The sequence below is a fragment of the Eulemur rufifrons genome, chromosome 30 (assembly GCF_041146395.1).
Source record: "Eulemur rufifrons isolate Redbay chromosome 30, OSU_ERuf_1, whole genome shotgun sequence".
NCBI classification, from domain to species: domain Eukaryota; kingdom Metazoa; phylum Chordata; class Mammalia; order Primates; family Lemuridae; genus Eulemur; species Eulemur rufifrons.
Window position 1 is genome coordinate 52,402,887 of NC_091012.1, and position 113,286 is coordinate 52,516,172.

Consider the following 113,286-nt stretch of genomic DNA (forward strand, 5'->3'; position numbering starts at 1 on the left):
GAGGATCACTTGAGGCCGGGAGTTCGAGACCAGCCTCGGCAACATAGGGAGACGTTGTCTCTACAAAAATCAAGAAATTAAAAAAGAAGAAAGTGCTCACCAGATGTTGGCTGTTATCATGATGATGGAGTCAGACTGTGAAAGGCTTTGAAGCCAGGCTAAGCAACCAGTCCTGTATGGTTCCCAGACCACATTCCTCCTCCCTCCACACTGGAGCCACTTTTGGGGAATCAACCAACTTCAGTTGCAGGCTCAGCCTTGCCCCAGGCTCTAGGCCAGAGGGACATCAGCGCTCTGGTACTCCGCCTCGGGTTACACTTACTGCTGCCTAGCCCTGACTTTGGACCCAATTCTGCTAACTGGGCAGCCCCCTTGTCCCTGAGGTCTAGCCTGCAACCCCTCTAATCCATCATGCCTCAGTTCAGGTTGCTAAATCCTTCTCTCATCCCCTGTGCTCACTTTGAGGACCTTTCACCTAGATGCGGAATTGAGACAGAAGTAATTTGAGAACTACTCAGGGTAGTAGAGGATACAGTGTCAGGTTGGGTGTTACAGACTACAAGGATGCCGTGAAGGGGAAAGCGATTAGGACCAGAGTGGTCAAGCAGAGCTGCCGGGAGGAAGCAGAGCTGGGGTGGGTAGCATCTGCACTAGCAGAAGGTGGAAGGGCAAAAGTGGAGTCTGGTCACCTTCCTAAAACCTTAGCGCCCTAAAACTCACTTTGCAAGCCAGTTTTAGTTCCCATTTCCTGACTGCCCTGTCTCACAGCAGTTACCTGAGTCGTGTCCAGCTGTATCTGAAGAGATGGCAATGCCTACTGAAACCGAGAACAGCAGTGGCATCTCTGGATCTGGAGGGTGGCACGTGGATGCCCTCTGTTGATTGATAGTCAGTTGGAGCAGTACTGATGGAGCCCTTGAAAGGAGAAGCTTGCTGGATCTTTATAACTGGAATCATTGTCCTTTAAAGCCAATCACTTCATTCTTCTTGGGGACCTCCCAACAGGAACAAGATCAGGCCTTACTGTCTTTCACAAACCCTCAGCTTCAGGTTCAACTTGGGATGAATCAAATCTCTCCCATAATCCTTTGGCAACCATTTGCAGGCAGCTCACCGCTCCTCTGGCTTGGAGTTGACCACTCACACTCTCAAAATGACAGACCGTGGGCAGGTATAGTGGACAAGATTTGTCTAGACCAGTGCTTGTCAAGCTATATATGTGGTAAAAGACCAGTTAATTAGTTTTTTAATTTTGTAAAGTTCCAACCTGTCCTGGACAGATATTTTTGTAAAATTTTTTTTTTAAAATCACTAGAAATCGTGCCAGGCACAGTTGCTCACGCCTGTAATCCTAGCACACTGGGAGGCCGAGGCAGGAGGATCGCTCAAGGTCAGGAGTTCGAGACCAGCCTCTGCAAGAGCGAGACCCCATCACTACTAAAAAATAGAAAGAAATTATTGGGACAACTAAAAAATATATAGAAAAAATTAACCAGGCATGGTGGCATATGCCTGTAGTCCCAGCTACTCAGGAGGCTGAGGCAGGAGCATTGCTTGAGCCCAGGAGTTTGAGGTTGCTGTGAGCTAGGCTGATGCCACGGCACTCTGGCCCAGGCAACAGAGTGAGACTCTGTCAAAAAAAAAAAAAAAAATCATGTGGTTTCTGTTCTACTATTTTTCTCCTTCTCACGACTGCACTTGACTAATGTAAAAAAATAATAAAAAAAATAAAACCGTGATTTTCAAAATAGTATTTTATTAGATCTCACTGAACATAAAAGATACATACATGTTAAGAAGCTTCATTTGGCTGGGCACGGTGGCTCATGCCTGTAATCCTAGCACTCTGAGAGGCCGAGGCGGGAGGATGGCTTGAGGTCAGGAGTTAGAGACCAGCCTGAGTAAGAGCGAGACCCCGTCTCTACTAAAAATAGAAAAATTAGCCGGGTATGGTAGTGTGCCGGGACAACTAGGGGGAAGGGCATTCCAAAGACAAGGAAGAGCATGGGCAAAGGCACAGAGATGCGATAGGACATCGTGGGATTTTAAGCTAGGAGAGCAACAGGATCACATTCATTCGTTCTGCCATTGAACACACATGTGTCACCTACTGTGCTAGGCGGTGGAAATGACAGCAGAGAAAAATACCAAATCCCTAAACTCATGGCAGTTACATTCTATTTGGGGACATAGATGTGGAGTAAACGAATATACAATATGTCTATGGCTAAGTGCGAAGCTAGGGGTTGGAGTAGAGAGGGACCAGACAGTGCTATTTCAGACAGGTTGTTCAAGGAAGGCCTCTCTGGCTAGGTGACATTTGAGCAGGACACCATAAACTGGGAAAGCCAGCCTATTCAGTGGATGGCAGAGACTAGGTGGACGCTGGCAGCTTCAAGTGCAAAGGCCCTGTGGCCGGAGCAAGCTTGGTGGGCTGTGGGTGTGAGTAGGGAGCAAGAGTGGGGGTGGGGTGGGGTGGTGTTGGTAGGAGATGAGGTGGGTGAGCTAGCAGAGGAATCAGCCATATTCTCATGCAGGGCCTTGTGGGCCATGGCAGGGAGTGGCGATCTCATTCTAGGTGGGGTGGGATGCTTTGCTGAGACTGCACGTCGACCTGTGAGAGGAAAGACAGGAACTAGGTGACTGGAATGTTTTCACGCGAGCACCTGGGAGGACTTCAGTGAGGATGTGCTGAGGCTCAGAAGCCTGTTAGACCTCCAAGGGGAGCTGTTGAGCGGGCAGCTGGGTCTGTGTGTCTGGAACTCAGAGGAGGGGTGAGAGCGGCGGGTGTCTGGGCAGAGGGGATGTTGAAAGGCCTGGGACCGGTGAGACCCTCACAGAAGGGCGTGCACAGAGAGAAGTGCACAAGCACGAGCCCCGCGACTCTCCAACCTCCTGACTCTAGCCGTGGAGACAGCAGGGCCGGCAGAAGGCACCGGGGACTGACTGGCCGGCCAGGGAGATAACAGGAAAACCGGGAGAGCTCAGTGTCCTGGAAGCCAAGGGAAGCAACAGTCAGAAGGAGGACGGAGTGATAGCTTAAGCCCAGGAGTTTGAGGTTGCTGTGAGCTAGGCTGATGCCACGGCAGTCACTCTAGCCCGGGCAACAAAGTGAGACTCTGTCTCAAAAAAAAAAAAAATGTATATAGATACATTCTGACAATTTCCAGAAAGTGACCAGCAAAAGGCTGAGGGAGTCCGTAAGGGCTAAAGGCAATTCTCAGGGGTGCGCCTGCTGCCAGCCCCCAGCACATGACACACGACGCTTACGCAGCACCTACTGTGTGTCAGGCACTGTTCTAAGAGCTGGGGATACAGTAGTGGACTAGACAGAGGGAGCCCTTTCCTTGTGGAGCTGACTTTCCGGTGGGGACCCAGAGCCGCTAGACGGTGAAGGTGCAGATTCTGCAGCTGCAGGAGTAGCTTTCCTGAGGGCTGATGCGCAGGCCCAGGCTGCCTCGGGCCACGTACACTTGTCCTGGGAATCCTTCCCTCTAGGGACTGGGAGGAGCCACCTCCTTTTCTGTTTTATTTATTTACTTTTTGTCTTGTTTCATTTTTTTATTTCTTTTAGAGATGAGGTCTCGCTCTGTCACCAATGCTGGAGTGCAGTGGCCACATCATAGCTCACTGCAACCTGGAACCCCTGGGCTCAAGGGAACCCGATCCTCCTGTCTCAGCCTCTTGAGTAGCCGGGAGTATAGGCGCACAACACCATGCCCGGCCAACCTTTCTAAAAATTTTTCTTTCTAGAGACGGGGCCTCACCATGTTGCCCAGTCCGGTCTTAAACTCCTGGCCCCAAGTGATCTCCCGTCCTCGGCCTCCCGAAGTGCCGGGATTGCAGGCGTGAGCCACCGCACCCAGCCACCGCCTTCCCACTTGGCTCAGCTTGAGGATGGAACATCCCCGATCAGAGTTAACATGTACTGAACCTGTGGGGAGTGTTTGCTGACCGTTCCTCCACCCGCCCACCCCCTAGGCAGGCCACCCAGGCCGGGTCTGGCAGAAGATGGGGCTTCTTGCCTCTGGCAGGTTTGTCACCTCTTGCTGTCATCAGTGGGGTCCAGCCTGCCCAGGGGGAGCCCCTACCTTCCCTCCCACGCACTCAGCCAGGGGCCGGGAAGCAGCATTTCTCCACTCAGTCCACGTCACAAGGGACAGGTCATGTGCCAGCTTCTTCAGAGCCCGGACTGCCCTCCCCCACTCTTGTCACCTCCCTCCTTCAAGCCACTCTCTCAGACCCCCACCCTGGGTGGTTCCCCTTCATGGAGCCCATTGAAAGGCCCTAAGCAAAGGTGATGGGGGGGGGGCTTGTGTCCCGGTTGTCGCTGTGCCAGCAGCCTGGGCAGCCCCCAGCCGAGGCCTTGCCATGTGCCCCTTGTCCTGCTGCTGCCTGCTGGCTGCTCGGGGCTGCTGCCGTGGCCCCTTAGCGGACAGTTGTCCCTACAGATGGGAGCAGGCCTCCAGTTAGCAGAGCCGGCTTAGAAGCCTTAGCCCTCCTGTCCCGAGCGCTCTGTGGCGGGGGAGCCTCGTGTCCAGGGCTTGCTGCTTTTCCTTTCCTGGGAGTGGAAGGGAATCCTGCAAGGCCGGTGCATCTGTAGGGAGGGGCCAAGTGCTTAAGGACCCAGGCTCTGGAGCCACCTGCAGGGGTTCAGTTTTCAACTTTACTACACGAGGACCTTAGGCACCTTGCAGAAACTGTGCCCCCTGCCTCATTCTGGGCTAAGGAGACTCCTCATTTGTAGAAGGGGAGTGATCATATTCACAATACTTACTTCACAGGGTTGTAATACGTACTTCACACTGAGATGCATTAGTTATTGCCTGTGAAAGCTCTTAGAACAATGGCTGGCACATAGTAGGTGCTCAATACGCGAAGGCTGTTAATCCTCTGTCCTTGCTACAAGGTTCTGTTTCACCTCATGGTTCTGAGAGCCCTGAGGGCGAGACCTTACACAACGGGCTTTGGAGTCAGGCAGACCTGGTCTGACTCTCAGCTTGGAGACGTGACTGAGTGGCCTAAGGAAGGCTCTTGCTTTCTCTGCAACTCAGCTTCTCCCTCCAGAAAGTGGAGGTCACGATAGTTACACCTGCCTGTGGGACTGTCCTAGGATCGCAGGCAGTTCTTCCAAAGAGCACGTGGCACAATGCCCGGCCTGTGCCAAGCCTCAGTCGATGGGGGTCGGGTTTTGTGGTGTTTTGTGTTCTGATCCTACTTGGCTCTGACCTCCTGGCTGGCCCTGGCTTCATCTGTTCCTCTCCCTGGAGCTTGCTTTCTTTAGCCGTCGTTCCGAAAGCAGCATCCAGCCTTCCCCTCGTGCAACTGGGGCCACTTAGCTCCCCACCCCTCTGGGTTGGTGCCTAGTGGGCCGTGACAGGTGCCCTGCAGGGCACTAGCTGTCCCTGTCCATCCTCTGGCCCCCTTTCTAGCATGTGGACACCTCAGCTTCTGTGGGGATGGGACTTCGGGGCCCCTGGTCTTGACTTTGGTGGCTACACACGGAGGGCCAAGTCCACATGCTCCCAGGTTTCTGAGACGGCGCAGGTCTGGCCACCGTGCCTTGCAGTCCCGGCTCCCAGGTGGAGGAGGAGGCTGCTGCAGGAATCACTATCACCCCTCCCTGGCCATTTCCAGGCCTCAAAGTGACATTTCCCTGCTCACTTCACTGTCACCGAAGATTGGGTCATGTGCCGTTTCTTCTAGAGCCTGGTCTGCACCCCAACCCGTTCCTGTCATTCAGCTCAGCTTGTCACTTCCCTCCTTCAACAGCACCTGAAACTGCCACCCTCATGCAGCCTCAGTGAGACAGCCGCTGTCCCTGGGCGCTCTTCCACCTGCCCCCCCCCCCCCGCCCCCGGTCTGAACCTGCCCAGCATCCCCTCCGAGGATTCTAGCGCTCGTCCAGGCAGCCCTTTCCTGTGGCTTCTGTCTCTCCCAGCGCAGGTGTCTTCTCCGAGGCAGAAGCACACAGCCTGAACCTGTGGGACCCCAGGCCCCCGCAGGGCCCTCCCCAAACTCTGGGCTCCAAGTCATCTTCTCCAGGAGCCTGGCGGGCTGTCAGCTGGCCAGCTCTGAAGCCGCCTCTGGGGAGCAAGTCCTGCCAAGGGCTGGCCTGAATCACTGTCGCGAGAGGAGCAGCTAGCACCACCCATAGAGACACTGGGCTCCACCCTCACGAGTGGACTCGCCCAGGAATTTGCTACCCCACTCCCTATGCGTCGAAAGCTGCTAACACAGGCGGCCAAGGAGAGGGAAACACCTTACTGTGATTGGAGTCCTAGGTCTGCTGGTCACTGGCTATGTGACCTTGGGCGGTCACGTCACCTCTCTGAGCCTTTATTTCCTCACCTGCAAAGTGGACACGAACAGAAGGCCTTTATTACCTCCCAGGCCATTTGTAGCATCCAGGGAGGTCGTGGGTGGGAACACTCTTGGTAAGCACACCGGCAACAAGGGCTGCTGCTGCTGCAGGGTGCAGGTGAGTGAGAGCACATGCAATCGCCATTGCTTCTCCTCTGAAGGACTCAAGGACTTTGCTCAAACAAATATCCTCTTCTGTTCCTGCAGCATTAATCCTGACCCCCACTCAGCCCACAGAGCATCGCAATCCACATTCACATATATCGGAACGTTTCCTCTCTTCGAAACCCGCAACCTTCGGGTTGGCCACGGTGGCTCAGGCCTGGGATCCCGGCAGTCTGGGAGGCTGAGGCGGGAGGATCGCTTGAGCCCAGGAGTTTGAGGTTGCTGTGAGCCAGGCTGACGCCACGGCACTCTAGCCCGGGCAACATAGTGAGATTCTGTCTCAAATCTAACAAACCAACAACAAAATAAAAGCCGAGAAATTTATTCCGTCACAGCGCTAGAGGTCAGAGGTCTTAAATCAAGGCCTCAGCAGGGTGGGTCCCTTCCGGAACCTCTGAGAGAGGATCTGCTCCAGCCTCTCGTGCCCCTTCTGGTGGCTGCAGGCAACCCTTGGCGCGCGTTGCCCTGTGACACATCACTCCAATCTTTGCCTTTTGTTCACGTCACCTTCTCTATGTGCCTTTTCCCCTTCTCTTCCTTATTAGGACACCTGTCATTGGATTTAGGGCCTCCCCTAATCCAATGTCATCTCATTACAAGTTCTTTACCTTCATTACGTTGGTAAAGTCCATTATGCCAAATGAGGTCACCTATCTACGTGGACATATCTCGTGGGACAGGGTCCATATTGACTACAAAATGTTACTAAGAATTTCAAGACGCTCACAGAAGAGCACGAGACCAATTGCAGGACCCTGCTGAGAGTGGGGCCCGTTCCAGTGCACGGGCCACACACCCATGAACCCGGGCGGGCCACATTCAACCATGCCCTCCCTTCCTGCTGTCAAATTCAGCGGGGCTTCTGAGTCCTCATCTTCTTGGCAGCGTTGGACACAGTCGATCACTCCGTCCTCCTTCTGACTGTTGCTTCCCTTGGCTTCCGGGACACTGAGCTCTCCCGGTTTTCCTGTTGTCTCCCTGGCCGGCCAGTCAGTCCCCGGTGCCTTCTGCCAGCCCTGCTGTCTCCACGGCTAGAGTCAGGAGGTTGGAGAGTCGCGGGGCTCGTGCTTGTGCACTTCTCTCTGTGCACGCCCTTCTGTGAGGGTCTCACCCGGTCCCAGGCCTTTCAACATCCCCTCTGCCCAGACACCCGCCGCTCTGACCCCTCCTCTATGTTGCAGACACACAGACCCAGCTGCCCGCTCGACAGCTCCCCTTGGAGGTCTAACAGGCTTCTGAGCCTCAGCACGTCCTCACTGAAGTCCTCCCAGGTGCTCGCGTGAAAACATTCCAGTCACCTAGTTCCTGTCTTTCCTCTCACAGGTCGACGTGCAGTCTCAGCAAAGCATCCCACCCCACCTAGAATGAGATCGCCACTCCCTGCCATGGCCCACAAGGCCCTGCGTGAGAATATGGCTGATTCCTCTGCTAGCTCACCCACCTCATCTCCTACCAACACCACCCCACCCCACCCCCACTCTTGCTCCCTGCTCACACCCACAGCCCGCCAAGCTTGCTCCGGCCACAGGGCCTTTGCACTTGAAGCTGCCAGCGTCCACCTAGTCTCTCCCATCCACTGAATAGGCTGGCTTTCTCATTTTATGGTGTCCTGCTCAAATGTCACCTAGTCAGAGAGGCCTTCCTTGAACAACCTGTCTGAAATAGCACTGTCTGGTCCCTCTCTACTCCAACCCCTAGCTTCGCACTTAGCCATAGACATATTGTATATTCATTTACTCCACATCTATGTCCCCAAATAGAATGTAACTGCCATGAGTTTAGGGATTTGGTATTTTTCTCTGCTGTCATTTCCACCGCCTAGCACAGTAGGTGACACATGTGTGTTCAATGGCAGAACGAATGAATGTGATCCTGTTGCTCTCCTAGCTTAAAATCCCACGATGTCCTATCGCATCTCTGTGCCTTTGCCCATGCTCTTCCTTGTGTTTGGAATGCCCTTCCCCCTAGTCATCCCAGAAACCTATTTTCTTTTGAGGCAGGGTCTCACCTTGTGGCCTGTGCTACAGTGCGGTGGCGTCCTCACAGCTCGCTGCAACCTCAAACTCCTGGGCTTAAGCCATACCCTGTCTCAGCCTCCCGAGTAGCTGGGACTACAGGTGCACGCCACCACACCTGGGTGACTTTTCTCTTAGTGGCAGAGACGGGGTCTCGCTTTTGCTCAGGCTGTTACTCCAAGTACAGCACTTGTCCTCGAGGTCCCATCAGAAGGAAAAGAAGTGGATCCAGAGAAGGAAAGAGGTTATTATTTTGCAAGCTAAGGAGGAGAAATGGTAGACTGTCTCCTCTCAAAAGGCAGGTTTCCCGCAACATAAGCAGAAATACAGACCTTTTAAAGGGAGGGTCCCTCAGTGCCAGGCTACTGTGGTAACTATTCTAATGGTCCCCTCTCTGCCAAAGACAAAGCCTGCGATCTCCACCAGCCCCGCACCCGAAAGGCTGGTGTCAGGGCCTGGGATGGGTCATTCCCCAGGCTTCTCCCGCCCACCTGCCTGAGGCGAGGACCCAGGCTTCCCTCTCAGAAAGAGTGGGGGGAGTTTTAAAAAGATGGAAAACATCTTTTGGCCTTGTTTTCCTCAGGTCATTTCCTGTTACAAGGCTGGTCTCCAAATGATGGCCTTAAGCAAAGCCCCCTCCTCCGACTCCCAGAGTGCTAGGATTACAGGCCTGAGCCACCTCACCAGGCCACCCTGGAAAACTCCCAGTCATCCCTCCAGATCTGTCCCAATTGCCACCACCTTTGTGAAGGTCCTAGTTGCTGTAAGAGATACCCATCGTTTCTTTATATTGAAAAAACACCAAAAAACTAAAAGCAGCAACAAAAGGCCACCCAAATCATAAGTTTCCGATTCTACTCCCAAGAACACACCTTTCCTAGAAGGCAATTGTTGCAACAGAAGAGGCACTTAACTTTTTTATTCCCTATTTATTTTTATCTGCATTTTCTAAAAAAAAAAAAACTGCATCACGGATTGTCGTGTGATCCTTGCGCAGGGGCCTTGCTTATCTTCTGCGCATTCTTGCCAGTTTAGTCTGTGTGCTGCCCAAGCTAAGGCGACTTTTGTTTCCCAGGTGGAGCCCGCATGGAGGGAGTCGGCGAGTCACAAGGGGGCAGCAGAGAGCCGCTCCTCAGCCCGAAGCTTTCAGCACTGGGAACCCGCGTCACGCCGGCCGGGCGCGGTGGCTCACGCCTGTAGTCCCAGCTTCTTGGGAGGCTGAGGCGGCGGGAGGATAGCTGCAGCTCAGCGGTTCGACACCAGCCTGAGCACAGTGAGACCCCGTCTCCGTAAACAAAAAATTACAAAAAAGACCAAAAAAATACTCAAAACCAACAAAACCCAGCCGGGCGCCCTGGCAAGCGCCTGTAGTCCCAGCTACCCGGGAGGCTGAGGCAGGAGGATCGCTCACAGCCCAGGACCTGGAGCTTGCGGTGACCCACCCTCACCGCACTCTACCCGGGACGCCGAGTGACACTCTGTCTCCACAAAAAAAAACGGGCAAACTCCCCCTCCCCCCTCATTTTCACACAACCACCAAACCTGCTTTCCAATCCCTCTGCTTTTCACACCTCACAATCACACGCACACACAACACTCTTCCTCACCTCCATCGCTTTCACACAACTCACAACCGGGCCCCACACGCACACTCTCTCCATTCCAGCCCTACCTCCCCACTCACCCACACCCTCCTCACCCTCACCCTCACCCTCACCCTCACGCCTGGCCCTGCACTCACGCTCCCCTACACACACCGCACTCACCAGCGTTCCCTCACCACGCACTGCTCCCCGCCTCTGCTCCTGCTTTCACCTGCTGCCCACGCTTCGCTCAGCACCTGCTTCACACTCACAGCCCCCGCTCACACCACCTAGTCCCTCACTCTTCCCTTAGGGCTCACTGCCCCTCCGTGCTACACACACCCCGCGCTGCATTCGGACACTCACCCATTCGGGGACACTTGCCTTCTTGTTTACACATCTTTCCCCGCGTGAATTCTGCTGCCAGAAACATTCCAGTGCAAGTGTCTTTGTCCTGAAATGGCTCTTTGTCCTTTGCCCAAATGTCCAGTAGACCGATTGCTGGATCAATGCGAGATCTACTTTTAGTTCCTTCAGGTATCTCTATGCCACTTTCCATACAGGTTGTACTAGTTTGCAGTCCCCCCAGCGGTGTATGGCTGTTCCTTTCTCTCCCCATCCACGCCAGCACCTCCTGATCTGGGACGTTTGGATGAAAGCCATTCTCACTGCACTTAGGTGGTATCTAATCATACAGGAATCAGTCTTAGGCCATGTGACAATAAAGGACCAGCCACCAGATTTACAAACAACTGGCCACCACCCACTCCAATGGCAATGGTTGAAAAAGAAATAGGCCTGTAAATCTCAGCTCAACCATTTAGTCTATGCCCCTTGGGCCCCTTGCAATCTTTCTGACCCCCAATTGCCTCATAAGCTAGGGATCCTTGCTTCCCAGTATCACCTCCTCACATGGTTGCTGTGGTAACTAAGGTCAAAGCTAAACTGCCTGGCATACAGTAAGTGTTTCTATGGAAAACATCACTATTACCATAGAAAGAACCCAGGGAACTGTTACTGAGCACCGATTATGTGCCAGCACTTTGAATCCTTAAAGCAATCTAGTGAGGAAGGACGAGAAGTTCAATGACAGCTGGGGGTTAAATGACATGCCTAAGGCCACACAGTTAGCAACAAGAATAGCAGCTGACATGTAGCAGGCACTCACTGTTCTAAGCATTTGCATGAGTCATCTACCTGCCTCTTACAAGGGTTCTCTGCAGTGGGTATCATCATTATGCCTGTTTCACAGAAAAGGAAACCGAGGCACAAGGAACCGAGGCCACAGTCACAGTGTGGAGTGTAAGTGTGGAGCGGGGGTAAGAGCTGAAGCAGTCTGGCTCCGGAGCCTGGGTTCTGCCCGCCACGCTGTCCGGCAGGGGTGGACTTTCACCTGAGCTCAAGCTGAGACAGAGCCCGGGCTCTTTCCACCGTGGTACGCAGCTTCCGAGCTAGTGTTACCGAGAGCTCCGCACTTGTCCTCAGGCCTCATAAGAAGAATGAGTACAGGGGATTTCAGGAAATGGAAAGAGCAGTATATTAATTTGCTGGATGCTAAAGAGGATGGAGGATCGTGGTTGAAATGCCATTGTCCTAACAATAAGCAGCAATACAGAGCTTTTAAAGGGGGCCATTCAGCTTCTGTCAACTGCTGTTCAACTATAGTTGATGACTCTTGATTATTCCATCTCTGCCCAAGAAAACGCCATGAACTCTCACTCCCTGGGAGGCCCACCCGGACCTCGAGGACTTCCAGGACCTTCTACTGCCAGGTCCAGGTCCCGGGCAGGTGCCAGTACTGCAGTGCCATCTCCTGGAGCACAAAGGACAAAAGATATCCCCCACCCCACCAACACCCTGGCCTTAGGCAGGGATGTAGGTCCTAGTTCTTCAAAGAGAGTGGGGGATGTTTTAAAGAGACAGAAAACATTTTTGTCACATTTTCAGGCCCTTTCCTCTGTTACACCAACTTGCCAGAGGCCGGCTCAAGACTTTCATGGAAATGGAAACCAACATGCCACCTCGACCCCGCTACAGTCCAACATCCTCTGCTTCTGTGACACGACCCCACCTCGGGTTCCTCCCCCCTCTCTGACTGCGGCTCTGTCTTCTTTGCAGCCTCAATATTCTCTCCCAGGCTACTAAATGCAGATGGGCCTCAAGTCTTGGTCCTGGGCCTTCTTTTCTTCCCCTCTCTGTCCTCCTCCCCCTTCTCTCTGTCCTCTTCCCAGGTTCCGTGTCACCTACATGCCACTGACTGCCAAAGTTACATCCCCAGGCCAATGTGCCTCTGACTCCAGACCCCTGTATCTGGCTGCCTCTGTGACGTCTCAGCCTAAGCGTGTCAAACACCTGTCCCACTCAGCATGCACAGAACCGACACCTGACCGCTCCCGCCAGACCTCTGGCCCTGCCGGCATCCAGATCTCCACCCTCTTCCCTCACCCTCTACTTACCTCCCCACCACGTTCTGTGGGTGTGGATCTTCTTCCGGTCTCTGAACTCTGTCCTCTTCCCTCCGTCCCGAGGGTCAGCATTGTCCTCATCTTCGTGACTGGCATTTCACGATGGTCCCTGAACTGGTTTCCCTGCTGAAACTACTTCAGGGCTTTTCCTGCATGTTCAGATAAAGGTCACAATTCTTGGCCTGGCCTCTGAGGCCCTGCGTGCTGTGGCTCTGTTCCTTCTCCAGCCTTGTCACCCCTCGGCTCCCCTTTGCTCTCAGGACTGACTCTGATTCTTTTCATTGGCATCCTTTTTATGTCTTACACATGCCCTGCTCCCTCCTATCCCAGGCCCTTTACACATACCGTCCCCTGCTTTTTTTTAAAAAAAATTTAATTTAATTTCTTAAAATTTTTTTGTAGAGATGAAATATCCTTATGTTGCCAAGGGCGGTCTTCAACTCCTGGCCTCAAAGGATCTCCCCACCTTGGCCTCCCAAAGAGCTGGAATTACAGGTGTGAGCCACCTTGTGCACCTGTCTCCTGTTTTGTGAAACAGGTCTTTGCCCACTAACACCTACTCATCCCCTACATGTCAGCCCCACGGCCACAGCCTCAGGAAAGCCTGAGTGTTCCCCCTATCATGTGCTCTCAGCTCACTCTCCTTCCTAGACCCGATTATGGTTGTAACTTTACATGTTTTATGTCATTCTTGATTATTGGCCTCTACTAAATTGTAAGCTCAAGGACTGGGATGGTGTCAGTTCCTTCCACATTCAGGTGGACAGAAGCCAGTCCCGAGTGACCTGGAGGGCGGCAGGAAGACGCTGGGGCTTAAGGGAAGTACCAGGGCAGGAGGTGCTGCCCTGGGCCAAGGTTGCCAAAGGTCCACTGCACACCTCAGCTCAGAGCCAGCCCATTGCCATCTTACCTGCTTGCATGAGCCACCTCCTCTGGGTTCGATGGATGCACTCAGCCCAGTGGGGAGTTAAGCCAGAGTCACCTCACAGACAGACCAGGAGGGCAGGGAGGTGTCATGTGACTCTAGAGGCCTCATTGCCTGTAGGAGGAAATGGATACTCTCCATGCCAGGGACAGAGAAGAGGCCCTAATTCTCATTATCCCACTGTGGTAGTTAGTGCAGTGTCTGTGAAATGTTATTTATGTGGCCCATACTGAGAAATGAGTTTTTCATTATGATCCAGTATACACACAGTCATAGACACACATATACACATAACAGTACTATGAAAGTTTCAATATAAAACCCTTACCACATATGACACACTGTGATATTTTCTATTCTTTTCTTTTCTGTTTTATTAAAACGACAATGCATGATACTAGAAACCACTAAGAGCTTTCAACTCACTGTTTGAAAGACACCGAATTAGGACGCTTAAATTGCAGGACAGAGACACTCATAATTGCTGGTAAAAAACACACAATTATCTATGGTGGCAGAGAGGACAGAGAGGTGGTTACGTTTGGGGGACATTGACTGCGTTGCATTAGGAGGGAGCCTTTCAGGGGCTAGAAATGTCGTACATCCTGAACTGGGTACATGTACAGCAGTATATGCAAAAATAGGTACAACTCGATCCACACGCTTAGGATGTGTATGGTTTATTACAGTGTCACAGAGACGTGTCATGGAGTCAAGCACCAAAATGCATCTGGGCCTCAGGGTGGGCCTAGACCAGGGGGCAGCCATCTAGTAGGATCACTGGGAGGACAGGGCTGTGAACTCAGGCAGATTAGAAACCTGGCTCTGCTGCTTCATAGCTGGGTGACTGTGGGAAAGCAATGTCACCTTTCTGAGCCCCACTTTCCTCATTGTAAGCATGGGCAGGACATATGTTACGACGATGCAATGAGCTCATGGATAAGAAGCCGTTGCTCTGCGCCTTGCCCACCCGAAGTGTTCGGGAAGTGGGAAGGGCACAGACTGTAAGCGCCTTCTTCCTCTCCCTCTCTGTGCGCACCTGCGGCAGTGCCCCTGCTGCAGACGGCCTTGCTCTGCTTTTCTGCTCCGCAGAGTGCAAAGCAGTGCTGCCTAGCTCCCGGTCCTCAAGGTACAGTGTCAGCTACAACCGGAGACTGTTTCTCAGTCCCCACTGCACTGTACCCAGGGTGACAGAGTCAGACTGTGTCTCAAAAAATATAAAAGAAATTGACCGGGTGCGGTGGCTCACACCTGTAATCCTAGCACTCTGGGAGGCCGAGGCGGGTGGATCGTTTGAGCTCAAGAGTTCAAAACCAGCCTGAGCAAGAGCGAGACCCCGTCTCTACTAAAAAATAAAAAGAAATTAGCTGGACATCTAAAAATATATAGAAAAAATTAGCCTGGCATGGTGGTGCATGCCTGAAGTCCCAGCTACTTGGGAGGCTGAGGCAGGAGGATCGCTTAAGCCCAGGAGTTTGAGGTTGCTGTGAGCTAGGCTGATGCCACGGCCCTCTAGCTAGGGTGACAGAGTGGGACTCTGCCTCAAAAAAAAAAAAAAAAAGAAATTGATTGTAACTTTTACCTTAAAGTTATAAGTTAAAGAAAAAACATGTCTCTCTGAAGGGGGGTGGTCAACATTAGACACAGAGAAACAGGAATTTGAGAGAAAGAAAGCTATCAGGGCCTACTCAGTGCAGTCAAGTCCTAGGGCCTTGCTCAGCTTATTGAATTGTCTGGAATTTCCCTTGTCAGGTGCATGTCTGAATCCCCACATCCTGTGGCTACCCCAGGAGTGGGACAAGGAGAGGCGGGGCCTCCCGCTGGGGCTCTGCAGCGACAGAAGCTTAGCAAGATGAGCCAGGGAGCAAGCCCAGACTGAAATTCATTAGGAAGAAGCTGGAAATTAAGCCTCAAGGAGACCAAGGGGAAATGTTAAAACAGAGGGTCAGAGATTAGACCACAAATGGATGCAAAGCTGGGTTGTGCAGCTGAGAGTTCATTGTCAACCAGAGACATGGTCAGGTGAAGGCAAGTGCTACACAAGCAAGGAGGGTCTAGGGTAATGGGATCAAACAATCTTGGGGTGGATTCCTGGAGCACTAGGCTTGTTGGGTTGTTTTAAAGGCTGTATTCAGAGCAGCCAGTTTATCACTGCAGTGGAGATCATATATCAGGCTATCCTTGCTTTCTGCCTTTTGACATTAGAACCATCTAGCTAAGCCCTTCGCTCTGGTTCTGTGGTCACTAAGCAACCTCTTGATTAAAATGTGGCCTCCCACATAGATCTGCCTACCTACGGGGAGATAATGGGTTGGCTAGGCAGCGTGAGTTGTCCTTCTCTCTTGGCCTTCATTTCTCATCATAATGCTTTTTTCAAAATGAAATATATTTGATCATGTTCTCTTATTACAAAAGTAATATATGCTAATTATAGAAAATATAGATAAGCAAAAATGCAGCATAAAAATCACTCATAATCCTCCAACCCAGAGCAACTATTGCTAAGGCATTCATATTAGCTCAGATCCTTTTTATATGCATATTTATCTACAACACATATAGATATGGTCATATAGGCATATTTACCTTTGGCATTCTATCTTTATTTTTCCTTTTTTGATTTAAAACTTGTTCAATTATGAAAGTGGTACATGAGTACATTTTCAAAAAAGATTTTAACACAATATAGAATTATGTAGAGTAAGACATGAAAGACCTCGGAAGCATTTATTCTTGCAGTTCTTTTTCTATACATTTAGATATCTATATTACATACTATTAAAATAGAAGACCGAGGGCCGGACATAGTGCCTCACGCCTGTAATCCTAATGATTTGGGAGGCCAAGGCAGGAGGATCACTTGAGGTCAGGAGTTCGAGACCAGCAAGAGCAACATGGAGAGACCCCCATCTCTATAAAAATTAGCAGGGCATGGTGGCTCATGCCTGTGGTTCCAGCTACTGAGGAGGCTGAGGCAGGAGGATGGCTTGAGCCTAGGAGTTTGAGGTCGCAGTAAGCTATGATGATGCCACTGCACTCCATCCTGGGTGACAGACAGAGACCCTGTCTAAAAAAAAAAAAAAAAAAGATCTAGGCCTAAGATCCTACCATTATATTTTTTAGTAATTGTCTATATTTACTAAAGATTCTGTCATGAACATCTTATCATGTCAATAAATGCAATTTACGTATCATTTTTAATGGCCACACTATTCTACTGTATGAATGCACCATAATTTATTTGGTTGTTTCCAACCTTCTCCTATTACAAACAGTGCTTCAATAAACATCCTTCTGTGTATACCATTATGCACATCAGTGATCATTTTCTTGGAATAAATTTTCAGGGGTAGAATTTCGAGGTCAAACAGTATGAACATCTGAAGGTCCAATTGGCCTCCACAAAGGACATATCAACCTACACACCCACCACCTGGGGTATGAGAGTGCTCATTTTCTTCAACCCTTGCCCACACTAGATATTTTCAATCTTTTAAATCTTTGCCAGTCTATGGGTACAATAGGACAGCTCACTGTTGCTTTAATTAGCATTTAAAATTGTTCCTGAGGTTAACTCATTTACTTAACAAATGTAATTCAGGACTTACTATGTGCCACACACTGTATTAGTTATCAGAGGTACAACGGTGAACAAAAAATAGCCACAAATATTGATCTTATGGGACTTACAATCTGATTAAAGAGACAGACAATCAAATGATATGATAAATAAAGGTCCAAACTGCAACTGTGAAAGGGACCATGAAAGAGAAGTACAAAGAGCTATAAGAGCATAAAATAGAGGGACTTGGGTTATCAGAGAAGCCTTCCCTGATGATTAAGTGATAATTAAGCTAGTGACTGAAGGGAGAGTTGGAGTCACCAGGTGAAGCAGAGAAGGCAGCGTTCCATAGAGGGAGCAGCATGTGCAAAGATCCTGCGGTAGGAGGGAGCATGAAGAGGCACTTGAAAACAGTGCAGTGTACTGGAAGCACAGAGAGTGAGGGAGAGGTCAGAGAGGTAGGCAGGGGCCAGGACATTCAGTAGTCAAGTGGATTAAGGATTTTGGTCTTTATCCTAAGTGCAAAGGGAAATCATTGAGGAGTTCAAGCAGGGAAATCACACGATCAGACTTGCAATATGAAAAAAACATGTGGCTCCAATGTAGAGAACAGATGGGTGCGGAACATGAGTGGATGCAGGTAGACCATCCGAGAGGGCAAGAGTTGAGATGAATGATGATGATGGCTTGGACCAGTGTGGTAGTCGTGGAGATGGAGAGCAATGCACAGATATAGACTCTAGTAGTATCAGGACAGATACTACATGCTATGGTTTGGATATGTTTTGTTTGTCCCCATCAAATCTCATGTTGAAATTTGATTTCCAGCGTGGCCATGTTGGGAGGTGGGGCCTAGTGGGAGGTGTTTGGGTCATGAGGGCATATCCCTCATGAACGGCTTGGTGCCATTCCTGTGGTAGCAAGTGAGTTCTCACTCTGGCAAGATGGGATTAGTTCTCACAGAAATAGATTAGTTCTCACAAGAGTGGGTTGTTATAAAACCAGGAGCCCCTCAGGTTTCTTTCTCTTTGCACATTTCCACTTCCTCTTTGACCTTCTCTGCCATTTTTTGACCCAGCACGTGGCCCTCATCAGAAGCCAAGCAGATGCCGGTGCCATGTTTCTCTTACTTCCCAGCCTGCAGAACCGTGAGCTAAATAAACCTCTTTTCTTTATAAATTACCCAGACTCAGGTATTCTTTTACAGTAACACAAAATGGACCAAGACCCCATGGAACCAGTAATCAAGGCCAAAACTAATCATCACCAATTCCTAATCTATCTCCATTGTGAATCTCTCTTGAATCCATTTCATAAACCGTGTTCCAGCTCAGGCCCTTCCTCTCCTGCCTGGACAGTACAACGGTCACTTCAGTGACCTCTGGTCTCACCTTTTCCAGTTTCTTTTCTGCACCTGCCACAGAGATTGTTTTTAAATAACAGCTTTATTAGGCCGGGAGCGGTGGCTCACGCCTGTAATCCTAGCACTCTGGGAGGCCGAGGTGGGCGGATCGTTTGAGCTCAGGAGTTCGAGACCAGCCTGAGCAAGAGTGAGACCCCATCTCTACTAAAAATAGAAAGAAATTATATGGACAGCTAAAAATACATATAGAAAAAATTAGCCGGGCATGGTGGCACATGCCTGTAGTCCCAACTACTCGGGAGGCTGAGACAGGAGGATCCCTTGAGCTCAGGAGTTTGAGGTTGCTGTGAGCTAGGCTGACGCCACGGCACTCACTCTAGCCTGGGCAACAAAGTGAGACTCTGTCTCAAAAAAAAAAAAAAAAAAATAACAGCTTCATTGAGATATAATTCACATACCATATTGTCAACCAAAAAGAAGCCAAACTCTGTAAAATAATTTCAAGAGGGTTAATTTGAGCTAAATTTGAGGACCATAACCCAGAGCCACACCCAAGAAGCCTTGAGCAAGTGAACTTGGTGTGACTGGGTTACAGTTTGGTTTTATACATTTCAGGGAGACAGGGGTTACAGGTAAAGTCATAAATGAATATGTGGGAGGCATACATTGGTTTGTCCTGAAAAGGTGGGACTTTTCAAAGGACTTAAGGAAATCTGTTAATCAGAGACAAGCCAGGAGACATACACCAAAACTCAAGTGATCTGTTATGTAAATTGAGGCATGATAAATGCAGGTTTGTCTTGCATACCCTTAGGCCTGTTAATGAGTTACAAAGGATGTCTTCAAGAAAGGAGGAGGGCATGATGAGGCATGTCTGACCTCCCTTCTCATGGCTAGTAACTCAATTTTAGGGTATCCGTTGGCCAACACAGGGTCCATTCAGTCAGTGGGTGGGGGGAAGCCCTAAAATTTTATTTTAACTCACAATATGTAGAGGTGAGGGGAAACTTGCCCTTTCCCACGAAAGTTCACTGAAAGATCAATTCACAATTAAGGCAGATTAATAAGAGAAATGTTTATTTACCAACACCGTGCACACGGGGAGAATCACAGATTGAGTATCCAATATCCCAATGAAGTTCAGATATTTTTATACCTGTCTTTTTGGAGGGGAGGTGAAATGTGGAGTATAGGTAATTCTGTTTAGGGGCTATAAAAAGTTGCTAGGAGGATGAATGGACGTGGGTAGGGGGTGGGGGGGGAACAGACTGACTTGTAAATTAACCTGAAAAACAGGTATTATGTTTTAAATGATTTGGGCCAGGTCTGGTTGCATTCTGCAATATATTGAGGTAACAGGGAGAGGAAGGGAAGTCAATTGCCCCCTTGAATCTTTTATGCAGATAGAGGAAAAGCCCCTTCTAAGGCCTGTTGATCTCTCAGGGCCTTTAATTCAAAATATTCTTTTTTTTTTTTTTTTCAGCTTATTATGGGGGGTACAAAAGTTCAGGTTACATACGTTGCCCATGTACCGCCCATCCCCCCCGAGTCAGAGCTCCAGGCGGTCCATTCCCCAGACAGTGCGCATTGCACTCATCATGTAGGTATACCCATCCCCTCCTCGCACCTCCCCCGCACCCCGAGTCAGCACCTTCAAGCGTGATAAAATATTCTTTATTAAAAATAAAAACAAAGTATCCTTTATACCAAGAAGTCATATTTTGGGGTAAAATTTCCTGAGCTCCTTCACATAGAATTGACCCTTTTAAAATGTACAATTCAATGGCTTTTATTATTTCACAGATATATGCAATTGCCCCAACTATCCAATTTTAGAACATTTTCATCGCCTCAAAAAGAAACCCTAGGCTGGGCGAAGTGACTCACACCTGTAATCCCAGCACTTTGAGAGGCCAAGGGAGAGGATCACTTGAGGCCAAGAGTTCAAGGCTAGCCTGAGCAACATAGTGAGACTCCTTTCTCTACAAAAAAAAATAGAAAAATCAGCTGGGCTGGTGGCATTTGGATGTCTCCACTCTTTCACTATTATGATTAATGCTGCTGTGAGCATTCATGTACAAGTTTTTGTGTGGGCATATGTTTTCGTTTCTCTTGGGTAGATACCTAGGAGTACAATTGCTGGGTCATACGGTAAGTCTGTGTTTAACATTTGAGGAACTGCCAAACTGTTTTCTAAATGGCTACAGCACTATACATTACCACCAGCCATGAATGAGTGTTCTAATGTCTCCAGATTCTTGCCAACACTCGATAATACATACAGTTTTGTTTTTTGTTTTTTTTATTTTTGAGACAGAGTCTCGCTTTATTGCCCGAGCTAGAGTGAGTGCCGTGGCGTCAGCCTAGCTCACAGCAACCTCAAACTCCTGGGCTCGAGCAATCCTCCTGCCTCAGTCTCCCGAGTAGCTGGGACTACAGGCATGTGCCACCATGCCCGGCTAATTTTTTCTATATATATATTTTTAGTTGGCCAGATAATTTCTTTCTATTTTTAGTAGAGACGGGGTCTCGCTCTTGCTCAGGCTGGTCTCGAACTCCTGACCTCGAGTGATCCTCCTGCCTCGGCCTCCCAGAGTGCTAGGATTACAGGCGTGAGCCACCGCGCCCGGACTACATACAGTTTTGTTTTTGTTTTTGTTTTTGAGACAGAATCTTGCTCTGTCACCTTGGCTAGAGTGTTACGGCATCAGCTTAGCTCACAGCAACCTCAGACTCCTGGGCTCAAGAGATTCTTCTGCCTCAGCCTCCCGACTAGCTGGTATTACAGGCACGTGCTGCCACGCCCCGCTAGTTTTTCTATGTTTGGTAGAGATGGGGTCTTGCTCTTGCGAAGGCTGGTCTCGAACTCCTGACCTAAAGTGATCCTCCCACCTCGGCCTCCCAGAGCACTAGGATTACAGGCGTGAGCCACCGCGCCCGGCCAATACATATAGGGTTGATTATAGACATCCTAGTAGGTGTTAAGTGGTATCTCATTGTGGTTTTGATTTGCATTTCCCTGACAGCTAATGCTACTGAGCGTCTTTTCATAAACTTATTGGCCACTCATCTATCTTCTTTAGAGAAATGTCTATTCAGATCTTTTGCCCACTTTTTAAATTGAATTATTTTGCTTTTTAGTTTTCAGCTGTAAGAGTTTTTTTATACATTTAGTTTACAAGTCTCTTATCGGATATATGATTTGTAAATATTTTCCCCCATTCTGTGGGATATCTTTTCATTTTCATGTTGGTATCCTGTAAGGCACAGAATTTTTAAATTTTGGTCCAATTTATCTATTTTATTTCCTTTTCGTTCTTGTGTTTTTGGTGTCACATCTATGAATCCATTGCCTAATACGTGGTCAAAAGGATTTACTCTTGTTTTCTTTCTAAGAGTTTTAGAATTTTTTTTCTTACGTTTAGGTATTTGATTCATTTTTATCTAATAAGTTAATTTTTATATACGGCATGTAGTAGGGGGTCCAACTTCAGTCTTTTGCATGTGGATATCCAGTTGTCCCAGCATAATTTGCTGAAAAGACTCTTCTTCCCCCACTGAATTGTCTTGCTACCTGCTGTGATCCGAATGTTTGTGCCCCCCTGTTAATCCATATTGAAATCCTAACCCCTAAAATGACAGTATTAGGATGTGAGGTCTTTGGGAGGCTAGCGCCCCTATAAAAGAGACCTCAGAGAGCTAGCTAGACCCTCCTACCACAGAAGGACACAATGAGAAGGTGACATCTATGAACCATAAGGTGGATCCTCATGAGACACCATATCTGCCAGCACCTTCATTGTATAATTCCAAGGCTTCAGAACTGTGAGAAATAAATTTGTGTTGCTTATAAGCTACCCAGTTAATGATATTTTGTTATAGCAGCCTGAATGGACTGAGACGATACTCTTGTTGAAAATCAATTGACTGTAAACAGAGGGTTTATTTCTGGACTCTTAAATATATTCCATTCATCTATATGGCTATCCTCATGCTAGGACCACACTGCCTTGATTACTGTAGCCTTGTGATAAGTTTTGAAAAAGGGAAGTGGGAGTCCTCCACTTTGTTTTTCTTTTTTAAGACAATTCTGGTTATTCTAGGTCTTTTTTTTTTTTTTTTTTTTGAAACAGAGTCTCACTCTGATGCCAAGGCTAGAGTGCCCTGGCGTCACCCTAGCTCACAGCAACCTCAAACTCCTGGGCTCAAGCAATCCTACTGCCTCAGCCTCCTGAGTAGCCGGAACTACAGGCATGCGCCACCATGCCCGGCTAATTTTTTTTTCTATTTTTAGTTGTTTGGCTAATTTCTTTCTATTTTTAGTAGAGACAGGGTCTCACTCTTGCTCAGGCTGTATTCTAGGTCTTTTGAATTTCCATATGAATTTTAGGATCAACTTGTCAATTTTTGGTAGCTTGGATTTTGATAGAGATTGCACTGAATCTGTAGATTAGTTTGGGAATTGTTGCTGTTTTAACAGTAATAAGTATTCTAATCCATGTTTTTCCCATGTTTCTTTCAACAATGTTTTTGAGACAGGGTCTTGCTATATTGTCCAGGCTGGTCTTGAACTCCTGGACTCAAGCAATCCTCCGGCCTCAGCCTGCCAAGTAGCTGGAACTATAGGTACATGCCACTGCACCTGGCTCTTTTATAGTTTTTAATATATAAATCTTGAACTTCTATTGTTAAATTTATTTCTATTATTTTATTATTTTGATGCTATTATAAATGGAATTTTCTTAATATCATTTTCCTATTGTTTATTGCAAGTATATAAAATGCAACTGATTTTTGTGTGTTGATCTTGTATCCAGCACCCTTGCTGCACTCTTTTATTAGTTCTCATAGTTTTTAGTGAAATCTTTAGGATTTTCTATGTATGAGATCATGTCACCTACAAATAGAGATAGTTTTACTCTTTCCTTTCCACTCTGTATGTCTTTTATTTCATTTTCTTGCTCAATTGTCCTGGCTAGAACTTCCAGTAAATGTTGAATAAAAGTGTTGAGAGTGGACATCTTTGTCTTGTTCTTGATCATATGGGAAAAGCATTCAGTCTCTAATAAGTATGATGTTAGCTGTGTATTTTTTCATATATGCTCTTTGTCAGGATGAGGACATTCCCTTCTGTTCCTAATTTATTGTTGTTTTTTTTTTTACCATGATGGGATATTGAATTTTGTCAAATGCTTTTTCTGCATCTATTGAAATGATCATTTTGTTCTTGTTTTTGTTTTTTATTCTATTGGTATGATATATCACATTATTGATTTTCAGATGTTAAACTAACCTTGCATCCCTGGGATAAACTCCACTTTGTCATGGGGATTAATCCTTTTTATATGCTGCCAGATTCAGTTTGGTAGTATTTTCTTGAGGGGTTTTATACCTATATTCATAAGAGATATTGATTTTTTAAAATTTCAAAATATTAAGGGGGTACAGATGTTTTTGTTACATGGAGAGACGGTATAATGCTGAAGTCAGGGCTTTCAGTGTACCCAGGACAGTGTTCATTGTACCTAATAGGTAAGTTTTTATCCCTCACCCCTCTCTCCCCCTCCACCTTGAGCTATTGATTTTTTAAATGATATCTTTGTCTGATTTTGGTATCAAATACTTTGTTAATGTGGTGTATTACGTTGATTGATTTTTATAGGTTGAACCATCCTGGCATTCCAGGAATAAATCTCACTTGGTCATGGTATATAATCCTTTTACTATGCTATTGAATTCAGCTGATAGTATTTTGTTGAAGATTTTTACATCAATATTCATAAGGAATATTGGCTCATACTCTTCTTTTCTTGTAGTGTCTCTGGCTTTGGTATTAGGGTAATCTGGCCTCACCAAATGAGTTTGGAAGTGTTCTCTTCTATTTTTTGGAAGAATTTGAGAAGGATTGGTGTTAATTCCTCTTTAAATGTTTGGCATAATTCACCAGTGATGTCATCTGGTCCCAGGCTTTTCTCTGTTGGAAGTTATTGAGTTACCAACTCAAATTCTTTACTTGTTATACATCTTTTCAGATTTCCTATTTCTTCTTGAGTCAATTCCTGCAGTTTGCAGCCTTTCTAGGAATCTTTCCATTTCATCAAAGTTATCTAATTTATTGACAAACAGTTGTTCACAGTATTTTCTTATAATACTTTTTATTTCTGTAAAGTTGGTAGTAATTTCCCCTTTCATTCTTGATTTTAGAGATTTGAGTACTTTCTTTTTTTCTTAGTCAGTCCAGCTAAATGTTTGTCAATTTTGTTGATCTTTTCAAAGAACCAAATTTTGGTTTCAATAATTTTCTGTATTGTTTTTCTATTCTATATTTTATTAATTTCTTCTCTAGTCTTTATGAATCTTTCCTTTGATGGCTTTGGATTTAGTTTACTCTTCTGTTTCTAGTTTCTTAAGATGGAAGCTTAGGTTATTGATTTGAGAGCTCTCTTTTCTTCTTTTTATTTTTTTTTAATTTTTTTATTTTTTTTATTTATTTTTTTTTTTGAGACAGAGTCTCACTCTGTTGCCCGGGCTAGAGTGAGTGCCGTGGCGTCAGCCTAGCTCACAGCAACCTCAAACTCCTGGGCTCAAGCGATCCTACTGCCTCAGCCTCCCGAGTAGCTGGGACTACAGGCATGAGCCACCATGCCCGGCTAATTTTTTTGTATATATATTTTTTAGTTGTCCATATAATTTCTTTCTATTTTTTAGTAGAGACGGGGTCTCACTCTTGCTCAGTGCTGGTCTCGAACTCCTGACCTCGAGCGATCCACCCGCCTCGGCCTCCCAGAGTGCTAGGATTACAGGCGTGAGCCACCGCGCCCGGCCTCTTTTCTTCTTTTTAAATATAAGTGTTTACAGTTACGTGTTTCCCTCTAAGCATTGCTTTAGCTTTATCCCACAAGTTTTGGTATATTGTGTTATAATCTTGATCCATCTCAAAGCATTTTCTAATTTATCTTGTGATGTCTTCTTTGATCCATTGGCTACAGATGAGTATGTTGTTTAATTTCTACATATTTGTGAATTTGTCAAATTTTTTAAATTTATTTTCACTCCATTGTGATCAGAGAACATACTTTGCATGATTTCAATCCTTTTAAATGTTTTGAGGCTTGTTTTATAGCCTAGCATATGGCCTATCCTGTAGAATGTTCCATAGGCACCTGAGAAGAATGTTCATTCTGCTATTGTTGGGTAGAGTGTTCTACAGATATCTGTTAGGTCTAGTTAGTTTATGGTGTTGTTCAAGCCTTATATTTCCTGTTTTAAATCTTTATTCATTCTACCCATTTTGGGGGTTGGTTGTTAGGTGCACACAGAGATCTTTTTAACATTCTTGTCTGATTGTATCCCTCCTCTGTTTGGATATCCTGGATTCTCATCTACAGCAAAATAGAGAAGGCTCCTCAATATGGCACTCAAGGCAATGATCAGGCTACTAGCAATTTCCAGTCTCCTCAAACTCTGACTTCAAGCCACACTGAATACCTTATAGTTCCTTGAACACATCATGTTCTTTCTTCCTTCTGGTCTTTGTACATGCTATTCCTTTGCCTAAACTATCTCTAATCTCAACTCTCCCTTCTCCAGCTAACTCTTATTCATCCTTCAAGGCCTAGGACCTCTTTCCAAACCCACACCTGATTAACTTGTTGCTCTTCTGTGGTCTCTCAGTACCTTGTGCTTACTGCATAGCACTTCTCCCCTAAAAAGGAACTGGAAATTTGTCTGTCTCCCTAACCAGACTGGGAGTTCCCTGAGGGAAGGAACAGATGTGGGTCATCCCTACTTCTCCAGCATCCATCATAGGGCTGAGCAAAGAGGGGAGTTGTAAGGCAAACAAAATTTAAACAACATATTCAAGCAAAGATAAATTTGGTCGGCCCAGCTGTCACTACCTTAAGCCTCATTCCATGAACTTTGCAAGTCCAGTTTACCACATGATGTGATGGAGAAAGCAATGAAGATTATGAGTTTTCTCTGTGCTCATGCCTTTAACCATGACCAGTGTATGAGCTATTTGGAAGAGATTGACCCCAAGTATGGAGATTTACTGAGCTTCCATCTCTAATCAAGGACTTTTTGGAATATAAGAGCTTCCAAATCCAATTTGTTAGAACTCCAATGATTCACAAGATTGTATTTTTGTATGGATGTGACAAGATATATGAACACATTGAACTTGAAACTCCTGGAAACAAACAAAAGCTCTGTTTATTTGTTCAAGGAAATGCAAACTTCAAGTGGATGTGTGGATTGGGCAGATGATGACTGGAAACCTCTCATTTTCCATTGATGAGGTATATTGAGTTCAATGCATTCATAGACTTTGAAAAATGTTGCACTATATTTGATGGAAAATAAGTCACAATTGCATTAGCATTCCCTTCCCTGGATGCAGGGGGAAAGGTGCAGAGAAGAGTTTAAGTCACAGGGTCGTGAGAGCCCGGGACCAGAGGAGAGAGTCTCTCACCGTAGGCTAGATATGCAGAGCCAGGAACCTGCAAGCCAAAAAGACCAAAGCAATAACAGGAGGTCAGAGCAAACTTCAGGCTTGGGCTGGTTTGGCAGATGCCAGGCATGGTTGATTGTCCTGCATTTTGTGTAGCAGCCTTGGCAGGGTGCATAGGGCCCAGCTGAGTTTAAGGCACAGTGATGGGATGGTCAGAAGAGGTTCATCAGTATTTTTCTTTTAATGTAACAGCTCATTGAGATATAATTCACATACCACAGAATTTACCTTGTTCATAAATTTTGATGAGTATAAACAACTCTTTATTTTCATAAACAAAGATATGTAATTTTAAAGACATTTTAATGATTGCCTTGGAAGTACAGACTTTTTATTTATTTATACCCTGCCTGCAACTAAATTATCAAGCCCCCTACCAGTGTGTGTCAACATTCAGCTCAGTGAACTGGATCTACCAAGAAGTACACTATCCCTGGAATTTTGCAGATCAACATGATCCCAACCTCTTGGGCTGGATAGCCAAGCTCTAGACAAGGTTAGGGTCTTCCTAATGCAGTTGAAAGTACATTCTCTTTCTTAAAAATGCCAAAATGATGCCCCCATCAGGAGTCTGTCTCTGGAGTCAGTGTGAGACAGGTCCAGACTGAATAGCTCCTGCTGTTCCAGTTCATTTTATTAAATACCAATGTTCTAGTCCTATTATTAGATCAATTGAAATTGACCAATGATCAACAGTAGGCCTACAAATGTGCACTTTTGAGTGAATACAGTTGATTAAACTTTTTTGAGATGCTTTTGTATTATGGTACCCACAGTACATATTGTTGAATAGCCAACAAGCCATATTTCACCATGATTATCAATTTATGTGGCCTATACATATCTGCCTTTTTCAATGTGACCTACAATGGAAAAAACATGTGGGCATACTGCTTTAAACTTTTCTAAAATTTCAGCTCTCTTGGCTAGATTTGTGATCAGAACTCCATGGCAGGTTATTTAAGCCTGTAATCTCTGATAAAGACTTAGAGAGCTAGTATTTTATCTCAAAAATAAAAATGTTTACTGAGGGCTAATGCATTTATTTTGGAAACCAATAGAGAAGGTGGTTTATAGATATTCTATTATGAAAGTCGAGAAGCTTGACCTCTGGTGTCACCTGAATGGGAGGTCATAGGACCTCTCTTTGAAGTAGGCCATGAAGCTACTTGCAGTGAAGCCCAGATCTTCCTCAGGAAGCAGCTTTGATTCTTTGCCAATGTGTCAAAAAAAAAAAAAATTGGTTTGTTGAGTCCTCAAGTTCTACAGTATGGAGCATGACATTAACCAGTCACTTGCCGTGGTTATAGAAATATCTCAAGTACTGTAAAGGCCACACCAAAGACCCCTTAAAGGATCTGGGGTGATGCATACTATGTGAAAGCAACCTTAGATGAAGGGTGTTTATCCTGTCTGAGAAAGTCCCGTCTGCACTTGAGGCAAGGCATTTCTGCCTTGCTTACTTTAGAGATATTTTTAAAATCCCTATGCCCCATGTCCGTGTAGTTTGGAACCTAACCCCTCTCTCCCCAACCCCTACATATGTATCTATGCTCATCCTCAATTTTGACTCCAGTTCAAGATAATGGACTCACACCACTGTAATCCACCCTTGTGCATTTGTTTGACCATCTGGCATTTCCCAGCCCATTTCTGGTTACTAGTGTTTTATACTTAGACCTCCTCCTGATAATTTGATAATTTCTTTTGCCTATTTTACCCAACCACTCCTACTGCCATTCAGGCCTCAGCTTGGTTATCACCACATCTGTAAAGCCTTACTTAATTACCTGAGTCTGAATTAGGTACCCATGCCTGAGGATCCCAGAGCATCCCATTCTTCTCTTTTTTAAAATTGTTTATTATTTATTTATTTAATAAAGACAGGGTCTCACTGTTGCTCTAGCTGGTCTTGCTCAGGCTGGTCTTGAACTCCTGATCTCAAGCGATCTTCCCGCCTCGGTGTCCCAGAATCAGTGCTAGGATTACAGGCGTGAGCCATGGCGCCTGGCTCATTCTTCTCTTTATCACTTTGTATTATAATAATCTGTGTGCCTTTCCCCCCCGACCCCCCACTCTTAGCCAGACTGTGAGCTCCATAACAGCGCTTGTTCACTGCTGTATCCCCAATGTCACATACAGGGCTCAGTACATACAAGATGCTCTGTAAACCTTTACTGAATAAATGAATTTATTCCACCAATTTATCTACCCCTTTAAACCCTGACTATATCCTTGGCTTGGTCCCTCAGCTGAAGATTGACATTATGGAATGTCCAATTTTAAGTAACATGACTTCCCCATGAGTCTGCTTGGTTGAATTAGCTGCAAGTCAATACGCCCCCAGGTGATTGACCCTACTTTATAAAGTTATTTAATATTGACCAGTTGAGTTACAGAAAATATGTGCCAAAGTCAATGGCTACAATTTTATCTTAATTACTTCTAACAGGAGCAAAATACTATGACTGATTATCTTTTGAAGTCCCTTTTCACAGGTAATGATAAAACCATGTCATCAACTTACTAAAGGTCCCTGAATGTGTATTTGCCATGGCAGGGAGAATATCTGTCCAGGCAATTGAAACACAGATTCAAATCATTGGAGTAGAAATTTAAAAAGAAGGCGACAAGCTCTTCGCAAGTGATATTTGCAAATATCAACCCTAGGTTAGGGCTGTTGCCTGGTCACCAAGAGACCATAAAGGATGCTTGTACCTCGGTGAATTTACTGAGATCCATGATCTATTCTTCACCTTTGCAATTTAAAACACTTGAGCCTCAGAAAGATAATTCATTCTAGCCAAATTTACATAAATCAAAGCAGAGTGCCAATTTAGTAATTTACAATAAAAAGTAGAACACCAATGGCAAAAATCTTAAAAGGAAATATTGATAGATTTGACTGTATAAATATTTTAAATCCCTTTATACAAAAATCCACCATAAATAAAATTAATGAGAAAGGATTAATATTCATATATAAAGACCTCATATGAATTAACAAGAAAAAGATAAGTGTTTCTTTTTTTTAAAACCTAGTCTTGAACCCAGAAGGATAAGTGTTTTCACATAAAAGTAGGCAAAGGACATGTACAGGGAATTCATAAAATAAAAAATACAGTTGGCTAATAACTGAAAATTTTGTTGTTTTTTCTTTTGGTAAGAATGCTCAAGGGCGACAATGAAAATTTCAATTCTTCTTTCTCCTGTCAGTGGTGTACTAGAGCCTGCTTGCAGGGCTTGAAATATCATATTGATAGCTTGAAATCAGTCATGGTGAGAGTATTTACACCATGGAAATCAGCAAATGATGCCTATCAGGGTTGTTTGTTTTTTACTTGAAGAGCCAGTTGTTAAACATTTCCCAGAACACTACTGTGTGTATTCAAATCATTGCCTCTCATTGAATCCTTTCTGACTACATTTAAATATTCTCGAGTCTTCTCTGCCATCTTTTAATTTTGTTTTAGAGATAAGGTCTCACTCTGTCACTCAGGCTGGAGTGCAGTGATGCAATCATAGCTCACTGCAGCCTCAAACTCCTGGGCTCAAGTGATCCTCCTGCCTCAGCCTCCTGAGTAGTTGGGACTACAGGCACACACCACCTGAGGATCTAACCATACCCGGCTAATTAAAAAAAAAATTTTTTTTTGGTTGAGATGGGTTCTCACTGAGTTGCCCAGGCTGATCTTAAACTCCTGGCCTCAAGGATCCTCCAACTTCGACCTCTCAAAGTGCTAGGATTACAGGCCTGAGCCACCGCCCCCAGGCTTCTCTGCTATCTTTATTTTTTTTTTTTATTTATTTTTTTTTTTGTTGAGACAGAGTCTCACCTTGTTGCCCAGGCTAGAGTGAGTGCCGTGGCGTCAGCTTAGCTCACAGCAACCTCAGACTCCTCGGCTTAAGCGATCCTACTGCCTCAGCCTCCCGAGTAGCTGGGACTACAGGCATGCGCCACTATGCCCGGCTAATTTTTTCTATATAGATTTTTAGTTGTCCATATAATGTCTTTCTATTTTTAGTAGAGACGGGGTCTCGCTCAGGCTGGTCTCGAACTCCTGACCTTGAGCGATCCACCCGCCTCGGCCTCCCAGAGTGCTAGGATTACAGGCGTGAGCCACCGCGCCCGGCCTTCTGCTATCTTTAAAGAAACTCTGACCCCTACGGTCTTCTCCAGCCACCATACCATCTCTGTTTTCCTTCACAGCCAAATTTCTTCAAAGAATTGGTTCTACAGTACTTGCTGAATCCATTTACTCATTTCCCAATCATTCTTCAACATACTTAAGCCATTTTTTGACACCATCATTCTCCTAAAACAGCTCTTCTTGAGCTCAATGACCTAAATTCTGTGCACAGTTTTTCCTTACCTCCCTTGCCCTCTTGGCGGTATTCAGTTCTATTGACCATTACCTTCTTGAAATCCTCTTGTTCTTGGGTTTCAGAGACACATGATCCAGTTTTCCTCCATCCTGTCAGTTGCCTTTTCAGGTTCTTCCTCCTGTTTTCTACCTCTAAATGTTGGTGTTTCCAGGGATTAGTCTTGAGTCTTTTTCTCTTCTCTGCTCTCTCCCTAGTTAATTCCATCTATTCCCCTGGGTTTAAGTATCAACTATATACCAGTGACTTCTATATTTGTATCTCTCCTCTGAGCTGCAGTTGCCTGCTTGACATCTTCCCCTTTAATGTCTCAAAAGCATCTGAAACTCAACACATCACAAACTGGAGCCAAAGACTTTCTCCACTTCCCCAGATCAGAGGTTCTCCAGCGTTCCCCAGCTCAATAAAATGTACCACCATATATGCCAGAAACCTTGGAGTTGTCCTTGGCATCTTTGTCTTCCTCATCTCCCACATCACCAAGGCTAGGTTGTTTTACCTTCTAAATATCTCCCGAATAGCATCTCTTCATCTCCACTTACACGACCTTATTACAATCCTCCACTATCTCTCAGCTGGACCACTGCTGTAGCCTCTGAACGGATCTTCTTGCCTCTACTCTTTTTTCCCTTCAATATATCCCCCACACTGAAACCAAGGGAACTTTTCAAAACATGGATCTGATCATGTTACACTCTTGTCCTATGCCCTTCAGTGGCTTCCTGTTCCTTATAGTATTACAGTAGCCTAGGGCCCTGTGTGTGCTTGCTCTATGCCCACTGCTCCCATCTCATTTCATGCTACTCTGGTCGCTGTGCACTCCAGCCACACCAGCTTTCTTTCTGTTTCTTGAATAGAGCCTTCATATATGCCCTTCCCTTTGCCTGGAAGGTTCTTCCTACTTCCATCCTCCCTTCACCTTGCTGACTCCTCTTTAATCTTCTGATCTCAATTCAAACATCACTTTCTCCATGAAGCCTCCTGGACTGACATGCTAGACTGGTAGACTAAGTAAAATCTGTCCCCACCCCTCACCATTATAGTCTCTGAGGGCACCATAAATACCTCCCTAATTGCTCTTATTGCAGTTTTATTTTTGCATTTATATGTGTGATTATCTGGTTATTGTCTGTCTTCCATACTAGACTGTAAGCTCCATGAAGAGAGGGACCAAGTCTGCTTTTGCTCACCAGTGATCTCCAGCATCTAGTCTAAGACTTGACACGCAATAGGGACTCAATAAACATTTGTGGGGTTAATGAATTGTGTAGTGACTTTTGTGTATAGGAAATGCATAAAACTATGCCAGCTAGTATTTTTTCCTTTTGCTATTGCTTTCAGAAAGCTGAAAAAAAATCACATTTAAATTTCGTGATAGATAATTTTATATGCCAACTTGACTGGGTCAAGGGATGCCCGGAAATAGGGTGTGTCCGTGAAGGTATTCTGGAAGAGATTAACATTTGAATTGGTAGATTGAGTGAAGCAGATGGCCCTCCCCAATGTGGGCATCATCCAATCTGCTGAGGGCCTGAATAGAACAAAAAGGCGGAGGAAGGTTGAATTAGCTGTCTCTGCCTGACTGCTGAGCTGAGACATCAGTCTTCTCCTGTCCTTGGACCAGGACTTACACCATTGGCTTCCCAGTTCTCAGGCCTTTGGACTATAACTAGAAGTTTACACCACTGGCTTTCCTGGGGCTCCAGGTTACAGACGGTAGATTGTGGGAATTCTCAGCCTCCAGAATCATGTAAACCAATTCTTTATAATAAATCATATCTATATCTATATATATAATGGTTCTGTTTCTCTGGAGAATCCAGATGAATACAAAACTTAATCATCGCAATTACATCAACCCACTAGAAATAGCATGTTTGAATTTTCTCTTTTGATCTGGATGTGCTATTTCTTTTATGAACTCTCCTTTGGAATCAGATGGCTGGGTGTGTGTGTGTGCACATGCACCTACGTGTGTACACGTATATGGGTACAAAGAGAAATCAATACATAAATGCAAAGTGTCGAGAGATTGATACCAAATGGAGACTTCATGTTAATCTATGACTAATGGTGGTGATGGTGAAGCCAGTATCTTACTAAGGCGTCATTACCATCTTTATCCATCTCTGTGTCTTCGTATTTCAACACTCTCAAAGTCTTTGTGACTCATCTGTGGAGGACTGTAAGGCAACTGGGTAGAGACTGTGTTTCTCTAGATTCTGTACCATGTTTATGGGCTGTTGATCAATGTCACTCAACTTGCAGATCTTACTGTCTTTTTTTTAACCTTTTTTTCCTTGTGAAATATAGCACACATCCAGGCTGGGCAAGGTGGCTCACTCCTGTAATCCTAGCACTCTGGGAGGCTGAGGTGGGAGGATTGCTTGAGCTCAGGAGTTCAAGACCAGCCTGACCAAATGCGAGACCCCATCTCTACTAAAAATATATATATATATATAACACATCCAGAAGAATTCCTAAAGTATAAGGATACAGCAAAATCAATATTTATAAAGCAAACACCCATGTAACTGCCACCAAGAAATAGAACATTGGTATTTACTATCTATACTATACCTTGGATACTGTCTTATGGCATATTTTATATTTTCTATTTGACGTGTGTGTGTGTGTGTGTGTGTGTGTGTGTGTTAGTCTCCCCAGCTAGACTTTAAGTTCTTTGAGAACAGAAACTTGACTTTATATTTTTTCCCACATCCCACAGTGCCTAGTGCAGTGCCCTAGATATGGTAGGTGCTCAATACATTTTACAAGATTGTCCTCTGTGACTCTGGGAAGACTGCTGAGGACTAATCTGGCAAACAAGAATTGTTTGAGGAAACACAAAATTATATCATTTGTCTGATTAAGTATGTACAAACCAGGGTATAAGGATAACCAGTATGTCGCGATGTGCGTTGGGGGAGCTCAGCCTTCCCTTGAGTTCCGGCTCTTGCCCAATGTATAATGCCAGCCTAGGACTGGTGCAGCATCCTCCTAACTAGTCTCCCTGTCTCCCTTACCTTCATTCAATCACTTCTTCACTTGTGGTGACTCAAATATCTGCGTAAATATAGATCTCACTGTGCCATGCCACTGCTCAGTAACTATGCATGCAGTGGTTCTCCAACTATGATGTGCCTCAGAACCACCTGGAGAGCTTGGCACAAGCCCACATTTCTTCTCCCATTCAGAGATTCTGATTCAGCAGATCTGAGGTGGGGTCCAGGCCTCTGCATCTATATGAAGCACTCTAGGTAATTCTGATGCAGCCGGCTTGGGTATCACCCATTAAGAAACACAGCTTCAAAGGCTCTTTATTCCCTACAGGTTGAAACTTCAGCACCCTTAGCATGGTACACAAGGCCCTTGATGGGTGGCCCCTTTTCATGCTGACTGTATTCCGCCTATGCCACTCCACTCCCATGTCATTGTCACCATCATTTCTTGCCTGAACTGCTACAACAGTGTCCTTACTCTCAAGTCCTAACTGCTTTAATCACCCTCTGCTCCAATCTTTTTCTCCAGCTGGAGCCAGGGTGACCTTTCAAAATTGAAAATATGTTCATGTCACTCCCCCGCTCAAAACTCTTCAGGGATAGTTTCTCCAACTAGCTCAGGTGGCACAGCATCTGGATGTGGTGGTGCTCTTTCCAGAACACCATGAAATAATTGATATATTAAATCACACCATATGAAATAAAACACTTCTCAAAAGAACATTTCTGCTAGCTGAAAGTATGTCTACATTATGTGTGTGCAATATAAAATCATAGCCACAAGCACAGATGTCCATGAAAAAATAAACTGTTGAATTAAGCATGATCAGTACTGGGATTGTCTGTTTCATATTCATTTGCTACTTGTTCGTTCATTTTGTTGCTTGCTAGAGGATAAGTAGGAGCATCTGTCAAAGATTTAGGAAAATTTATGGTAAAAAAAAAAGTTAAAATAGAAAAATTTCTACCCATTAACTGATTTTTCTTATTCTGTTTTTCTTTCTTTCTTTCCTTTTTTGCACTGTGAGCATCCCATTTGCTCCAGGCACTGTTCCAGGCACTGACTGAGTAGGCATTGTCCCTGGAGAGCACAAATCGAGAATCCCTATTCTGGAGGAAAAAGTCTAAGTAACTTGGTATGACCAATCTGACCGTTCTAGATCTGGCCCCATCTTATGTGCCATTCTCATTTATGGCCACTGTCCCCTCCTCCTATTATGTTCTCTGTCTTTTCTTTCTGATTATACACATGCTGCCCTCTCTCCTGTCCCTCCTTGACTGCCAGATAAACCACTACTCATTCTTCCAGACTCACTCCAAATGGCTCTTCTTGGAGGTGCCTTCCCTCACCTGTCTGGGTCTTTTCCCCTGTGGGGTCTTGCTCCTGACTGATTATATCATTTATCACATTACTGGTTATTTGTGGAGCTATCTGGCAACTGGTCTGGGAGAGCCCTAAGATCGAGATAGGGGTTTTGTCAGCCATTTTTTCTTGAGTCTTCTGGCACTTAGCACAGTCGCTGCTGATGTACAGTTGGGATTCAGTGAATATTTGTGGAATTAATGTAAAATTGCAAAGGAGGCAAAGTTTATCTTTCAAACCCTTCCAGCTCGCTACATGGGTCCACTCTACTCCTTATTTGGCACCCCTTCCCCAAGCCTGGGCACTCCATACCCTCATGCTGCCCATCGTAGAAGTCCACCAGGATCTGCCATTATTGTCAATGGACCAGGCTTCAAACTTTTCCCTTGATATCCTACCAAACCTTATCAGTCCTTTGTCCCACCCCACCAGGACTACATTTCCAGATAAACCAGTGGTCCTCAGACTTTAGCACAAATCAGAACTCCCTGGGGCCGGGCGCGGTGGCTCACGCCTGTAATCCTAGCACTCTGGGAGGCCGAGGTGGGCGGATCGTTTGAGCTCAGGAGTTTGAGACCAGCCTGAGCAAGAGCGAGACCCCATCTCTACTAAAAATAGAAAGAAATTATATGGACAGCTAAAAATATATATAGAAAAAATTAGCCGGGCATGATGGTGCATGCCTGTAGTCCCAGCTACTCGGGAGGCTGAGACAGGAGGATCGCTTGAGCCCAGGAGTTTGAGGTTGCTGTGAGCTAGGCTGACGCCACGGCACTCACTCTAGCCTGGGCAACAGAGTGAGACTCTGTCTCAAAAAAAAAAAAAAAAAAGAACTCCCTGGAAAACTTGTTAAAACACAGATTGCTAGTCTCAGTACTAGAGGTTTGGGTTCAGTAGGTCTGGGGTGGGACCTGAGAATTTGCATTCCTTATAACTTCCCAGATGATGCTTTTGCTGCTAGCCAAAGACCACATTTTGAGAACCACTGGAAAGAAACGAATGTAAAACCAGGGGCGGCAGGTGATAATGCACAAAGGAATCCTTAGTTCATCTTGACTCAGCCCCTTCACTGAATTTCTGATTCAATCGGCACTGTCTGCATTTGGTTAATCCCAGATCATTTCCCTCTGCTTCGCCTTGTCTCCCTCCTCCAACTTTCTGATCTTACTTTTCAGCTTGTTCTCAAGGCCTCTCCATTTGAGACCAATACCACTGTCCTTCTCATTCTCCTTTCACAAAGCCACAGTTGCGGGACAAAGCCCTTTCCTGAGCTCTTGGCTTCATTTCACTGCCCTCTTCTCCCTCCCTGTCCCCTTAGTGCTCCCCTGTCCAATATTAGCACCCTTCCCCAGCAGTCAGAGTGACCTTTGTAAAGCTTAGCTCCAATTAGGGCTCACTTTTGTCTAGCAGAGGTAGCCACTTCAGCTCCCAGGCGGTGGAGTCTGGCTCCACAAACAACATTAGCATGCTAATGACAGTCACCTGCTTGCCCAGCTTCTTTAAGGACAGTGGCAAGCCTGAAAATGCCTCATTGGCATGCTTCTGCTCATTCCTTCACTCAACAAACATTGATTGAGCACCTGCCAGACACCATGCTGGGCCCAAGGGACCCTGCAAGGACACATCAAGCAAGAACACACACAGGTTTATGGCAGTGCCCAAGAGTTCAAGACGATGCTTCAAATAGGGCCTCTTTTGGCCTCACTCATCAATGAAGACAGACACTTAACGATGAAAACCTCCCATCTGACCACTCACCAGCCCTCTTGCCTCCTCAGCCCTCCCATCTTCCCTGTACCCAGGAAGGTGACCTGGGACCAAAGATTGGGAGGCAGCAACCAAGACAGCCTTCAAACCTCTTTGTTGAAATGAGCATTATAATTCACACCTCTCAGTTGTTGTCCCACTGATTGAGTGAGGTAAGATATGTAAAACCCAGAACACAGTGAGCTAAACCTCCCTACACATTCACACAACACACACACAACACACACACACACACACACACCACTGAAATACACACGTTGATACACATCAATACAAACCAAAAATACACACTGACACACACTGAAACACACAAACACACTGACAAACACACCAACACGCACATACACACTGACAAGCTGACTCACATACACACACACTGGCAGACACACACACCAATAAACACAAATGTTCAAGTAAACACACACCAGCACACACATTGACACACAGATGTACACACAGACACACAGCTGACACACTGACAGTACACACCAACACATAGTGACACATATACAAATGCACACCTAATCACATCAAGACCAACACACACTGACCCACACCCTACGGAAACTGGGAGGCCCAGGCCCCAGGAGGGGCTTGCAGCTGCCAGCGCCAGGCAGGTCTTGGAGGAACCAACGGTTGCAGGAGACTTGAATTGCACACTTGGTCCAGGTCTTTGAGGTCCTGCATTTTGGAGGAGGAGGCCTCCACGGGGTTCTGGTACTCTCTAGGAACAGGCGGACCTAGTGGGGCACACGGGTGGGACACCAAGGATTCTATGCTAAGGTGCGTGCAGCGCAGGGCCAAAATGTCTGGGAGCTTCCCTCCGTGAGGAGTGCTAAGGCGGGAGGGCAGCACTCAAGGTGCGGCATTCCCGAGGAGCCCCACAACCCGCCCCTCCCTCTGGCTCCGCCCTCTCAGTTCTGGCTTCCTAATTCGCGCCTCTTGTCCTGCCACCACCCAAATCCCAAGTCCAGATCAGAGTTAGTGGCCCTTTCTGTCCACCACGCCCCAGCCCTTGCCAGGGAAGACCCGTCTCCCAGACACCCAGCCTGGAAACGGCTGGTCACCTCTGACTCCCCGCCCCCATCCGGTTGGAGCCCAGGGCTTATGGTGGTTCCTCAAACATAGCCCTGGTGCCCCCGTGTCACTCCCACCCCACTCCAGGGCCCAGCCCCTCCTCCAGGCTCTCTAGAGGGTCTCGGAGACTTCAGCTGCCCCTCTTCCTTGCTACTGCCACCTCCCCTGTGGGCCTGCGCCTTCTGCCTCCCAGAACTCCCCTGTACTGGTCCCTGGTTGTGCCAGGCTCTTCTCTTTAGGCCACTCTTGGGTCTCCAGCACAATGATGGAGCACAGTGGGCACCCCCTGAATACTTGGCTCTTCATGACTGTCCCTACTGCTACTCCCTCACTGTGTCTCTTCTTTCTTCTACTCCCCCCCCCCCCCCCACCTCAATCAGCATCCTCTGCCTTCAGCTTGAGTGCCTCCCTGAAGCCAGGCCCTGCACTTGGCCCTGGAGATACATTTTGCCAGTCCTTGTTCTCAAGGAGCACAGGGTACATAAGAGCTCCCTGAGACAGTGTGAGAAGCACTATCCCAGGAGGTGGAATCAGGCGCCAGGGAAGCTCTACCTGTGGTCACTCCATTTCCTTGTCTCCTCCCTTCTCCAAGGCCAGGGCCTCTGGGTCGGGTCCCTTCTCCCTCTCTCTCCCTGGTTCCTGCTTTTCTTTTTTCCTCTCTCCTGCCTCCCCTCAGTGGCTCCCACTTTGGGCATCTGCGGGGTCACCTCCCACGCTCCATTGGGACCTCCTCGCGGCCCAGGTTTCCTCCATAAGCCTGCCCCATCTGGGGTCCCTTTTGCAGGCTGAGTTTCCCTCGGAGACCAGGTAACCTGCCCTTTGGAGGAGTGGAATGGAGTGTCCCGCCCGCTCAGGCCTCTGAGGCATACCAAATCTGCCAGGGTACTACAGTTACAAGGAGCGAGCAAGGGGCCAATCCTGGGAGAGAGCGGTGGGTGTCAGGGCCGGAGAGGTGGAGGGGTGCGGAGAGCAAGGGAGAGGACCTGCGGCGGCGGATGGCCAGGAGGAAAAGGAGAGCAGGCAGGCACAGCTCCTGCCTTGGGAGGTTCTCTGCGCACTATCAGCCGCCTAGTCCCGAGTTGAATTAGAGTTAAGGGGAAATCTGGGGGCGGGACAGTGATTGGAGGCCGCTCTCCGTCACCTGCCCCTCCATCCCGCTCAACAGAACCCAGGACCTTCATCCCCAGCCCCTCCTCCGAGAGTCCGTGGCGACCCGGCGCTAGAAGGGGTGAGTTGCCCGAGCCTCTGCTCACGCTGAATGTTCAGAGCTCGGGGAGGGGAGGCGTGTGGGGTCCGTCTGCATTAAGTGTGCAACGGTGGTGAGCTCGGCTCCACGGAATTACAGCCACAGCGCCCGAGCCTTGGAAACCCCAGGGCAGAAGGGGCGTCTCAGGACTTCTGGTTTCGGACTCCGCGCGTCACAGCTCAGTTGCGGGGCCGCAGTGCGGCTCCCCACAACGGCCCCCTCTCTAAGCTCCACTGTGGAGCGGCAGGTGCCGCAGGCTCCCACCCCCCGCCCCCCACCGCCCCGCTCCGCCTCATTGGCGCTCCCGGGCCATTGGGGACCGAGGGAACAACAGTAGAGCATGGAGACTCCAGTGGCCAAGGCGCTCCCATCCAAGCACTCTGGGATCTCGGGGGGAAAGGAAGAGGGGGGTACCGGGGGCCGGGAAGAGGGAGAGGAGGACAGCGGAGCTCAGTCGCTGAGCTGAGCGCGGGAGGGGGGAGGGGCGGGGGCTCCCCTCCAGCCTCCGGGGTCTGGGGACTCAGGGATGTCAGAAAGAGCAGGGGGATGTAACAATCCAGCAGAGGTCGGGACGTACCACGGGGCCCAGTGGCGGGGGGAGGGCAGAGGACGTGGTCACCGAGGGGAGCCCCCGCCCCCCTTCGCAGAGGCCTACAGCTGGGGTTGCGGGGAGAATTGGAACTGAGCCCGAGGTCGGGGGAGGCGGCTTGTTAAATCCGCCCCCTCCTCATACCCAACTTCCGAGGGGGGAAGCGGTAGAGGGGAGGTTGGGGTTGGACCAGCGGCGAGGGGGCCCCTCCCTTGCACCTCCCCCCACCGGACTTGGTCGCGTCCGAAGTGTAACACTTTCTCTTTGTCGGAGGAGCTCCTCTCTTTCCTGTGCGGTAGCTCCCGTTGCGGCGGCGCCCGTGGTAGCCCTGGCGGACCCAGGAGCGATGGCAGCGACCGATATAGCTCGCCAGGTGGTGAGTGCGGGGCTTGGGTGCCAGCGCCCCGGCCGGGGGCCTGGGGAGGGTCAAGGAGACCTGGTTGCCGCCACGGCCGCCGCAAGTAGGGCAGTGGGCAGCATCCAGGAGCCGAGGCACGGCGGGACTTCTGTTCTTGGGGTCAGCGGCTCAGTTCCCCAGCCTGTCCCGGAGAACGGTGGTGGCGGGCGGGTGGGGTGTTGGCAAAGCCTGCGGGCCGGCAGCCGAACTTAACATTGCCCAAGAGCTGCAGTGAGCGCCGCCGCCTCCCTCGCTGCAGCTGCGGCCCCACCGCTGGGGCGTTGCCGAATGAATGGCCGCACGAGTCGCCGAGCCCTCCGGGTCCCTGGCACCCCGGCCTTGCCGCGCCCCTGAGCACAGCTGCCCGTCGGGACCCTCGCCTGCACAGGAAGAGGGGCGCGGGGCTGGGGTTAGCTTAGGGCAGAAGGCGGTGAGTGGTGAGGGGGGCGGGGAGGTGACTGGCTGGGGTAGGGTTTCTCCATATGCATTACATATGTGACTGCGTCTGTGTGTGTATCGGTGTGTGCGCGTATATGTGCACGCGCGCGCACTCGTGCTTTCCCGGGCGGGCGGCGGCGGCGCCCGGGTCCTGTCTGTGACCCTAGATAAGTCTGCCTGTTTCCTTGAGTCTGCTCACCTCTATGGTGTGTGTCCGTGTCCGAACGCCTCTCTGTCCGCTGGTGCTGTGTGCCTCTGGGTCCCATTTGTGCGTCAGTGTGGGGTGCAGTTGGCTGGCCTGTAGGTGGCAGGCTGCGTATTTTGGCATATTTTTGAGCGGGCCTCTGGGGATCTGTTTCGGGTGCGTGTTCGGTGTATCTGGGCTTGTGTGCCGAAACCTGTGGAGCTGGCTTCTTTCTATGGGGACTCAGGAAAATAAGTGTGAGACTTCCCAAAGTGGTGCTGTCTCTCTTTTTGTTGGCGACAGACTCGGGTGGGGGGTGGGGGGGAGTCTTCATTTTAAAGAGCTGAAGTTTTCCGGCCTGGGATGTGCAGGGAAATCATGTTGAAGTGACCTGAGGCCCCGTGTTTTTTTTTGACCAGAAGTTTGGTTGCAAAGGGAGATGATTCCATTTGGGGACAACACCTTAGCTTTTCTATTCATCCATGGGTGTCTGGGATTTTAAGAAGCTCACTAGCACCTTAAGGTGAGGAAGAAGCGTGAGAAAGGGGTAGGTCAAATCCCATGACACCAAATACTACTTGATGAAAATCTCGGAACTACATAAAAATGTTTTAAAACCTTGTAGCTTACTTATTTATGGGAATAGTTCATGCAATGAAATTCCAGTGCAAAAAAAATGCCTCTAGGTATTTGGTGTAATTGAAATTGATTTGTTTTCAAAATCTGAATCCAGAATCTGATAGTACTTGATCTACAGGATATGTATTAATTTATTCCACCCTTTTGTCCCTGTTTGGAAAGGCAAGAACCTCCCCCACCCTCTGCACGCCCCAGCACAGAACTCTATGCAGTTATGGTGTGGAAGGACCAGGAGTAGATAGGAAACAATGCTCTGTGATGAAAGAATTTGAGAGAATTCTCTTCCCCCCAAGAATGGCACCGGAATATTTATTGCTTTAGTGTTTTGAGGGCTCCCAGAGTGCTTTTCTGCTCCTTGTTACCTGAATTTTAGCTATGGCATAGCTTAAGTGGAGGAATTAGTCTTCTGGATTACACTTGCTCCATCCTTAGTGAACAAAAATGACACTAATGATTTTTCTTGTCAGCTAATGAATTTGCATCGACCTGTCCATACTGTCTCCCCAGTCCCCCTTGCCTGGATTAGTATTGCAGGGCAGATGTTGCAAAGGGGAACATTCCAGAAGGTTGTGCTTCACCTCAGGCACAACTCAGGCGACCCAGAGATCCCCTTTGTTCTGCAGATGGGGGTAGGAGGTGGCTCAGGGCTACTTGGTTTGCTTTGTAGGGTTCCAGTTTGCTCTGGCTGGCCTTGCCATACTGTATGGTGAAGAACAACATAATTGTACTCCAGATTCTGAAGCTGAAAGAGCAGCCTGAGCACTTGAGACCTTGTTATCGTGATAAATGGGTTTCTGGGAAAACTGACGTCACTCTCCAAGCCCCCCTCCCCCCAGCCAGTGAAGCTCTTATTTATGTGTCATTTATTTGTCTCTCTGTTCGCCTTTGTGTCTGCAAGAAGTTATAATTCACCAGGGAAGATGGAATTAACTCAAGAGACCTTGGATGTCTGGTTGCTGCTTGTTTCTTCCAAGAAGCATGATCCAGGGTTTGGGAAGAGAAGACTAGAGAGTAAACCTCAGTGTGGCTAGCTTAGGAGTTCTTTTTAATGAGCTCTGAGACATGGTGCCATGGGAGTAGTGCCCTGGTGTGTGTGTGGGGGGGTGTCCTTTTCAGAGTCAGTTGAGGGTTACTGCGGCTAAACATCATTAGTGACTAAAACAGGCCTTACAGTTGTTGGGTAGGGCCTCTATGTTGCATGCATGCAACTTGAAAGTTCAATTCTGGTGTACATAATACAATTCCATCCAATTTGAATGACCACCACAAAAGACTCTGTGTGACAACATTATTTCTCCACTGTGTCCATGAGTATTTATTTGACTGATTGATATGTGTTCAGCATGGCTAGCCCTTGTCAACTCTATCCAAAAAAGTAGTAGACATAGTTCATGGCTTTGAAACTTACAGTCTAGTTAGAGAAACAAATTCTGGACACTGAAATAATTAGAGAACTATAGAAGATCTTTTGGATGCTCCCCTCTACCCCCTGCCCATGAGGTGGCTTTGGTGGTGTTAGGGTGGAAAGCCTAGTAGGTGCACACGGCGCAGGTAGAGAAAGATTTCTCACAAAGAAATTAAGATATACAAAAGTAAAAAAAGTTTTTTATCCTTCTTAGAAGAGAGAGAGAGAGAGAGAAAGAGAGAGGGAAGAAAGAGAGCAGAGAGATGGCAGTGGCATCCCAAAGAAAGAGAAGGGGGTGCCAGCAGCGAGGCCAAGTGGCCTGCTGATTTTGTGGGGACAAAGAGAAAGAGAAAAAAATAGTAATTGTCGTGGAGTAATTAGCAGGCAGCTGTGAGACAACAGGTTGTCCATCTTTCTTGCTTCTTCCCTGTTCCTGGAGGCTTGGTTATCTCTGTAATGTAGTCAGGCTATTGCAGGGGATGTGATTTTGCCCCTGAGATATAGTTTTGGGCAGGAAACTAAGGCCTGGTGTTTGCTCCCCTGCTGTCCTTCTGGGAGCTTCTCAGGAACACCTTGAGGCTATAAAACAAATTCTAAAAGCAGTTTCTGGCAAATGTAAAGAGAAAGATACACATTTCCTTTCTGTTTCTTAGCTCTTTTCTGATGTTTGTGACTACGCAACCCAGCAGGTTGCCTGCCAGCTTGGGAGAGAAACAGCCGAGAGTAGGGAGAGCTCATGACTGATCTTTAGATGTTAGGAAATTGCGGGATTAGATATTTTCCTGTTGTATCAGCGAGGCCACCCTTTCAGGTGGCTTGGGCTGCTATTAATTGTGAACTAAAATAAAATTTTAAGGCTCACCCCCACACCGGCTGACTGAATGGACCCCCTCGTGGCCAAAGGAATATCCTAAAACTAAATTGCCTGCCAGGAGGAGGGAGGTCAGACTCATCATGCCCCCCTCCCTTCTTGGGGACATCCTTTGTAACCCATTAACAAGCCTAAGGGTATGCAAAGCAAACCTACAGGCCCTCAATTTACACAACAAATCTATGTCCGGTGGCTTATCTCTGATAAACAGCAACTATGTTAAAACATTCCAAGCCTTTTTAGACAAAGCTTCATGTCTTTAAGCAATTACAAGCAAAAGAATCTTTAAACCCACCTCTAACTTGTAAGACCCCGATTCGAGATGACCCACCTTTTCGGGCCAAACCAATGTATGATTCCCACGTATTGATTTATGACTTTACCTGTAACCCCTGTCTCCCTGAAATGTATAAAACCAAACTGTAACCCAGCCACAGCGAGTCCACTTGCTCAAGGCCTCTTGGGCGTGGCTCCGGGTCATGGTCTTCAAATTTGGCTCAGAATAAATCTCTTTAAAATTATTTTACAGAGTTTGGCTTTTTTGTGTTGACATAATATGTACTCTGAGAGGTTATAAGACTTGACCAAGGTAACCTAGTGAGCCAGAGTATAGGCCCCAAAAGCTGCATCTCCTGGCTCTTGCACTGAGCTGTTTCTTTCAACATTGCACGTTGGGGCCCAGACTTTAAGTGCTGGCCCATTGAAAGAACGTCTCATTGATTCTGGCTTGAACTGATCTCACAGTGTGAACACTGATGCTTTCTCCAGTAGCAATCCAGGTAATAATGGTCATTCTCCCAAATGAAAGAACTTGCAGGGGCTAACTCTGCCCTACACAGTTAGTGTGTGTGTGTGGGGGGGGGTGTTAGCCTGGGGAAACTGTCCCAAAGCAACTGCCTATGGGTGGGGAGAAGATTCAAAACCCCAATATTCACCTAGCTGTATAGAGGATACAGCACTATAGAAAGTTTGCATGGCCACAAATATTAAAAATTATTGAATCTAAGTTGAGGGTATGTGGATTGTCATTACACTATTTTCCAACTTTTCTGTATTTGAGATTTTTCGAAATAGAAAGCTGAGGGAGAATTATAATGCCCCCCAAATGCTCATGGCCCCTTCCCTCAAGGAGTTTACAATCTAGTGGTGGAGGCAGACGTAAATAACCATATACTTATCACAGTGATAAGTGCTACACAGGAGAATAGCTGCCTGCCATGAGAATTCATTACAAGGGGACCTTAACCTGCAAAGTGGATGAGAGTGGAGGGTGACAGGAAAGGCTTCCTGAGGGCATCAAATAGCAAATGGGCAGATGTGAAGATGGTTGAGATCTCACTTTTGCTACTGGGTTGGGAACATTTCATTTGCTAATTCATCCACTTTTATTTTCTTTCTTTTTTTTATTTCAGCATATTATGGGGGTACAAAAGTTTAGGTTACGTATATTGCCCTTGCTCCTCTCCCTGCCCAATCAGAGCTTCAAGGGTGTCCATCCCCTAGATGGTGCCCATCACACTCGCACTCATTATGTATGTATACACCCATCCCCTCTCCACCATCTGCCCGACACCCGATTAATGTTATTCCTAAATGTGCTCTTAGGTGATGATCAGTGAAACCAATTTGATGGTGAGTACATGTGGTGCTTGTTTTTTCATTCTTGGGATACTTCACTTAGTAGAATGGGTTCCAGCTCTATCCAGGAAAATACAAGAGGTGCTATATCACTGTTGTTTCTTATAGCTGAGTAATACTCCATGGTATACATATACCACATTTTATTAATCCACTCATGGATTGATGGGCACTTGGGTTGGTTCCACATCTTTGCAATTGTGAATTGTGCTGCTATAAACATTCAAGTGCAGATGTCTTTTTTGTAGAATGTCTTTTGTTCTTTTGGGTAGATGCCCAGTAATGGGATTGCTGGATCAAATGGTAGGTCTACTTGTATCTGTTTAAGGTATCTCCATATTGCTTTCCACAGCGGTTGCACTAGTTTGCAGTCCCACCAGCAGTGTATGAGTGTTCCTGTCTCTCCGCATCCACTCCAACATTTATTGTTTTGGGACTTTTTGATAAAGGCCATTCTCACTGGAGATAAGTGATATCTCACTGTGGTTTTGATATGCATTTCCCTGATGATTAGAGATATTGAGCATTTTTTCCATATGTTTGTTGGCCATACTTCTGTCTTCTTTTGAAAAATTTCTATTCATGTCCTTTGCCCACTTTTTGATAGGGTTGTTTGAGTTTTTTCTCACTGATTTTCCTGAGTTCTGAATAGATTCTAGTTATCAGCCCCTTTATCGGATGTGTAGCATGCAAAAATTTTTTCCCATTCTGTAGGTTATCTGTTTGCTCTCGTGACAGTTTCCTTGGCTGTGCAGAAGCTTTTTAATTTAATCAGGTCCCATTTATTTATTTTTGTTGTTGCTGTGATTGCCTTTGGGGTCTTCTTCATAAATTCTTTGCCTAGGCCAATGTCTGTAAGAGTTTTTCCCACGTTTTCTTCTAGAATTCTAATAGTTTCACTCCTTAGGTTATCCACCGTGATTTGATTTTTGTCAGAAGTGAAAGATGCGGGTCTTGTTTCAGTCTTCTACATGTGGCTATCCAGTTTTCCCAGCACCACTTATTGAATAAGGAATCATAAGAACAGAGACACAGACCAGTGGAACAGAACTGATAATCCAGATATAAAACCATCCTCATATGGCCATCTAATCTTTGACAAAGCAGACAAAAACATACACTGGGGAAAAGATTCCTTACTCACTTTTATTTTCATTCATTCCCTCAGCACATATTTATTGGGCACCAACTCCGCCAGGCACTGTGCCAGGTGCTAGGGATATAGTGGTGGCCAAGGCACACAGGAACTATGCCCTCTTAGAGCTTCTAGATGAGAAGCAGGAATAAACCCTATTTCCTCTTCACATCCTAAATCCTGGAAATGTGAGTGCTAGTGATGTTCTTATTACAAAACTGCATTACAGCAGAGTGATTTGTCTGTATAGTTTAATGAGATTTTGATCTGCAATCATGTGCATAGCATTTATTTCGTGAAGTCTCTGCTGTAAATTTTCTATTAATTGCTGGCTTTGTTACCCAGCACAGCCCCTGCCTTTGTGTGCTATAAGGGAATAAACCCATTGCATTAGCCTGAGCAAAACTAATTAGAAAGATAAGTCCCCTGGAAAAAGGCATTCCAAAACTAAATAGGACTGATCTCAGGACTTGCTTGCATTTCTGGATGATCAGAGCCATGGTTTAATACTAGCCAGGCATGATGGCATATGCCCGTAATCCCAGCGACTCAGGAGGCTGAGGCAAGAGGATCACTTGAGGCCGGGAGTTTGAGACCAGGATGGGCAGCATAGCAAGACCTCATCTTTAAAAATAATGAAAAAAAAAAAAAATAGCGGGGCATGCTGTGTGTGCCTGTAGTCCCAGCTACTCAGAGGCTGAGGCAGGAGGATGGCTTGAGCCCTGGAGTTGGAGGCTGCAGTGAGCTCTGATTGTGCCATTGCACTCCAGCCTGGGCGACAGAGCGAGACTCTGTCTTTAAAAAAAGTTAGCATGAACAATTGAGAAGGGGTTTTAGTTGCATATACATTAAAACTACATTTGAGACAAATGGAAAGAAAGAAGAAAGAGAGAGAAGGAAAACCATGGATGGATGTCATGGGTTTTAACTATCTCAAAATGCTTCCATCTGTGTGATTTCATTTTCCTCAAAAGCTTCCTGGACAAGTATTATCATTCTCTTCATTTTCTAGGTGCAGGGAGACCAAGTGACTTAGTCCAAAGTGTTATTGCTGGTCATTGGATGACACAATGAAACACCTATCAGATGACACAGATTCCTTTAAAAAAAAAAAACATTGTTCTTTTCATGATGTTTCTAAGAAATTAAAATCCTGCCATGCCCTCTCCTCCCCCTCTTCTTGCTGCATCCCCCCAGCACCCTCACAGGGGCCAGAGAAGAGTATACTTGGGTGATTTGGAGACTCTCTGATGTTAAAAAGATCCTCAGCTTAAATCCAAGATAGCACAGTCACGGGTTGTGTGGGTTTTCTCTTTTTTTTCTTCTCCATATTGCTTTAAATAAAAATCTTGGAGCCACCAGCCATGTAATGATGGATTATTTTAAGTAACAACTGGGGGGGGGGCAGAATAAATTAGAAACACAGACCCTTCCTCCTCGGTTTGGCAGGAGGAGGCTTTTGCTGCTGGGATTTGAAACCGTGGGTTTCTCTGCTGCCTGCACAGAGGAAGGAGACCACATGCTCGGGAGGGTGAGAAATAATGTTATCCTCTTCCTCAGTGTCTTCTCATTAGAGGCAGCCATCTGCTGAATTATGCAGTGTGCTCTCAGCTGGCCTGGTGTGGGGTCACCCGTTCCACTCACTTAAAGGTGACCCGGAAAATATTTGCGGGCCTTCTCAGGGCCATGCGTCAGGGCTCAGGTTTCCCCTGCCAGGGCCCTCTCTGACCCCTAATGAAGGCCCTTGGGTAACAGGAGCAGAACTTTGCTTTCTCAGCCCTGATGAGGTGTGAGGTGGTGTTCGGTTTCCTTTCACATGGGAGGCCCCAGCACCGAACTCTGGCGCTCAGGCAGGAACTGGGTTTTTTCAGATCCCCATTAAACAAGACCAGATGGAGGCAGAGGCAAATTCGGGCTCCCCAGAGGGCAGTTGGGCATTCACCCAGAGGCCTGTGGGTAAACCTTTTCTTTTCTTTTTTTAGCAGATTGGAGGTAACAATGGCCAGAGCACCTAGAAAACTCTGTTTAAATTGCCTGGCTTGAAGGGACTGTGTCTGGCATTTGTGGGAAAGTTGACCCATCCCAAGCAGGGGTCACTCCTGGCCCCGGGGTGGAGATGTTTTACCTAGACTTTGGCTGGTTGAGTTAGGCGGGTTCATTAGCTCTGTGGCTCTTGAGAAGAACTCGGCAGCTGGCCAGGCTGAGCCTTAGGCCAGAGTCAGAAGAGAGGAAAATGGGGGAGAAAAGTGGAGGAGTAAGTGGAGAGGAGGAGCGCAGGCCCTCACAGCACTGGCTGCCTCAGTGGTCTTCCATGGGCCAGGGCCACCTTGGTGAGCCCACAGGCTTCTGGGCCGTGTTCTGTGATCCTTCTGCCTCCGACCAGCCACAGCCCGATGTCTCGGAATTTTACCAGCATAAAGAAATACATCTGCCGCTTGAGTCAGCTTTTCCATTTGACAGTGGCAGTCTGCTTGACAGGGCCCTGGATCCTAGCACCATTCATTCTCTGCTACTAAATCACTCTGTGACGCGGGACAAGTCACTTCCTCTTTCTGAGTCTCTGTTTCCCCTTTTGTACCATGAATGGGTTGGATTAGGTGATCTTAACATTTCCTTGTTCTCCAGCCTAAATTTCTTTTAGGTCCTTGACTGCTTCTGCTTCCCAATGAGGCGGCAGAATTTAACTCCATCCCTTCCCTGCTTTGACCCTTTGAGCTGGGTGGGGAGAGAGTTGTAGAGAAGGTAAATCCATGCTTTTAGCTCAGCGGGGTCTCTGTAAGTGGAATGGAAACAACACTTAGATAGTGTCTGTTGGTGTAGGTGCATACAGTTATTGTCTTTCTATAAAGGTGCATGACAGCTGAATGCTTGTCTATTGAATCCTACTTCTAATGCAATAGGAGAGCTGGCTATTTAATGGAACCCTGCTGTGAATGCTTTTATAGAATGAAAAGCCATTCTGGAATTTGTCTTGTGTATTAACACCAGAGTTTCATGTACTGGATTTGCCAAAAATGGGCCTCACCCCCCACCCCGTATGGTAAGGATAATCTCCCTTGTGCCTCCTCAGAGCCCCCTAAGCTGCTCACCCACTGAAGGGCATTTCTGAGGCCCCTTGGGGGTGCTGCCAGCTTTTGCAGGCCTTATTTCTCATGGGAACAGCCCCCAAATTTCTCTCTCCCAATACAGGGCATTATGACTACTCTCAGTTTCCTCTTAGCCCGGCTTAATCAGCATAAGGGAAATTCTAATACTTGGTGTGTTGGGTGCATTGGAGGGTTTTTTTTAAACCTCTGGGAACTTATCAGTGCTTTTGTGGTTCTTACGGCTGATGATACAGTAGCATCCACTCCCTTGACAGCACTGAAAGCAGCAGATGGGGCTGTCAGCTACCTGATTGTTTCATCAAGATTTTTTGCTACATGTTTCAGGATATATGATTTGATGTTGGGTTCACGTGAATCTTTAGAATAAGAAGTTACACTGTATAACAGTAAGTTATGCATATTATGTGTAATAATAAGTTATAATAGGGTTTTATTGTAGGTAAAATGTTTTATATACAATAAGACCACCTGAAAGCTAAATGCTCTGATTAACCAAATTGTCAAGGACCTTTTTGGTTGTAGTTGAAGATTTTTCTAAAATATACGAGGCCACTTTCCTGCCCTGGAAAGTATCATATCATAGAATCTTTTTTATTTTTATTGTTTATTTTTTTGAGGCAGGGTCTTGCTCTGTTGCCCAGGCCAGAGTGCAGTGGCTAGATCATAGCAACGTCCAACTCCTGGGCTCAAGCAATCCTCCCACCTCAGCCTCCCAAGTAGCTAAGACTACAGGCACGAGTAGCTAAGACTACAGGCATGTGCCACCACACCCAGCTAAGTTTTCTTATTTTTTGTAGAGACAGGATCTTGCTATTTTGCCCAGGCTGGTCTTGAACTCGTGGCCTCAATTGATCTTCCCACCTTAGCCTCCCAAAGCGCTGGGATTACAGGTCTGAGTCACCACGCCCGGGTGAATAGCTTTTTTAAGGCCATAACCAACCAAGACTGAATTTTTAAAAAAATAAAACAACATTTTTTCCTGCTTATAAAAGTAAAATATGCCTATTGTAGGACATTTGGAAAAACACAGAAAAGCAACATCACCTACAACTCCTCTATCCAAAAGTAACCACTGATATCATTTTTTTTTTTTTTTGAGACAGAGTCTCACTCTGTTGCCCGGGCTAGAGTGCCGTGGCGTCAGCCTAGCTCACAGCAACCTCAAAGTCCTGGGCTCAAGCGATCCTCCTGCCTCAGCCTCCCGAGCAGCTGGGACTACAGGCATGTGCCACCATGCCCGGCTAATTTTTTCTATATATTTTTTAGTTGTCCAGCTAATTTCTTTCTATCTTTAGTAGAGACAGGGTCTCTCTCTTGCTCAGGCTGGTCTTGAACTCCTGAGCTCAAGTGATCCTCCTGCCTCGGCCTCCCAGAGTGCTAGGATTACAGGCGTGAGCTACCGTGCCCGGCCCACTGATATCATTTTGATGTATATTCTTCCAGTCTTTTTTAAAAAAAAAAATGTATGCATACTTTCCTCCCATCCTTGGGATGATCCTATGTATACAGGTTGGGTTTTTTGTTGTTTTGCCTAACAGTATTTGGTCATGTCATTAAATATTCTTAGAAATATTTTTATCAGCTGCTTAATATTTCATCATATATCACTGAACTGATGAATTGGGTTTGGTAGTCTTTTTTGATGCATTGGTTTTGGTAGATTTACAGGATTGGGAATGAAGGTGGAGAAAGGGAAGGTGTGAGAGCTCGGGCCCACTAGTAAGTGACTGATGAGGCTGCTAAAAGGAATCCTATTTCAGGGTTTTTGTCCTTTCCTAGCATTTGGATGCAAAAGGCCAGAGAAGAAAGTTTAGGGAAAGCCTAGTCATCAGCAGTGAATTTCAAACTTTTTGGTCTCATCCTTCAGAATGACAGCTACTAACTTAGCCACCCTGCTTTTAAGCAGAGGCAGAAAATTCGCCAGCGACACAGATGCACCCTCAGCTCCCAGAGGCCTCAAATACTGCTCATTTCCACAGAGGTTGGAAGAGGGGCAGAGGGAAGAGGGCCACAGGAGTTGCCTACTTGGGTGCTTGTGTGACTTTACTTTCAGAATAACAGCAGTGGGAGAAAGATTTACAGCTGGAACTGCCATAACTGGGTCTTCTATGTACCTTACGAATATTCAATTAAAAGACCAAATTGGTGTGTCCTCCGGAGAGGAGAGGAGGCGGAAGAGAAAGAGAGCAGTGTTTCTGCCTGTGATACGAAATGTGGTATAACGTATTTCAAAACCGCAGGTGACTGCAGATGAGGAGAAAACAGGAAATGTAATTGGGGAGGGGAGTGGGGGCTCTCCCAATTCTCAGGAGCTCTCTTTCATTTTGCATTCCTTTTAGCTCGTCTCAGACTCTGCATCCTAATTACCCTTGCTGCAGAGCTGAGTGAGAACTCTCCTTTCTTATATTAAAAATGTTTTAAAATTACACAGGTAATGTGGGAATACATTCATGCTACGAAAGAATCAAACAATATAGAACTGTACTGACTACCTCCTTGACTAAGGCCCTATTTCCATCCCCCTCCCCTGAGGTAGCCACAGTTCTTGGTTTGGTGCATGTCTTCAGTCCCCTGTCTATTCATCCACATCCATTTCTGTGCAAACACACACATGCAGGGCTGTTTGTGCATATATGGGCTCGCACTGTGCTTACTGTTCTACAACTTCTATTTTCTACTTTGGAATATGTCTTGGAGGTATTCACACCAGTATATATAAAACCACCACATTTCTTCTTTACTGGCTACATTCTTTATATGCCAGAATATGCATGTACCATAATTTAGTTAAATATTTTCCTATTGTCTTGTCGGACATTTAGTTTTTTTCTAGGTCTTCAGTATTATAAACAGTGCTGTAATACATTTCCCTGGGCATAGATCTTTGTACAGATCCTGAGAGGAGGTTGCAAGATTATGGGAGATGTGCAATTTAAAATTTTGGTGATTTCAGCCTTTCCAGCATCACAGTTTAAGCCTTGAATACGGCACCACCTGCTATTAAAGATGACAACTTGAGGTTTTAGTGTCAGATGTGCTGGGCCAAGTTGCCAGTTCCATCTCCTCTTGTCCACATTGTAGTCAAGGGAATATTCGATTAACTGCAATCAAAGTAACCAGGACCTCAATTAATCAGGCCACTGTTAAGGAGAAAGAGGAAAGGGATAAGGTATCAGAGATTTAGTGAGAGAGGAGGGAAGAGACTTCCAGGGGCTGTCCTGGGGTCAGTGTACATTCAGTCCAATGTCCTGTCCTTTCTACCTCTTCATATTTAGCTCTGAACAATGAGGACTGATATCCATAATGGTGACCTTGACATCTTATAAGATTCATCGAAGCAAGAATGCATGGTGTTCACTAGACAGGATTTCCTAGAGCAGGGACTATACAAATACATTTCTGAAGCTTTCCAAACTACAGGGATTGAGACAAAAAGTTTGCTGCTTAAATCTCAGCGAGGAAAGCACATTAACTAGGTCCCATGTCCCCACTTCCCCTAACTCTTTAGGACACTGACTGGGTAAAAGATACAGAAGAAATAAGGATTCTAAAAGTCACCAGTGATCTTCACCAAATCCAAGTCAATGACCATTTCTCTTTAATTCTTGACTTTCCCTTTGGCCTCTGGTGATGGAAAACTATTGGGTCATCTCTTACTTTTTTCCCTCTTGGCAGAATCCTCTCCATCTCCCCCTTGCTTACTTGTGGACATTTCCTATATTCAGTCTTTAGCTCTTCTCTCCCTGTGCTATCTCTTGGAGAACACATCGGGTTTCATACCTCTCACTCCTAAATTTATATCTCAGTCGTGAATTCTCCCTGAGCCTACAATCCCATATTCCTAACTACTTACTGGATTTCTTCCCCTGACTATCTCACCATCAAATCAAAACTATCTGATTTTCCTTAACATATAAAATGCTTTTACAGGAGAAAGACAAACATCCATTTTTAAAAAAATAGGCAAAGACATAAATAGGCAACTCACATATACATTTGTAATATACATACACAGTTGAACAATGAAAAAATGTTCTCCCTCACTAATATTATACAATGCAAATTAAATGCCATGATGTTATTTTTGAATGATTCAATGACTCAAAACAGTTAAAAAGCCTATGAAACTCCACATTTTTGGGTAAACAGATATTCTCACATATCAGTGGTGGAAATGTAAATTTGTACTAGTCCCTGTTGAACGATGTGTCAGTTTGTACCAAGGTCTTTAAAATATGTATACTACCTTTTCATCCAGCAGGCTTCAGTTCGAAGAATTTAACTTAAGGAAATAATCGGAGATAGACACAAACCTATAAGAACAAGAAGTATTGATTATGATGTTGAAAACTTGGAAATATGCTAAATGTCTAGCAGTGGAAGATTGGTTAAGAAAATTCCTGCAACGGAATGCTATATAGCAAACAAAAATAATGTTTTAGAAGTACACTTAATTATTTGAGAAAACACCCATACTATATTAACTGTCAGGTTATTAAGTCAGGTTATGAAAAAAATATACAGGATAATCCCTATTTGCAAAAAAAAAAGTATACAGTCTGGTGGGGAATACATATGAACACTAACAGTGATGATCTCTGGAGAGTGATGTTATGGGTGATTTTTATTTTCTCCTTTATAATTTTCTGTATGTTCTAAAATTTCTATGGGGAACATTGATTACTTTTATAAAATTAAAAGCCTCATAAGTGTAATTTTTTAGTAACAGATTATTTAAAACCAGACTTCTGGACATCCGTACTAAACAAGCTCCCTTGCCTTCCTAGCTTCCCTCTGTCCATCCATGGTGCTGTCAGTCCGAGCCTCCAGGCTTAGCCCCTTGTGGTCAGCTTTGCTCCCTCCCCTCCTCTGCCCCATCGCTCGCTGAGTCTCATCCCTTCTTTTGGACATCTCTCATATTAGTTCCCTCCTTTTGGGTCTCAAGTCAGGTCAGTTCACTTCAACCAGCATTTATTGTCACAGTGTCTGGATGTCACTCCACTGGCTCAACATTATTAGAGCCATCTCCTCATAACGTCTCTTTGCCCCTATTCTTTCCAATCAAACAAGCACCCTGAGGCTGGAATGATCTTTTAAAAACACTACCTGTATCTTGGCCCTTTCTGCTCAAAACACTCAAAATCCCCCCAAACCCCATTGCCTAGGGAATGAAGCCCATGGTCTTTTCTTCTGCCGTTTAGGGCCCTTTGCATCACTGTGCTAGGTGGGAGGTAATTGTGGGCACATGAGAGGTTTTTGTTAAGTTTTAGCAATGAAGTAAATCTTTAGGGATAAGGTAGGGAGCTCTCCCCAGTGCCCTCCACTTCAGTTTGAAAATTCCTTTCCTCTCTTTTTGGCTTTGGAGCACTTGCAGTTTCATGGTGCTGAATTTGGAGACCGGAAGAGGCAGTCAGGGGTGATAAAATATGGCCCAGGAAACCTCAACTCTGAGGCTGTCCCAATTTCCCGTGCCTGCTGCAGAGGGGGCTCCACCAAGAAAGCATTTTGGCTGTTAAGTCCCTATCTCCCCTGCAGTGTTGAGGACCAAGAACCAGCAGTGGGGACCTTACCGCTTACTCAGTTTGCTTTCATAAAAAGAAGATGGGGAAAGGGGAAGGGGAAGCAGAAAGGGGTGAATGTAGGACAAAGCCCTGAGTGATGTGAGCCCCTCATGAAACTCAGCTGTCTTCGGGGGGCCCTCTGGTGCACGGAATACACCACCTCTGACTGAATGATGGCATATGGTCGTCTGTCAAGAATGCTCCATTGGGAGTGTGTGGGGTGAGATGTGTGAGGGTAATGAACTTGCCAGATGGCAGTCACTGGCACTAGCCCTGTCGCTTGCTTTTGGAGCATCCGATGACACTGATGGGAGTGGGATCCCCAGCTGTGTAACGGGGATACCTGGCAGCCAGTCCTAACAAGGTAGGCTGCCTCGAGGCTCCCTCTCCATCACAGCCCATCCCTTATTATGGACCTAGTGTAAAAGCAGGGCCAGTCCAACAGAAGAGCTGCCTACTAGTGCTGCCTGGCGTGCTGGCGCCCCCGCAGGCCTCCTGGCACGGACCATGCCCTTCTTGGATTGCTCTTGGCACCTTTCTGGTTATGGAAAGCTTGGTGCAGCCCCACCCAACAGAAACTCTGACTCCTTACATAGCCCACCCATCCTTCTTGTCCAGCCCGGCTGTCTCCAGCTTCCCTTCCTCTCTCTTCTTCCCTCCCTTCCCCCGTGGCCGTTAGCAGTTGGCACATTTCTTGAGTACATGCAGGCCCCTTTTGTCCTTCCCCCTGGCTCCTTGGAAGTCTGCCCCAGTTTGAGGCTCTCCCTGTTTTGTGAAACCGTTAACCATAGGAAGCTTTGGGCCTTGCAGGGGAAGCAAAGGCCCTCTGCTTTCCAGGGCTAGAAGTGGCTTGTCTGACCCCTGTGGAGCCAAGGGAATCAGAGTGAGCATGGAGGCAGCTCCCTTAGGCGTAGGAAGCCGCGAGTGTTCCGTGGCATTACTGGTCAGGTGTGGGGCCTAAGGGAAACCTCACAGTGCAGTCACAGCAGCAGCCACTGGTGAGTGAATGCTTGCCACATGCTAGGCACTATGCTAGGCGCTTGGGGAACATTATCCTATATAATCCTCACACTGACTACTCCTAGTTTCCAATTTTACAGAGGGGAGACTCTTGAGAAGTTAAGTGACTTGTCTGAGGTCACACAGCCAGACGGTGGCAGAGATGGGGCTCTAATGCAGGCTTGCCTGATTTCAAAGCCTGTGCCTTTAACTTCCACACCATGCTGCCTTTGTAGATCCCCACAATGCCCTAGAGAGAGGATTAATTACTGTTTCAAGTCTTTTTCTAATATTTGCTGAACATTTGTGCGTGTATTAAGCTTGTTACGTGTGTTAGTACAGTTGCCCCGTCACCTCAGGTGTGCCATATTATCTCATAGAGCAGACATGGAAGGAAGCAGTCTGAGAGAGGTCACCCAGCTTGTAAGTGATTGAGGTGAGATTTAACCCAAGTCTGTGAACCTCCAGTGCCAGCATTCACCTCCCTGACCCCGCCGTCCTGCCCCTGAGAAGCCCCCTTTGTAATTTGCTCTGTCTGCAAGTTTGGTGCCATTCATTACTGAGCCTAGAGGATGCCTATACCCCCAAATCCATGATTTCCAAGCTGATGGGCCATTTTGTTTTGGAGCAGGGAGTAGGTGAGGGAAGAGATGACACAGTGGGCCTGGGCGGGTGTTACTTCCTAGCACAGAGAGCATTTGGATGGAGAAGTGAGACCCAGATTACTTTTAAGCACATTTTCATTTTCTCCCCTCCCTCTCCTTCCAAATTAGGGTGAAGGTTGCCGAACTGTCCCCCTGGCTGGACATGTGGGGTTTGACAGCTTGCCTGACCAGCTGGTGAATAAGTCAGTCAGCCAGGGCTTCTGCTTCAACATCCTGTGCGTGGGTGAGTATTTCCATAGCAGGAAATTCTATTACAGAATATGGATCCTTAATGGCTGGATGTGGCTTTGCAGGTAATTAGGTTAAATAGTGTGCCATTCTGATCTAGTTGCAAGAGTGTTTTCCCCCTCTTCTTTTATGCTTCTATTTGCTTTTGTAAACAGCAGGCTGTAATTACTTTTTTTCCTGGTCAGACCAGAATATGGGGCCATATCTTGGGGGAAACTGAGCTATGTGAGACCCATTGGAAATTTTGTAAGGGAACCGGCTAGCTCAGTTACTGCCGTCAAGTTCATTTTGACTGCAGAGGAGCTAGGGAAGAGTTGGAAGGGAGGTGATAGCTGAGGAAAGATGCCTGCCCACCAGCTGTGGGCAGTAGGTTGGGTCTGTCTGTTTCCTCTGCAGCTTTGCTGTGCTTGGTACAGTTTGAGCTCAAGTGCAGGCACCACACAAGCTGTGTGCAAAGTTCTTTTATTCCCTTTACCTATATCTCTGTCTAGACCTTTAATCTCAGTGGTAGAGCCACGTCTTAGCCCCCCTAAGTGCTTAATTGCAGCTCAAAGAGAGTTCAGTAATGTTTGTGAAATGAATGAATGAGTGAACCCCACAGGAACCACTCATTATTCTTCTTAAATACTTTCTAACATTAGCTCTTTTGGTCCTTTCTAAGACTCCGGGAAGCATTTGTGTGCTCATGGAACAGGTAGAGACCCAGAAACTTGGGGAGGTTAAGAATTTACCTAAGGCAACACAGAAAAAGTGGTAGAGCCATAACGAAGACCTACACCTGGTTGACCCCTTGTCCCTCCCACTGCTTCTCTAACTGCTGCCAGCAACATCTCTTGAGGACACAGAAGCACTCCAGAAACCACTGCACACCAATCAAACAAATATGAGGGACAACAGTTCCTTGATATTCTTTAAGAATCTCTTCTTAGAGCCAAGTGTGGTGGTACGTGTAGCTACTTGGGAGCCTGAGGCAGGAGAAGCGCTTGAGCCCAGGAGTTCAAGGTCAGCCTGGGCAACATAGCAAGGCCCTGTCTCTAAAAAGAAAAAAAAAGAATCTCTCCTTAGACCTTAAAAATCCCAAACTTGAAAACACAATCATAACATATAATTTTCGCCTACAGTGCAGGAAAGCATATTTTCAATGACCTCCTTCCGAACCTTAATGATTATATAAATACCAGAATACAGTCAGTTTTCACATTGGCTGGAACACTCAAACACAAACACTTCTGCTGAATTGCCTTTTCTTATTTTTGTGTAGAATGTATGAGGACCTCAATCATGTTGTAGATCTGTACCACCTCTAAAGTTGATATTTTACTCTTAATGTATTCAAAAAGTCTGTTTTCTTGCTAAGGGCATTCATTTTCTGGGGCTTTTTTTTTTTTTTTTTTTTCCTGCTCCTCCAACCCCAGCACTTTTTTCCAGGTCGTTTTCTGCAGGAGAATCACTGCTTGCTCAAGGACAAGTAGAGAGCAATGGATGACAGGCAGTCAGGGAGGCTCACTCACTAGCTAAATGACTCACTCCCACGCGTTAGCTTTGGAACCTATGAGATGAAAATATGTGCTTCGCAGAGTTATACATTAGGAGCCTTAGAGTCCAGATCTAGGCTGTTAATTCTTCAAATGCTGAAAGTCTAACTTATGGTTATGATTAGGTACTACTAAGAGAGGAATACAAAAATGAATAGAAGTCATAGAGACCGACATTAAGAGCAAATGCCATCACATTCAATATTACCACTACCCAATAAATCTCTGTTGAACTAACAAGATCGCCAATCCTTGGCCGATGGCCAACTTACTTCGTGTAATATTTGATTACTGCAATATTTCAGCACAAACATATCAGATTCCCTTGGCATTCCTCCCAGAGCTCCATATGACCTGTACCGAATTGGAGGAGATGAGAAGAGAAATGACAGACTCACTCTCAGTGACCTTTCAACCACGTGCAATTGACTGGGCTAGTAAAGTTTTAGGAGGGAGGCCGTGTGAATCAGAATGGCTCTCTGAGGGCGGAAGTGTGGGGTAATTTGACACGTGGATCACAGGCTCCCCTACGGCCCAGTGGAAGAGGCAGCCAAGCTCAAGGCAACGTGAGTGAGAGAAATAGTAAACCCCGTCCTCTAGTTCCCACCCAGACGTTGTTCAGCTACAACTGCTTCAGTGTGCACCTGCTGGGATGGAATTGTTTAAGTGCCTGAGACAGATTCTCGAAGAGGGGAGAGGTGGGAAGGAGATGCTCTCACCCCACAGGAGTCATACTCTCTCCCCTCCCACTTGTCAAGTTTCAGGAAATGGCTGCCTCAGTAGCTTCCCTCTTAGACCTGCAGGTGCAACCGTTGGATAGACCAGGCTAGACTGGGTTAATTTCATTCCTGATTCCTGATCCAAAAAATCCTACAGCTCATAAATCCTGACCTCTTGCTTTGTTCACAACCCTGTCAGCGTGCAGAGAAACCACAATTTGGCCAAGGTCACGAGCGGCTTAGAGTGGATCTGAGGCTGCAATGTCAGCCCAGCCATGCGGCTGGGTCCAGTCACTGACTTGGTGAAGGATCTGTAGGTTCACTGCTGAAGGTGATCTTTTCTCTTGCAGGGCTTTCCATGGCCATACTTTTCACGTCTACTGCCGGTGCATAACTGTCAAGTTGACTGCCTTAATGACTGCTATGAAAAGATTCTGTCTGGGCATAGAATATATTCCCCCAAAGTATTTTCTTTTCTTAGAGGGCATTTTTGCTGTGAAATTATGGTAGCGCTGGCTTCGATTATGAACTGGGACCTAGAATATTTTCACATTATTTTTGTTTGTTTTTTGTTTTTTTAGAGACAGGGTCTCTGTCGCCCAGGCTGGAGTGCAAGTGGCGTGATCATAACTCATGCAGCCTCGAACGCCTGGATTCAAGTGATTCTCCCGCCTCAGCCACTTGAGTAGCTGGGACTACAGGAACATGCTCAGCTAATTTTTAAATTTTTTTTGGAGAGGCAGGGTCTTGCTATGTTGCCCAGGCTATTCTCAAACTCCTGGGCTCAATCCTCTCACCTTGACCTCCCAAAGTGCTGAGATGTAGGCATGAGCTAGCAACAGTAATGGCTGTGAGGAGCACAAAGGGTCATAATCATAATATTTACTTTGAAGCTGCTCAGGATTCCAAGCTCAATTGGGCTCTGTTGAACTTGGAAAAAACACCAGAGAAGCAGGATTGAGGTAAGCCTACAGGAGGAGGGGAAAGGGCAGCTAGCATTCTATTGAGGTCAGGGGCTAATTGTTTCATCCCTCTGTCTCTGGGAAAGGCAGCTGTTCACCTATCTAAGAAAAAGTTGCCAGCAGTGGTGTGCTGGTCAACATCTAACAACTCATCTCAGGAAAAAGATTGCCATGGTTTGTAGCATCTACTGATTTCTGTGGTGTCATTGCACCTACCATAGCTGATTTTAAGCTACCAACGTGATGTCACTGCACGTGGGCTTGTAAAGAGATGCAGGAAGTGGACGAGCCAGCTCCAGCACACCACTGTCTGCCAGGCCTCTACAAGATCAGGAAGGAGAAAGTGCAAGGTCACAGAGCCAGGCACGACCTTGTCCCTTCCCATAGGCTTTCTTGGCCAACTGGAGTTCCTGGAGTGTTTCCGTTTGGACACCTCCCTGTTGAACTCAGAGACATTTCTCTTGGTTTATTCCAACATTCAGAGCTGGCAGAGACTTTAGCTCCATGAGAACAGAGATTGTGGCTATCTTGTTCATTGCTGTATCCTCATCCCCTATAACTGTGCCTGGTTCCTACTAGAGGCTTTGGAAATACTTGAGTGACTGAATGAACGTATTATACCTATGGGCCTTGCTGGAGCACTTTGGCCTGCCTGGATTCAAATACTGGCTCTGCCACTTATTAGTTTGTGACCTTGGGTGGGTTACTTCCTCCACATTTTGTAGATGAGGAAAGTAAGGTGCAGAGAGGCTGAGACACTGGTGCAAATTCACAGGACTAGTAATTGGCTTGGTTAACCCATCTGCAAATTGAGGACAAAAAGTAGTATCTATCTCATAGGCTTGTTGTAAGGAACACATAAGAACATATATGTAAAGAATTTACAGCAGTGTCTGGCACATAGTAAGTGCTCCATAAACAATAGCTCTTATTATTATTACTTCAGTCCTCATCTAAGGGAAGAAGAGACTGGGACCCAGAGAGGGAAAAGGGCTCTCAGCTCAGGTCACGCAATAATTTAGTGACAACTTGGCTGGGAATCTTCATTTCCTAACTTGCAAGGATTTAATTGCACAGGATGCTGGAGGATGCAAATATTAACAGTGACTAAGGAAAAGGGCTAAGCTTTTCTTTTTTTCTTTTTAAAATTTTTTTAGAGACAGAGTCTCACTCTGTTGCCCAGGCTGGAGTGTAGTAGCACAATCATAGCTCACTGCAGCTTTGAACTCCTGGGCTCAAACAATCCTCTGGCCTCAGCTTTCCAAGTAGCTAGGACTACGGGCGTGCACCACCACACCCAGCTAAGCTTTTCTTTATTACACAGGTTTGTAATGCAAGGAGGTCGACATTGGACTATCCTAGGGAGTATAGTTTGAAAAAGCATATTTCATACTATATGCTTTAAATTTAAAATTATTTTTAAACTTGTTTCCAGAATACTATCTATATTAAGCAAAGTGAAATGAAATCCTCTTGGCTGGTGGAGCATTCGTTAAAAGGACTCAGAAACCCTACTATCCACTATGAGCAGCTCTGGGAGGGCTGGGGAGGAGGAGAGAGAAATTGACCCCTTGGGACTCCTCAGGTTTCCTGCTGGAATCCAATTGCCAAGTCCCCACCTTCCTGCAGGGGTGTGGAATCTGCTGACCTGATCCCAGTTAGGCCACGTGTATCTATCTCCCCGCCTAATTCAATACTGGGCCCAGGGCAGCCATGGGAGGGGACAGTATCCTAGGCTCAGGCTGGGTCTGTGCCAGCCATTGAGAGAAAGCCTCCCCCACCCCCAGGCTCTGCGCTGATGGAAAACTGGAACTGGAACGGGAGCATTCTATAGCCACAGGACGAGCTTGCTTGCTTTTCTGCCCTCTTCTAATACTGCATTTATCACGATTCCCTAGACACCTGCAAGTTCTTTTCTTCCAGACATTCATTATTTGGCATCTAATTTCCACAGCCCTTTTGTGCTGGCAGGCATTTGGGTGGTCATTTTTCCTGCTGTTCCTCCCTGCTGCCTGCCCTGCCCTGCCCAGCCTGGCCCCCATTTCTCCAGCTGTGCAAACAGGGTGGGTCCCTCATGCTGCAGTGCCGCTCCTGAGGCGCTCTGTGGGAACCTCGGGCTAGGCACCCTTGGGAGTACAGGAAGATGCCCAGCCCCTGCTCTCTGAGAATTAGGATCAGGGAGCCGGGGAGCCCACTCTGGGCCCTGGGGAGACAGGGCCCACCACTCTCTAGGAGCTGCGGGGCATTCAGCAGGGAGCTCACAGAACAGAAGAGGGGGCGGGGGTGGGGATGTACATGGAAATTTCATTAGGCGCACACAGAGATAGGTTAAAATGTATCTCTAACCTCAGTGCCCGGAGGGGGAGGTGAGTTGGGGCGAGGGAGCCACCCTGTATTCCCACCTCAGAGGCGCTGGCCCCGTTTGCAGTTGAGCTGCACCCCACCTTGGGTTGGGTGGAGGGGGGCTTATACATTCTGCTGCTCAGCCAAGTCTGTCACCTCCCACAGGCAAAGACTTCACCTCATCACATTTTTCTTGAGACCCAAATACTTCCTGTTCCTTTAGGGGAGGAAAAAGGGGGCCTCTTCTTGGAGAGTCTTTGCTGCTAATGGGTATAGCAGACCCTGGCTGGAAACATGATCTATGTGAGGAACCATTTCCTCCGCACCCTGACAATCTATCGAGTTAGTCAGACCTGGCTATGAAATTGAGCTGGAGGGCTGGGTAGCCAGGCTGAATTGAATGTTCTCCTTGTTCCTTCTCTCTCTCTCTCTCTCTCTCCCCCTCCCCCTCCTCCTCCCTCTCTCCCTCGCCCCCTCCCTTCCTCCCTCCCTCTCCAGGCACACAGAGAGCTCTCATCATAGACAGAGATTTTAAAGTACCTCCTGCATTCATAGCTCATTACTCTGGATAAAAGAGGTGTGGAAGATGCAAAGCTGGACACACCCAGAGGGTGGAGGGGAGATGGAGCCTTTTTGGTTTCGCATCATGCAGCTCTAACCCTAGCCCTGGACCGCAGATGTGTGCTGTTGGTCCCCAGGGCGGGATTTGCCAGGGCAGGATTTGCCCCCGTGCACACCCACTCCCAACTGTGAAGAGAAGTCAAAGCTCACATCCCCTGGGTTGGGGCGGGGAAGAAGAGGTATGATGATAGCAGAAGAGCAGGGTAATCTATGAATATGTATTCAAAGGGCAGTCTAGAGTGATTAACTACTGACTCTTTTATTCCTGGTATTCCTGAGTCGCTTGGGATAGGCTGGGGGGGAGGAGGTGGGCAAATACAGTCTGGATTTGTGGCGATTATAAACGGTTTTAGTGTGCAGCCTGTCTTGTAACCTCGTATCAGATTCCTGCCTAACTCCCATGTCACCAACTTCCCTTTAACTCATGACTTCTTGTGTTGTCCCATTCCCTGAAGATTCCTTGGCTCCTGGCAGTGGCTTGATATCCCTCGGTCTCCCAGGAGTAAGCTCCCAAAACCTTCGCCAGTCTGCCACAGCCCTTCCCCCATTCATCTCCCTGGTGTGAAATTCAAGACTTTTGAAATTCCAATGGTTTAATTTATTAGTATTCCCCGTATCCTGGTAGTTAAACAAACAAATGGCTGGTTTGTTTGAAATTTAAGGAGGAGAATAATTTGTAGCCTGCTAAGTTCCCTCCCTGTTAGCTAAAAATGGTCTCGCTGAAAGCTCAACCAGGCTGGGAGGAAAAGCCAAGGGCCCACACAGTCTTGCACAGCCTCGCCTCTGGGACACACATCCACAGCATCCACACAGGGCCCGGCAGGGAGGAGAGGTGGGGACCGGAACAAGAAGATATTTGTTTGACAAGGGACCACTGTCCCTTTAAAAAATTTTTTTGCACCCTGAGCAAGAACGAGAATGCATCTCTACAAAAAATAGAAAAATTAGCCGGGTGTGGTGGCTCACGCCTGTAGCCCCAGCTACTCGGGAGGCTGAGGAAGGAAGATTGCTTGAGCCCAGGAGTGTGAGGTTGCTGTGAGCTATGATGATGCGACTGCACTCTAGACTGGACAATAGCATGAGACTCTGTCTCCAAAAAACAAACAACAAAAAACAAGTAACAGAAAAAAATGGAAGAGCACAATGAAAACCACCCCAATTCTACATCGGAGATGACTACTGCTGATCTGTTGATGCAGTTCCTTTCTGTCTTTGCCATTTAACTGAGATCATGCAGTCTGTATACTTCTGTATGCTTTTCACTTCATGTATTATCACTTACATTTCCCCATGTCACTAAATGTACATCTGAAGCATGACGTGTAAGTGCTGCATAGTCACTGTGTGAATGGGCCATAATTTATCCTTTTGCTCTTCAGGAGAGACTGGTTTGGGCAAGTCCACCCTCATGGACACCCTGTTCAACACCAAGTTTGAAGGGGAGCCAGCCACCCACACGCAGCCAGGTGTCCAGCTCCGGTCCAATACCTATGACCTCCAAGAGAGCAATGTGGGGCTAAAGCTCACGATCGTTAGCACGGTGGGCTTTGGGGACCAGATCAACAAGGAGGACAGGTAAGGAAGGCGGTGGGGTGGGGAGGTTGGTGGGGGACCACAGGGAGGACCTCACCACGGGGGTCTTGAAGAGAGAACAGATGCTGAGCCCCAGCCTGTCCTCCCAGCATGACATGAACAGCTCTGCCCCTGCCCAGGGTCCCTGTCTACAGCAACTGTTCTGCTCCACACACTTGGTGAAAAGAAGGGTGTCTTTCTAATATACATGGGTGGGGTCTCAATTCCATTCAGCAGGCATTCATTGAGCACCTGCCTTGTGCCAGGTACTGCTGAGCTCTGACTATCTAGAAAGGAACAGCTTTGTCTCTGCCCTTGAGGCATTCACGGGTGAGACTGGTTTTAAGCAAATAATTTCCACTGAGTGTAATACCTTCTGGAAAGGACAGGGTACAAAGAGGTAAAGGACAAGTTACAATGAGAACACAAAGGTGAAAACAGTCAATTCCATGCGGGGAGGTCTCAGGGAAGCTTTCACAGAGGACGTGCACCCTGAGCTGACTCTTGAAGGATGAATTATTTTGCCAAACCGACAAGGGAAGGGAGAGAAGGGCATTCCAGGCAAAGGTAACTGCTTATACAAAGGCAAAGTGATGTGGGGATTCTGGTATGTTCTAGGGAACCGGAGCTTGCTCTGTTTGGCTAGACAGAGTCACTGTGAGGCTAATGAAGCTTCAGCTTTAGGACTCTCACTTGCACAGGCCCCTTCCAAGGCCCTGTAATGAATTTTTAGCCAAAACCTTGTATTATTTGTCTTGGAGGGTCCTTCACATTGTATAAGCGTAAGGCCCAGAGAAACCTGGATCTGCCCATGGGCCAGCACTTGGAGGAAGCCAGGGAAAAGTGGGGGGAAATGACCCGGAACAGGTAAGCAGGAGCCAGATCACGGAGGGATTCATAGAATGTGCAAATACGGGAAGCACGGGAAGGTTTTAAGAAGTAGAATGATGTTGTCTGATTGGCCTTTGAGGAAGGCACTTTGGCATAATCTGGAGACAGAAGGCAGAAGAGCAAGAAGACCAATTAGGAGACTATTGGGCCAATTAGATTGAGGCGAGAGGTAAAATAGGTGCTGAGATAGGGAAGAGGAGACAAATTTGATAAATATTGAGTAGGTAAAAATCAACAGGACTTGGTAGAGACTTGGTGTGGGGTTGTGAAGGCAAAAGAAGAATCTAGAACGTGAGGCCCACATTTCTGGCTTTGGAGAGTGGACACAAGGTGGTGGCATTCCGTAAGAGAGGTAACATAAGAGAACCAAGTTTTAAAATAATATGCTCTGTTTTGGACACGTTGAGTTTGACTTGTCTGTGGAGTATTATTTATTTATTTATTTATTTTTTTGAGACAGAGTCTCGCTCTGTTGCCCAGGCTGGAGTGAGTGCCATGGCGTCAGCCTCGCTCACAGCAACCTCAAACTCCTGGGCTTAAGCGATCCTCCTGCCTCAGCCTCCTGAGTAGCTGGGACTTACAGGCACGTGCCACCATGCCTGGCTAATTTTTTCTATATATTTTTAGTTGTCCGGCTAATTTCTTTCTATTTTTTTAGTAGAGACGGGGTCTCACTCTTGCTCAGGCTGGTCTCGAACTCCTGACCTCGAGTGATCCACCCACCTCGGCCTCTCAGAGTGCTAGGATTACAGGCGTGAGCCGCCGCGCCCGGCCATCTGTGGAATACTGAGATACACGATGACCCTCAGCAGTAGGCAGTTGAACATACGGAGCTGGAGATCAGAAGAGGGTCTAGGCTGGAAATACAGATTTGGGTTATCAAGGTAGAGGGGATGTGTTCCTACTGTGAACATGTGTAAGGTCACCCAGGGATCAGAGTAGAGTGAGAAGAACGTTGGGCTAAAGACAAAAACTTCAGGATGTCAAGTCAGCAGATGGAAGAAAAGACATCCTGAAAATGAACTGAACGGGAATAAGCTGAGAGATAGGAGGAGGACCAGGAGAGACTGTGGGGGTCTGAGAATGTGTGTGAGTGAGGGCTAGAGTGAGGGTCGGAGATGAGGTTGTGATGACGGCTGGGGTCGGGAACAGGTGGGGGTCAGGCACCATCTGCATTTAACCGGAAGTCGCATGGTTATTTACACATGCTCATCTCAGAAAGGGCCAGTCATCATTTTGAGCAAAGTGTCTGGTCATCCTTTGAGGATTCTCTTGCTTCTTAGATGAACTGTATGTCAAATTCTTTGATTTTTCCCATAAAGCTACAAGAGCCATACTCATTCCTTATAATGGATAAATATATTAGCTTCTTAATAATTGAACTGAAATCTGTTTTCCATCTGAAAGTCTAGAAGGAGGACACCTCTGCTTTTTATAGGTGTGCTTATTGTGCTAATCTTTTTTGGTTGAGAATAAATTAGACCCCGGGGAATGGGGAAATTTGGGCCACAATATGAGCGCTTAATCTCAGCTGCAGGTTGCTCAGGAACTCCTCAGGTCAGTTTCTTAACAGTTCTTTGAGTTACATACATTCAACATATCTAACATTGGGCAGCACCTTGATAACGATGGCTTGGGAGGACTGAACTGATACTGCCCCTTAGAGGCGAATCTACTTCTGTTATTATTTTAAAATATTCTTATTGTTTTTTTTTCCTGATTATAAATATGATACACAGTCATAAAAAATCGAATAATTAGAAATGACAAGCTTCCCTGAAATTGGACTGGAGAGCGGAGGTATGGAGTAAGCTCCAGGGATCTGTAAAAATAAGCAGTGTTTTCTACATGGTGTCGGGGCCATTTCAGCATAAATATGTCAGTGCAGCTGTATTGAAACAGGGCATGTGAATACACTGGGGAGAACAGCGAATAAGGCCTGATCTGCAGAAAGTTACCGTTTAAAAGGTTCTAGAGAAAAAGGAACCCAAGGGGGAGAGACTAAGAAGGACGGTGGAGGGGGAAGTGCTTAGGAACTTAGGCTTTGGTCTCAGACAGACCTGGTTCAAATCCCGTCTTGCCATATTTTAGGCAAGGGATGTTGGAGAAGAAAATTAAATGCTCTGTTAGGGTGGAAAGCCTAGTAGGTGCTCATAGTGCAGGTGGAGATGTCTCATGCAGAAATTATGATATATAAAAGTAAAAGCGTTTATTTTTTATCCTCTTAGAGGACAGAAAGAGAGTGTGAGAGTGAAAGATGGGGTAAAGTGACCAGGGAGACCCGGCATCCCAAAGAAAGAGAAGGAGCTGCCAGCAGTGAGGCCAAGTGGCTTTCTGATTTTATGGGGACAAAGAGAAAGAGAAAAAAAAAAATAATGATTATTGTAGGTTGAAACAAGCAGCTGTGGAATAATTAGCAGGCAGCTGCTAGATGTCAGGTTGTCCCGGCTTTCTTGCTTTTTTTCTCTGTTCCTGGAGACTTGGCTATCTCTGAAATGTAGTCAGGCTTATGGCAGGGGATGTGATTTTGGCCCTGAGATGGTTTTGGGAAGGAGACTGAGGCCTGGAATTTGCTCCCCTGCTGTCCCATGCAGTCCATTCTCAGGCTTCTCAGGAACCCTTTGAGACTATAAAACAAATGCTAAAGGCAGTTGCTGGTGAATGTAAAGAGAAAGATTTACATTTCCTGTTTATCTCTTGGGCTCCTTTCAGATGTTTATGAAAACAGAGTCCCTGCAGCTTGCCTGCCAGCTAGGGAGAGAAAGAGCAGAGAGTAGGGACAGCTCAAGATTGATCTTTAGATGTTATTAGGAAATTTCTGGATTAGATATTTTCCTGTTGTTTCAGCGAGTCCACCCCTTTAATACTCCATGCCTCAATTTTCTAACCTGTAAAGTGAGGGTGATGATGATAATCATACCTGCCTTAGTGGGCTGTGGTGAAGCACATTTGACATGTCTATCATATGAAATGCTTAAACAATGCCTGGCACAGAGTGACTACCTAATAATAAACCAAAGATATTATTATGATCATGATTTTTATTAATAGAAAAATGGAGGGAGAGTTGTATCATGTAGCATATGAGAGGGAATGACAAAGGGTGTCTAGGAAGAGAAGAACCATAGGGTTTAGTGACATGAATGTTATCAATATGTTTAGGAATAATAATTTTAGGGGAGGTGTGGGTCGAAGCTAGAGTGCCATGATTGCTGAGAATGGGTGGTAAGGATGTAAAGGCTTCAGAATAGTAAAAAGAGCAACAGGACAGAAAAGCAAATCCAAGAGCAGATCATGTTCTTATGGAAATTTAGCATATGTAAGTCAGCAGCAAAAGAATGGACTGTTCAAGAAATGATACTGGGAAAAGAAGTCATCCATTTAGGAAGAAAATAAAACGAGACCTCCCACATAAACACCATTCACAAAAATAGATTCCCATTGGACTAAAAACAAATTCTAAAAATATAAGGAGAAAATATCAGAGAATATTTTTTATAACTTTGCAAGTAGAAAAGGCTCTTCTAATCATGACACAGAATTCAAAAGCCATAGAAGAAAAGACTAACAGATTTAAGTTCACTAAAATAAAAAACCTTGGTATATTGAAAGAGACCACAAATAAAAGTAAAAACAAACCATAGATAGGGAGAAGATATTTGCAACCTATATCACAGACAAAGGATCCTTCTAAAATGTAAAAGGAGCCTCTGCAATTCAATGAGAAATAAATAGTAATTGACAAAAGGGGAAATACAAATGGCAGATCAACATATGAAATGATGCTCATTCAGCTTCCCCAATAATTAGGGAAGTGTAAAATGAAATAACAAAATATATTTTATCTATCAGATTTGCAAAAAATAAAAGATGACATATTCACCAACACGAGGTAATTTCATTCATGCTGGTGGGAATGTAAATTGATACAGATTTTTTGGAGAGCACTTTGGCAGTATCTATTAAAATTTGCAATGTGAATAATTTATGTATGACCCAGCAGTTCCACTTTTAAGTTTACAGCCTAGAGAAACAATTGCACATGTTCATGAGGAGCACACAAAATGAATGTTCACTGCAGCATTGGTTATCAAATAAAAAGAATTTGGACAGTCTAAATTTCCATCAATAGAGCAATTAAATAAACCACGGTACAACCATACCATGGAATTGTGTTTGGCAGTTTAAAAGAATGAGGTAGATCAATATGTACTCACATGGATAGATCCCCAGGACATGTTATTAAGTGAAAAAAAAAAAAGTTGCAGAGTGATACACTGATCATGATGCCATTTGTGTAAATCTTCCCCCCTTTCCCCAATAAAACACCATTTCTCTTTATGTTTGTTTTTTTTATGTTAAAAAATCAAAATTATATTAAAATGAATACACTGAGAAATCTAACTCCCACTCCAGTCCTCATCTGCTCTATTCCTCCTACCCTTTGTTTTTTTTTTTTTCAATTTAATTTTACAGAATCAAAGAGTCTAACAGTATATCTTGTTAGATACAGTATGTCCTCTTAATGTATACATTATTTCTTGTACAATGATATGAAATAATATGGGAAATATTCATGATAAATTATTAAGTGAACAGTGCAAGTTAAAAACAACAGTTTCATATTTTTATTTTATTTTATTTTTTTATTTTTTTTTCTTCCCCACCCCCCCTTATGTTTGTAATGCAGAGAAAAAGGTCTGGAAAGATAATCAACAACCTGAAAGTAGCAGTTACCTCTGAGAAGAGGAGACTATATATTGCTTGCAAATCTAAAAATAAATAAAAAAGAATAAAAGTTTTTCAAAAGGAAGCAGATAAAATGAGTGTAGACTGCTCATTTAAAAAGCTCATCTGAGCTGGGGAAAAGAGATAAAGCAGTGTCTAGAGAGAGACGAGGAGGTCAGGGGTGACTCTTGAAGATGGAAGAGCTGATAAGGGCTTGAACAGGGGCAAAAGCTTCAAGGATAGGGAGGAGGGGACAGATTCAAGAGAAAGAATCCACAAAATGTAGTCAACAAGTTGATGTGAGAGATCTAATTCAGTTTATAAACGACTAAATGTCTACTGCATGCCAAGTACACTGTGAGGTGCCAAAAATACTAAGGAATAAGGCACAGTCTTTAGTTAAGGAGCTTGCAGCTTAGTGGAGGGGACAAATATGTATACGGATTCTGCACAATGTGGAAAGTACAGTAACAGGAGTATGCATGTGTGGGAACAGGAAGGCTAACAATTGGTCAAGTCTGGTGGCAGGAGTATAGGGTGCAGGTTGCTGAGAGGGGAGAGCAGGTGATCAGGAAAGGCTGAGCTAAGTCTTGAAGTCTTACAGGATGAGTACAAGCTAGCCAACTGGCATGTAGTGGGTATTTCTCCATATTTATTGAATGAATACATGAATGAATGAACGAATACATGAATGAAATAAATATACATTGGTGGGAAAAATAGAATACCTGTAAGTTTTCATCATTCAAAACCAAGTATCCATTGAATGTGTTAACTAGGATGTTGGTGTTGGTAGAAAACAGTCTACGATGTGTTGAGGAGTGAATGGGAAGTACAAAAAGAATAAATGAGTAGATTATTCTTTTACAAAATCTCCATCCACCCATTAAATATTTGTTGGGCATCTATTACATGTCAGGCCTTATGGTAGGTGCAGGACAAACCTGACTGCTAAGAGGAGGAAAGACATAAGAAAATAGTTTGATGAAGGACCCTTCATCTTCAAAGACTAGAGGGAAACCGGGAAGGGTTGGTTCATTTTTCGAGGACAGGGGGTGAGGCAGGAAGTTGAGGTAGTGTGAGGCTGGTGGCCTTGACTTTGTTGGTAAAGTAGTAGGTAAGACCATCTGTGAGAGTGCAGGGGTCGTGGATCAGTTTTGAAGCTTGAGGAAAGTTTGGAATGGCCAATGAGGGCAACAGAAGGGAGCTAATGAAGCCAAATAAAGGGACTGTCATGTTGCACTAGAGTCCCATAGGAGGATGGAGACCATGCATTTGTCGGATTGCTTCTAGCCAACTTGAGCAGCAGTGGCGCCAGAGCAGAGAAAGTAGATTCTGACGTTTCTTCAGTGTAGCAATTTTGTGGGGTGGAAGGACAGGTGGCATGGAGATGAGGGTGTTGATAAAAAAAGTTCAGGTGATCTGTCTGGGGTTCAGCCTGGGCAAAGAAGGAGACGAGGCCAGGAGGGGGCTGCTATCCTGTGAGATAACGGAGGGGTCGAGGTGCCAGAGGACTGTATGATGTGAAAGATTGGGTTTAGGAAAATTGAAGGCAAAAGAACCGTACGTGGTTGCGACGACAGTCTGTGTTACAGTGAGGATTTCTTGGGAGGAGCTGGTCTGGCTGATAAGGTGCGCAGGTGGCTGGAGTGGAGGGAGCTGAAGGTTGTGAAGTTGACACGACCAAGGAACAAAGACGCTGAAGGTTGATAGGTTGTCCACATGCACATCGCAGTCACCCAGAATGGGGAGAAAGGCTGTGAGCCATGTGCCACCAGAAGATGGAACAGGGCTCAGATGAAGAAAGGTTGTTTTTTTGTTTGTTTGTTTGTTTTTTGAGACAGAGTCTCGCTCTGTTGCTCGGGCTAGAGTGAGTGCCACGGCGTCAGCCTAGCTCACAGCAACCTCAAACTCCTGGCCTCGAGCTATCCTCCTGCCTCGGCCTCCCGAGTAGCTGGGACTACAGGCATGTGCCACCATGCCTGGCTAATTTTTCCTATATGTTTTTTAGCTGTCCAGATAATTTCTTTCTATTTTTAGTAGAGACGGGGTCTCGCTCTTGCTCAGGCTGGTCTCGAACTCCTGACCTCGAGCGATCCACCCGCCTCGGCCTCCCAGAGTGCTAGGATTACAGGTGTGAGCCACCGCACCCAGCCAAGAAAGGTTTTTATACTGAGGTGGAGGAGTAATGGTCTAGAAGGGGCACGGAGGAGCCACATGAATGCCTGCAGCACCTGACTCCAAGGTGCACAAGTTGTGGGAGAATGAGAAGCCGAAACTGGAGATGTCTGCTGGGTAATGGTATCCTCGGTGTGATAAGAGGGTAATAAATTAGCTGTTGTCACTTTGAGCATTGGTCCAGTATGCCTGACCTGGGGATATCTTGACGTTGGTGCCTGAGATAGCTGTGTTCAAGTACAGAGTCTGTGACGGAGGCCTTGTAGGTGTCCAGCAGGGGAGCCTCTGATGGCTGTGTTTGCATAGAGGACTGGCTCAAGGGAGAAGGAGAAGATGTCATTCAGGTGTCTAGGAAGTATGGTGGGAAGACAGTGATGACTGAGGCTGTGGGAGTGAGTGAGACTACCCAGGGACAGTGTGCATACAGTGTGTACAATGCCAACAGAGGATGGTCTAGGATGCAACCACAGCAAAGACAGGCCAGGAATTTAGCTGAGGTGAGTGAGAAAGAAGAGTTATAGAGAGAGGTCGGAGATAATGATGTCAGTGAAGCCAGGGGACAGTGTTTCAAGAAGAGACCAGGAAACATTATTGAGAAAGATGACAATTCAAAAGTGTTCCTTGAGAGCTAAAATTATTGTTTTCTGCAATGTGACTATTTAGGAAACCCAAGGTAATCAGCTGAAAAATAATTCTAACAAATAATAGTTCGTTAAGGTAGCAGTCTCAAAATAAACATGCAGAAAGCCATAGACTTCTTATAAACCAACAATAACTGTTAGGGTGGCAAGCCTTGTAGGTGCTCACAGCCCGGGTGGAGAAAGATGGCTCACACAGAGATTAGGATATATAAAAGTAAAAAAAAAAAAAATTATTTTATCTTTTATTTTTTTGTTTAGAGGAAGCCACATTTCCTTCCATTTTATCTTCTTAGAGGAGAGAAAGAATGAGAGAGTGAGAGGAAACAGGGAGAGTCGGGAGATGACACGGCATCACAAAGAAAGAAGGGGCTGCCAGCAGTGAGGCCAAGTGGTTTGCTGATTTTATGGGGACAAAGAGAAAGAAAAAAAAGTAGTGATTGTTGTCAGTTGAAACAGAAGCGGCTGCGGAGTAATTGGAATAATTAGGAGGCAGCTGGGAGGCATCAGGTTGTCTTGTTTTCTCTTTTCCTGGAGACTTTGTTATCTCCAAAATGGCAGGGGATGTGATTTTGTCCCTGAGATAGGTTTTGGGCAGGAAACTGAGGCCTGGCGTTTGCTCCCCTGCTGTCCCTTGCGGGGGGCGGGGTTCTCAGGAACTCCTTGAGGCTATGGAAACCAATTCTAAAGGCTGGGAGCCAGTGAATGTAAAAAGAGAGATTTACATTTCCTTTTTGTCTGTTGGGCTCCTTTCTGAGGACTGTGAAAATGGAACCCTGTAGGGTGCCTGCCAGCTGGGGAGAGAAAGGGCAGGGAGAGAATTGATGGTGGATCTTTAGCTGTTATTGGGGAAATTGCAGGATTAGATACTTTCCTGGTATTTCAGCAAGGCCGCCCCTTTCAATAACCAATTAGAAAGCATTATGAACAGCAGACCCTATTCACAATAAAAACACACACAAACACAAAACCCCCCAAACAACCTCCTCTACCCACAAGACCCTACATAATCTGACCCTTGCTACCTTGCTTACCTCATCCTTTATTGTTCCTTTTTTGTCTTGAGGTGAAATTCATATAACATAAAATTGACTATTTTAAAGTGAACAATTCAGTGATCTTTAATACACTGATAACTACCACCTTTATGTAGTTCCAGAACATTTTTCTCATCACCCCAAAAGGAAATCCATTAAACAATAACTCCCTACTTCCCCTCCCCTCAGCCCCTGATAACCACTATTCTATTTTCTATCTCTATAAATTTGATTACTCTAGGTGCCTCATATAAGTGGAATCATATAATATTTGTCCTTTTGTGTCTGGCTTCTATCACTTATTATGATGTCTTCAAGGTTTATTATCCATGTGGCAGTATGTAGCAGAATTTCTTGTTCTGGCCAAGTAATATTCCATTGTATGGATATTCCGCATTTTCTCTCTCTGCTAATCAGTTGGTGGATGTTTGGGTTGTTTCCACCTTTGGGCTATTGTGAATAGTTTATTCCCACTCCATTCAGTAAGTCCCGCCTCCTTGGCCTTCTTCCTGTTGCTCAAACTTGTCAGAATGGCTTCTGCCTGAGGACCATTGTATCTTTTGTTATTTATTCCCTCTGCCTGGAATGCTCTTCTCCCAGATCTCTCCATGGCTCTCTCATTCTCATCCTTGCAGCTCAAATGTCACATCCTCAGGGAAGACTTCCCTGATCACTGTATTTAAAGTAGTTGAACCCATAGTCATTTTTTATCCCATTATCCTATTGTAGTGTCTTCATAGTACATATCAGTATCTGAAATGAATAAGAAGTATTGTCTAGACCAGAGGTTATTTTGTGCCATTGGCCCTTTATCAATCTAGTAAAGCCTATGGGCTCATTCTCAAAATAATGTTTCTAGATGCCTAAAATATACCAATTATACTAGAAATACAATTACCAAAATGTTTAAAAACTGGGATTTAGTAATCCATGTGCATCTCTATCAATTCCTGAACTAATAATATCTATATGTAGGCTTAATAATGATCAGAATTTAGACATTGTGATGCATCCAAGTGCTATTTTGGGATATTTGCAAGAACTGGAATAGGAAATGAAAATATCAGTGAGGTCTAGCACTGGTACTGCTAACATTACTGTAGATTGTTACCTATGTTTGCAACTGAAAAAACTGCTAAACTTCAGTTAGAGATTAATGGAAAAGGTGTATTATTTTCCTATCCATGTTTATGGATCCTCTGAATTCTATCCATAGACTCTTTGGAAGTTCGTGGACTCCAGGGTTAAGAACTCCTGTCTTGAAAGGTCAAAAATTATCAGTAGTGATGAGGAAGGGTAGAGTCTGTTGGAACTAATTTTGGTCAGAGATGGAAGATACTTAGTCAACCACGGATTAAAGAGCTAGAAGAAAGCTGCCCTCTCTGCCCGTCCATGGAACTAGGGTATGGGAGGTGAAGATATTTCCAGTTGAAAAGGACATGAAAAAAGCAAGGTCTCTGAAGGACAGTCAGGTATCACTTAGAGGAAGGAAGCAGTTTGGGAGGAGGTAGCTTATGGGAGTGAGGGATTTTGTTTATCATCTACTGGAATCCACTGAGCACAACAGAGTGTGGAGGAGGAGAGGTGGCCACCGTGGGAAGCTGAGCCACTGGGGCTGGGGGTGGAGGGAGTGCAGAGCGGTAGGCAGAACCTTACTATATTCCAGACAGCAGACTAGACATTGAGGATATGAAGATGAATAAGACAAGGATGAGTCACCAGTTTAGGATTCATCTAGACCAAATCCTGGTGGCTGATTGGCTGGTTTGGCTGGTCTGATCCACGCACCTCTTCAGAGACTCCACGAGCCAGAGGCAGTGTGACAGTAAGACAGGCACAGAGTGTCACCAGAGGTTCAGGGGGAAAAAAGCCAAAAGACGTACTCTTCTCTTTCCTGCTTTGATCTCTTCTGCAAAGCAAAAAATGAAGTTAAAAAGTTATGTAATGGAGAAAAAATTAAGCAGCGCCATGATCGGATCATCTTAACCAGCCAATCATCCAAAAATTAATTAGATAACCCTAGGGGATGCATCTCCCATACTCACTCCAAATTCTTCAGGAATCTTCTAAGGATCTTTGTAACCAAGAGATTCTTTGATGCTATTACCCTTCAGAACAATGTTGGCTCAGAGGCATCAGAGGAAGAAAAAAAGGACTACATTTTTAGATTTTTCTGTGGGGCTCCAGAAATACCCTGCACCTGGATCTCTCCTCTGTATGCAGCTCTCAGAATCTACAATACTGTGATTCTTTTTTAAAAAGCTATTTTCCCCTTCTCTACTAGGGGGATCTTTCAGAAAGGCTTGGGTTGGGGGCTGCTGCAGGTAGGAGGCATTGGCTGGGCCCAGCTCCTCCTTTGATCATGTTCCCTTCTGGCAGTGATATCTGAAAATTCCCTGCCCTGGGCCCAGATAATGAGCCTCTTCTAGCCTGAAGGGAGGTGGCCCCTCAGGCGGAGAGGCAGCAGACACACGGCGATGAGAGCAAACGACAGCATCGGATGCAGGCCTGAAGCTAAGCTGACCTATTTAGAGCAGAAAGAGGCTATAAGGGGCGGAGGAGATGGTTGAGGAGGGGACCGAGGAGGGGACCGAGGAGGGGACCGGGGCAGGGAGAGAGGGATGCTCCCAAGTGAGGCAGGCACAGGACAGGGAGGAATAGAGGGTTGACCATTGTTTAATAAGCCCTGACGAGACTTGGGGGCCACCTAGGGGAGCTCTGTGGGGAGACTGGGTGAGCTGGGGTGCATGCGTACCTGTGTGGATGGTGTGTGCGGGGGGCGGGGGGGGGCTCTTTACCAGATTTTGCCCAAATATTTAGATTTTAAAGTCATAACCTTGGAGGAATTGAGAACCAGAAAAATATCTGGACTTCAGGGGAGCCAAGTGGGGAGGGCCACTAAACCCAGCAAGAATGAGCAAAAAGCCCAGAACGTTCTGACGAGGTTCCCCAGCAGTGGCTCAAGGAGAGGTCTGGTGTACCCACTGTGTACCAGTCCCCCATCCTAGGCACCATGGGGGCAGATACAGGAAGCAAAGACATGAACCCAGCCTAGAGGAAAAGCAGCCCATCTGCAGATGGTGCCAGTGGACGCCACTCTATGTTGGGACCTCCCAGGGGATAGAGAAGTGCCCTTCACAGGCCCTGTCCTTCAGGGGGACACAATCTACTTAAGAGAACACTAATCCTTGTGAAGCAACAGTAAACAGTCCAGTGCCACATTGCTGTTTTGCTCCTGAGTCACAGAAGGGATTTCTGGCATACGTGGAGAAGGCTGTAGGAAGGAGGTGGACATTAAACTGAGCCCTGAGGTCTGGGAGGGCAGGATTGGGGTGGGGAGAGAGTGAAGGCACACAGGTGGGCATAAGTGGGGCTCATGTGGGGACCAACACGATGTGGCCAGGCTGACAAGATTGGAGGCCCACTGAGGGGAGATGGAGAAATCCGGCTGGAGTGGGGAGAGTCAGATCACGGAGGGCATTTGAAACTACCAAAAGGGACTGTGTCAAAATCCAAGATTTGGAAGGGATCGGCCCTTTCTCTCTTCTCCCCTTTAGCTACAAGCCCATCGTGGAATTCATCGATGCACAATTCGAGGCCTACCTGCAGGAGGAGCTGAAGATCCGAAGAGTGCTGCACACCTACCATGACTCCCGAATCCACGCCTGCTTGTATTTCATCGCCCCAACGGGCCATTCTCTGAAATCTCTGGATCTAGTGACAATGAAGAAGCTGGACAGTAAGGTATGGAGGCAGGGCTGGAGGCTGGGCGAGCCGGGCTCACTCTCACTGATCGCTTGTGCAAAGTAGATCCTCTCTCTCATTCCCTGTCCCTCCCTAAAGATGGTGTTGTTGATCCAGCACCTGTGTCACATGCTGTGTGATCTGTTGTCCCAGCATTAGCAATGGGTTTGCCCTGAGCTGTCTGTCTGCCCTGCTGCCTCTTGGGAATAGGAGTGGATGCAAGTGAGACGGCTGTCCAGGTCTGGGGCGCGCAGCTTTGGCAATGGCAAGGTGTTTTGTCTTTGTCCCAAAATTAACTGGCCTGTGCTAGAATCAAACATGCAAACTTGATTTTGAAAGTTATTCTTGGAAACACGTGTTCCTGTCTTGTGGCCAGAGTAGTGTTTCCCAGCCTGTCAGAAGGACCATTGCAGGTTGAGACCCCTTCACAAGAAACAAAGCTCTCCTTTAAAAAAAAAAGCATATATTTATATATATATATAAAGAAAGTTATCAATAATAATTTTTATAATAGCAGTTGACATCTGTTAAACTTTCATTGTATGCCAATCTTGTGAGGTAAGTACTATTGTTATCCCCATTTTACAGAAGAGAAAACTGATGCTCTGAGAGGTGGTGACTTGCCTATTGTCACGTAGTACTGGTGGAACCTAGATTCAAACCCAGATCTGTGGCACCATGTTATATTGCCTCCATGCCTGAGAAAAATGGCTATGGGAACCAGGCATGTCCTTCTTTAAGAAAAACTGAAAAGTGCAAATCATACACCCACGTACGAATTAGACATTTTTAAAGGGTTGTTTGCTGCACAAAAGAATTGACCACAGGATTCTTCAAAAAGTCTAATTACTAGTACATTGTTTCTCAATGTTTAGTGTGTGCCAGGCCCTGTGATGAGTAATTTATATGCATTATTTTATTTCATCATTCCAATAATCCAGTATAATGAATACTATTATTATACCCATTTTACATATGGGGAAACTGAGGCACAGAGAGTCAAGTAGCTTGCTCAAGGTCAGACAACTTGTAATTGGTCCGGGATTTGGACCTAGCTCTTTCTGACTGCAAGGTATTTTATTTTATAAAAATCTAATTTACGTGCAGTCATTTAGTAGCACAACCACTATAAATGTTCAGCTATTATCAGAACAGGAACAATTTTTCATTTTTTGCAGCAGTGAGCTCACTGTCCATGAATAATAGGCTGCTCCTGAAATGTTGCCATGCCCTGCATGCTCTGTATTAGGGTAGCATTGGGCCAGGCGGCTGGAGGATTGCTGGGTGGGCTGGGTTAAATAAGCAGCCTTTGACATATGTTTATATTGTGCCGGTGGGGACTTGGCGAAAGTGACAGGGAGAATTGGCTCTGCCTGGTGTTCCACCTGTGCAAGGGCTTTGACCACCCACACCCCTGAAAGACTTCAAGGGAGGTGCCTCCAACGTCCAATCTTTCTTTGCCTCAGCACCTGTTAGAGCCACTCCTAGGCCAAAGTGCAAAGGAAGCAGGACTTATCTTCCAAGTCTAGAGCTCCCAGACTCCCCTTTCCAAGCCCAGGGCCTGAGCACCACCCATGCCACCCACTGGAGTCTGCTGACAGGAACAACTGTGCTCTCCATGTGACTGAGCTTAGCTGCGCTCTGTCTCACGAAGACATGTGCATTTTAAATTTCTTTACCTTCTCACTGGAAAAGCCTTGTCCCTGCTTAGAGGAATCTCCACAGTCAGGGTTCAGGTTGGTTGAACTTTGGGATGGCATTAGGCCTTTCTCCTGCTGGCTGAAATCGGGCATTTATACCTGCTTTCTTTGCCCAGAAACTAATCATGAGACTCGGGCAGTATAACTCTTTCTACATAAGTGTCAGATCAAATTGGTAAGGGAGAGGGTCTTCTTCACCTACCCGGGTTGGTTACTCAGTGTTTGCTGCCAGAAAGAGAGCCAGATGTGCGTCCTCACCGGGCACTGCCCCCGCCTTCCTCCCCACCATCTCCCAGGTGGGTCCATATCGCACCTGGCTGGGATCAGCCTGGACTGCATAATTTGGGATAATTTACTGTTAACAAGGAGTGGCCACCTCTTCCCCGTCAACTGCAAGTTTTTAGCTATCGTCTTTCTGCTTCAAAGATGTGCAGTGACCCTGATACCCAGAGATCTCACAGCTCATCAACTGGATTCTGACCTGGTAGACAGCTCATAGATAAGACTATGTATGGACTTAGGAATAAGGCTAAACTTGGATTTGAATCCCAGTTCTGCTACTTACCTCCTCTGTGGCCTTGGACAAGTTACTTAACCTCTCTATGCCCCAATTTCTCATTGGTAAAATAGTAGTAATAATACCTCCTGGGAAGGTTATTGTCAGGATTAATTGTGCCAATCCATGTAAAGTACTTAGTTCAGCACCCAGCACATAGGAAGCACTCTGTTGTTATTTATTATATATTATTTGGCTACAGAGGTAGCCAGTCGTTGACCGTTGTGCTGAGCTGCTCGCTCTGGCAGCTGGTAGAAGTCCTAGGTCATGCTGTTGTCAGTTGCAGGTTACCAACAATGATGCCACTTTGCTCCTCCTTTCCCTAGGTGAACATCATCCCCATCATTGCCAAATCAGATACCATTTCTAAGAGTGAGCTAACAAAGTTCAAAATCAAAATCACCAGCGAGCTTGTCAGCAACGGGGTCCAGATCTATCAGTTCCCTACAGATGACGAGTCGGTGGCGGAGATCAACGGAACCATGAATGTGAGTGGGCGCACAGGGGCTCAACTTTCTGACCATTTGCTCTTTATTATTATTTTACCAAATAGCAGTAAAGCATCTTCAACGTAATAGACCACCCTTGGTTATCTAAGTCTCAGGTATTTGTGAGAGAGAATCCAGAACTAAAACAGCCCCTCTTTCCTAGTGGTGGCTGCTGCAAAGCCTCAGATATGCAGAGATTAATAGCCAGAGACCAAGGGAAAGGGAAGGCTGACTCCAGGAAGGGGGTGGGACAGGGACTTCAGACCTCTCACCCACCTCCTTGGTGCTGCTCTGGTGTAGGACAGGCAGCCCCCATGGGACTGCAGGAAAGGCAGTCCTTATCTCTGATCAAAACAATGCTGGGACAATTGATGCAGTGAAAGAAGAAAAGGCTGAAAAATTTGGCTGGCTTCTGAGACTCAGGGATAAGCTGTACTCAGATAAACAAGGAGAAGCACTGGTATATAGCCAAATGGTATATAGCCTCCGATATTGCTGGTGATTAGAGAGATGTTATTTTTAAATATCAGGTTTATGCTTTGCTTTATTAAGTGTGAATGAATAAAAAAATACTTGCCATCTTTCCTCTCCTTCCCCACTTCCCCCTACTAGAGGAATGAGTAAGAATGAAGGCAGAGAGTCAAACGTCTCCTCATGCTTCTTTACAATGTGTTGATGCTGTTGCCTCGAAATCGTCAATGTTGTGATTTCAAGGAGACAGCTAATAGCTTTCAGAAAGCCTCTGCTTTGGGAACAGATTTCTTTTTCTCTATTGAGAGGCATCAGTTTTTCCTAATGACATAATGCCTGGGTATAGCCAAACTCAGGAAAGCCTTGTAATAAAAGCCATTTTTAGAAAACTTTCCTGCTGCTGCTGCCCTCTAAGTTATCATTACAGCATCAGCTGCCACCTCCTATGAATTGGCCAACAAATTAGCATAGCACAGGGCAGCGGGAGCCCTTGTCTCGCCTGACTTCCTGCCCATCCGTACACTGGAGATAGGTTTGTTATTAGAAGTCCGTCATCATGTTTGACAAATCTAGCTCAAGGGTAAGGCTTCGTGGATTGTGGTAGGTGGAGGAGATATATCCTCTGTGACTGGTTGTGGGCATGGGAAAAAATAAAAAAGACTACCGTTGGTCCTTGTAAGCAGTCAGGGTGTTTTGATGGAAACTAGGCGCTGTTAAGGATGAGAAAATCTGAAAGGGTGCCCAGCTTGCCAAAAAATGGGAGCCTAGAGAGAAATGTTGTCTGGGTGTCACTGGCGCTGATGTCTGGAAGCATCTAGTCACCTCTGGACATCAGCCCCCGTGGATATCTTCCAAATGCCAATTCCCTAAGTCATCAAGTAGATTTCATTCACGCTGTGGTTTGCTTTGCTAAGAATAAATAGGGACTGAGAGTTTTGAGCAATCTCAAGGTGTCACACAAAACTCCATTGTGGATTAGGAGTGACAATCATCCTGGGCTCTGTTCTCAGCTCAGCTCAGCTCTGGCCTCCTGCTGAGCCTGGGGTAGGCTCAGCTTCAAGGTTGGAAACTACCCATGCTAGGAAGCACATTGTGATGGCTGTGAAGGGGTTATGGGTCCTTTGTTACTCATAACAGTCCAAGGGTTGCCAGTAATTCACTTTGAAAAACTAAATTGGAGTGGATTCAGGGTTATCCCTATAATAACGTCACTCACCGCTCGCTCCCTTGCATTCCACCCTGCTTTGGTGAGTGGGAAAGAGAGGAGTGGCCTCATAGCCAGTGTGCCTGGAATTGGGCATGCCTGTGGGAAGGGACTGCATGTGAGTGCTTGGTGTTATATGCGCTGTGATGGAGGAAGGGGTAGGGTGTCGCTGCTATAAAATGTATAGATAAGATTGCTTAGCCTCCCCGCCACTGGAACAACTGTGTCACCTGTGTCAAAAGTCCCCGGAGTCTTGAGACAAGCCACGATGTATGAAGCCGCAGCATCAGAGACCTGGGCTCAGGTGGTTGGAGGAATGGGCGCCGGCCTTTCAATTCTGGATTTGACTCCAGCCCCACAGCTCCAGCCACCCCAGACAATTGGCATAGGAACTGGATTGTGCCTGAGTGGAGAAGTACAGCATCCTGTCACTCACCTCGAGGGATTTTCATGGCAGGAAATGAGAGTAATGAGGTCTCAGCTTCCCCTTTGGCTAATGGGTGGCTCTGGAAAACCTTTCAGATGGGGGGAGGCAAGAGAAGAGAGAGGGAGGTCTTGCTGCGTGCTACTTTTAACCCATGCTCTGATATCTTTCAAGGTTGTAGACTTAATACTAAAAATTGCCCTGTTGTTTGAATTTAAGGTTGTTCTTTGAATGGTTCAAACCATGGCCAGGGACCAGTGAATAGGCCCAGGTACTCGACTGAGTTCAGTTCATTGGCCATTTGGTCTGGGGTTTGGTCCCCACAAAGACATTTGGCATTTGGGCCTAGTGAGAACACATGTCTAACCAGTGGAGTCACAGGAAGACCCCCATGCACAAGCTCATCCCTTATCTGAAACAGGAATGGTCTCTCCATTGTTCGCATGAACTTTTGCGGTATTCACCAAGGGCTGACTTGAGAGGAAATCAGGTAATGGTCTTAGTTGCCAGTAGGAGCCTGAAATGGGGACAAACATGACCAGCAGCACAACTGGGAAACACTGTCCACCCTGGGAGGAAGCCAAGCCCAATCAGGGTATTATCATCAAATGAGGAATAGAGTTCTGCCAGTCTCTGTTTCACTGGGCTAAGGGAACAATCATCTGGCCTCCCAAGTATAGTGGATGTGGTGGAATGAGAATAAAATAATTCATGCCAATTGGATCATCAAACCAAGAGGGGTGGGTGCAGTTGGCTCATGGCTCTAATCCCAGCACTTTGGGAGACTGAGGCAGGAGGACTGCTTAAGGACAGGAGTTCGAGGCCAGCCTGAGCAACATAGTGAGACCCTGTCTCTACAAAAAATTTAAAAATTAGCCATGCATGGTAGTGTGTGCCTGTAGTCCCAGCTACTCAGGAGGCTGAAGCAGGAAGATTGCTTGAGTCCAGGAGTTCGAGACTGCAGTGAGCTATGATCATGCCACTGCATTCCAGCCTGGGTGACAGAGCAAGACCCTGTCTCTAAAATATAAATAAATAAAATAAAATGCACCAAGAGAAGCTTAAGGTAGACATGAGACAGCATAGCACAAGTAGTGCTATGGTTCAAACATGTCCCCTCCAAAATTCAAGTGTAGCCCGTGTGACGGTTTTAAGAGGTGGGGCCTTTAAGAGATGATTAGGTCATGATGGCTCTTCCCCCATTAATGGGATTAAGGCCCCTTTAAAAGAGGCTTCAGGCGGCATTAGGCTACCTTGTCCTAAGCTGTCTGTGTTTTAGCAGCAACACTGCCTTCCGTCTATCAGATTTTCCTCCCTGGGCCCACACATACAAAATGTCACCCCTGTCAGTCTCCTGAAGGGACTTAGGGGAAAAAAAAGGCAGAAAGCCTGGCCTCAGATTTGAATCTTACGGGTAGTACCTAGAAGTATGGTTGAAGGGTTTATCTTCTTGCTGTGTTCGACTCCATTCTGGTTGTCATGGCCATCTGTCTCTCAAAAGCAGCGGGACAGAGGGCCAGAACCTGGTGCCCATGACTTCATGCCTGTCATGGTTAGCTGACTTCCAGCAGATGCCATGTAGCCAGGAGACAGTGCAGGCCACCCTGGGTGGCTGGGGGAGGTTGGCAGGCAAAGCTTGCCTCCTTGGAATATCTGGGCATGGGATTAGGTACCTGGGCAACTCGTCTAACCTCTCTGTATCCCAATTCCCCCAAATCACGAATGGGGTTTATAATCATTGCCCTATAAGGCTGTTGTGAGAGTCGGAATGAAAGGGGAGCACTCAGAAATACCCACCTTGCGTATACTTATCAGAACAGACTCTAATCTGACACTAGTTGCAAAGGCGTGTGCTGTGGGAGGGCTTGGGAGTCCTCTAAAGTCTTTTTGGTGGGGGCTGTGTTTTAGAGCAGGGGGGAAGCGAGAGGAATAAAATGACAGCAGTTTTGAGCAAGAGGGGGGAAGTAAGTGACCTCGTCATCCTGGCAATGTCTCTTGATGATAAAAATAACAGGCCCAAGGCAATACTGACCTTTCTTTATGCCTTTATTTTCTTCTTGGGTTTTTTCCCTCCTTTTTTCTTAAGCCCCTTTTTCTTTTTCTTTTATTTTTTTTGAGACAGACTCTCGCTTATGTTGCCCGGGCTAGAGTGCCGTGGCGTCAGCCTAGCTCACAGCAACCTCAAACTCCTGGGCTCAAGCGATCCTCCTGCCTCAGCCTCCCGAGTATCTGGGACTACAGGCATGCGCGCCACCATGCCCCGCTAATTTTTTCTATATATTTTTTTAGTTGGCCAGATCATTTCTTTCTATTTTTAGTAGAGACGGGGGTCTTGTTCTTGCCCAGGCTGGTCTCGAACTCCTGACCTCGAGCAATCCTCCCGCCTCGGCCTCCCAGAGTGCTAGGATTACAGGCGTGAGCCACCGCGCCCTGCCAAGCCCCTTTTTCTTTTTTTTTTTTTTTTTTTTTTTTTTTTTTTGTTGAGACAGAGTCTCACTTTGTTGCCCAGGCTAGAGTGAGTGCCGTGGCGTCAGCTTAGCTCACAGCAACCTCAGACTCCTCGGCTTAAGCGATCCTACTGCCTCAGCCTCCCGAGTAGCTGGGACTACAGGCATGCGCCACTATGCCCGGCTAATTTTTTTTTTTTTTTTATATAGATTTTTAGTTGTCCATATAATGTCTTTCTATTTTTAGTAGAGACGGGGTCTCGCTCAGGCTGGTCTCGAACTCCTGACCTTGAGCAATCCACCCGCCTCGGCCTCCCAGAGTGCTAGGATTACAGGCGTGAGCCACCACGCCCGGCCAAGCCCCTTTTTCTTAAGAAGTACCTCCCACTTCAATCGCCTTCCTCTTCCATCACTTAGAGCTGAGAGCCCAGGATGAGTGAGCATGATGCAAGGCTTCCCTTTCTCACTTCCTCCCTCGGTCTAGCCCTCTGCAGTCGTTGCTTCTTGGCTCTTTTGTGTCTTGTGGCCGAAGCTTTGGGGGTGTCTGCAGGGGAAACATTTTCCTGGAAAGTGTTTGGGGGTGGATTTGAGGCTCCTGACATGTCTTATGTCCCTGAGTGGCAATGAATTGTGGCCAGATGACACTCCCACCCCTGCTCACACACACACAAAGGCAGCTGGCAAAAGCTGGAGATGCTCAGGCATTTGCAGGAATTCAGTGCTCTCCAAATGCCCCGTGTGTCACATGCCCAATTACCCTGTTGATCATTCCCCTACTAGGACTGATGAAATATTTCCCACCTCACCCCACACCCACCTTCCATATCCATAACCTCCTCTTTCCTATGTCCCTATTTTGGGGACAGTGGAGTGGGAAGGAGTCGAGCAGTAGCTGAGAGAGAGGGGGGAGAGGGTGAAGGAAGAACAGCTTCAGCTGGTGGCTAAGCCCCTTGGGGGATCAGTGGATGTCCTGGAGCTGAGCTTCTAATGAAATCCTGGGTTTTTCCCCAACTCTAAAGGACATTCTTGGGGTCCAGAGCTAGATAAGAATGGAGAGGTAGGATTGGCTAGGAGATCAGCATGTAGATTAAACACACAAGCAACAGATTTGCGTGGGCTTCCCGAATTGAACTGCGTTTTATAATCTGACTTTGCACAACCAGTTCCCCTCAGAGTTTCGAGTGCTCACCATATCTGCTGTCCAAACCCCTCAAATGGGACTAGCAGACCAGCAAGGGCTGGGCTTTGAAGTCAGAGACCAGGATTCCACACTTAGCTCTGTTCCTTACTGTTTCACGCGTGCTGGCAAGTCACTTAGCCCTCTGGACCTCCGTTTCCCCGCCTATGACACGGGGATAATAAGACTACCCACCTCATAGTGTTGTTGTAAAGCTTCAGTGAGATAATGCCATGTATAGCACCTGGTACACATGCATAGAGCTTAATAAATTGCTGCTGCTGCTGGTACTCTTGGTATGATTGCTACTACCTACTCTGTGACGTCTTTAACTCCTCACAAAGTTAGTCACTCCCTCCTCTGTGTTCCTCCAGCCCCTGAGCCTCTGTTTACATCCCTGATCTTCCGTATTATCATTGCTGGCAAGTTTTTCTCCCTAAGCAGACTGTGTGCTCTCTGGGGGCAGGCTTGGTGCTTTTTCAATGTTGTGTTCTTCTTAATGCCTAGCATATAGTAGGAGCTCAGTAAATATTTGTAGAATGGATGAGTGAGCAAATGGGTCAAAATATCTGAGACGATGGCCCGTTTCTCCAAGCAGGCTAAGAAAGCTTGCTCCAGTGGACTTTTTAACCTGTTGGGGTTAAAGCCCCACCTGGGCTCACTCGGTTTGTAAATAATGTTTATTTCGTGGTTCCATCTGGCCAGTGGTGACCCAGCACTGACAAGCTGGGCAGCTCCCTACGGACCAGGCCTGTGAGCATTTCCCAGGAGCTCACTCTTCTCTGACCCACAAAGCCAGGCCCAGCTCCTCGTTGCCCTGCAGGCACCAAGCTCCTAACCCTGTTCGTACTTTGCCTTTCTTTCCTCTCTCCTGCTCCCATAGCCCAAGCACTGCCATTCAAGTATTTATTAAGCACCTACTACGTGCAGGGCGCCAGACCATATATTTGAGCCCTTGGTCACATACCGTCTTATGTGATTTCAGGTATGTAATCTGGGCTTCCTCAACAGGACTGTAAGCTCCTAGAGGATGAGGGAGTGTGTCTTCTACTTCTTCTGTCTCCCTTGCAGCACCTGCAACAGAACCTCGCATAGTCATGGGCTTGTCAGTAAATACTTGCCTTCTAGGCTCACAAATTTAGTGTGAGCTCTTGTTGCAGGGAAGGATGAGAGCAAGGACAGTACAGCTCAGGCAGCCGCGTGGCTTTAGTATGTACCTATTCTCGGGGCTCTGGTCCTCCGGGAGGGGGGAAGTGATCCCAGCCCCCTCGGTTCTCCTTTATCCTGCCTGTTCACACAGAACCTCCATCTTGCAAAGGCCCTTCCCTCGGCAGCAACTCTGAATAGTGAATAGCTTGCTAATCTGTGTATCTGCTTATTATTCTGCTTATTTTCTCGCTTTGTCCATTTCCTATGCATTCAGCCACGTCATTGTTATCTTCTGTTGTGAATTTCTGAACAGCAGAAGCTTGGACTAGGCCTCTGATCCCCACACAGCTCGGGAGCTTAATAAATGCCTCTTGATGATGACAACAGTGAGGGATGTTGCAGGGTAAGGGCCTGAGGCCCCCGAGACGAGCGGCAGTTGGATCGTGGGGTGCTCAGTGATTTTTCTCCAGAGTTCTTAGCTTTTGTTTGCCTTCGGTTTCAGGCCCACCTGCCGTTTGCTGTCATTGGCAGCACAGAAGAAGTGAAGATAGGCAACAAGATGATGAAGGCGCGGCAGTATCCTTGGGGCACTGTGCAGGGTGAGTGAGTCTCCAGGAGATGGGTAGCACTCAGGACGCCCGTTTTGTCTCTTCACTTGTCCACAGTCACTGTATGACAAGTCCCTAACTTGTCCCCAGTCCCTGCTCATTCAGCATGGGTCTCAAATAGCCATAGGTGTCACTAGCAGCCAAACTGTGGTTCCATACCTGGATTCTCTGATGTGAGCAAGCTCCCTTTGTCTCTAACAGAGAAAGCATTCCTAAAGCAAAGCCAAATAGACTTGGAGCAAGGTAGGGCGGAGTGTGCAAAAAAGCATGTATACTTGCCCAAGTGCACCAGGAGATATACAAGAATGTTCACGGCAGTGTTGTTCATAAGGACAAATAATTAGAAACAACCCAGACATCCATTAAAATAGACTGGATAAATTGTGAAATATTCACACAATGGGATATTATACAGCAGCAAAAATGAACGAACTACAGTTACATCTCCGTGAATGAATTTCAGAAACATGATGTTGAGCTAAATAAATCATAGAAGAATACATAATGTTAGGATTCCCCATTTGTATGAATTCTAAAAGTAGGGCAAATCTAAACAAGATATATATTTTCAGGAATTTATACATAAGTGGTAAAACAATAAGGAAAAACAAAAGAATGATAACCCCCAAAGTCGAGATAGTGGTTAAGTCTCATTGCCAAGGGTGGGGGGTAAGGGGATGGAGAGGGGGGCATGAAATCAGGAAGGGGCATGCAGGGGCTTCTAAGGTACTGGCACTGTTTAAGCCAGGTTGTAGAGACATTGGTGTTCACACATTTCATGCACTCTTTTGTATGTATGATTTCACAATTTAAAAATCAGGTATATTGTATATACACTCAGGAAATTTCCTTTTGTGGTCTGCCTGACACATGTTAAGTTACCCTTGGGGCTAGTTGGTTCTGTGGATAAGACAAAGCCTAGGATGCTACCATGTGTAGAAGAGGTCTCTGGTCCTCAAGTCTACAGCTATAAACTGGGCCATGGATTACAGGGGCACCATTTGTGAGGGTGGATGGTTCTCTGTAAACTCATTCCAATTACTGGGCAAAGAACTGAAAGTGGGTGGTGAATTGTCCATATCACATTCAAAGGCTGGCATGTTTTAGGACACTCCAGAGACCCACTGGTGATAGCTGGGTTTTCCATAGGTAGGACAGGACTGGTTATCAGAGCTGTGCTAAGTTTTGGTCTTTGGTGTTTGGGGATGTCCCACTAGGAATGTTTGCAAATGGTTTCTGGACCAACAGCCCCACCCTGGGAATAAATCTGTGGTCTGAGAGAGAGGAACCTGAGGTGAGATGAGGAGAAGCCAGCAGATAGGGTTCCAGTGACTTCCTTCCTGTAACTTGGACTACCCCACACCTCACCAAAAACAGGCGGTTTGAAAGTTTTTCTTGTAACTCTGAGTTGACTGTTCTGTTGGAATGAGGAAGAAATTGTCTGTTGCTTGGGCAGCCTGCAGAGGCCTTGGAGTCCCTCCTTCTGACTGACCACCAGAGATCACTGTCCAGAGATGGAGGAGGAGATGGCATATAGCATAGTCCTGAGACATTGTCTTGCTGGTGCAATTTTTAGTGTTAGCTTATGTTTTATGACAGTAGGGGGCTTTATCCCAAGGGCAATGGGTCTTAAGCAGAGGGATTCTGTGAGCTGATGTGGGCTTTGGAAAGGCAGCCTGTTGCAACTATGACCACAAGGCAGCAACTATGCCAGACCCTGACATCCCAGACCGCTTCTCTGCCCCCACTACCCTCTCCCAGACCCTGCAAGACAGAATGTAGGATGCTTGTGGCTGTTCATCATCTCAGACACTACTGTCCTTACATGGTCAGGCCAAATATCACCATCTGACACAGCAGAGCCACACCTATAGCCACCTTGACAGAGCACTGCTCAGGACCTTCTGGCCCATCCAGAAATCAACTTGGCTATGACTTTGTCCACATCTGTCTTTCTTGGCCACTGCCACCCAAAATACAGACCTTTGCCACACTCTTTTGAGGTGGGGACTTGCTCACTCAGGCCGGAAAGTGGGATCCCCTTTCTCCTGGTCACCATTGCTGCTGTCAGGCCATTATCCACCCTCAAAAAAAAAAAAAAAACAAAACACCTCCCTGGAAGCTTCTACCATCTAGATGGACCATGCCTGTGGTGCACACCCCTCCTTGTCACTGTCATCTATTGATATCCTAGTTCTTTCCCCTTAGTCTTTGGGGACTTTGTTACCTGGTCATAGCCTTTGCCTCTCCCCTGCATTGCCTGGGTTTGAATCCTAACTCTGCAACTTGCTAGCTACATAACCTTGACTAACTTCGTTGAGGCCTTGCGAGGACTGTTCCCTTCTCTGCCTGACAAATTCCTATTCTGCCTTCCTGAGTCATCTTAGGGGTTGTCTCTTCAGTGAAGCCTTCACTCTCCCAGGAGTTCTTAGACTCCCTCTCTTCTGGACTTTCATTGCAACTCAGCTATACCTCCATTTTTTTTTTTTTTTATAATTTTGCATTGTATTGTATTTGTATATTTGCATCTATTCTTCCACTAAACTGTAAGCTCCTGAGGGCAAGACTCCATGACTTTGTTTCTGAATCCCCAGTGCCTGGTACAATACTGGGAACAGAGGTTCTACAAATCTATATTAGATGGATGGATGAATGTGCATGTGCTCTTGTCCCCAAAGTGGTGCAGAACAAACATTCCTGTGAGGGTTCTGATTGGTGCACTGAAGTCAAGTTACTACTGAACGTCTTCTTAGGTATTTTTATGGTATTACAGTTTGTCATTATTGCCATTTTGGTAACCTTTTCATTTGCATTTTCAGTAGAAAGGCAAATTAGGAGGGAAACTGGCAGGTTCTATATACACAGATTGCAAGGCGATGTCATTGTTAGACATTTCGCCTTTCATTTCGTCCCTTTCTGCTTCTGCTGGCCTTTTAATACCCCAAACCCTGCTGTGCAGTTGAAAACGAGGCCCACTGCGACTTTGTGAAGCTGCGGGAGATGCTGATTCGGGTCAACATGGAGGATCTGCGGGAGCAGACCCACACCCGGCACTATGAGCTGTACCGCCGCTGTAAGCTGGAGGAGATGGGCTTCAAGGACACCGACCCTGACAACAAACCATTCAGGTACCACTCCCGCCAGCCCAGCCCAGCTCAGCCCACCCAGGTGGCGTGGAAGCCTTGCCCTGCGGAGTTCACGGGGGAGGCGAGACACAGGTGCTAAAACCTAGAGAAGCAGAGGTAACTCACGTGCCAGTTCTGCTTGCCTGTTGCCCTCTCTGCCTCTGCGCACCTGCCCGGAGAGCTGTGGCGGGGCAGGCTTGGAAGCACTGCTGCCCTGCTTATGAGGCAAGGAGAGGGAGGAGGCCCAGAGAGAGAATCGGCAAGGCTGAACACGCGCATGCGTGCACGCACACAGCAGCTCCAGTCAGCTGCGCTGGAGGGGGACCCTGCGCTGGGGCCTCGTTACACAGGGTGGCAGTTTGTAACTGTCCTCTGCCCCTCTTTCTTCATCAGGCTCCTGCTGCTCGGGCAGGTTTCCAGTCTGTTCTCCCCATTCTCAAAATCAGGTCGGACCAGGAAGCAGACACATATCGATGAACTGCACGCTCTTCATTCGCTGTCCTAAGTGTTTGCATTCAAGTGCAAGTTTTATTTCCACCACGGGTTGTCAATAATCATGGGTATATTTCTCAAATCAAAATCTAAGATGCTTTCAGAGACATGGAATGTTTTCGAAAGCAGGTTATTAAGCGGATAGGAGCAATATGCCAAGTAGAAGTGTCTGATCTATATGTATGGTTTGTGACACAAGCCCCACAGTTTAAATTAGCATGTGATGCCCTTTATTTGGCTTGGTCTCCTTTTAAGAAATGTCAGACACTGATAAGCATGTGAGGGAGATGTCTGTGTGCTAAGGTGACTTTCAAATGGGCTCTGAGATCCCACAGTACCTGTTCACAGCTGAAAGCCATATTGGGGACAGAGCCTAGCCAGTCCTTTGGTGGGGCAGACTCACCCCTGCACGGACAGGCAGGGCCAGCAGCCACTGGAGCTGCTCCCATTCTCCCATGCTCCAGCCTGAATACCTCCGTTTCCCTCGTCTTCACCCTCTTCACTCCTTCTCTGCTGGCTTCTTTCTGTTTTGCATGTAAACATTCTCGTGCTAAAGAAACTCTCCCTTAACTCTGCTCTTCCTCTGCCCCGTGAAATTTGGCTCTCAACCAGAAGGAGAAAGAGTTGTTCTATATTTACTGGTTCCTCTCCCCCATCTTTCATTTATTCCTCAACCCAGCGCAATCTGGCTTCTGCCCCTAGCACGCCACTGAAATGCCTCTCTCCAAGGCCAGCAATCGCAGACTTATGGCCAATTTCAGTGTGGCCTTTGAGTCCCAACTTAATTGATCTCGGCACCACATTTGATACTATTCCCTGCTGCCTCCTTCTTGAAATACTCTCTGGCTTGGGCTTTTCTAGTGCTGGCCTGGCTGGCTTTATTCCCAAGTCTCTTGCCACTCCTTAGCCTCTTTTGCAGGCTCATTTTTCTTCAGGCTCCTCTTTTAAATGCTGGTATTCTCCAGGATGCTTTCCTAGGGCCTCTGCTCCTTCCATTCTCTGTTCTCTTTGCACCTGACTCTTTCTACTCTCACAGCCCTAATTACCACCTAGAAGTAGATGACTCCCAAGCTAAACTCTTACTTTCAAGCTCTAAACCCATTGATCCATCTATATTGTAGACATCTTCACTCAGACATCCCAGAAACTCAAGCTGTCTACAATCTAATTTATCTTCTTTTCTTAAACATACTCCTTCTCCAGTGTTCCCTGTTGCAGTTCATGGTACCACCACCCACCTGGTTGCCCAAGCCCCAAACCAGAATTATCTTTGACTCCTCCCGAGTCCCAGGAGTTCTGCTTCCCTTGCTGTTCTCGAAGTTCCTTCCATTCCCTACCAGCCCTTAACATTAAGATCTTGTGGTTGCTTGGTCTGTTGGAAAGGCTGTCCTTCAGTCAACAGCCACACTGGTCTTTCTCATTTGCAAATCAGATCTAATCAGACTTCTTGCTTAAAGCCATGCAGAGGATATATGTCCGATGTTTTTTTTTTTAAATATGGCATCCAAAGCCTGTTCTCCTCTGCCACACACAGGAACCTCATCTCCTGCTACTGCACGGCTTACACAATGGTCTCCATGGTGAACCATGCCTGGCTCCCCAAGAATGTCGTTCTCTCTCCACATGTGCTTTTACACACGCCACCCTCTTTGGAGCACAGTTGCCCCTCTTCTTCACTGGGCTAGCTCCTATTTCCTTAAAAATATGTCCAGGCCGGGGGCAGGGGGCCTTAGCCCAGGCATCTCCCACTAGACAGTGAGTTCCTTGATGGCAGCACGGTGGCCATTGGCCCTAGATGCTGAGTGACTAGCATCCTGTCAATTAGCACTGGCTCTAGCACATGGCAGAGTCTCATCAAATGTTTGTTGAAATAATTAACATGGTCAGTTTCAGAGCCAGGGCCTGGCAGCATAGTGCAGTGGGAGGGCCACTTGAAGAGACAGGAGACTCAGCTTCTGGTCCCACATCTGCCTCTAACTAACTGTGTGATCTTGAGCAAGTCACTTCACCTCTCTGGGCCTCAGTTTCTTCACCTGTAAAACGAGAGTATAGACCCAGTTGTTCTAAGTCTATCCAGTTCACCAGGGCTGCCCCATCCCTCTCCAGAAGCCCTGTGATCGATCGTGCTGTCACGGGCCAGGCCAGGTGCTCACAGCTTTGTGGTTCTGTTTTTGCACCTGGCTCCCAATTGGGGGAGGGAGGATGGAGGAACCCAGGGAGGATGGTTGAGGCTGGTTTTCATCCAATAGGAGCCATTCTGAAGGCAGAGGAATTAACCTGACCATGTTCACAGCTTGCAGGAGACATATGAGGCCAAAAGGAATGAGTTCCTAGGGGAGCTCCAGAAAAAAGAAGAGGAGATGAGACAGATGTTCGTCCAGAGAGTCAAAGAGAAAGAAGCAGAACTCAAAGAGGCAGAGAAAGAGGTAAATGTGAGCCTGGGTGCCAGGCAGGAAGGGGAAGAGGGCTGAACACAGCATGGAAGCTCAAGGGCTTCTGCCTTGAGAGAGCAGCCAGTGGATAAACGGCCATACCACCCTGAACGCGCCCAATCTCGTCTGATCGCAGAAGCTAAGCAGGGTTGGGCCTGGTTGGTACTTGGATGGGAGAGAGCAGCCAGTGGGAGCTTTGCAGCCTCTGGGCAAGAATGGGCGTCTGTAGCCCTGCTTTGGCTGGCACAGAGAGGGCTGTGAGATCTTTGTCTTTTTTGTAGAAAAAGTATCTCACTATGTTGCCTAGGGTGGTCTTGAACTCCCGGGCTCAAGCCATCCTCTCGCCTCAGCCTCCCAAATTTCTGGGATTACAGGCATGAACCACCATGCCCAGCCAGATCTGTGTCTTCTTGACCCGGCATTCCCAAGGTCGGGATGTTTTCTCATTCTGTGTCATTTAATTCTCCAGAGCCTAGCCTTCCCCTATGGTAGCCACTAGCTACATGTGACTAATTTTTTTTGAAATTTTTAAATTGCATTTTTAATTGACAAACAACTGTCTATATTTATGGGGTACAATGTGTTGCCTTGATATATATTTACATTGTGGAATGATTAAATCAAGCTAATTAACAAATCCATCACCTCGCATACTTATTTTGTGTGTGTGGTGAAAACATTTAAAATTTACTCTTTTAGCAATTTTGAAATATACAGTAAAATTTAAAACTCAGTTTCTTGGTCGCAGTAGCCACATTTCAAATGCTCAACCCTCATGTACCTAGTGGCTATCATATTGAACAGCACAGATACAGAACATTTCCATCGTCATAGATAGTTTGGTTCTATTGGGCAGCACCGCTACAGAGTCAAGCCCTTGAGGTCAGGTGCGGGGGGGATTCTTTTCCCTCTTCCTGGAGGTTTGGAGCTCAGTAGGGGACAATTGATCACTTTCTCAGCTGTCCTACCCTATCCCACCTTCTCTGATGGCTATGGGGAGAAAGATGGTCCCAGGCAGTCCTGGGTACTTTGCTGAAATCTAAAACAGTGACAGTTGGGGCATTTCCCCTTGCACCTGGATATCCCGTTCCATTTCATTTTAAACATCTCTGCAGCTCTGGGCAGTTCGAAAACTAAGGTTTGATGGTCCTCTCTGGGGTTTTCATTGCTTAAGCTATGCCTAGGCATGTGTAGTTTAGTCCTCTATCCCGTGGCCTTGCCTCCAGGTTCTACCCTACCGATTCACCTATTGCTGCCTAAGTTACAGTTTTGGTCATGTCAGCCACGGCTTCACCTCTCTGGGCCTGAAAACCCTCAAGCACTTAATCACTTCCCAAGTCTGTTCCACCTTTAATCTGCTGTGACTCTCGAGGGTTATCACTTGAAAAGCCCACGGCAAGGGTATTGGTTTTATATCAGTTTCACTTGTAAATAGAAAAATATCACCCAGCACTTTTAGGAGAGGTGAGGGGATCTCAAAGATAAATGAATAAAAGTGCAATGAACAAAAGCCAGGTTAAAGCAACTGATAGGCAGCCCAAGTGGCACCCCCACCCCAAGCGACCAGTAAAAGCTGGTTTATATAGTAAGTGGTCATTCACACCTTACTAAGTGACAGTCCTAAATACCCATAGGACCGACTGGAATTCACCTTCTTCATGGTGTGCTGCAAGTGCTACAGGATCCTAAATTCTCCCCAGAATCCTCAAAAGACTGTGAAGTTATGCTTGGTTTGCTCTTATAATTCAGGGTAGTTTCTCCCACTCTAGTTTGTGACCACCTGTGCCTCTTCCTCTCTGAGCCACTTATCACAATAGCATGCCAGAATATTCTTCCTGTTCTTTGAGTCTCTGGTTCTATTCAGGGCTAGTTAAGGCTGAGGTCTCCACACTCATTCTGTTATAAAATCCTCTTATGGGCTGGGCGTAGTAGCTCATGCCTGTAATCCGAGTGCTTTTGGAAGGCTAAGGCAAAAGTGTCGCTTGAGCTCAGGAGTTCGAGACCAGCCTTTGGCAAAATAGTGAGATTCCCATTTCTACAAAAAAAATTTTAAAATTAGCTATGCATAGTGGCACACACCTGTAGTCCCAGCTACTTGGGAGGCTGAGGCAAGAGAATCACTTGAGCCAGGAGTTCAAGGCTGCAGTGAGCTATGATTGTGTCACTGCATTCCAGCCTGGGCAACAGAGAGAGACCCAGTCTCAAAAAAAAAAACAATCCTTTTATCTCCTTCCATGTCCAAGGCCAAGTATTTCCTTTGACAAGCTTTGCCATTGCTAAAGTTTTCTCTGTAACCCACGGTGATCCTCCCTGATTGCAGGGGTCCCTTACATATGGGAGGTCCCATTATATAATTCTATAAAGACTGGGTTGACCTTGGGCAAATTCCTTAACTTCTCAGACCCTCTGTTTCTTCGTAAAATGGAGATAATAACAGAACCTACCTCATAGGATTGTTGTAACAATTAAATGAATTAATGCACATAAAGTGCTTATAAAACTCATTGCTTGGCCTATAATAAACACTCAGGAAATGTCATATTATTATTAATGTTATTATTTACCATGTGTGGTAACTATGGGGACTCAAGCAGAACGCACTGTTCCTTGACTGTATTCAGGAGCAGAGACTTTGAGATAAAATGGCAGGAGGAGAGAACCATCCAGAGCGTGGCCCTCTCTGGTGCCATCATGGCAGTCCCTGGCAGAAATGTCTCTTTAGGCCCCAGGGTCCTGCAGCGTTGCAGCCTCGCCAGTCCCCATCTACCCTGGGCTTGGCTCGAGGCTGCTCATGGAGGGCTCTCCTCAATCTCCCTGCGCTTCCCTGGCAGCTGCACGAGAAGTTTGATCGCCTGAAGAAGCTGCACCAGGACGAGAAGAAGAAGCTGGAGGATAAGAAGAAATCTCTGGATGATGAAGTAAACGCTTTCAAACAGAGAAAGACGGCGGCCGAGCTGCTCCAGTCCCAGGGTCCCCAGGCTGGAGGCTCACAGACTCTGAAGAGGGACAAAGAAAAGAAAAAGTAAGTAGTAGGCTGTTCTGGGTGGTGGCTTCTTTCTCCTCCTGCTCCTCCCCTCTGGGCAGGACCTGGAGTGGAGGCTCAGGGGGTTGAGGGCTGGTGACTAGTGGCCAGCCACGGGCTGTCAGACTAATTTGGGTACCTATCACAAGTCTCAGCGTCCCCATGGGACCTTTGGACTCCTTCAGTTTGGGGAGCTTGGAGCAGGGGCAGGTTGTGGTCCCAGAGCCCCTGATCCTCTGTTTGACCTGCTTAGGAAAGCCCTGCAAACTCGAGGTAGATGGGAGGGGAAGGGAAAAGAGAAGAAAAGCAAAGGGAGTGTGAGAGCAGAAGGGAGGAAAAGATAAGAGGTACAAAGTTATACCAAAGAGAGGAACAGAAAGAAGGACAGATAGAGGGTGGTGGAAGAAAGAGATCCTTTAGCAGAAGCCTCTGGGCACCTTTTCCCCCACCTCTTCTGAGGTTGGAGCTGATCTGGCTTCCAGGCCTACTTGCTCCTCTGATATCTGATGTGGTTCACCCCTCCATGAACCCTGAAGCCCCACCCCTTTGCCATCCCTCCCTTGCTGGCTGCTTGGTTGTGCCCAGCTTGGGGTGCCGAGAACTCCGCAGGGAGCCCTTAGATGCCAGTGTACCCTGTGTGTGCCCCATCCTCAATCTAGGGAGTGATTTTAAAACCGATCTCTATCCCCTGGTATTTGCTAAGGCAAGATACAGTATGAGCTCCTGGTTACCTTGTGTGTCAATAATCCTGACCCAACCCCAGTCTCTGCTTGCTGAAGTTGATACCAAATTCCTTATTCCAGAACCAGAGAAAGGTATTTCTGACGGGACCTATATGACATCAAGAAAATACTCAGTGGTCCCCTTATGCCCTGTAATTGTTTGTACACTATGACTGGAGGAGCTCCCAGATGGAGTGTTTAACAGTGCCCTTACTAAAGGGTCTGTGGATCCAAAAGATGTCCATGGCCATTGCCTTCTATTTTTAGCCACTTGTTCCTGGATTTAACTATTGGACATTTGCCAGAAGGAAGAAACATCTTCCTTTCCTCTGTGCCTGGCTTATCACTTAGGAAAAACATAGTGACTTTTGTACAACAGTAAAATATTTTATATCTGAAGGCACTCGGTTTTTGCAATCTAATGATTCTCTATTCAAATATGTAAATTGAACATTTTCACAGATTAGTCCAGAGATTTTTTTTGTTACTGAATCTTAATACTATATGTCAAATTCACTGATTAATTAACATTTTGGGTATTACATGCTGAATAAAGTTCAACTAGCCCCCGGGGTTGGGGAGTCTCTTTGGATATACCTTATACTGTGTTAACTGTTGTGGTGTATTAGTTGCACCAGCAGGAGTGGATTCCTATTTTTAAGATCAGAAAAATCTAAATTTGTCTTCTAGCCCTAACCTGCTACCTTCATAGTCCTGTGGTATTTAACTCAATCCCTAGGGCAGTTTCACAGCCTGCTTGTGGGAATTAGAAAATTAGTGTCAGTGCAGTCTGAACAAACTACACTACAAATATTCCCTGTTCAATTGTTCAGTAAAAGTTCCTCTTAGACCAGCTTTCCCCTCATTGCCTCAAATTGACCAACTTCCCCCACCCCAGGCAGAAGACCCTATAAAGGGAGACACCTCTCTCCAGTCTCCAGGACTATTTGGGGTTGATCATGGTGCCCTTTTCAAATTCTGAGATGGGTGAAAACCTTGCTGGCATGGGGCACCTCCCCTTAGCAATAAGGGCCTAACAAAATGGCCTGTCCTCTGTACTTGCAGATACCCAAGTGGCCCCAGGTCTGGGCTTCTTAGATAATTTCATGAACAATTGGTTAACTTCTGGGAGAGCTACCATTAGACCTGTGACACTCTGCTCCCACGGTGGTGGTGGTGGTGGTGGGTTCTGAGGGTAGTATTTCTTCTTGAGAGATGGTGATTGGATCTAATAGCCACACATGCAGAATTTCCTTTGGCTGCTCCTAAAGAGATCAGGAAAGAGCTCCAATGTTTCAGGGGTCCCTACCAGTCCACCCTTCCCACTTCCCCTTCCTGCTACTCCTAATCTCCTTTGACCTCTAACTCCTCATTGTTTGTGTCAATTCATAATATTTGATTTCCCTTCATGCACACCCCATCTTCATCAGCTCTTACTGTTTTACAGTTAACCCTGCTGTTTGCTGCATGCTGCATGAGACCCAGGGTCCTGGTAAGCTTTGTTAACTCTAAATAGAACTGGCTTTCAGAAAATACCTTCCTTCAATCCCACACTCCCAACACACGTATCTAATCATAAAAGAAGCTGTGTCATTGGTCTAGCTGGTTTTCCTCTTGTCATTTACAATCTTAAGAAATAGCCTGGTGTGGTTTCAAGTGTACAGGAGGAATGCCTGCCTGCCTGCCTGCCTGCCTGATCGAAAGGGGGGACGTTCTCATACTTTTGCTGCTAGAACAACAGCTGGGTAGCATAAGTGGATCCTGTGATCAATATTTGAGGCTTCAATTTTGGCAGTTTTTTCTTAAAGAACCATAACCGTTACTTTCCAAGTTAACTGTAGTGGCAAGAGAAACTTTGGAGTTCACAAACGCTGTCCTGCAATGTCATAGGACATTGAGAATGTCCAGAGCCAATGGGAAACTTGCTTCTTTGTTTCCTTTTGGTTTCTTATCTGAGGGCTTCAAATTCTCAAATTTTCCTTGGCTGTGTACCCTCTAAAATCATAATAAAAGTGGAGGCAAATGAAGAGACCTCAGATAGTATAGAGAATTCCTTACATTTAATTCTACAAGTACCAGCTTCATGAAAACCTCTAATAAGGAGATAAGCAGGGGACCCTTGGTACAAAGCATTCCTGAGTGCCAGGTGTGTGTCTGCAGAAGTGGACAAAGCAGCTCCTGGCATCACCTGGTTTATAGAGAGACCAAAAGCAGTAATTAAGCACCTTATATCTATTCTACTAGACTCAGGTAGTACAGAGGGCATATAAATATTTTTAATTTAAAATTTATTTTTTATTGTTTCGTAAACTTTGCCATGGAAACTTTAAAACACGAACAAAAGAAGATAAGATATCGTACAATGCAGCCCTGTGTACTCACAAACCAGCCCCCAAACAACTGTCAACATATGGCCAATCCTGTTTCATCAATTACCCCAGACCTGCTGAATTACTGTAAAGCAAAACTCATATAATTTTATCCATAAATATTTTAGTATATATCTCAGAGAGATAATGGATCTTTACAAAAAATGTAAACATAATGCCACCATTATCACACCTACAAAATTAACAATAATTTGTTAACATAAAATGTCTAATCAGTGTTTGAAATATCCCGGTTGTCTCATAAATGCCTTTTTGCATTTGGTATGTTTAGATCAGGGAATATAAAATATTGAAGACTTTTCCCCACTCACCCATGTAGTTTATGATTTAAATGGAGAGCCTGCTATTAGTCACCGAAGTGGTGCAGCCTTTGCACTCGGGGCCTTTGGGCAGCTGGCAAAACATCCTACTTTCAAGCAAACCCCAAAAAGGAAGTCCAAAGAGGCTTCTGAAACATAAGGCCTGAGAATCTGGGCCAAAAGCAACAACCTTAAAAGAACAATGAAATGATTTACTATCTGGTTTAAAGGCAAGTCATGGAGCTCTTACTAGTTGACTGGAATTAAACAGCAGATTTAGGAAGACTATATATTCCTAGAGTATCTCCACCGCTATAGTCCCAGTGCCTCGCAAAGTGTCTGGCATGCAATAGGAGCTCAATTCATGCGTATTTTCTTTGTTCCCCCATTTTCAATGAGGAGAGCATGAAAGATGTATTCTAGTAAATTAGACTTGAGTTAATTCAGGTTTCATTGCACATGGCTTGACACAGTTTCATTCAGGTTTCCCCAAGTAAATCATTGTTAGTGGCCATTCCTAAACTGAATTCTGCCAAAAATGTCATTAAAGCTACACTTTACTAGTGAGAGGCAATTGGTAAACAGCTGGAACAGCCAGCCCCAAACATGTCGGCTCTTGTTGGCAGGCTTCTTTCTCCCTGGCAGATCACAGAAGCAGTTGCAGATCAACTAGGTGGGGGAGGCCTTGGAGCCTCAGGATTTGAAAGCAGCAAAGGCAATCCACCCGTTCCCCAAAGCCTGCATGCTAGAGGTGGATCAGAGAGGCCACCTAGAATGCAGGCGCAGTGAGGCTTACTGTTCCTCCTTAGCTTTAAGGCACTTTGAGGCACTACTTGTGGCTGTCCGCAATTGTAAGAGAAATTTGTTTGTGACCTCTATACAGTTGCAGATACTGGTTCTTGGTGGGGGTGGTGTATACTGTATGGACAAAATATACATATCAAAATATATCAGCCTTCCTGTGAAGCCCAGAACATAGGCCATTGCAGTGTTTTTTAGGTTACTTTTCCCCTAAGAAGTAGACAAAGAATAAAATAAGAGGTGAGCATTTGTATAGCATTTATTACTTTTCAAAGCCATCTTTCCATATGATATCTCATTTTATTCTTACAACAGTTCTGTGAGGTAGAGAAGTTGTCAGTTTACAAGATGAATAAATGGAGGATCAGGGAATTTGAGTGACTTACTCAAAAACCACACAGTGAGTTAGTGGCAGAACTGGGACAAGAATGCACAATTCCTAATTCCTGGTACAAGTTGCCAGTCATCTGAGCGTGTGTGTGTATTCCCAAAGAGCGTGCATGTATGTGGGTGGGGGTGTGGGGGGGTGTATTAACTTTCAGGAGTTCACTGTAAAACACACTCATTTGTGCATATACTTCTAGGCATCCCCCCAAATATTTAATAGTCTTTACTTAATGAGATAAATGTGTTCTTTGGGCAATAAACAGGGCCTTAGATCCACAACCAAGGAGTTCTCGGGGACACTGTGGTATGATGGAAAGAGCCTTAATTCAACAGCTCTGATCCCAGCTTTGTGACCACGAGAGAGTCAGTTGACTTCTGTTTCTGTTTACTAATATGTCAAATGGGGATGATACTACTTGCCTTATTTATGTCACAGGGATAAAGTTTACATGAGCAAAAAGTCAAAGTACTAGGTGAACACAAACCTATAATGGGTTTCCATAGTTCAGGTTTTCAGGTAATTGTGGTCTGGATCCTAAGAGCAGAGCCCAGCAACCATCCCTAGACACTTAGACGCTTTGCAAACAGGTCTTGCCCCAGGTACTAGTTAGCTGACCAGGACAGTTCTGAAGGCCACCAGAATAGAAGCCTCAGCCTCCTCTGCTTTCCCTATGGGACAGGAACTACAGTGGCTGGGAGATGGGGGCTCTGTCCGGTAGCTTGAAGCCACCTGGAGATTTGCGGAAGATATTCCTGCTCAAGGAATCTGGGTGGTGGTGTGTGGAGGGGACATTAGTTAGGACCTAGTAATTAAGAGATAAAAAGTATTTTTGTGGTTGTTGATCATTATTTTGCTAGCTAATGCCACTATAGCCATTGTTCGAGTGTGTGTGGGTGTATGAGAGAGAAAGCATGTTCCCACAAGCCAATGTAATAAGACCTTAAGACCATCTAACAGCTATATTCTAATTTATCCATTAGTCATCATGACTTAAATAATTTTCTTCTGGCCTTTTTGGCGGTACATTAATCCATCCATTCATTAAACCCAACTTCTCTTTTCATTTTCAGTTTGGGCTTCCTGTAGACGCCCTTTTCCTGCGCAACAGAGCTGGGCCTCCCTTTCTTTAATTTACCCCTTAACACGTCTGGGGGTGCATAAAACCTATGCCCTCCCCTCTCTTCCTGCCAAGGTTTATAGAAGCCTGAGAATCTGAGGACAATGTCTGGCCTCTGGTCAAGAAGCCAGCAGTGACATGGCTTGGAGATGCACCCTGCATTCCCCTCCCCTTCCCTGCGCCCCCAGCCGTCCCTCCCACCTCACCGCCATCTTTGCCAGACTGTAACATGTTCAGGGGGCACATCCGCTACTCTTCACACCAACTTCCCTGTCCGAACTCTGATAGCTGCTTGTTTCTCTGCGGTATTTGCATCCACTATGGCTGAGGAAGCACCAGTCAGCACGGCTACCTCCTTAGTCTCACGGGTCTCCCCTGGCCCACTCCACCCCCGTCCTCAGGAGCCACAGCCCCTTCTCAGAGGGTTCCAAGAGGAGATGCTTTGGTGCCTTTTCCTTCTGGCCTTTTAGCCCAGCCCTTTCCAGTTTTCATTCACTCAAAGTAACTGCATTCGAGCTGCATTACAAATCTGCGACAAGTTTGTTTACACCAAGCCCTTCCCATAAAACACAACTGCTGGAGAAAGTAGCATAAATTTCCCCTCTCTCTAACTCTGGGGCAGTACTAGGAATAATAATCCCACTTCAAAAACTGGCAAACTGAGATGTCAAAGATTCAAGTGTTTTGGGGTTTGCTCTGATGAATCTTCTAGTCTACTTGGTGAATGTGATGATGATTTTTAATATGCATTTTGCACACGTCCTCCAATAAGAACAGATGCAACTGTCAGAGAGAAGAAAAGATGTGTTCTGCTTTGGAAGGTCCTTAACTTTATTTCCAGTCTAAGGAATTGATATTTTAAAAAATATTCCAGCCCTCATTTTTATAATGGGTCCCATCTGATAGTGGCTTTGGGAACCCTTTTGAATAAAGAGCCCTCCATTGTCAGGGCCATGAGGCACAGTGGCCTTTGGTGTTTGGCCAGTGACAAAGTGAGAGCTGGAGGTGACCTGGCAATGATCTGTGGCTAACATGCAGTCTCTCTGCCCTTCCTTTGCAGTAATCCATGGCTGTGTACTGAATAGTATTCCCTGCTACAGCTGGACTGGACTCCATTTAGCCTTTTAAGCCAAGGTTCCTATTTTAACTGACAGCTTTCCTTTGGGGTGCCAGACAGCCAGGCCCCCCCCGCCCCGCCCCTGCCATGTACTTCAAGTCCCACTTCTTCTTTTTGAGTTCTTCAACTTGCTCCTGCCTCGCAGTCCCACTGGGCACTGACCGTGATCATCTTCTTCTTCTTTTTTTTGAGGGTTTTTTTTTTTTTTTTTTTTATCACTTACTTTCAAAGCACACAGTCAAACAAGGCTATGGCAAATTTCCAGGCCTTTTTTTTTTTTTTTTTTTTTTTTTTTTTTTTTTTTTTTTTTTTTTTTTTTTTGAGACAGAGTCTCACTCTGTTGCCCAGGCTAGAGTGAGTGCCGTGGCGTCAGCCTAGCTCACAGCAACCTCAAACTCCTGAGCTCAAGCGATCCTACTGTCTCAGCCTCCCGAGTAGCTGGGACTACAGGCATGCACCACCATGCCCGGCTAATTTTTTCTCTATATATATATATTTTTTAGCTGTCCATATAATTTCTTTCTATTTTTAGTAGAGGTGGGGTCTCGCTCTTGCTCAGGCTGGTCTCGAACTCCTGAGCTCAAACGATCCGCCCACCTCGGCCTCCCAGAGTGCTAGGATTACAGGCGTGAGCCACCGCGCCCGGCCTCCAGGCCTTTTTGAAGTATTGAGAAGGGGAAAGAGGTTTCTCTCCAATAAGAGATAATAATAGGAAGCAAAAAAAAAAAAAAAAGCAAAAAAGTAGAAAAAGCGAAAAGCAAACATGTGCACACACTTTCTCTTGTTGGCAAAGCAAGAGTGCAATTTTGATATGTACTGTTTGGTGATTCACGATTGGTTAGTGGGCAGAGAGGCAAGTACGAAGGTGATGCTGCCAAAGCAGAAAGCCAGTTTCTTGGGAAAATCCAAGTCACAGTGGAGCATTTTAAAGACCCTGTGCTTGGAGATAAAAACAATCCCCCTGCCCCCCTAAAAAGCACCCAAAAAACAAGCCAAAAAAAAAAAAAAAGCCCACTGGGGTACTTAGCCTCAGGTCTCCTTGGGAGAGGCTACTGACTTATTTGTAGCTTTGATATTTCTCTGTCCATCTTCAGAACTGCCGTGCCCCCCCCCCGTAATTATTTGCATTACAAACCGGAGGCCCCCTCATTTGCATTTGTTTACAGATTAACTACTTGAGGCTTGAGGAGCTGTGAATACTTCAAAAGTATGAGAGCCCTCACAGCCTTTGAGAGACTGGCAGAAACGAAACAGGAATTTTTTATGAAGAGACATTTCCGTCAGTAGGACAGATATAACCCACTTATTCCGTAAGAGGAAGCTGAGGCCCAGAGAGGTGGGGGGACTGGACAGAGGTCCCACTGCTGCTTCGTGGCAGCAGCCAACCTAAATTCCACGCCTCCTGACTCCCAATCCATTTCACAGAGGGATTCAACTTGTTTAGGTAACCTTCCTGGAGACAAGGTCTTCTGATGTTCTGAGAAACCGAATAGTCAGTATTAGAAGACGTGAGGTTTTTTTCTCCCCAGAAAAACATCTGAGGGTGGAGTGTGAGGGGGCGGGGAAAGCAGAGGTTCTCAGCTAGCTCCGTAGGGGAGTCATGGGGCACCTGTTGCCCGTCAGCTTTCCTGCAAGGCTGGAACGGGGTCCAGTGCCTGTGAGTGAGCATAAGGCCTTTAAAAAGCTGATCAAGCCTATGAAAAGAATTAAAATGCTTATTTCACTGGGTAGCTTTTCTCACTGTAGACAGAAAGGTTTTTCCCTTCTTCTATGAAAAGGCTTTTTAATTAGTACAATTGTTACTGTTTTTAAAAAATACCCTAAGTACTCTGTTTAGTTCTGGTGAGACAAAACCAGTCATTAGAAACGGTCTGTGCTTTTATTTTCCCAGACTGGAATGGCTTTTCTGAAACGCACACCCGCACACACCCCTCATTTCTCTTAAGCCAAGAAGTTTGCTTTTCCTAGCTGCAGTGCAGATCGCTCTTGTTTTTGGTTTTTTTGTTGCTGTTGTTTGTTTTAATCATTTGGCATTCACATGTGGCTGTTAATATGTGCTTGTTTTTAATTAAAACAAGAAGCTTTAAACCAGTGTGTGGTGTTCTTAAAACCTCTGCAGATTTCCCCATGGTGATGGCCCATCGGTGACCCTCATTTCTAACCTGTCTTCTCAAAGTATAATCTGTGCTACCTCACACTGCCAACTCCCCTCCCCCTGTCTTACTTTGAATGTCCTTTTTCTTTGGCTAATTTCATGTTTTCTTTCTCTTTCTCTCTCCCTCTCCAGCTTTTTTTAATCTTGTCTTCAGCAGCTGCACTAAGTTTAAAGGAGAAGACTGCCATTATAGAAGAGTTAGGGTTCCATATTGTCTCAAACCAGAAATCATCCAATTCCCTCTCCCCTCAAACTGCGTGCACATGCACACACACACACACACACACACACACACACCACTCAACAAGTGTCCATGTGTCCCCGTGTCCAGGCAAGAAGCTCTCTTCTGACTTACATGGTATTTTAAATGGAAATGTCTTGTCCTAAACTAACAAGGCACGAAAAGAACCATCAGAGCTGGAAAATGGACCAAATGTAACCTCAAAGAGACAACTACAGGATCACTCACCCAAGTGTAAGTGGGTGTGGAAGTGCTATTCACAACTTTTTGTTTGAGTTTTATGTTTTTCTTTTTAAGCAACAATTCTCTGGTTCAATGGGTTGACTGTCTATGGCCACCATTAAATATTTCTGAATATGGAAGAGAAAGTCAAGTGACATTGGTATCTTCTGCAACATTCACAGACCTCCGCAAGGGGGAAAAAATGGATCCACTAACACTCAGGTGGAGAAGGGAGAGAATAAAAGGGGGTTTAAGCTTAGCTAGAGCAAAATTACTCCATTCAACTTTCCAAAGCCAGTTGGGGTTTTGAGAGGTTTCTGCTCAACCTGGGATCTGGAGGGAGAACTTTGTTGTTGATAAATCTGCCTTGAATTCATTGGTTTAACTTGCATCAAAATACCATGTGAGTGTGCTCATTACCATATATCCTTACCCCCATCACCACCATTCTGCTGTCCAGTGTCTCTTGAGAGAGCCTCTTTGCATGTTTTCCAGAATCTGTGTTTGTTTTTCCTTTCTTCTCCTTTGTTCTTTTTGCTCAAAAGTGTGACCAATCACTGCCCCTCTGGGGCTTTCATTGTCCAGGAGAAACATCCCAGAACCAGCACTGTTTAGCTTGATGCCTTTCTAATGTCCATGTCAATTTTCAATAAAATTCAAAGAAATGCTAAATGGCTGTGTGATCTGATCCTAAATCATTAGATGTTGTGGCCCATCACGGTTTGTGTTGGGTGGTGTGGGTGGCTTCGAAGGGCTCCCAAGTGGTTGATTTTGATTTGAAAGGCTCAGGAAGTTACCACCAGCTCGTGTGATCTTCCTGGGTGGGTTGCCGTGCCTCCCTGTCCCTCCATCTGGGCCTGAAATTCCCACCAGGGTGGGGTGGAGGCAAGCAGGAAGTCCTCTACTTTATTATCATGAGTTTCATTGATTTGTTGAGCTAATTATTATCTAGGATATTAGATGGAGGAAGTGGACCACTAGATCCTACAGAAAAATATTCAGGTGAGGTTTTTTGTTTTTTTGTTTGTTTTTTTTGAGACAGAGTCTCGCCCTGTTGCCTGGGCTAGAGTGCCGTGGTGTCAGCCTAGCTCACAGCAACCTCAAACTCCTGGGCTCAAGCGATCCTCCTGCCTCAGCCTCCCGAGTAGCTGGGACTACAGGCATGTGCCACCATCCCCGGCTAATTTTTTCTGTATATATTTTTAGTTGTCCATATAATTTCTTTCTATTTTTAGTAGAGACGGGGTCTCGTTCTTGCTCAGGCTGGTCTCGAACTCCTGAGCTCAAACAATCTGCCCGCCTCGGCCTCCCAGAGTGCTAGGATTACAGGCGTCAGCCACTGAGCCCGGCCTCAGGTGAGTTTTAATTCTGTGATGTGAGCATCCCCCCAAATTCATGGATATGACTGTTCTTTATGACTAGAAAAGTGTTCCATAGATACCAAGTGGTATTTTGTGTCCTGGGTCTACCAGAGAGCGAAGCCTCCTATCCCCCCAAGCATTAAAGCGGGCAAGAGGGAGAGTGGTCAGTTTTCAGAACTCTGGTTGCAGGTGAGGTGGGGTTTCCTTTCCTCAGCTTCGTTTCCCTAACGCCAGATGCTGAAATCAGGATGAGTGATCTGCATCCTCTGTGTCGAAGCCGGGAGGCCTCTGAAGGGGTACCCAAGGAAGGGACATTGGCCTGTCTATGTGCAGCACGAACACTAGGGGGCAACGGAGTAAGACAGTAATCATTTGTGACCTCACACTAAGGTTGTGGAAAAATACAAGCTCTGGAGGAAGACAGCCTCGCTAGCTGTGTGCTCTGGGGCAAGTTGTGTTAAAAACTCTGGGAAAGAGTATCAGTAGCTCCCTTGCAGGGTCATTGTGAAGGCTACCTGAGCTAATAATGCAAGTTAAAGAGATGGGTGTTTAATAAATGGGATCCCTTGGTAAGGATGGAGTTTTCCCTGTACTAGAAAGTCTTCACCTTAGGGTCCTCTAATCCAGGGATTCTCAACCTCAGCACTGTGGACAGGGGGCCAGATAACTCTTTGTTACAGGATGTCTAGCAGCATCCCTGCCCTTTACCCACTAGGTGTCAGTAGCACACCTTCCCCACTTCCCACAGTCAGGACAACCAAAAATATTTCCAGACGTTGCCAAACTGTCAAAATCGCCCCATGTGAAGAACCATTGCTTTAGGCCAGGGGTCAGCAAACTTTCCCTAAAGGGCCAGCTGGTAAATATTTTAGGCTTTGCAAGCCACATGATCTCTGCAACTATTCAACTTTTACTGTAGCACGAAAGCAGCCATAGATGATACATAACAGAAAGAGTGTGGCTGTGCTCCAATCAAACTTTACTTATGGACACGAAATTTGAATTTCATATGTTTTTCACATATCCTGAGTTATTCTTTTGATTTTTTCCAGCCATTAACAAATGTAAAAATCATTCTTAGTGCAAGGGTCAGACAAGTACAGGCAATGGGGGCCAGATCTGGCCTGTGGGCCATTTTGTTGATCCCATCTCTAATGCCTTTCTGTGCTTATTTATGAATCATTGAGCCTAAAGGTGTTAGAAGCAACTGGCCTGTCCAAAGAAACCAGAAATAAAGAAAAATGGCTGGAGTTTTAATAGACATAGCTAGATTTATATTCTTCACCAATGTGGGGAGCTATTGCCCTTTTCAAATGACTAATTTTGAAATTAAGTTACAAGAATAGTACATACTCTCGATCCAGATTCACCAATTGATAACATTTTGTGCCAATTGCTTTATCACTTTTGTGCCCTTCATATATATATATATATACACACACACACACATACATACGTATATACATACATACAGATAATAAGGTTATTCTCTTACATAATCACAGACATTTCTCAACTTTGGTAAATTTCACATTGTAACACTACTTCAGTATATCAAATAATATCCTTTAGCTCTTTTTTCTTGCAGTGCAGGATCTAGTATAGGTTCATGCATCCTGTCTTTTTAATCTCCTTTCATTTGGAACAGCTTTTCTTTGTCTTTTATGACATTGATACTTTTGAAGTCCTATTTAAAAAAGAGAACGTTCTCATTTTAGGTCAAGGTGTTGCCCAATTTCTCCACAATATAATTATTGAGTTTTTTCTTCATTGCTACTAATAAACAATCTGTGGGGAGAAACCGTAAATTCATGCAAATATATTATTCCTCATCAAAAATTTACCCCAAGATTTAGCATCTATTGATAATTCTTGCCTGAACTAATCTACAAAATGGTGATTTTCCAATTCCAGCATTCCCTCCATATTTATTGGTCAGCACATAGTATTCTACTGTAAGCAAAAGTCCTACCTTCTTTCTCATTTATTTCTCTATTTAGTATCACAGTGAACTATGGATTCCTATTTTGCAATGGCTTATAATTCATTACTGTTCTTAATTATTTTGGTGCTCAAATTGCCCGGATCTGGCCAGTGAGAGCTCCTATTGTTTTTAATGTGTTAGTAAACATTCCTAAAGAGTTTATTGTGATGCAGAGTACTCTGGTCAAGAACTTTTGGTGATCTAATTTCTGGGATAGTTTAGGGGAGTGGTGTTTAGTCAGGTTCCAGGTTTCCCTCTTTTCACTATTTAGTGACTCCCCTAGAGGAAAGGGCAGGGAAGGAAACTTCAGGGCAGTCAAAGGGGGTGTGTGTGGCTAGTATAAAGACAGTGGCAGGAGCCTGTGTTACAGCAGGGAAAGATTATGGAGTGGAGGAGAATGGATCATTACCGGAAGTTCCTGGATTGTTTTAGAGTTGCAATGGCTGCCTTTGTCATCTAAACCTACACCTCTCCTTTTACACCAACAGCTCTCTTCAACATTTATTCAGATAATATATTTCTGCTTAGGGCTTTCAACTCCTGCTTACTGAGAAACCATCTGTAGCCTGTGAGAAGGTAATGGGCTGAAATAGATTGGCTGAAGCATTTTTTAATCAGAAGGATACCAGGGTGAGGAGGTCATGGAGAATCATAGAAATTTTTGTTTTGCATTGTTTTCTAGAGATGAAACTGTTTATTCCATAGTGGGAATTACAAATAGAATCCAGTTACGGCTGTTCCAGAGCAGATGGCCTCTTACATCATCAGTTTCATTGCCTTTCATTTTGTAATTTAAGTTCAAAAGTCAGATTGCAATGATTTATTTCTATATGATAGAAAAGTTGTCCGGGCGCGGTGGCTCACGCCTGTAATCCTAGCACTCTGGGAGGCCGAGGTGGGCGGATCGTTTGAGCTCAGGAGTTCGAGACCAGCCTGAGCAAGAGCGAGACCCCATCTCTACTAAAAATAGAAAGAAATTATATGGACAGCTAAAAATATATATAGAAAAAAATTAGCCGGGCATGGTGGTGCATGCCTGTAGTCCCAGCTACTCGGGAGGCTGAGACAGGAGGATTGCTTGAGCCCAGGAGTTTGAGGTTGCTGTGAGCTAGGCTGATGCCACGGCACTCACTCTAGCCTGGGCAACAGAGTGAGACTCTGTCTCAAAAAAAAAAAAAAAAAGAAAGAAAGAAAAGTTTTAATCCAAGCTGAGAGCAGTTTTTCTTTTTCTCAGATTGTTTTGTAGGAAAGATGTATATTAACTACAGTGCTGATTTTGATAAAAGTTGGCAGCCTAGGCTGTGTCTTAGACCATTTGTGCTGCTATAACAAAATATTTCAGACTGGGTAACTTAAAGAATAGAAATTTATTTCTCAGGGTTCAGGGATTCTTTATTTCTCAAGATCAAGGCACCAGCAGGTTTAGGTGTCTGGTAAAGGCTTCCAAGATGGTGTCTTGTTGCTGCATCCTCCAGAGGGAAGGAATGCTAAGCCCCCACATGGGGGAAGGCAAAAGGCAAGTGATTGACCAAATGCTGCATGAAGACTCTTTCATAAGAGCCTTAATCTCACTGGGGAGGGAGGAGCACTCATGGCCTAATCACCTCCTAAAGGCCCCACCTCTTAATACATCACATTGGCCATTAAGTTTAAAAACTTGAATTTTGGCAGGTACACATTCAAACCATAGGAGACTGAAATTGATCCAATTATAAAATGACAAATCAGATTAAAATGTAGCCTGTGAGAAAGTGAATTTCACTAGGTTGGGACAATGGGAAGAGCCTTCATTCATTCATTCAATTCAACAAATATCCATGGAGTGCCTACAGGAGCCAAGTGTAGGTGCCAACAGCAAGACAGGAGTTCCCTGTTCTCATGGAGCTGACATTCCGAGAGGCGGGGTCAAACTCTTAAAAATAAGTTCAAGATGATATATGCTGTGAAGAAAATAAATAAAACAGGGCAATACAATGGCAAACGACTAGGGGAACACCTAAATTCTGAATTCTGATTTCATCATTGCCAAGAACTATCACTACAGCCTTCAGCAAGTCACTTCACCTCGCTGGCCTTATTTTTCTCATTCATATAATGATGACTTGAATTTATGAACTCTAAGCTTCCTAGTATTGTATTGATTTTTTTCTCTTTTTTTGCAAATAGCTCATCATTCAAGTTGAATGTATTCTTTAATAGTTCAGAGACTGCCATTACTTCAGCAAACACGCATGCCTATCATAGAGAGACACAGAAATAAACAATTATGAAACTGTGAAAAGTGCTGTTATTCTCTTCTCAATCCTATACACCCTTACTTATAAGATATGTCATATAGTTAGGAATATGTCATTAAAGAGTTAAAGAAGGTAATGAGTCAAAGCCACCTCATACAATGGGACCATATAGTTGGTGGAACATACAGTTTTATGCAGGGCTATTTCTCCCCACCAAGATTGTGGGACAACAGAGAAAACCATTTTTTTTTTCTTTTGTATTCCTACTATAGGGAGCACACAGTAGGCGCTGTGTAAATTCCCGCTGACAGACACTCATTGATTACTTTAGTGGCACAGGTT

At 46.0% G+C, this 113,286-nt stretch overlaps 1 protein-coding gene and 1 non-coding gene across 5 annotated transcripts; one reads left to right on the plus strand and one right to left on the minus strand.

Annotated features, from left to right (window-relative positions):
• Positions 1-9,495: 9,495 nt before the first annotated feature.
• LOC138379308 (U6 spliceosomal RNA) lies at positions 9,496-9,598 on the minus strand. Its single transcript, XR_011232080.1, has one exon. It is a non-coding gene; the product is annotated as a U6 spliceosomal RNA (small nuclear RNA).
• A 31,066-nt stretch (positions 9,599-40,664) lies between these two features.
• SEPTIN6 (septin 6) lies at positions 40,665-108,034 on the plus strand. Of its 4 annotated transcripts, XM_069464509.1 has the most exons (11): positions 40,665-40,756; positions 57,528-57,642; positions 65,207-65,402; positions 78,429-78,615; positions 81,198-81,359; positions 88,734-88,830; positions 91,799-91,967; positions 94,750-94,882; positions 97,720-97,910; positions 100,080-100,124; positions 107,032-108,034. In XM_069464509.1, exons 1-10 carry the CDS (start codon positions 40,727-40,729, stop codon positions 100,081-100,083), a joined length of 1,284 nt encoding a protein of 427 aa, XP_069320610.1. In that variant the 5' UTR covers positions 40,665-40,726; the 3' UTR covers positions 100,084-100,124; positions 107,032-108,034. The 4 variants fall into 4 exon arrangements, with proteins under 4 accessions (XP_069320610.1, XP_069320609.1, XP_069320608.1 ...); XM_069464508.1 differs by lacking the exon at positions 100,080-100,124; XM_069464507.1 differs by lacking the exons at positions 100,080-100,124; positions 107,032-108,034 and adding an exon at positions 48,514-48,618 and having other exon boundaries at positions 40,727-40,756; positions 97,720-97,914.
• Positions 108,035-113,286: the final 5,252 nt, after the last annotated feature.

Bases quoted from the DNA above. Each gene is read 5' to 3' on its own strand.
- SEPTIN6 (XM_069464507.1), top strand. From the start codon at position 40,727: ATGGCAGCGACCGATATAGCTCGCCAGGTG. The intron at 48,619-57,527 runs GTGAGAAATAAT...CTTCCAAATTAG, and splicing joins GAGACCACATGCTCGGGAGG to GGTGAAGGTTGCCGAACTGT. The intron at 91,968-94,749 runs GTACCACTCCCG...CCATGTTCACAG, and splicing joins CCTGACAACAAACCATTCAG to CTTGCAGGAGACATATGAGG.